The sequence below is a fragment of the Rosa chinensis genome, chromosome 3 (assembly GCF_002994745.2).
Source record: "Rosa chinensis cultivar Old Blush chromosome 3, RchiOBHm-V2, whole genome shotgun sequence".
NCBI lineage: Eukaryota > Viridiplantae > Streptophyta > Magnoliopsida > Rosales > Rosaceae > Rosa > Rosa chinensis.
Genome location: NC_037090.1, coordinates 6,925,390 through 7,061,418, shown reverse-complemented (window position 1 = coordinate 7,061,418; position 136,029 = coordinate 6,925,390). Strand labels below are relative to the sequence as shown.

Below are 136,029 nucleotides of genomic sequence, written 5' to 3'. Positions count from 1 at the left end.
GTGCAACGGTTTTAAGCATTGCGTTGTGTCTATGATATTCACACAACGGTGAAACACCGTTGTGTGAGTGTGCTCATCACACAACATCAAGATAGACGACAGACATGGTCCACATCACACAATAGATTTCCACCGTTGTGTGATGCAATTTTTGTAGTAGTGTATTCATCCTCATTCCAGTTGCTCAAACATGTCTAACCTAGGCCAAGCTGTTTCTGCAGGGATCCAAAGTGTCATTGATCCAGGTGGAGTCCTAGTTCCACTAGGAAAGCTATTCTGCAGTTTCTGTGTGGATGTTGTGCAGCTGGTTTAATTGATATTGTATATGTGTTGTATGATATGATCTTGTGGTTGATGTGTTATGTGATTGCATCTTGTAGATTTAACAAATGGTATCAGAGCTTAGGAATTTCATAAAACATATATCATGCGTTTTGTTTTGATTCAGAAAACCATATTGTGAAAACTATTTTCTGGAAAATAAAATATATTTTCTATTTAGACTAAAGCAGGCCTTAAGTGTTTTTAACCCGGTTTTAGTACTAATCCAATTCATTAAATAGGCCCAAACCCGAGTCCAGAATTTATATATTATTTAAAGAATATTACCGTTAGAACATAACGGTCACTTGTGCTTTAGGGATCAGATTGAGTTAGGGCTCACTGAGATAAACTCTCAGTTATGGGGATTCAAGACCCCTTTTTAGAATTGATTGGATCATGAGGAAGGGTTGAAATTTGCTGCTTGTTTTCTTTTGCTTCCTCTATAAAATAATTGTTGCAGCGCTGTAGCAGATGCCAAGGTATGTTCATTGGAATTCCCAGAACTTGTATTTAAATTTCTGCATATTGAAAGGGTTGTCATATATATGGATTACTGTTTAGCATATGGAAAGGGTTGTCATATGGATTACTGTTTAGCATTTGGAAAGGGTTGTCATAATCATATTTGGAATGCTTGATCATGCATATTGAAGGAATCCTGCATATATGGTTGAATGCCTTACTGTGATCGTGTGATGTAAAGTGTGAAATTGAGAATTATATGATGATATGATATGATGATTTTGATTGAGTATTGTTTGTTTTAAGTATGCTATGGTTTTTAGTTAACAATTAGAAATATGTCTCCCAACATAAAAGCTGTGTAGGATTGTTATTTTCATAGCATGTATGCAAATTAATAAGTTCATATGAGAAACTGAACATAAGGTTATTAGTTTTAGTTTTGTGTGATTCTTCGAAAATTGTATTGATTATTTTGCACAAAGCAAATCTTCAATGTCGTTTTCCAAAATTTGAGTATTAACAAAACTAAAACTTGTGTTACTGCATTTAAAATTGCACTTATATTTTGTCTTCAAAAGAAGTTGTTCACTGTGTAATTTTGAATGCAGAACAGCATCATATGTAATCACAACTATCGATTTAGATACCTTGAAGCTTTTCTTGTCCAAAAATTTTGATTTGTTCAAGGAATGACTGATTTTTGTAAAATGCAGTATGGTTTAGAACTTTAGAATGTTGAGTTTTATACCACAAAGGTGTTACTTGATATTATTTCAGTTATGGGGTTTTATGGAAAATTAATCATGTATCTGCATAAATTTTTAAAACTAAATGACTGCTTGTGAATTTTATGTTTTTTACCTCATCTTGTTTTGTGTTATTCAAGTACATGATTTTGTTTTAATAGTTAACACACAGATACAAGTTTCTGCATAATCTTATTTTTTTCTTTATTTTTCTGTGTTTTTAGGGCTAAATGTGGTCACTATAGGCCAAATTCAGTTGCTTAATTAATGGATGGAATTATAAGAAGTGGAGAAATCAAGTTGAATTTTATCTGTCTATGCATCAAAACATGGATCTTTGCTTGACTGAGGAACAACCATTAGAGCTAGACACTGAAAGCACAGAAGAAGATAGAAAATAGGGCTAAATACTGATTACTACCTTGTAGTTTGGGTCCAAAATCAATTCAGTCCCTGAACTTCTAATTTCATCAAAAACACCCCTGCACTTTCAATTTTTATATAATAAGTCCAATTTGTTAATTTTCTAATAATTGAAGTTATTTAACTTGTTAACGTGCCTCATATATGGCTTATGTTTTATGATGTGGTGTCGAGGTGGCTTACATAGTCAATTTAGGAGTGAGTCCTACTATAAAATAAATAGTTTTTTAACAAATAATCCAACTATAACTTGAACTCATAACAGAATATTAACGAATTGGACCTATTAGATCAAAATTGAAAGTGCAGGGGTGTTTTTGATGAAATTAGAAGTCCAGGGACTGAATTGATTTTGGACCTAAACCACAGGGTAGTAACTAGTATTTAGCCCTAGAAAATATTATAAGGAGTGGTATAGCTGCAACAGGAAGGCTAAGAATGTGATAAGAACCTCTATATCCGACACTATGAGGGGCTCAATTATTGAGCCAGAGCTTGCCATGGATTTCCTAGAAGCCATAGGAGATAAGTATCAGGAGAGTGACAAAGCTGAGGCTGCTAGGCTATCTAAAAGATTTAATGAGCTGGAGTTTTCAGGAAAAGGAAATGTGAGGGAGCACATTATGGAGCTGATCGACCTCAACTCGAGGTTAAGGGATTTAGACATGGGAGTTACAGAATCTCAGGTTGTGCATGTGGCACTTCAGTCATTGCCTAATACCTACAGTAACCTGAGAACCTCATACCATGCCCAAGAGTCTAACTGGGACCTGAACAAGTTAATTTCGTAGTAGAGGAAGAGAGGATCAGAAAAGAAGGCAGACTAGCTATTGCAGTAAACTTAGTTGAGAAGCCTAAATGGAAGAAAAAGAACCAACTTAAGGCCAAGAAGACTACCACCACTAAAGTACCTGGCAAACCTGCAGAACATAAAGCTGAGAAACCTTTTAAGTGTAAGTGCTATTTTTGCAAGAAAATAGGACACATGAAGAGAGATTGCAGTGGTTTCAAGGCTTGGATGATAAAGAAGGGTGAGTCTTTTCCAAATTCTGTCTTTTCTCTAGAAGTTAATTTTGTTAATGTAGCATCTCACTCTTACTGGTTAGACTCAGGCTCACCCATACACATTACAAATTTCTTGCAGGGTTTAACAAACAGGAGGACACCAAAAATAGTGAGGTTCAAGTCTGTGTGGGGAATGGTTCGAGAGCAGCAGTTAAGGCCATTGGGACCCTGAAGATTGATTTAGGCTTACGAAATTTTATTTTTCTAGATAGTATTTATTATATTCCTTCCTTGAAAATGAATTTGATTTCAGTAGGTCTTTTAGCTAAGATTGGTTGCAAACTCATTATTGATTTCAGTGGAATAAAGTTATTCATGGTTCAAATTATCTTGGCTGTGGTGTGTTTATTCATGATTATTTGAAATTAAATTGTTCTGTTGCTCAACAGGAGATTATGTCGATTGAAAATAATCAAAACACTATAAAGAATAACACTATCACAGGTACAAAAATAACATTGTTCAATAATAAGTCTGCAAATATATGGCATAGAAGATTAGGCCATATATCCAAAGAAAGACTGAAGACACTCGAGAAAAATAAAATTTTACCTGTATTGGATTATACTGATTTAAATGACTGCATTGAATGTTTTAAAGGGAAATTGACAAACTACAGAAAGAAAAAGGCCTTAAGAAGTCAAAACCTTTTAGAACTAATACATACAGACATATGTGGTCCATTTAAACACAAAACTATCTGTGGAAATTTTTACTTCATCACATTCATAGACGATTTTTCCAGGTACTGCTACATCTATTTACTGTCAGAAAAAATCACAACCCCTAGATGCATTCAAAATTTATAAAACTGAAGTTGAATTGCAGCTAGAAAAGAAAATTAAGTTAGTGAGATCTGATAGGGGATGGGAGTTCTATGGTAAACACATTGAAGCAGGCCAGCAAAATGGTCCTTTTGCACTTTATTTACAGGAAAATGGCACTAAGGCTCAGTACACAACTCCCTATAATTCTACCCAAAATGGAGTAGCAGAAAAGAAAAATAGGACTTTGTTAAACATGGTGAGAAGTATGATGTGCACTACATGTCTACCTATATTTTTATGGGGTGAAGCTCTTAAGACTGCAAATTATATTTGCAATAGATCACCTAGTAAATTAGTAGACAAGACACCATTTGAGTTGTCGTGTGGAAGGCAACCTAGCTTGCATCAGTGTCATGTGTAGGGATGCAAGGCTGAGGCAAAGTTGCCAAATGCACAGACACAGAAGCTTGAATCCAAAACAGTCAGTTGCCATTTTATTGGCTACTGTGAGAAATCTAAAGGCTATAGGTTCTATGCAACTCAAAATTTTACTAGAACTTTTGAAACTCATCAAGCAAAATTTTTGGATGAAGGTTACAATAATACTAATTTTGAAGACTTGTCTAAGTTAGAAGAAATTACTGAAAACAAAAATTTACGGAATGTCTTGCCTTTAATTCAGTCAAATAATGCAGATCATGCAGATACAGAAACTCAAAGCCAAAATCAAGATTTAGTAGAACCAGTAGCCTTAGAACCTCATGTAGATGAACCTATGATTGATGTCCATTTAGAAAATAACCCTGCAGAAGAACAAATTCCACCTCAGCCTAGGAGATCTCAAAGAGAGAGAAGACCAGTGTATGGAGAAGATAGTGATTTTATAGTATACCTGTAAGAAACTGATATCCTAGGTAAAGATAATGATCCTTCAAGCTTCAAGCAAGCTGTTAAGAGCCATGAAGTTGAAGAATGGCAGAAGGCCATGAAGGCTGAGATCGAGTCAATAAAGCAAAATTCAGTATGGGAACTAGTCAAACCAACCCCAAACCAAAAACCAATAGGCTGCAAGTGGGTGTGTAAGACAAAGAGAGATGCAAATGGCAATATAGAAAGGCATAAAGCCAGTCTAGTAGCTAAGGGTTTCACACAAAAGGAAGACATAGACTATACAGAAACATTCTCTCCAGTTTCAACTAAAGACTCATTCAGAATTATAATGGTTCTAGTAGCTCATTATAACATGGAGCTGCATCAAATGGATGTGAAAACAACTTTTTGGAATGGAGAATTAGATGAGGTCATATATATGAAACAACCTGAAGGTTTTGTGAAAATAGGAAAAGAAGATCATGTATGCAAACTGAAAAGATCAATTTATGGACTTAAGCAAGCTTCTAGACAATGGTATAAGAAGTTTGATTCAGTGATTTCATCTTTTGGCTTTTCAGAAAATATTGTAGATGAATGTGTATACATTAAGATAGTCTGGAATAATTTTATTTTTCTTATACTGTATGTGGATGATATTCTTTTAGCTAGCACTGACATTAAATTGCTTAAAGAAACTAAAGCTTTTCTGTCTAAAAATTTCGACATGAAAGATTTGGGTGAGGCATCCTATGTTTTAGGAATTGAGATTAAGAGAGACAGGGCACAATGCTTATTAGGCTTATCTCAACACAATTACATCACAAAAGTGTTAAAGAGATTTGGAATGGAGTTTTGTGCATCAGGAGATGCCCCTTTGTCCAAAGGTGACAAACTGTCTAAAAACAAAAATTCTAAAAATGGGGGGAAGATGTTTGATATGGAAAGCAAGCCTTATGCTAGGTTAATTGGTAGCCTAATGTATGCACATGTCTGCACTAGACCTGATTTATCATTTGCAGTTGGAATTTTATCTAGGTTTTAGTCTAATCCTAACCATGAACACTGGGTTGCAAGAAAGAAAGTGCTTAGATATCTGCAGAAAACAAAATCTCACATGTTAGTTTACAGATAAGTTAAGAAGCTTGAACTAGTTGGCTATACTGATTCAGATTTTGCAGGTCATTATCCAGATTCTAAAAAGTCTACATCTGGTTATGTCTTCATGCTTGCAGGAAGGGCTGTTGCATGGAAAACCATGAAACAGTCATTGATTTCCACCATGCAAGCTGAGTTCATAGCCATTTATGAAGGAGTCTGTGAAGGCTTGTGGATCAAATTTTTTTTAGTACATACTAAAGTATTAAGTTCAGTTGTTTCAGATGCATTGAAAAAAAAATTTGACAATGAGGCTGCAGTATTTTTTACTAAAAACAGTAAGAGGTCCAACAACTCTAAACACATAGACTTAAAATTCTATAGTGTTAGAGAAAGAGTGAAGCATGGTGAGATAAATGTCTTGAACATAAATACAGATTCACAGCTTGCAGATCCTTTCACTAAAGCATTATCAGTTACAAGTTTTCAGAAGCATACCAAGAACATGGGAATTCTGTCTGATTTGGAGGCTTGAGTTCAGTGGGAGCCAATTTTCATTTTTAGAATTTATTTTGTGTAATAGAATTCTTGTTTTAATCATTGTTGGTTTTGTTCTTTGCTTGTAAATTTTGATACTGCAGTTTCTAAATAAAATGAGGTATTTCATTTTATTTTTAGCATTATTTTAAAATGAGGTGTTCTTTTGTTTTTAGCATTATTTTAAGGACAAAATACTGTTTATTCCCTATACTTATAGGGTCTCGACGTTTCAGTCCCTGACGTTTCAATTTCACCTAAAAAGTCACTGCCGTCAATTTTCAGTTAAAAAGTCTGTTATCTTGCTGACGTGGCACTATTTCAACAGTAAAATGACTATTTTACCCTTATTGACCCAAAAAAAAAATTTACTCTTTTTTCTTTTCTTTTTTGAACTCTTTTTTTTTCTATCTTTTTAGTTTGTTCTTCTTTTTTTTAACTCTTTTTCTCTATTTTTTAATTTGTTCTTTTTATTCCTACTTTTTTTCTCTATTTTTTTAATTTGTTCTTTTTTATTCCTACTTTTTTTCTCTATTTTTTTAATTTCTTCTCTCTTTTTTTTCCTACTCTTTTTTTTTTTTACTCTTTTCTCTTTTTTTATTTATTTATTTGTTCTCCTTTTTTTTAACCCTCTTTTCTCTTTTTTTTCCTACTCTTTTTTTAAAAAAAAACTTTTTTCCTCTTTTTTGTATTTTTTCTCTCTCTTTTGTTTTTTTATTTATTTGTTTCTCTTTTCTGTTTACCTCTTCTTCCTCTCCCTCCTCTCTGCTCTTCGGCCTTCTTTTCCTCCTCCCTGATCTCAGCTCCAGTTTTCGGCGAGCATCACCACCTCTCCTTATTACCGTTGGCGTGCCCGCCGCTCCAAGCAAGTGCTGACCATTCCACTGTCCATCCATCATCCCCGTCATGCTAGCAAGCATCACCACCTCTCCTAATCACCCCTATCCATACAGCGGTTCCAAACCAAATCGGAGCACACCCAAATCAAATCAATTCACGTGCCACCTCCCTTTCTTCGGTGCCAAAACAATTCAAACATTTCTCTATAAAGTTACGATCAGAAACTGCCAAATAGACCAAACAAGGAAACTCGCAGGAAAACTCAAATATCTTAATCCTCTTTGAATCTCTATTGGCTCATCATCTCAGCAAACTAACACCAAAGAAACGTTATTGACATCGAGAGAAAGCTTCTGATATAGCTCCAACACCACAAAGGGGCCGGAATCTGAAGGGAAGAGAACCCGACCATTCCGGCTTCCAAGCGTGGCCGAAAACATGAGCTGCGATCAAGGAGGAGGAAAATAAGGCCGAAGAGCAGAGAGGAGGAAGAGGAAGAAGAGCTAAATAGAAAATAGAAAGAAATATATATATATATATATATATATATATATATATATAAGGAGAGCAAACAAATAAATAAAAAAGAGAAAATGGTGTTAAAAAAAAAAGAGAGAACAAATAAAAAAAAAGAGAAGAGAGTTAAAAAAAGAGTAGGAAAAAAAAGATCAAATTAAAAAAATAGAGAAAAAAAAGTAGGAATAAAAAAGAACAAATTAAAAAAATAGAGAAAAAATAGCAGGAAAAAAAATAGAGAACAAATTAAAAAAATAGAGAAAAAAGAGTTAAAAAAAAAGAACAAACTTAAAAAATAGGAAAAAAAAAAGAGTAAATTTTTTTTTTGGGTCAGTAAGGGTAAAATAGTCATTTTACTGTTGAAATAGTGCCACGTCAGCAAGATAACAGACTTTTTAACGGAAAATTGACGGCAGTGACTTTTTAGGTGAAATTGGAAAGTTCAAGGACTTTTTAGGTGAAATTGAAACGTCAGGGACTGAAACGTCGAGACCCTATAAGTATAGGGAGTAAACAGTATTTTGTCTTTATTTTAATTTCTGCAGTCTTGCAAATTGCAGTTTTAAACTTTAAAATATCAGTGTGTGTTATCAAGTGAACTTTTCAGCATTGAGGAATATTGCAGATTCAATTTCAATTTTCAGTTAAGCAAATACCAGTTCACTAGTGTTTTCAGTTTTGCTGTCAAGATTTTGAATTGTCAAAATCATTATGTTGGACTGTGAGCATTGGACTTTGCAGGTAGATATACTTATCCAAATTTTGCTCTTGTTATCACCTAAAGCTTATGTGATTGCAGAAATTTCTGTTAGTGATTTTTAATCAACTTGGTTATTTAATCAAAGTTGGTTTGAGGTTCTGCATTATTTTCTGTAATTGACCAAGCTGAATGAGTAGTGAGTTTTTGTATACTTCAGTGCACACTTTAGTTGTTGGTTATGTCGAGTTATTGGTTCAATTGGTTTGTATGCAGACAATGTTAGTCCAAGTGGGAGATTGTTAGAAAATATGGACTTAACATTATCTGATTTACATTAAGAATAAAACCAATTGATTTATCTTTACATAAATAACAAGAAGTATATAATCATAACTCTAATTCTGGTTATCTATTGAGGAGTATGTCTTTTAACAGAAGTAGGAAGCTCATTAGAAATTAACCTGAATTACATCGAGTATTTGTGATAAATTCTAAGTCTCCTATCTAGATAAACATGAAGCAGTGTTGGACTCCTTATGGGATGAGTCTAACTCGTGGTTTTGGCCAATATAAATAGGGAGCAAAGTCCCCGTATTCATCACCAGTTTTTGCATATCATTCAGCCCCATTCTGAAGCTTTTGGTGTTGACATACAGAAGGCTTCTTGCTCCAGTTCTGCTGCTATTCATCCTCATTCCAGTCGCTCAAACATGTCTAACCTAGGCCAAGCTGTTTCTGCAGGGATCCAAAGTGTCATTGATCCAGGTGGAGTCCTAGTTCCACTAGGAAAGCTATTCTGCAGTTTCTGTGTGGATGTTGTGCAGCTGGTTTAATTGATATTGTATATGTGTTATATGATATGATCTTGTGGTTTATGTGTTCTGTGATTGCATCTTGTAGATTTAACACAATGGTGCAGAAGATGTCTGCGATAGAGAAGACAATGCAATAGCCAGCCTAAATTTGGGCGACTTTAAAGAAAACGTTGTAGTTGTACTCCATTCAAGACGAAGATAGGTATAGAGAAGCCAAACCCGAATGCGGTGCTCTCCCAACCCTAGCAGAGCTCTGTCTTTTAAACTCTCAATGTTCATTTGAGACCACTCTTCAAAATCATTCTACATGGGGCAATGTACTTTGGTTCCACATTAACATCTATTTTGGTTCTTGAAAAATTAAGACTCTTGCCAAATTCGATGGCCAAAAATTTATTATGGCCCTCCAATTTCTTCAGAAGACATATAATTGCTAATTAAACACCTTCAAATTCATTCCGGGTCAGAAACCTATTCTCAACCCCCAATTTCTTATAAAACATAGTCTGTCCACACTTATTATGTTTAATATGGTTTCAAAATTTTGATAAAAAGTTAAGAAACATAATAGACGATATCAATGAACAATTTCAACCATGTCAATATGTTGATGTTTTCATTGATTTGTTCATTTTGGTTAGTTGATGTCTCTCTATTAATATTTAGTAAGAAATTACTTGCCCAGTATAATTTGGTCTAGTGGTATAAACGAAAGTGGGAGTTTGTGAATTCGACTACGAAAGACTAGTTGTATTTCTCAGTTGTTGATGTAATCCAAAAAAAAAAACACATAATATATAACTCATTCTCTAGGACATGACAGAAATAATTATCATCTAAATAAACTAAGCAGAAATAATCACTCTTTGGTAATTTTCGAGACAGATTCCCTAACTCTTGCAAATGCAACTAAGAAGAGCGTCATTCCTCATACTCCCTTTCTTGATCGTGTGTATGATGACATTACCTTGAGTCTCCACGAGATGACATGTTCTCATTTTACGTACTAATACTTATCATAAAGCATCCTTTGTGACTCACAACTTAACAAGATTTGCTCTTTATTTTAGTACTCAGTTTTCTTCTCGAGCCTTTGCTCCCTCCTTATCTTATCTTTGATATAATCACAAAGGAGAGTTTTTTTTACAATTTTTTATTTTTATTATGTTTATATGAAAAGACTATTAATTGAGATGAAAGCCCATAACTCAACCAAGTTTACATTGTCAAACGACAAGGCTTTTGAGGTCTCTCTCAGAACCAGGTTCGTCTAAGAAGCACTAGTACTAAGATCATGTCCTAGATTGGTTATGACATCAACTACAAAATTTGCCTCCCTAAAAATATGTTTAAAAGTAGGACAATACTTGGCAGCCCTTCCTAACCAACCCCTGCGTGTCACACTCCCAATCCAACACGTGTCTTTTTTTTGGCCTCTCTTTCTGTTCTCCTCATTCCTCTTCTCCAGTCTCTATAGGCGACCAACTTGACCATCCTCAACCTCATTCCTCCTCTTCAACCCCTTCTCCACTCCCCATCATCGGTTTCCAGTCACACCACCACCTTCCCCACCCTCTCAATCAAAGCCTACGCCACGGATCGAGATCCCTCCATACTTGTCTCCGGAAACGGCAAATCCTCCTTCAGAGTACTATTACCTGCTTCACAGCAGGACTACGGTTCCTCCACCTCCATTGAGGTCGATGCCGTCACCTGGGAGAACGGATTTTGAAGCATAGTGCGACAAATGGGTTCGACGTCGTGTCAACATCGCGATTGGGAGTGTGTGAGGAAGGCTTAATTGGCTTAGAAGGACACATGTCATCCAGTTAGTGGATATGGTCAGCGAAGTATAATCCTTAAAAGTAATGGCTGAAAAGGAAGTAGCAAAAGCTTTGATATCCTAAATGATCTTGAGCAATCTCCATGGTGGTTTGAGGGTTCCATTAGCAGCATCGATCACTAATTTTGAGCCGCCTTCAAGCTTATCAAGGGTGGGTGTTAATCCATTAATAGTGAAGGAAAGTAACATTACACAATAATAAATTAAGGAGAGTTCTCCTTAAGTTAATTTAATAAGAATTGTGTGCCCTAAGCAATAAAAAAAACAAAAGTAAACTCCTATTTTACTAGCATGCCCTAAGCAAGGAAACACTTTCAAACCCCAACGAGATGCATAAACGATGACTCAAAGCATACGTGCAAGTTCGTAAGCCCTCCTTCCATATGCAGAAGGAAAATCTCCAAACTAGTGGCATAACACTTCTTCTTCTTCCTTGAGTGTTGACTAGTGGCATAACACTCGGATTTCATTTGGTTCGCTGATTTGAAAAATGGGAAAATAAATTTTTTTATTTTCCTATATGCGGTGAGCATAAGGATATGAACAGACTTTATGCATGCATTTGTGATCGAATACTTAAATATCAACCAAATTGTTTTTATGAATTTTCTTACTATTTTACTATGAAAAATCATTAAAAAAATCTTAGAGAATTTGGTATTCCATCGATTATATATAACACATTTTAAAGATCATGTTTTACCAATGATGAGTTTAAAAAACACGACAATTTGAATAGGAATAGGCCTTTGCATGGTTTGGCATGTTGGGATGTGCTATGGGGGCACATGTTGAATGTCATGTCAACCTTGTTAACACTATTTCTTGTTTAAGCTCCCTTGTACCATAAGGTCACCATTCAATTCATAGAGCATAAATTTTAGGAAAATGATTTGTGGCTTCAATGAGGCCTAAGATTTGTGGCCTCAATCTTAGGTGGCATGCCATGTCATCTACACAAATCATCTATTTGTCAAATCATGCCACGTAATTCTTGGGAAAAAGACAATCTTATCCTTCCAAAATCTAATGACTCTAAAATATTTTGGTTTTCTACCTCAAAAATTATTTTGGCCTTCTTTTTAAAAAAATGGCTTTCTTTCATTTCTTTTTCATTACACTCATGCTTATATTTAAATAACAATTTTTTTTTCTTCAATCAAGAGTAGAAAAAATTTCATGAAATTTAGTCAATAGATTTGCACGTACATTCGATTAACAGATTTGTATAACACATGTATATGAATTCAACATTTGTTGGGTTCCTGCAAATTTTGAAAATATAATGTGAAAAATACATATTCATATAATTGTATTTTTTCTTTTGTTCATTGTTTTTCTCTTTATGTAGCTAGGGTTTAAAAGTTAGATCTGAATTTATTATTTTTTGTTTGTCTTTCCCTTATATTTAGATTGTAGATGTTAATTAATGGTTGCTAACGTGTAATTTTTTCTTACCTCTTAATTTAGACATAAGTATTTCCCAAATTCACTTTACTAATGCTATATTTTTGTGGATGAAAATAATCAATATTTGGAAAGAAAAGTTAAAGTCTATTTCTTGACACATAATTCAATATATTAATGCCATTTGGGAAGAAATATTAAAGGAAAAAATTTAATTAAATGAAGAAAAATATTGATCAAAGAATCTGTAGACATATCCCTTAAATTAATATATAATTAATAGCTGATATTTTTTTTTCACCTAATTAAATTCATTAATGTAATTTATTCACCTCCTAACATCTAAAAGGAAATGTAAAAGGGTAAAGTTGGTGTTGAAATAGTATGATGTGGCAAGATATATTATATGGAATTGAAAATAAATTTTTATTTACTTACATGGCATGACACCTAGGATTTGAGGCCACAAATCTTAGGCCTCATTGAGGCCCTATATCATTGCCCTAAATTTTAAATGTGTTCTAATTGACAAAATACCAAAACCTATAAGATTTTTTTTTTATGGATTGTTTTTCTTACTTTAAAAGATTGTAGAAAAAATTTACACTGCGATTTTCGCGTTCCATCAATTTGAGAAGTGTTTAAAAATCATTATTTAAAGATTGAAAAATTTTGGTGAGAAAATCTGATTTTGGCCAAAAAAATGTGTGCTATAGTCCCCACAATTTGGGTAGAATTCATAATTTTGGGGAAGAGTTTTATATATATATATATATATATATATATATATATAGTTTCCACGGAATTATTATATATAAATTATTAACCGAAGCCTAAGTAAAAAGCAAAAAAACCTTAAATTTGGATATACCATCATTGACTGAGATGGATGTTCTTTAACATAGATCATCAATACATTAATTTAAAATTTTTAGTAAAATATTCTTATTAAATGAAAAAAATAACAAGAAATACGCCGAAGATAGCAAGAACGATTATCCATCGCATGTGGTGGCATCAGCGTCTGAATTTGTTTGGAACAGCATCATCAATATTTTGATAATTAACCAATTAAAAGGGGGAAAATTTAAAGCCTCCCAGAATTATTTTCTGATTAGATGAAGCAACCAATCAACCTGTAACAGTACGCTCAATCACTAGTAACATCAACATTCTTTATCTGAAGAATCCAACTTGTAAAAGCCAAGATCAATAATTTTACTCTTGGTTTTCTGTCCCATCTCTATGTCCATCAAGTTCTAATAATATATAAAATCTCACCTTAATCAAATTGGGATCGCTTAAGTTGACAATTGGACATGACACTACCACCTAACCATATATACCATCGATAATGCTACTTCAGCCATTACTTAATGCCTTTGTTGAAGTCACATAATTATATATAAGTGTCCATATCATATATAGGATGGATGCTGAGGATGCTGAATAGTGTTACTTTATTTGTCTTGAAGAATCCAAGTTCCTCTAACATGTCAACATGTGGTACCAGCAAACACAAAACTTTAATATCGGAAATTAATCCTAATTTGCAAGTTCGGTTATTATAATAATACATTGGCAGTTGATTAATTGAAACTTCAAGGCTTCAACTTCAGGCATGCAGACGTACGATATCTTTCAAATCATTTTTGTTGGGGTTTCTTTATCAAATCTTATGGATTATGCAGACTAACCAACCTATATTTAGTGCTAGCTGTTTGTCAGTTAATGAAAACTTAATTGTGAATTATCTTTCGTGTGTGCGCGTCTCAATGCTTTTATCTTCAAAGGCCTATCTTACTCTTCACTATTTATTTGTCATGTCTGCAGGTACCTTTTAAGTTTTTGAAAAAGAATCGTCGCCGCTTGTTGAAACAAATCAAATGTTGTGTATTCAAAATAATTCGTATAATTATTTATCGGAATCAGATTCGATGTTAACAGAAACACTTTTCCGATTGGATTGAATACTTTTAGCTAACAAATTCTACTCATTAAAAATGATTACTTGCTCCATCGCTTGTTAAACCAACAGATCGATCATATCCTACCAACTAAAATGATAGAGAAAAAACATGCCTTTTAAGTTTTTGAAAAATAATTTGTCTAAACAAATCAAATGTCGTGCACTCAAAATAGTTCGTACAATTATTTATTAGAATCACATTCCATATTAACTGAAACACTTTTCCGGTTGGATTGAATACTTTTAGCTAACAAATTTTACTCATTCAAAAAATTAATTGCCCGATCGCTGTTGAATCAACTGATTAATCATATTCGGCGGACTAAAACAAGAGAAAAAACACGCCTCTTGCGGTCGTTGAAAAGAGGTGAGCACGACTCATAGTCATATACAATGAATGTGAATTCATTTTGTTTAACTGTTAATGTAGCCTATGACATCATATGAGAGGAATCTAGGCATCTAGCAAGCTAGTCGATATGTTCAGAAAATTGGAAGAATTGAAGTTCACAGATGTGTTTTGGTACGTGGGCTCGAAATTATTGTCAGTCCGATCCCCAAATTCTCTGCATGGAGTCTCCTGAATCACCGCATGGATCAGCAATATCATGCCAAACTTCTTTCAGTAGTACGTGGACGTGTAGTTTCTATCACTCGATCGTCATAATGAAATCAGAATATACTATTTTTTTAATTTTCTATTATTACATTTTAAAGAAATTGACTGACCTAGCCTGATTCTAACACAATGTCTCACCTATAGGACAATACATGTAGGTGTGCTAAAGGAGCCGAACTCTTTGATACAACAAGTGTAAACGTATACTAGCTAGCTGGCTAAACATATAGGATGGCTGATCCAATTTCAGAAATCAGAATCATATATTCCGATCATTTACATACATAAAAGTTGAAAATAAATATAGTTTTTCAACATTTAGAGTCGCAGATTTCGTTGTAATGTTGAATAAACATGAATAATTTAACCCATGCATGTACGAAAAAAAAAACTAGCTAGGGTACTCCAATATATCACAACTCACATGCATTCTGCTCAATCAACGGGGGTCACTAACGTTATATATGATGCATGCAATAATCATTTCTAAATCATTTGCAAAAGTTCTAGCCATAGGTCTAGCTATAACAATTTCTATGATACGTATACATAGGTACACACATGTCTCATCTGCAACCTGAGAACCTCTCGTGTCTCGTCGCGAATAAAATCGACAGCTAGAGACTACGAGTGTGACGTGCATGCGCAGTGACAACCAAAATCTCACCGTAACACAAAGTCCTGAGCGTCGGGTAGAACCAAGTCCTAGATGCACAATGCCGATGCAAACCAGGTCTTATTGCGCATTATTAGATCAATTATTAGAACTTTAACCTCTATAGATCGACCACTTCAATATGAAACCATGAAGGATCCCCACAATTGCTGCCACTTTGTCGTTGTTGTACGTACTTCAAGTTTTAACTACTTCCGGATTTTGGTGAATTTCAAAGTGAAAAGATACTTCATCAAAAAACATACAGGATTTAGGCAATTTTAAGTTTACCTAAAGCTTACGTTTCCTGTTTCTTGTCGTTCATCAAGAACACTGTCGGACTGTCCCATATGACCAATCGAGAGGCCGGACCAGTGGACCACACTGAATCAGGTACATACCCATATGATCAATTCAATTTCGACGGTACTTATTGGTAGTAGAACTAAATTATAACCTCAATGGCTCAATGTGTATGGATGCGTTAGGCCAGTGCTGTGTGGTAATCAATAATGATATTCATGATGATTGATCATCTGGATAAGGCTAAGTTTTTTTTAACTTGCCATGCAGGTGATTAATTAGCTTTAATTAGATCCATGCCTGCACGCAAAAAGGAAGCTAAATGGTTCCAAAATATGAACCGACTTCCACCATCCTTACATTAACATTAGCATTGACGCACCTAACATACTAAATCCTTAACATAAGGATTCGGCTCCTCTGCAGAGGGTGTGCAGTTATGTAAATTTACTAAAATCTGGAGCTTCCAAGTGATCTAATGGCTAAAACATAGCCACATCAGTTCAGATCATTTTTTCTTCTTCATTTTCGTAACGTCGCCGTTAACTCCTTGAAGACGAGAAACAAAAAAAACCGAACGAATGAAGAACTGGGATTTGCCTCAGATGCATAGGTTTTTTTTTTTTTTGAATGACAAAAAACCTTACAACGAGAAAGAAAAACCACGAGAGACTTCCTAGCTGATCCAAATGGAACGCTGGGCACATCGATAGGGGTAAGCAGTAAAACCAAACTTTAGGACACTCAAAGTTATAAGCTAAGGATGTTAAATGATCGGCTACAAAATTAGCGTCTCTAAACGTATGTCTAAAAATAATATTGTGAAACTTAAGTGTCAACTCATTAATGTCTCTAATTAAAGTCTTCATACTCCAAGGGATTGTTGCAGAACCCTTAATGCAATTAATAAGGAGCTTGGAATCTCCTTCCACTATGATTTTAGTTAGTCCCTGTAGATAAGCAGTATGCAAACCTTCTCTTAAAGCAATAGCTTCTGCAACCAAAGTACTTGTAGAACCCAAAATCCTACAAGCAGCAACTAATGGATTTCCATAAGAATTTCTGATAATAAAACCAATAGAGGCTTTGTCATTCTTAACAGAACCATCGAAGTTCCTTTTAACAAACTGATTATTTGGAGTAATCCATTTAATATGTCTATGCAACATAAGCTGATGGATGCGAGTAGTACGATTGACCTGTTGATAAATAGTACCTATATTAAAAGCTTCATACCAACTAGGCCTCAGTTGCAGTAGAGAACAAAGTACACAAATGCTAATGATCACCACTGAATCGTTTTATGAAATAGGACCTAATATAAAATATGGCAACCGCCTTAATTCTCATGCCATTTCAAAATAGATGTCGGTCATTACCATCTTCATTTCCCCAAATCCAAAGTCCTAATTCTTCACAATATGGGTAACAGACTAATAGTACGTAGTTGTAAACCAATAAGCTTCAGGTAGATTACAATCTCAAACCCCTCTAATACCTTTGGAGATTTTTTGTCCAACTACCATGGAAATTACATGAGGATTATATGCACAACACTGGCAAATACTCTTTTGATTCCGAAAGAGAGGAACAAAAAGAAAGGAGAAGGATAAAAAGACGATAGAGGAGATGGATGGAATTCAGTTCGGATTCTAGGGTTTTTTTTTTCCTTGTGGAGGAGTCGTGCGTGGTATTTTAACGACGTTAAGATTCAATTGAGAAGAAGAAAAGTCCATAAAAGAATGTTAGCTCATGTGTCACAATTAAACTCATTGGATTAGAAAGAGGATTAAGATTTCAAAAAATTTAGGTAAATTAACTTTAGAGGATCCAAATCGATCCCCCTGTACACCTGTTAAGCTGTAGAATTATGATCGAACTTGCTTATTCAGAGTTGATCAGATCCGGGCTAGCTTCATCTTTTTCCAAGTTAATTAGGAACAACATGCCTGGTACTGTTCTGTGCTGACACTGTAAAGCTGTAGCTATATCAGCATATATGGTTGTTAATGCATGCATATGAGAATCGCTTGCTTTTTTGGTATCTCATGAGCTTATCAGCCAAACTCTCTTTGATATTTAATAATGGAGCTCAATCTCCAACAGTTCCAACACCAGCAAGAAAGCAAGCACTATTCGCTCAATCGCTCTTATTGCTAGGGTTTTACTGTCTTACAAAACGTCTTCTACGGCGGTCTTCGCACCTTTTTTTTTACCTTGCTGTCGTGAGAAACTCTGGTTTTGTGTAGTGTTCGTATGTATGTGTATACACGTATATGATGTCATCATTGACGTACCATACTCAATTAATAATTTCTTAGCCTTTATGTGTGTAGCTAGCTAGGCTCCGATAACACATTTGTAACGACCCAATACCAAAGTCCTATTAGAGCAAGTCTAGTAGTCTACTCGCTGGGTCACCGGGGTCACTTACTATTCACTGTTTTTATGTTTATTTCTACCTTTTGGATCATGAGCACAGTTTTCAAACTTACTTGGGTCACTCTGGGTCAATTTCGTGACCTGCAAACTGATCTGGTAACCCAGGTCAGTTTGCAAACTGTGTCCGTAATCTAGAGGGTGAAAATAAACACTAAAAAGTAGTGAATAGTAAATGACCCGGTGACCGAGCGGGTGAACTTACTCTTAGATTGAAAATCATTGTTCACTAACTAGATTCTTTTTCGCTTAAAAAACTCATCATCAAAACAAACAAGAAATCTAAAAATCACATGCATATCAATTTCACAAATCTATTATTCAATTCAAACACCAAGCAGATCGATGTAACCGGCCGGGTATTTTCCCGGCCAATACTCACCTATACAACTATATGAACATGCACAACCCATCGGATTATCACACAACTTTTCCGAAAACATTGAGCTACCAGTACATTAGACAAACTATATATACGAATGGCATGACAAGTATACAAAGTTGAGTTTCCACTGTATACAAATTTGTTTGATCCATCGACATTGAACATTGAACATTGAACATTGAACATTGAACATTGATGGAAGTTAATGTCGATCTGCATGCACAAGTGCATGGACCCCTTTGCAGATGGATGAGATAAATGGAACCTATTAAATAATCTGTTGTGAAAAATAAAACCTTCCGCGCACGTATTGATTAATATTAACTCATGCATTGAGTGGTCCTTCAATTCTGGTGCATGTGTTATGCTACCCTCTCCAGATCGAGAACCTCAATTTGGACCATCATGAATATCCATGTAGCCATGTAGGAGAGACCTAAAATTATAAAGAAACCAAACCAGTACTCCTATACACTGGTCCTATTTTGTATTAATATACAGTTGAGGCTGTTTACCAGGTACTGCAATGAAAAATTTGCAGCTTGCTGACAGCTTAAATCAGATACCAAATTTTGCCAGCAGTATAAGACCAGAAAAATAAATAAATTTGCCAGCAGTCATTTCCGGTCAAAAAATTAATATTTCTCTCTTAATTATTTTCTGGCCAGAGTATAACCTATTGTATCTTCCATACTTTATTTTTCTCATAGTTTCACTTTTTTTTTTTTTTGAGAAAGTTTATATACATATAGGAAAACTGTGGGTGGACATTATGTTTTCTTAAATACTAGCCCTCCTTAACAATTAGGAGTTTTATATATGAGGCCAGGAGAGGAAGCAATTAATACATTTTCTCTTTGGCTTTCAGGAAGGTATCTTAATAAAAAGTGAAAATCATATGAGAATCATGTAATTTTTTTTCTTTCTTTTGCTTGAAAGGATGCTACTGTTTCATCATTTCAGTACTAGTATGTAGCTTTTGTGCATTACATGCATTTTTGTTTCATATTTTTTGTGAATTGTGTATTCAGTATTTATGGTGAACCAAATTTCCTAGTTGTGACACCACATGCCTTATTGTCTCGTCACCCACCCTTTCTTTGTTAGTTAAGACCTGAGAGATTGTACGTAACTATGTATTGCTATTTTTTTGAGAGGTTACCCAATTTTCTCGTAATGAACATGAATAGAGTGATACAGTAACAAGACGTATAATGAAATAATGGTTATATATATGCTTATCATTTTGTTGGTTAGAAAGTCTTAAGTTAGTTCAATAATTCGTAATTTATAATGAGCAACGGGTACATTTTGTTGGTCGATCTGATAGTCTTATCTCGGTCAATAACTTGTAATTTATAACGAATAGTTACATGTTTGTCATTTATTAGCTAAATAACACTGATCGATAATCTCATTAATATACATTGTTACAGACTTATAATTCTGTTGGTGAGATACCCTGTGATTACTTGGCGAATAATATGTGTCATCTAAATGAAACCCAGAATTCCTGGGAACCTATTTATACTTTTGTAGGAAAGAAGACATTTTAAATTTTATCTATAAAATTTCTTTGTGATATTGATGGAAATGGAACAACATTGGCCTTCTTCATGATTGATGACTCTACCAGAAAAGGAAACAAAAGCTCTAAATGTTATTGTCAAGGTGAGTCAGCTATGAACCAGAGGCCAGGGCCACAGTACTGACTATATTCTTCAATCCACTAGGTGTTTGCTTCAGTAATATGACACCATTGACATGTATATCCAGTAATTCTCAACTGTTTATTTCTCACCAAAAATCGACAGTATATGAATTTATAGGTCTTCTGCATGTAGTACAACAATTATGCTAAAAGTTGGCTTTGATTAGATTGGACGAGCCCTAACTTTCAGGCAATGATGGTTCCTTAATCTCATATATTATGTCGGGTAAATATTTCATCAAGTGGTAGTCATTTACATGTTTAGTGATGTTGATATCTTTAATTGCACTACAACCCATTACCATTCGAACAGTTTTGCAGTTGATAACTGTTATCGTCCATTATTTACGATAGTATATCTATAACTTAAAAAAAAAAAATTATAAGTTGACGCGAATCTCGCAATGATATGTAAATCAATACTTTAGAATAATCCATACGCGTGCCAATAATTTATAAAGGAAACGCGTGTAGTTTTCTTGTCATTTTTTCATTTACTCGAGAGAAACAAGTAAGGTTTAATTGAATTCTGGTAGCAATTCCTGTCAAATTCACCAAGACAACTGGTAACAGATTGCATTCCAATTTCCAAGTCCATATCTCATAAAATGCCTTGGCTTGACCAGTTGACCAAGTAACCTATTGAGAATTACATCTTCCAAAACAAGCAGAGCTGTGCCTACAGTGACATCAACAGTATATGGCGCCCCACATACAGACCACACTAGCCAACAGGTATATCAATCAATTCCAATAGAGTAATACTAATAATAATAATGCTTCAGAAAAAGAAAAGAAAAAAGTGAGAGGGGAAAAATATTAAAGTAAAATGACTGATAATCAGTCATGTTCATAACAGATCAAGGAAATCCCAATAAGGACATCACAGAATTCCATGCTTCTCTTTTACTGTATGTTCTTATGTTGTATCAAGACATCATCATCTATCTCAGTCTGAACTCACCACCAACCTCTGATAACTCCATCCCTTCTTCTTATATCCCCACCACTCACATACACAACTTCTTTTTCCATGTTTGCACAGCTGAACGATCAAACTTGTTGTTTTTGGATTTGGGTTTTTGAGAAGGTTCAAGGCTGGTGCTTGAAAGCTCCATCTCCGCTTAGATTCAGATTTCAGAGGCACATTTGACCCACAAAGAGATTACCCATGTAGGTATTCGAGCTTTGTTGGCTATAGTATATATGTTATTTTTTTTGTCAAGTGGGCTCACTTGGCTTTGTTTATTGAGGCTTACCTGACATAGGTTTCTGGGTTTTTTTTTTTGGTGGTCAGAGATCTGGAATTGTGGGTTTGGTACCTTGGTTTTGGATAAGGAATGTCGAACTGGTTTCAAAGATCTGGCATTTCAAGGTTGCTGTTTTGAGACTCATTACACAGAGGTAAAGAAGATGAATGTTTGTCCTTTGAGTTATTGACATAGAATGATATTGTTCATGTTGCTGAGATGGTTAAGTGGAAGATGTGAAATTTAACCTGGTCTAGTTGACATTTGAGTTGTTATGGACTTATGGGTATATTTTTCATGATATGATCTGTTCATATGCTTGTTGAACTGTTTTGGTGGCTTTTCTACTTTGATTTCTGGGATTTTGGCCTTCATCCTTGTTATTTGGTTTATTTTGTTTTTGCAAGTTCTCTCCTTGTATTGTTATTCGGTGGAATTGGTAAAAAAGATTGTAATTTTATCAGTACTAGAGAGTAATGGATTTGAAAGAACAGATTTTGATATGATGAAGCAGAAGCAATGTTAATGTGAGATTTTGTTATGTGTAGGCATCTTGGCATCTGATAGAATGGCCTCTGATCTCAAAGCAGAGTTATCCAAGGAAGCTTTTTTTGGGCTGAAGGTCTGGGAAGTGATTGGCATAGCTGTTGCGTTGTTTATCATAATAATCCTTACTGTCCTATCACTGTGCCTCACTTCGCGTAAGAAATCAAGAAAAGCTGGGGCCAAGATTCCCCATAGTCAAATCCCAACTGTCTCAAAAGAAATTAAGGAAGTTCGAGTGGAGCAAATAACTGCCAGTGAATTTGTTCCCCGTGATGGAATTCTTCTTACCATTCATGACAAATCCAGTGACAGAGAATCCGATAAGGTTATGGTCCATCTGGGTATGGGAAAATCAAAGAATGGAGACAATAGTAGTCAGTCAGGTTCATTTAATCATTTAGACAAAGATGGTGGAGGGTCTCAATCTGGAGAAGAAGGGAGTTCTGCCACGGGTACAGTGTATAAGCCTTCTTCATCGTATCCCGTAACTGCTCCATCTCCTCTAGTTGGTCTGCCTGAATTCTCGCACTTGGGTTGGGGCCACTGGTTTACATTAAGGGACCTTGAGCTTGCAACAAACAGGTTTTCAAAGGAAAATGTCCTTGGCGAGGGTGGATATGGAGTTGTTTACCGGGGAAATCTCATCAATGGGACTCCTGTCGCAGTTAAAAAGATCCTAAACAACCTGTGAGTTGACTGTTTATATCCTGATTCGATTGTGGTTTGTCCGCTCTTGTTTCCATGTATTTGTGTTAACTCAAACTGTTATTTCTTTAGTGGCCAAGCAGAGAAAGAATTTAGAGTGGAAGTTGAAGCAATTGGCCATGTGCGCCACAAGAATTTGGTTCGTCTCTTGGGATACTGCGTCGAAGGGACTCACAGGTACCACTTTGTTTTGAAGCAAACAAGTTCATATTTTACTGAATCCATAAAATGGGTTATAAGTTCACTAGATTTTTTTTTTTTTGGGTTCGTGGGGGCGATGGCCGATGGGGGAAGTATCTTTTTTGGCTTCGGTATATGATAGGTTGATTGATCATTGATCTCTCAGTGTTGTGCATATAGTGCCATACTCTTCTCAAAAGTTCTATAATAGCAATGAGTATTTTGGTCATGCAAAAAGATTAGTTGGCCTGATTTGCCTTTTGAATCTCAGGATGTTGGTCTATGAGTATGTCAACAATGGAAACTTGGAGCAGTGGCTTCATGGGGCTATGCGTCACCATGGATATCTCACTTGGGAAGCCCGTATAAAGGTTCTCCTTGGAACAGCAAAAGCGTAAGTCAAATTATTTATGTTCTTTTAATGCCCAGGTGCTGTTTTTGTTTAACAAGATATACTTTTTGCAGTCTTGGTTATTTACACGAGGCCATTGAACCAAAAGTGATACATCGAGACATTAAATCAAGCAATATATTGATTGATGACGAGTTCAATTCCAAGGTATCTGATTTTGGCCTGGCCAAGCTGCTGGGTGCGGGGACAAGTCACGTGACAACTCGTGTTATGGGAACCTTTGGGTTAGTATTCTTTGTAGAGCATGGCCACTATTTCCCCCAAGAAATGTGTATTTCAATGTTGGATGTTCACAGTATATAATTATAGACTCATTAGAGAATTAGTCATTCCTCATTTCCAATCCTTATCCCAATTTTTCCACAATTTCCTTTTTTCAGATACGTGGCCCCTGAATATGCTAATTCTGGACTTTTGAATGAAAAGAGTGACGTGTATAGCTTTGGGGTTTTGCTCTTAGAAGCCATCACTGGAAGAGATCCTGTAGACTATGGTCGCCCTGCTCCTGAGGTATTCACAAGCTTTAACATATACTATATAGGAAGTTAATCTAATCATCATCTGATACCGAATTTGTGTCAGCACACAATCATAAAGGCACAAGAGGCAAGTTAGATTTTGATTTAGTAAAACTATTAAATAATGAATGGTGAACACTTACAATTGGACTGTTTAACCGCTTAATTTAGTTTGGAGTGCAGATTTATCTGAGCCAATCTGTCAGGTATAATTGGTCTGGCTATGGAGTTGTAAATATCAAAAGTTAGTTTGTTTGCCTGACTAGCTACCAAAGTGAGGCCACCTGAGGAGTGTTGTGGTAGCATTTACTTTTGATTTCTAAACAATACTTGAGAGGGAGAATGTTCAATAGAATCTAGATATGCATTTAAGAGCCAGTTGTGCATACAAAGTTAAAAACAATGATTCCCACTGAATGGTTATTTTGACAACTCAACTATGACCTTAACAAAACCCCAGATGTCTATACTCTAGACAGTTGACAGTACGCATGACTGTCCAACTGCTTCGGCCTGATCCCCTTGCCTGTTTTTAGTAACTACAAGTTCTACTGTTCTATTTTTGTTGACAAGTGCATTCTACGATCATAGTCCAGTTATCAGTCCAAGCTTCCCCAATAGCAATACTTTAGCATCTGGCACAGAAGCTAATGTTTAATGTCCTAGAATGGGTATGCACCAGTAGTTTTTGACGTAGTTAGACTAGATAGCTCCCAGCAACATGACCGTGTGGCAGAGCTTATCCATAACTGTATGCATAAAGTCATAATTATACCCATGACTTGTTTCTGTGGTCAATCAAACAAGTACTAATTATCTAGCATGTTCTCATTTCATGTAATCTTCTGATCACTTTTTGATTTTGTTTCTTTTTCCTTGGCTATATAACTGTCTGGAAGTTTTATTTAATGTTGACTCTTAACTCTTTCAGGTAAATCTGGTTGATTGGCTTAAAATGATGGTTGGCAGCAGAAGATCAGAAGAAGTGGTGGACCCAAACATTGAAGTCAGACCATCAACAAGAGCCTTAAAACGAGCACTCTTGACTGCTTTGAGGTGTGTTGATCCAGATTCTGAAAAACGGCCCAAGATGAGCCAAGTTGTCCGTATGCTCGAGTCCGAAGAGTATCCTATACCAAGAGAGGTCAGTTTCTTATTCTTTGGAACACATATTCTCATGGATTGCAAGTTTAATTCATATATGGGTAGAGTATGACCGCACAATATTTCTAATTTGGTATGGCTACTTTTGAATACCGGGAAGAAATCTAATTCTAGTTTCTAGTCATATATGTTCTTATTTTGGCCTTGTTATATCTTCTCGAACATTATATCTGCCTTGGGTGTTTCCTTTCAAATGAACGAGGCTGTAGAACTTTCTTGCTTTGACTAAATTAATCAAATGTCAATATAATGACCAAATTTCCCCTGCAAAACATAACTGATTCTCCATTGCTCTTTTTCATTCTTTTCTGCCCAGTTTGACAGTTTCTATAGCCCAATCTTTATCTCTTCATTTTGTTTTCCAATATTCTAAACTGTTTTCTTTTCAAAGCTTATAGGATACTAGGCTTTTTAGCTTCTACTGATCCCCAATCAGGTCTTTTAATTGAGAAAGGCTAGCTAATGACTGGATATTAAGTTTTAGAAATTGAGCTCAGCAATATATTTTCAGCTGTTTTTCTGAGTATAAGTTTTCTTCTTGCTGCTCAGGATCGAAGGAACCGTAGGACTCAAGCAGGTAGCATGGAGATCGACTCCCAAAAGGAAAATTCAGATACTGATCGGAGTGATTATCCTGTTTCAAGATCAGAGAGTAGAGACTACCAACAGCGATAATAAAACCAGTAATTGATTTCAGGATCTAAGAAGTATATTGAGGGTAATTCATAATTTTTTTTTCTACTCTTAAATTCTTGGGTTTGTCGAGCTCGTACTATCTAGGTCATGGGGGGAGGGGCTCATGTGGGAGAGGAGATGGTCCTCATATTCTTTGTTTTTATCCTCCCCCCTCTCTTTTTTATTTCTTGTAGATTAAGAAATATATATTGTTTGTGTACGGAAGTGGTGGTATTTGTGAACAGTGGAGAACCCGAGACATTGATTGTGTGTACAGTATGGTTGATCTTCAAATTTGTTGGATGCAATGCTCCTCTTTAGTCTGATTGCCTAGATTTGACCAACTCTCATGGAGTTCACATTGGATCTTTATGAAAGCTACTGCATGTAATTATTTAATGTAAATGATCAATATGGAAAAGATAAATAAGAAACTACAATGAAGAAGCATCTACCTCCCTACTAAGTCTTTGAAGTCTGAATCTCAAGGCACAGCTCTGTTCATACTTCAGTGACAGAAACAGAAAACCATAGGGTTAAGGAAAGAATGGAAAGTTGAATGAGTATCTGTTGTTGCTTTCAAGAATCAATAACTATGAGCTTGTTAATGACGCCTTGAACTTTCAATCGTCTATGAAACTCTGGTTTCAAATTACATTATACTATGCTTCGCGGTTGTTTCGGAAGAAAAATAACATGTAAGCATTTAAGTTATATTGTAAAAGCCATGGAATGATGGAAGGTAAAAGTTTGAAATGGGTTCTTGGTCACGTAATAGTTTGAAATGGGGTATTGATTATATAATTTTCACTGTCATGGTTGCCTTTTGGTCCTAGTATTAAGCCAGGCACCCAATTTGTTCATATTGTTGCTGGATGAATGCTGAGAACTTGTCTCAGAAAACCCAGCAATGTTCTGTTCTACTGAGGTGAGTTTTTTTTTTTTTTTTTGCTGACACTGCAACAAAATTCTCAGCATTATGAAAGCGGTGAAAGATGTCGATCAATGCCTCTACCTGTTTGATTGCAGGGTAGGCTCTTCTTTGCACAGAATCTGCTGATCATCAGTTCAGCTGTGTTCCGAGTCCGATGACTTTAAGGTAACAAATTTTTACTGCCCTCTAAATAAGAACATGGTGAGCTATAATGTATGAAAAAGAAGGATGGGGCAACAAAGAGTCAAAGAAAGTGACAGATAGGTTCATAATGCATTAGTCATAGAACGATGCATGGTTATCTTGTATCTCTTACCAAGCAAGGCAATGTTTTGTTTTGTTAAATTGACTCACCTTTGTTTAGTCAAATTGATAATGATAATTAAGGACAAATATATCGTCACCTGTCTGTTTAATAATTTCTAACATGTGGTGCCCAAGAAAGGGTAGTGATGCAAAACCTCATGTCATTCTTATTTCCCAAGTATTCTTCTCTGTTAAGACTCCATTGAATTAGTCAGCTCAATATTTTATCACATTGAGTTTGAACTAGTGGATAGCCAACCAAGGATCACTGATTTTGAGATATGGCGAGTTTGATCCTTGGCAGGACGCAGTATATCGTTACAATGGTTACTTGGTCGGCTGTTTTATAATCCATAATCGAATATTCACTTGCTCGAAACTGTCTTGTTTGACTGAAACCCTGCTCTATCACAGTGCAGAAATGTGTTTATGAAGCAGTATGATTGAGCTATACAGGATATATTTGCTTACTGAAAGAGCCAGGGTTTAGAAATGATCCTGATTAATTAGTTGATATATCTAAATCCTCTTTAGATTATTATAGACCAATCCTGAACAAGTCAATGATTCACCCTTACCAGCTCACATGTTTTTTTTTTGTTTGTTTTGAATTTCTCTCCTACAAGAATATATTCTAAGTAGCATCATTTTCAACTTTCTTGGACACCAAGGATAAGAATAATGCCAGCTTAAGTATCCTGCATATTTATATACTCCTCCAGTCAGTTATTCTTCAAACTGTCACAAAGTTAATAACTATGGCTCAGATGGTTGGCAGAGATGACATAGAGTCACTTAGAATTGAGTTGGAAGAGATAGGAAGAAGCTTTAGGTCATCAATTCAGAGTCGTAACTCCAGTTTCCGAGCCAATTCAGCATTGAGTTCTGCCAAAGATGACACTGATGCTCAATATGCTGTGCAGTGGGCAGCCATTGAGAGACTGCCAACGTTTGAACGGCTCAAATCATCTTTGTTTGACAAGGGTGATGATGGAAATGAACTTGATGGTGAAGGAAAGCAGGTGGTTGATGTTACCAAGCTTGGAGCTATGGAAAAGCATGTCTTCATAGATAAGCTCATCAAGCACATTGAGAATGACAACCTTCGTCTCTTACGTAAAATCAGAAAAAGGATAGACAAGTAATCCCTGCCTTCTCTTTTGCCTGCTTATAATATATGTGTCAATTCAAATGGAGTTGATGCTGCACTTACACGTATACTTGAATGGTCTACTTTTAGTGTAGATGCCAGTGGATATTTGAATCCAGTCATTATGCATATAGAAATCTTAATAGTCAAGTCAGATAAGGTGTTGTTGATAGTTCTGAAGTGTTGTCATATCTCAATTTACCTAAACTTCCATTCTGATGTGTTGATAGGACATTCGATGATTGTATTCATTCTTTTAGCCTATTCATTCATGTGGTATTAAATGTTTCCTTGTGGTTCATCCTTAACTGTTTTTGTAGGGTTGGAGTAAAGTTGCCCACTGTGGAGGTGAGGTATAAGAATCTCAGTGTCGAAGCAGTGTGTGAGGTAGTTCATGGAAAGCCCCTCCCAACTCTTTGGAACTCTGTCAGAAGCACGCTTTCTGTAAGTAGAAAAAGTTCACTCCATATATGCAATAAATTGTGTAAACAACATAAGTAGGATGCTCATCTTTTTTTGCCTCCAGAGTACAGTAGCTTACAAGTACTATATATGTTCAACTGGACTTCAGGACTACTAAACATGATTTGATTTTTCTGCACAGCTCTTTGCCAAGTTTCTAGGTTCCAAGACACAAGAGGCCAAGATAAGCATTATCAAAGACTTTTGTGGTTCAATAAAGCCTGGAAGGTAGGCTACCGTCATTCCCTTTACTAAGTTCAACTTTCCTAATCCGACTTCCTTTTAATCTTCGGGTCTTTGTTGTATATGAACCAATTATATTAATGGACCTTTCGGTGCTTATTCATTCTATTGCAGGTTAACTTTACTGCTTGGCCCCCCAGGATGTGGGAAGACCTCCTTTTTAAAGGCTCTATCAGGAAATCTGGAAAAATCGCTCAAGGTTTTGTAGTATCTTTATACTTGAATATCTTTGTTAATGAGTTGCTTGGGAGAAGTTTGTTTTCTTACTTCATAGTTGCTTGGTTTGTTCAATGACTTTTTGTCCAATAGTTCTCTGGTGAAGTTACTTACAATGGACAGAAGCTAGCAGAGTTCATCCCCCAGAAAACATCAGCTTATATAAGCCAATTCGACCTGCATATTCCTCAGATGACTGTCAGGGAAATACTTGATTTTTCAGCTCGCTGTCAGGGTATTGGAAGCCGAGCCGGTAGGTTTGCCGTGTTCTAGATGATTATTATTAGTTGTATACAACTTATTGATACAGGATAGTAATGGTCATTTGTTTTCTGCCTACAAAGATATTATGCTGGAAGTCAGTAAAAGGGAGAAGGAGGCAGGGATTATTCCACATCCAGATATAGATACTTACATGAAGGTACTTCAAGCTTTTCTTATATGATCGTTCCTTGTTTATGAGTTCATTAGTATGTTGCACCTTGTGTTATCGGTCAAGGTTATGCTCCCTTTGTTATGACATTGAAAAAACTTGTAACAGGCAATTTCTCTCGAAGGACTGAAAAGAACCCTCCAGACGGACTACATTTTGAAGGTCACTCTGTTCAATTTTTAGTCTCTTTTCCTATAATTTGTGTCTGCATAAGTATTTCTTAGTTTTGTTACAATTTATGGTCATCATTTTGCAGATCCTTGGACTTGATATATGTGCTGACACTCTAGTTGGAGATGCCATGCTAAGAGGTATATCTGGTGGTCAAAAGAAGAGGTTGACAACAGGTAATGCAAATAGAGATTGGTCATAATTAGCATTTGCTTGTTGTTACTGAAGTTACTGATTTTCAACATCAACTTTGATCTAACTTGGATGTGAATGGTAATTTTTCAGCGGAGATGATCATTGGTCCCACAAAAGCTTTGTTCATGGATGAGATAACAAATGGTCTAGACAGTTCCACTGCATTTCAAATTGTTGCTTGTCTTCAGCAGCTGGTGCATATAACAGATTCTACTTTACTAGTTTCTCTTCTTCAGCCAGCACCGGAGACATTTGAGCTCTTTGATGACCTTATTTTAATGTCAGAAGGGAAGATTGTTTATCATGGTCCACGGGATCATGTCTTGGAGTTTTTTGAGGATTGTGGGTTCAAGTGTCCTGAGAGGAAAGGGGTTGCTGATTTCATCCAAGAGGCAAGTGAATTGCAGCTTATAACTTTCATTTCTTCATATTAACGCATAAATTAACATCTTGGTTCTGCAGGTAATCTCTAAGAAAGATCAAGCACACTATTGGTACCGCATGGAACCTCACAATTATGTCTCAGTTGATATGCTCTCAAAAAAATTAAAGGCATCTTCTTTTGGGAAGAAGCTAGATGAGGATCTTTTAGAGCCATTTGATAAGCTTAAAGACAATAACAATGCTCTTTCCTTTAGTGTGTATTCTCTTTCTAAATGGGAACTTTTTAGAGCTTGTTCGTCAAGAGAACTTCTTCTCATGAAGAGGAATTCTTTTATCTATGTATTCAAGACAGTTCAGGTCAGAGTTTGTGCTATTGCATTTATACCTATACTCATTTGGAGTTGAACACTTATAATTCCTATTTTTATGTCTATATCGAAGGACTTGGGAATTCTGAGACATGCTAACATTTTTTCACTGCAGATTATCATCATTGCATTTATCACCATGACTGTATTTCTGAGGACTCGTATGGATATTGATGTTCTTCATGCAAACTACTACATGGGTTCCCTATTCTTTGCTCTTACCATACTTCTCGTGGATGGAATTCCTGAGTTGTCTATGACACTTCAAAGACTAGAAGTTTTCTATAAGCAGAGAGACCTGTGTTTTTATCCAGCTTGGGCTTATGCAATTCCGGCAACACTACTGAAAGTACCTGTTTCATTTGTGGAAGCCCTGGTTTGGACTTCTCTTACTTACTATGTCATTGGATACAGTCCTGAGTTCCAAAAGTGAGTTCAAGTGAACAATAAGCTTATGTTATTTGTACTTTGAGTTTGCTTTGAATCATCGTTAGTTTATCGACTTGTCATCTTAATGTTTCTGGAAGTTAAGTGCACAAGATATTTCACACTATGCTAATTGTGGCTGAACTTTTGTTATGATATGATTTTCTTTCAGGTTCATCCTCCAGTTCTTTCTACTTTTTGCCGTTCATTTAACATCAATATCCATGTTTCGCTTCCTGGCATCATTCTTTCAGACCATGGTTGCCGCAATGACAGCCGGTAGTTTTGCAATATTGTTTCTGTTACTATTCAGCGGATTCATTATCAAAAAACGTAATTCGAGTTTACCTTCTCTCCCTTTCTTTTATTAAAATCAGCTGAAGAAACATATATAATTAGTTATGTTGGTGCTTGCAGCTTCCATGCCTGGTTGGTTAGGGTGGGGATTTTGGGTTTCCCCACTGACATATGGGGAGATAGGCCTCTCTGTGAACGAGTTTCTTTCTCCAAGATGGCAAACAGTGAGCAACTAATGTCATTTCTGCTAATTAGTCTTATTTGAGGTAATTGAAATTACATTCTTCAGTTTACTAATCATATTATGTTTAGATGCCATCAACAAACATTACTATCGGGCATGAAACCCTTGAAAGCCGTGGACTAAACTTTGATGGATATTTCTACTGGATATCACTTGGTGCCTTATTTGGATTCACAATGATTTTCAACATAGGATACATCTTGTCCTTGAGTTTCTTGAAGTGTAAGTTAACTTTCCTTTCCTTTTCTTTTTTTCTTTCTGTTATTCTATTTTAACTCGAGGACTGGAACTTAAAACACATTGGTTCCTCCCATTATCTACATTCAGCTCCCGGATCATCTCATGGTATCATTTCACATGAAAAGCTTGCCCAAATTCACAGAACTGATGATTCCCTCGATGATGCCCAAGTGAAAGAAAAGTCTAGAATTCATCCTTCTAAAACCACTGGTATTGGTCACAAATTTGACAATAAGATTTTTGTTCCTTTATTTGTCTCCTATGATTCCACAGATCAGATTTTACTGTTGCCTTTTTTTTAATTAACAGGCAAGATGGTCTTACCCTTTACTCCATTGACACTGGTTTTCCAAGATGTGCAATACTATGTTATTCCTATGGTAACCCTATTTAGGATTAATTAGCATAAAGTTTGATGTGTTTGTAGTGTTAAAAGCTTTTGACATCACATGACGTTGTTTGTTTCTTGCTTATATTCGTATTCCAGGAAACCAGGGAGCCAGGATTTAATCAGAAGAAACTTCAACTTCTAAGTGACATTACAGGGGCATTTAGACCTGGTGTTCTTACAGCATTGATGGGCGTCAGTGGCGCTGGGAAAACTACTCTTCTTGATGTTCTGGCAGGCAGAAAGACTACTGGCTGCATTGAAGGAGACATAAAGATTGGTGGATATCCCAAGGTTCAAGAAACATTTGCTAGGGTATTGGGTTACTGTGAGCAAACCGATGTTCATTCTCCACAAATCACTGTAGAAGAGTCTTTGATGTTTTCTGCTTGGCTGCGCCTGGCTTCTCAGATTGACTCAAAGACAAAAACTGTAAGACTGACATTTATAGAATACCGAATCAAATGTTTGGTTTTAAATTCATTTTTGAGATAATATTGTCTAAAGATACTATGTCATCTGTAACAGGAGTTTGTCAATGAAGTCCTTGAGACCATTGAACTTGATGGAATAAAAGATGCCTTGGTTGGAATACCTGGTGTTAGTGGTCTATCAAATGAGCAGCGTAAGCGGCTTACAATTGCTGTCGAGCTTGTTTCAAATCCCTCCATAATCTTCATGGATGAACCTACAACTGGTTTGGATGCAAGAGCTGCTGCAATAGTCATGCGAGCAGTGAAGAATGTAGCTGATACGGGAAGAACAATTGTTTGCACCATCCACCAACCAAATATTGATATATTTGAAGCATTTGATGAGGTAAAACCAAAAGGCTTTGTTTGTAGTTTGCATCATGCTTAGACAAGGTTGTTACAGTGTCTTACAAGTTGCAGCAAGTCTTATCAAATCTTGATGAGTAATTTTTTATTCTTCAAATGAAGCTAATTCTTTTGAAAACTGGAGGGCGTATGATCTACTCAGGACAGGTGGGTCAGCACTCGAGTAGAGTTATCGAATATTTTCAGGTTAGTTTGCTTGTGTCATCAGGACTGGGACATACTAGTTGCCTCAAGCAAAATAAGTTTGAACAAAACTTCGGTCTGCTGAACTTTCTTTCTTTATAAACTTTATGGCAGAGTATTCCTGGCGTTCAAAAGATCAAAAGTAACTACAATCCAGCTACATGGATGTTAGACATCACTTCTACATCAGCTGAAGCTGAACATGGTATTGATTTTGCCCAAATATACAGAGAATCTAGTTTATATGGGTGAGTACAGTTAATTAATTATCTAGTTACGTGGTATGGAGTAATGTTGAAATTTTTTTATGTTAAATGTTTGCCTGATATGACAGCTTTCCTATAATACATTTGCAGGAATAATATAGAGCTTGCAAGACAGTTGAGTACTCCACCTCCTGGTTCCAGAGATCTGCATTTTGCTACACGCTTTTCACAAAATGGCTGGATGCAGTTCAAATCTTGCCTATGGAAGCAGCACTTGTCTTATTGGAGGAGTCCGTCATATAACTTGATGCGCATCATGCATACGGTTGTATCATCTCTAATTTTCGGGACATTGTATTGGAACCAAGGGAGGAAAATGTAAGTACTTATCTGCTCTGTGTGTGCCTGTGTGCATGTTTTTGAAGTTTCATCTAATGGAAAATAATAAACAAAAGTATTCTATCCTACTCATAAGTTACAGTGTTACACATACTCATATCTAACCACCACTTTTTCTGTTTTAATTTGGCTCAATATTCTGTTAGAACCGACCAGCAGAACTTATTCAATATACTTGGTTCTATGTATGCCGGTGTCATCTTCTTGGGCATAAATAACTGCGCAACTGTTCTGCAATATGTTGCCACAGAGAGAACTGTCATGTATCGTGAAAAATTTGTGGGGATGTATTCACCATTGGCCTTTTCGGTTGCACAGGTACACTTTTCTTAGAAATGTCTACTTACAAGTTTTAAGTACTCACAAGAAGCTTAAAATTCTTATTGTGCTAAGTTCTTGCTATCTATAGGTGGTGGTTGAACTTCCCTATATATTTATCCAGGCAGTCTTATTTATGATCATCACATATCCAATGATTGGGTATTATGCTTCAGCATATAAGGTTTTCTGGTACTTCTATGCCTTATTTTGTTCACTGCTATACTACAATTACATGGGAATGATGCTCGTTTCGTTGACGCCAAACTTCATGGTAGCTGCAATTCTATCTTCAGTGTTCTACACAGTGTATAACCTGTTTGCTGGTTTTTTGATTCCTAAGCCGGTACGCCCGAGCCTACTAATTCTCATTAACATGTTTGGATCCATGCAGAGAGCTATAGTAAGAATTAGGAAATATGACTTTGATATGTTGTTGTTCTTGCAGCAAATTCCGAAATGGTGGATTTGGTTGTATTACCTGACTCCCTCATCTTGGTCACTAAATGGTTTGCTCACTTCACAATATGGAGACATAAACAAGGAGATTATCATATTTGGGGAACCCAAAACAGTGTCTGCCTTCTTGAAAGACTACTTTGGGTTTCACCATGATCAGTTGGCTCTGGTGGCACTAGTTCTCATTGCATTTCCCATAGCTTTTGCATCTATTTTCGCCTACTGTATCGGACGGTTGAACTTTCAGAGGAGGTGATCAAAAAGTCCTCTCTTCTCAAAGAATGGATGTGTTGCGCATATATCAGTATATACCATAGCCAGGAAACCATTTCTTTGCTTCGTTGTAGTTACTATCAGTGGTAGCATATGGTTGTAACTTTATATATTCATCTATGTTGTAGGAGAATAGAATTGTGTTTATTATTGATAATAGGAGCCCTTTATATAGGGAGTTTACAGAGTACACAAAAGGTAACAGAATCGGAATACAATTAGTATACCTAGGGTACTTTCTTATTAGAACTCTAAACCCTAGTTTGTAGAGGCACACATTATGTCGATATCCTTCAACACTCCCCCTTGTGCCGCTCAAACTTGGTGATGACACTTTAATTGTTGCCTCGTTAAAAACCTTGCCAGGTAACAAAAACCCTGTGGGACAAAAATAACCCTGGTCGAATGACAAAAAGAGCACAACACGTCCTTCACTCTTCGAGATCGAACATGTAGACATCATGCCTCCCCCTGATGTCAATATCTCCCCCTGATTGCTACAATCATGGGAGTTCAGATAACTTTCTCAATCCGATGCTCTTCACATGTTTCTCGAAGGTGGATTCTGGTAACGACTTAGTAAATAAGTCCGCTACATTATCCTCTTATCGGATTTGGTTCACTTCAGTATTTAGAAGTGCTTGTTGTCATTTTGATGGAGGGGAGGAGGAGCACGGAAGGTGGCATTCTGCCTTGTGGGGTCCGATCCCACACTTCCGTCATCTCTTTTCTCTGTAGGGATAGAACAAGCCCATATCAATCGTACCTCTCAAATATCGAAAGATTGTCTTTATACCAATCTAATGGTGTTGCGTTGGCGCGGAGCTATATCTAGCCAACAAGTTCATAATAATTGAGGTGTCCGGTCTTGTATTGTGCTAGGTACAATAATGTGCCTATTGTACATAAGTAAGCACTTTCGCTATTAACACGTCTTCGTCATCATCCCTGGGACGAAACGGATCCCTTTTAGGGCCAAGACTACGGACGACCATGGTGCATCTTTGACTTTATCAAAAATATCTATTGATACGGTATACAAGTTCTGAATCTACACAAAACCGTGTTCTCCCAAGGTCCTTCCTCTCAAACTCGGATTTCAAGTGTTCAGCGGTTTCCTTTAACTCTCAAGGGTTCCAATTATGTTTATCAACATAAACCGCGACAATTGCAAATCCGGAACTTGTCATGGAAACGCGTGGGCATAGTTCATCATATCCCTTCCCAATCAAGTAGTCATTTTAGTGAGCATTTCAACCTCGTTGCAAATACTTGACTTGGGTAAATAAAGTCCACAAGAACTTTCATTATATTCCGTATCTAGATCCCCATAAAGAGACGTAGTGACCACATTCGTAAGCTGCATGTTCAGTTATTTGGAAACTACCAAACTAACAAGGTAGTGGAGTGCAATGACATCCATTACGAGAGAATATGTCTTCTCGTAGTCGATTCCAGGGCGTTGTGAGAAACCTTGCGCCATAAGGTGAGATTACCATCTCTTTTTCTCATCACGCTATCTAACGAAGACCTGTTAACGTCAATAGGTTTTATGTTAGGAGGTGTTGGCATCTCAGGCCCGAAATCCTTCATCTTCGTTAGTGAATCCAATTCAACCTGGATCGCATCTTTCCATTTAGGCCAATTTTCTCTACGTTGGCATTCTTCAACGGAGTAAGGTTCGATGTCATTGGTATCAATAATTCCACGTCCTCATGTACACTAGTGTAGTTCGTAGAGATCTCTATATTTTCAGGAATTGGTTCTAACATTGAGGCGTCCTCCAACGATGTCTCTTGGACATAACCACAATCCAAAATATTCTCATGAGACGGATTTTGAGTATCAATGATCAATGAATCAAGTTGTGCCAAACTCGCTCTCTTCTTAAGGAGAGAATCCATCGAACCTATGGGTCTCCTACTCTCTCTAGTGGAACCCATGGCCTATGACACCATTATGCCACCTTTGTGGCGTCACCATTCTACCATCCATGGTAGTGGTGCAGTACCTGACTTGGATACACATTTACGCAAGCGTACGTATCATTGTCAAGATAGGGAAATATTATGCCCAAGTTTATCGTACCACGGGGATTAGTGGCTAACCCACAATCCTTGGGTAATCGGAAATAAAGACACTTAGCAAACAAAGAAAGAAAAAGAAAAAAAATAAAAATGTCAATCTAAGGCACCAAGCCTTAGCAATGCTTGGCTTTAATTTTCACCAAAGCCTAATCAAAACTAAGAACCTAGTGGTGAATATGCACAAATGAGTAGAAAATTGTAGGAAGTTTTGAATTGTGAATTAACTAAATTAAACGCAACCGAAAAGTAAACTAAACAACTAATTAACGAACTAGAAAATTAAATTTGGGTTTTCAAATTAATGGGAACATGATAGTGTTGGATCATTCACACTAACTATCTTGCAAATATCGATGCCAATTTCACAAATGCATGCATTTCCTATATGTGTCGAGTCCCGTATTTAGTACCGGTTAAGGCTACTAAACCAATTATCCTTTCGGTGTATCGATTATGCCGGTTAAGGCCACAATCAACTCTCTAATTTGGGCATTACGCCGGTTAAGGCCTCAATATCCAAAATTAGAGGCCTAGAGAGCAAGATAATAGAGACCCAAGCAAGCTTAGCTACAATTAAGCTAGCTAATGGTCACCACACTTAAATCCTAGATGCCATAAGACTAATAAGTTGTCAATTTATTAATCTATTCATCACAATTGCCCACAACATAATTTCAAAGGGTGACAAAGCCTAGAAACATGCTTCTAAGGACCAATAAATTCGAATTTAAAGCATACACAATGGAACTTGCATTTATTAAAATTAAAGCATCAATATTTATACAAGATGAGTTAGGGCTTCACAACCCTAACTCCCAAAATTGAACTACTCACTATCCATAGTCAAATACATCATCAATAACAAATAAAATTATGGAATAGATAATAAGGAAGAGAGGGGAGAGTTAGCTTGTCTCACTTCTAGCTATGGGCTAGTATGAACCAAGTAATTTCTTCACCCAACTACCCAAAATGGAGGTGTGGTGCTCTTGGTGATGATTCCTTTGAAGCTTTGAGTGAGACCTTCTAAATTCCCAAAATATTACTAAGAAAATAATAAAAAAATATGATGGGAAGGTGATTGATGGGAGAGGGCAGCCCTCCCCGTTTGGCTCTGCGGCGCTATGTGTGTCTCAGGTGATTGCAAAGAGAAAAGGGTATATATATATATATATGGCCTAGGTTAATTAACTTATTAACGTGTGTGTGGCTGTTCGTGTACAAGAAGAAAGAAAATGAGATAGGGACACGTGGCAGCGGCTGAGAGGAAGAAAGAAAATGAAAAGGAAAATAAAAGAAAGGAAAGGAAATGGCTGCACGTGGGAGGAAGAAGAAGGTATCAGCCATGCTGACGTCATCATGACGTCAGCAAACTTAAAAAAAAAAAATAATAATAATTATTATTATTTTCACTTTTTCCTTTTTTTTTTCTTTTTTTTTTCTTCATCTTCTCCGTCTTCTTTCTTCTCTCGTCGCCATGTAATTCCACACATACTCTCGGAGGCAATTGAATTCCGCTCCCTTGATGGCATTGATCATGGTTGACCCGTATTGACTATTTCGTCCTTTTGTCGGAAACTCCAATTTGCTCTAATTTTTGCACCAATTTCTCTCGTTTCCACACAATTCCGCTTATTTTCTACAAAATAGTAAAAAAAGATTAATTACATATTAATTGACATGAGGATTGACTTATTTCTAGTGTTTTAGATATAATTACACGCATATAAATGAGTATAATCACACCCCCACACTTGAACTTTGCTTGTCCCCAAGCAAACTAAATGTAAATTAATTGCCAAAAAAATCTATTAACTCAAACACAAATGGTCAAACATAAAGAAAGTGTGGTATTAGCCTTTCCAACCATAATCCTCAGAGAATTGATTATGTACATGACCATGAGTTCGACAAAGCATGATATAGAAATTATAAATTTGTAAGGCAATTAAGATGCACATGTAAGAAATGCTCAAGTATATGCATGTGTTGACCATCACCCCCACACTTGAACTTTGCTTGTCCCCAAGCAAACTAAATGTAAATTAATTGCCAAAAAAATCTATTAACTCAAACATAAAGAAAGTGTGGTATTAGCCTTTCCAACCATAATTCTCAGAGAACTAATTATGTACATGACCATGAGTTCGACAAAGCATGATATAGAAATTATAAATTTGTAAGGCAATTAAGATGCACATGTAAGAAATGCTCAAGTATATGCATGTGTAAACCATGTGTCATATCAATCCACCATAATCAAATAGACACATAGAAGACCCGATATAACCCACTAAACTCACATAGGTTCACTAAATATTACCGCTCAAGTGTTTAGGGGCTATATGTATTTCACTCAAAAGCAATTTCACAACACGCGTCGCCATATGCTTGCTCTTCGATCTCATCTCCGCTAGGTAACCCACAACATTCAAGATTAAGAGGTCTTTTATTTGGTTGTAATGGGGCTAAGGGCAAGTGGCTATAAGAAATAAAGGATGGGGAAAGACAAAGTCCATGAAAATCGGTGAAGCAACTCTCTCTTGTAGAGATTTAAGATTTTGCTTATAAATGCTAACTCACTCACTCTAATCCCAATATACAACTCACGCTAAACTACGTAATACTTTTTTTTTTCTACTTCACACAACCCTTTTTTTTTTATTCTTCTACTTTTCTTTTCCTTGAACTTTTTTTTTATTTTTATTTTTTTATGAAAATTTCTTTTCTATACAAATCACTTACCCCACACTTATTTTTTGTAACCTCACACTTTTGACTTTTCTCTTCTTTTGAAGCACTCAAACATAAAGTCATTCTCTCGAATCGCTTCACCAACTACCATGGAAGGGTAGGATAAAAGTGTTTAGGCTAGGTAGGGATTTGTGGTGGTAATGAACAAAAAGGCTAAAATATATACATAGGCTCAAAGTGGCAATCTAGTGGTAAATATCTTTGGGCACATGCTTTGTAACGCCCCAAGCTGCACCTCACCAGCTTAAGCACGTCACAGTGCCGCGAGCCTCTAAAATATAAACCGAACGCTCGATTTACATCCTAGAGAACCGCTAGGCATTTTGTTTGAAAACTTTTCGTAGAAACACAGCGGAAGCTACAAATGTTTTTGAGGTGAAAACTTGAATTGCTAAAATCTATTTCGTTCGTCCAGAACTTGGAAAAAGGCTCACACGGGGTACGAATTTCGATGAAAGAGAATTCAACTGAATTTAACCCGAGGCTAGATAACAACAAGCTCCGAAGCACGAAGTTTGAGAAATGAGATTTAGCACAACTCCAGACAAGGGTTTACCGAACTTGTTATGCACACCCAGCTCCGTCCGCTATTGTCCCGTCACCAGTGCACAATACCTGCATTCATACTGTTGTAGGGGTGAGCTTTCGTCCTCGCTGCTCAACAGGAACTCTAACTCGACTAGGCATGAAACCAATAAATAGATTTTGGAGCTCCAGTATGAAAATAGGCTTAAACCAAGTATTTAAAAATGAACGACAAACTTTAATATTTTCAACTTGAAAACTGATGCATGATGCTTAAATAATTACGGCGCCAAATCCAAGTGTTACCTGATGGCCGGTCCCATAGACCCACTACACGACCTTACCTCAAATCACTACACCAAAAATGGTCTTTTACGGCCCACCATGTGTGCAGTAAAAGGCTATTTACGGCGCACAAAAACGGGCTGTAAAAGCTCGCGCCGTAAAAGACCCATGTCTTTTACGGCGCGCAAAAATACGTCATAAAAGAACAATTAACGCGCCGTAAAAGTGGTTCCACAAATGTTATTGAGGTCATTTACGGCCCACGTTGCGCGCCGTAAAAGACCTCCTATTTAAGGCATACCCCTGCACGCCGTAAAAAAGTGACTGAATTCCTATTTAAGGCGCACTCTGAGCGCCGTAAATGAGGTCTTTTCAAACAAAAAAAAAATTATATTGCTCAAATGTCATATTCATATTACCCTCATGTCATATATATAAGAAGCTGAATGTAAAAGAAACTCTTCATAAAATTTTCATCCCAAACAGATGCCACTACATATATCTCTTACACTTAACTCGATAAGATGAGTACAAAATCAAATCTGTAAGACTTAGTATCACACCACTGCAGCAAAGGGTTGAAGGTAAAGCTGCCAACAAGCTCATCCTGTAAAGAAAAAATGGTGAACAAGTATTTCAGCTCTATCAGATTCAAAGATCTTATGAGTACAAGTTCACATTCAATAAACTGAAGTTCATGTTCCATTTTTATAAATTTTAACTACCAGTATCCAATGAAGAAAGACACAGACAAATCTGGGACGAATATGACAATAATCTCTTTATGGCTAAAGAATCCATCTTTCCCAATCCTATCGTAGTGTATCTGCACATGCCAAATATAATGAAAACCTAGTCATGAATTAAACCTGCAAAATCAAACTGACTTGCAACTACTTAACCATCGCAATAATTATAAGGGAAAAGCTATACCTTAAGAAAATGATTCCAATTCTTGCAGTTCTGCAGATCAAGTTTCGCAACATCCTTTCCATATCTACAAAGATAACATCATTCAATATAATACCAAAAGTAGTATTGTCTTTGCCACTAAATAATAGATAGCAAGCAACACAAACCTTATTGCAGTTTGAATTAAAGAGTTATCATCAGTAGTATTGTCTTTGCCACTAAATAATGATAGCAAGCAGCACAAACCTTATTGCAGTTTGAATTAAAGAGCTATCATCAACTGATGGATCACCACCATCAGTGGAATTCCATGGACCACTAATTGTCATGAATGAGCGGTGTTTTTAAGAACTTTCAGATGACATCTCCTCTAAAGCATTCTTGCTTATCCCACTCATCAAGATAATCTGGAAGAGGGATAGAAAAGTAGGATAGTCATGATTCTCTGTATTAACAGAAAGAAAACAGACAATGTCAGGATCCTATATATGTATTAACAGAAGTAAAACCGACAATGATCATGCTTAGAATCTTCAATTATGTTGAACGTAAACTCTAATTTGAAGAAGGTTCCAAATATTTCTCTATTCCAGGAATTAACACTGGTTAGTTACCTAACTTTTGGGCAATTTAAAGAATAGGAAACGCAAGGAGGAAGGTCAAAGAAGTAACCTACCTTCACATTCCACACAATATTCCCACCTCCTGATATTGCAGGTTCTTCAGCCAATATTTTAGTTGTTGGCTCTTTCATTACAGCTGCACCCTCTTCTTCCACCTAATCATGCTCAAAACTGTGACAACACACTAGGTTTACACTTCTTTGAGAAAAATAAAAAATAATAATAATATGCAAAGCACTAATATGTGTTTTTCAAAGAAGCTAAAGGATTCCATATCCTGAAGCAAGATATGATCTTTTGAAAATAACTTGGACAAGACAACGTCAGAATCATGATACCTGACAGGAGTCCGGATAGAAAGTTGAAGATTCTTCCTTGGCCACAGCCTAAGACACCAAAATGTCACACTTAAATATTATGCACTTAACCATTTAAGAAGCGAGAAAAGAAAAATAGAGACAAACCTTGCAGAATTCTGAGGGTATAAAGAGCCTGGGATATCGTTTATCCATTGAAAGATAATCCCTTTCTACATCTATCAGGCTGGATGAGTAAGCCTGCAAAAAGAAGATGTTGTTATTTGTCGAGAAACTCAGCAATTTACATTGCCTAATCAGCCCACCACATACATAAATACTATAACAGTATAACTGCAGACACATATTATCTCATTTACTGAGCATTCTCATTCTCTTCTGAGGTGAATTGATCCCATCATGCTATGAACACTAAAGCTTAAAGACAATGTGGCCAGAGGGCAATAAATATTGATCAAGCCAAAAGCAGGAAAAAAGTCACAGAAAAGCAGAAAAAAGACTTATAAGGATTATATTATATGTAATGAGAAGTGACAGATGCATATGGGCTTACAGAACTAGCAGAAGGGATTTCTGAATCAGACATTTACGAAGCCCCACAACTTCAACCAACCAAGTAAATGTTTTTTACATAGTTACAAAGGATCAAGTTTTCAGCTTTTTCCTGATGCATTAAACACTGTACAAGCCAGAAAGAATTACAACTTATTTTTAAAGCTTTTCCAGAACTTCTTCCCATGCTAAAAATGATTGAAAAACTTTCAGTCTGCTCTTTGTACTGTGGTCTTAAACAAGAGGATGTACAACTTTTGATCCATTGAGAAATACATAAAGCCACTTACTGAGTGTGTGACAAAAGACCCAAAATTTGTTCCTACAATGCAGTGCCATGCTGGTCCATATACTCCATCAAATTCCTACACAAGAAAAAGTAGCACAACCCCACAAAACCACACTAATCAATCATAATCTCACATACCCAATTCAAATCCGAACTCAAACAATTAAACTGGCCATAATCAACAACCAATCAATTTTACCTTTACACAACAAGAAAAATGGCCTTTTGCAAGGAATTTTTTCTTTGATGATCTTTGAGTCACATATTCAAGCTTTTGTACCTCATATGGACATAAGGTTCAGAGAGTTTCTGAAATGCTATAATTGAAATACAGAAGATACTTAACTTGCCAGAAGATAACAAAAAGAAAAACAAGCAAAGAGAAAGCTTTACGTGATGTGCCAGGAACTATAAGAAGTGAATGACACTCATGATGGTGCTAACTATGAAGCTTAAAGGAAATAGATAGTGAGCATAACAGAAGCAAAAGTTGCCACATTAATTTAAGAACACAAGAAAAAGTTACCACATCATTCTCAACCTATTATTTACTATAGTTCCCCAGTATGTCTTAGGACATTCTCCTACAGAGCTGCTGCACACTAAGTTCTTTTGTTCATATTTTAGTCTGTTCCAGAAAGACCCTTGATCAGATCCATGACCTCTAGGAAAATAGGATCTGCCCTGCTTCACCCCGTGGAAGCAAACATGTTATTATTGATCCCATTAGTCATTCATAGTTACGACTGACGAATATACAAGCTAGAGTTAGAAATCTAATTGAATATTAAGTTACTAAAGAAGAGTATTTTCACTGTTTTTTAAAACATATGGCCACATTATTATACCTACAGAGCTGCTGCACACTAATGCTTCACATTTGTCAAGTGTGGCTTCTCTTACACGGCTACAACAACAAGTTTCGAAACCAAACCATTCACCCCCTCCACCTTCTAATAAAAATATGAAGTTTCAAACTATTAGGTACATTCTTTTGAAAAGATAATACCCACCAAAGACTAACTTTGGTTGTTAGTGCTACCCAGTACGTGTCAAAAAAATGTAGGGAACGTAAGGGGTTGAAAATATCACTACATGATTGTTGTAGAAATACAAAAACATAAATCTCACCCTGGAGAGCAAAGAGCATATGGAGGATCCCATTGCCTGCCCCTTTAGTGTATGTCTTCCTGAACATGGATGACTAAACAACACATATCAAAATAATTGAAAAGCTTTTTATCATCTTCCAAAGCAACCAGCAAGGAAATTAGAGGAGTACTTATCTAGCTAATAAACCAAACATTGGACCCATGCAGATGGTAACAAAGAAAAACTCCAATTGCAAGATAATACTTGACCTATCATATTCTACTGAGGCACAGAGAAAATTTAAAGTGGAATAGATTGTAATAATGATGGTGATGGGAACCAAATATATTACCTCAATTTTAACTTTATATATGGATTGAGTGTATCAAGCTTAATAACATACCTAGAGAATATGTTCTTAGCTTTTAAACCCCTGTTTTTGCAGCAAACCATAGAAGAGAACAAAGAACAATTAGTAAAGAATATATCTAATAAGTGTACAACTACACACTTTAAGCTAGAATATTTTGAGTTAGAACTCAGAACTAACATGGTAACTGATTAGAACAATAGATAACTTAAATCACCCGACAAAACTAGAGGCTCTAATTCTTTTAATCAAATTTGGTTTTGAGTAACATTAACTTTTAAGAAATCTAAATCTAAGAGTGTTACTATACCTCAAGAAAATACTTATGGTACTTCCAATCGGCACCGCTTGAACAACTCTACCTGCAACGAAGCCAAAAAGAACAATTTCAAACAGATGTCATACGAATGAAACACAAGCTTGGCACCCAAAAGATTGAAGCTTTCATAAAGAAGCTTGCGAGGCTGAGAAAGAGTAGATAGTGTGGTACTACAATAAAGAAAAATCAAAATCTTGAAATTCACTTGAAATTCAAATGCAATCTGACAAACTCTAAGCAAATTGCATTCACAACAAAACAAAATTAAACCAAATGATACCCAAAATTCATTCGAGTCAAACCTAAACCATTAATTAAAAGCCATCGAAATTAAACCCATGAGAGACAGAAGGAAAGAGAGATACCAATTTCACCAGCGCGAGACAATAGAGAGGGGTGGAGATGACGACGCTTGTTGGGGTTTCTCGCTAAAGTTTGAGGGAATGATGGCTGGGCATCGCATCGATTTGAGTCTAGAGCTACTGCCAATCATAAATACAAATTTGCACTGAGAACTTGAGAAGACAGAAGGCATAGCTAGCTAGATTTGGGTGTCTGGGATTTTAGCTAGATGGTATAGCTACCTTGTCATAGTTCTTCAGAAACTCATCCAAATCGTGCATAAGACTTTGATATGCTTGAACCGAGTCATCTACCAAGTTCAGAAACTCCGTCGCATCTATCAAACCAATTCAATACATTCAATCAAACCAAAAGTTTCAGATACTACATATCAAGCAGACACCCCTCTTAGATAACCAAATACCCAGCTATAAATCCTAAATTTTAGACAGACCCGGTTCACTTTTGAGATAAAAACCCAATCAAATTTACCAAAATCCATATGAACCACAATATCATATGGCCATACCTGAATTTATGATTAGAAATCACAATCTGAGATGTTCTCTTCGTCCTCGATTGAACACACAACCCCTGTCGCGAAATCCGATAGCCCAAGAGAAGAACTTGGGTCGGGAAGAGTTGAGATTTTTGCAAGAAAACTGGGTGATTAGACGAGAAGAAGAACTTGCGGAGGAGAACTCACGGGAAGGTCTGGGATTTTGGCTATTAGGTTTGGGGCATTGCGAAGTTGCGAACTGGTGAGGAGTTTGACTTTCTTAGAATAGAAAACTAACAAAAGTTAGTAAATTTCGGGAAAGTTGAGAAAATAGGAAAGAGAAACTTGAGAGGGAAACCAAATCTTTCAGTGAAAATTTCGCGCCTTAAAAATCATTATTTACGGCATGCTTCTTTGCGAGCCTTAATTAAGCTTTTTTAGAGATGTTTTTACGGCATGCTTTTTTGCAAGCCGTAAATAAGCTTTTTTGTATGTTTTTACGGCGTGCTTAAAATGTGCGCCGTAAAATATATGACACAATTATGGCATGCTATTTCTGCGCGCCATAAAAGACTAGCTGACAAGGTTATTAACGGCATGCTATATATGCACGCCGTAAAAGGGTAAATGAGAAAGGTTATTTACGGCGTGCGTAAAATGCACGCCGTAAAAGAGTAACATTTACGGCACGAAAAATTGCACGCCGTAAATTTTGCGCAGTAAAAGCCTTGAATTCTTGTAGTGAATTTATTCATCACCAGGTAAGCGTAGCGAGAACGTCCACTACCTAGCTATACACACGTACCGAGTCCGTGATTGCAGATACTCGGACGACCGGCATAGCTAACCCTCCGGAGGTTTAGGGGATCGAACCCAAGGAAGTCAGTGCCCCTTTCGCTCTCAAGCCATCACATCTCTCACAATTTGGTTAGTATGCATTGCATTTTAACATAACCAAACCGTACCACCCATCATGCATATTTTAACACAAGATATAAAGAAACAACTAACCGAGGAGAGTCCTGAATCCCTACCTGGATTCCGATGCTTTCTCTCACGTACTCCGAGAGTCGCGAACCTTCTGTTCCTCGGGTGACTGGAGTCCTGAGTTCCGACATTTCGATAGTTACTATCTTTTGAACAATTTATGTGAAATATCGACGATTACTAAATCGTCCAACCAGCCTTTCCTGGGTTGACCAGGAGTTAACCAATTTGACCATGTTTGACCAACATTGACTAGTTTGACCACATTTGACCAATCGAGATAGGTTCGATAATTAACTTAGATTATCGAACATTCACTTGAAATTACGATATTCACCAAACGTATATTGAGTGCACCCGAATACTAAGGCCACCCAATATATATGCTTATATATCAATTTCTTTCACTTTATTTCTTTCACTTTCTATCCATTTATCTCAAATTTACTTAACAATTTCGTTGCATAGTAATTCGATGGAATTTACTATGGACACCCAATACTTTCCGATTTTCATACAAGGTGTACCCAAAATTAGTAAGGACACCCAAGCTTCTTAACTTGACCATTTTTCGATTATTCCACAACCAATTCACAATTTCTTATCACAACAGCCACAATTCAAACACGCACTGAATGAAATTTCAAAACCATACAAAGCCTTCGACATTTAATTAAGGTATCAACAAGACTTTACTTCTACCATTATCCAAGTAAGGTCTAGCTTACCCAGATATTCAAGTATACCTTCAGACAACGTTTCTGCAAGTTTATACCCATAATTGAACCAATCATCATAGCACCACAATTGTCAACAAGCAACTAAACCAACTAAACTTGTTCCAAGATTCTCACAAAGACGTCACCACCTCAACATGCATGAACCATAAACCATGAACATGATTACATCTTGACAGCTTACCTCCTCGATCAAACTAGTGAGCGGGATCACTGCTGCCCAAAGCTCTTTTTAATTCCAATTCCGACTCCGAGCACTCGAAGCCACTTCCAAATCCTATTTCTTCTTCGGTCCGACCTCAACTATGAATCAAGACCCATAATCAACAAACTTATACAACTTAATTTCAAACTCTCCAAGAACGAGAATCTGGGTCATGGAAGCTTACCTGGGTTAATTCAACTCCAAAGTCTTAATCAACTAATCTCATATGCCAGATAACTCTTCCATGATCTCCTTTAAGGTTGTAGCCACGAGTATCATCTGCGGTGCTCAACGAGAATTATCAAAGGAGAAGTTTGAGATTGATGGAGTTGGTTGATCAGGTGATAGTAGCTCTGATCTGAATTGTGCTGTGTTGTTGGTGGATGTCTAGGTGTCGTTAAGAGAATCTAAAAAGGAAGGAAAAGGTCGGTCGACGTGTTGGTGTAAGATTTAGTCTCTAGGCACGTGGTTAAGTCTCAGACAAACACCTCAAGCAGCTCATGCAGTCTTAATTGAGCTACTGTTCTAACCCAACCACTCACCAAGTTTAATAACGTGGGCTAACTCAAAACCTTGATAAACTCAACTTGTACCAGATACTAAAGCCCAACAAGAATCTTTATTTCACTTAACCTAAAATTTTCACGAACTCATCGAGCCGTAAACTTTACCATCCACCTCCTAAATTGAGGATTTCACTTTGTGCAAAATTCTGAAAATATTCTTGAGCACTTTGACAATTACCGAAATCGTAAATATGTAACTTGTCAAACGATCTCAATTTAATCTCGATGAATTTTTCTAGGGCTCACATGCTTCTTTGGCCATGGTGGTATATAGTCCTAATGCCTCCATCTTTTCTATCATGTCGCAAGCTAAAAGTAGCCTCGAGAGGTCTCAAACAAGTTCTGGATACGCATTGTCATGAAATTGTACACACATGAAAGAATAAGTGAATGAACGATGCATACACTATGTATATAGGCACAAAAACTCACAAATAAGGGCATGCAAGTTAATCGAATAATCTATATGCTTCTTTAATTATGATGAACGAACCTAACATAGGCTATGTGCACACATATAGTCAAGCATAGATCACATATGCACTCAATTACAAAACAAATTCAAAGTCCTAGATCATGCTCAATCTATTCACAATCACCATTGACTTGACTCATAAACTTTCGCAAGCGTACGAATCGTTGTCAAGTAAGGGAAATATTGAGCCCAAAGATTATCGTACCACGGGGATTAGTGGCTAACCCACAATCCTTGGGTGGTCGGAACTAAAGTCACTAAGCAAACAAAATAAAAATAAAGTGAATAAAAAGGCTAATCTAAGGCACCAAGCCTTAGTAATGCTCGGTTTTGGTTTTCACCAAAGCCTAATCAAAACTAAGAGCCTAGCGGTGGATATGCACAAATGAGTCAAAATTTGTAGGGGGTTTTGAATTGTGAATTAACTAAATTAACCGCAACCGAAAAGTAAACTAAACAACTAATTAACGAACTAGAAAATTAAATTTGGGTTTTCAAATTAATGGGAACATGAGAGTGTCGGGTGATTCACACTAACTATCTTGCAAATATCGGTGCCAATTTCACAAATGCATGCATTTCCTATATGTGTTAAGTCCCGTATCTAGTACCGGTCAAGGCTACTAAACCAATTATCCTTTCGGTGTATCGATTATGCCGGTTAGGGCCACAATCAACTCTCTAATTTGGGCATTACGCCGGTTAAGGCCGCAATATCCAAAATTAGAGGCCTAGAGACCCAAGCAAGCTTAGCTACAATTAAGCTAGCTAATGGTTACCACACTTAAATCCTAGATGCAACAAGACCAATAAGTTGTCAATTTATCAATCTATTCATCACAATTGCCCACAACATAATTTCAAAGGGTGACAAAGCCTAGAAACATGCTTCTAAGGACCAATACATTCGGATTTAAAGCATACACAATGAAAATTGCATTTATTAAAATTAAAGCATCAATATTTATACAAGATGAGTTAGGGCTTCACAACCCTAACTCCCAAAATTGAACTACTCACTATCCATAGTTAAATACATCATCAATAGCAAATAAAATTATGAAATAGATAATAAGGAAGAGATGGTAGAATTAGCTTGGTCACTTCTAGCTATGAGTTAGTATGAACCAAACAATTTCTTCACCTAACTACCTAAAATAGAGGTGTGGTACTCTTGATGATGATTCCCTTAAAGCCTTGAGTGAGTCTTTCAAAATTCCCAAAATAAAACTAAAGAAACTAAAGAAAATGAAAAGGGAGGAGGAGAGGATAGGAGAAGAGAATGAGAAAAGAGAGCAGCCCAAAGGGGCTGCCTCTGTTTTGTATATGCGGCAGCTATAGGTCTAGGGTTCTAAATATATATCGCTGCACATGTGTGAAGGTTGAAGGATAACTAAGGTGATGAGGGATGGACGGTTGGGATTGAGGAAGTAAAGGAATGGCTTGTGTGAGTGATTGGAATTGAAGAGGACAAATGCCACGTGTCACATGGTGAATGGAGGTGTCTTGCCTTCTCTTCTTCTTGATTGCTTCATAGCCCACGTGCTGCAGCCATAAACCAAACCACATACCATTTGCTTAATTAATTAAGGGGAAATTACTGGTCACTCCCTGTACTTTTAGGGCATCGACAGTTCAGTCCCTGCTATCCTAATTTCGACAAGTTACTCCTCAAACTTTCAAATCTCACACAATTTGGTCCAAAATGACTATTTTGCCCCTGACTTCCTCTTTTTATTTTTTATTTTTCTCTCCTCTCCCCTCCTTTCTTCTAAAATTCATAATTAATTCATACAAACTCCGATTTTTGTGTTCCATATGTGTACGAGATCGTATCGATGAGCTCTACAACTTTTATGAAGGAAGTTTTTCCAAATTTTGTATGTATTAACAGTCAATTTTCACGAACGTTATTTAGGGGGGGTCGTGAAAATTGACTTTTTATACATACAAAATTTGGAAAAACTTTCTTCATAAAAATTGTAGAGATCATCGATACGATCTCGTACATATATGGAACACAAATATCGGAGTTCATATGAATTAATTATGAATTTTAGAAGAAAGGAGATTTTCGAAACGAACGTTATTTAGGGGTGGTAGTGAAAATGACTTTTTATACATACAAAATTTGGAACAAATTTCTTCATAAAAGTTGTAGAGCTTGTTGATACAATCTTGTGCATATATGGAACGCAAAAATCAGAGTTTGTATGAATTAATTATGAATTTTAGAAGAAAGTGGATTTTCGAAACGAATGTTATTTGGAGCGGTCGTGAAAATTGACTTTTTATACATACAAAATTTGGAAAAACTTTCTTCATAAAAGTTGTGGAGCTCATCGATACGATCTCGTATATATATGGAACGTAAATATCGGAGTTCGTATGAATTAATTATGAATTTTAGAAGAAATGAGGGGAGAGGAGAGAAAAAAAAAAAACAAAAAGTGGAAGGGAGGGGCAAAATAGTCATTTTGGACCAAATTGTGTGAGATTTGAAAGTCTGAGGAGTAACTTGTCGAAATTAGGATAGTAGGGACTGAACTGTCGACACCCTAAAAGTACAGGGAGTAACCAGTAATTTCCCCATTAATTAATCATGAATGATTAATTAATTAAACAACCACTTTTTTTTTCTTTTTCTTTTCTCAATGCACTTTCGCATATATTTTTCGGAGACAATGAGATTCTAATTTTTTTAGCATCGATTACGGTTGACTTGGCGTTGACTATTTCGTCATTTTGTCGGAAACTCCAATTTACTCCAATTTTTGCACCAATTTCCGCACAATTCCGCTTATTCTACAAAATAAAATAAAAAATAGATTAATTACATATTAATTACACGCATATAAATGCATATAATCAGTACCTATCTTCTCTGGGTGGCACCATGTCCTCTTGTGGGGACATCAATCCTTGCAGTCATGTTTGCAGCAGGTATATGTGATCTCGTCACTTTTAGGGGATCAAGATGAGACATAGTGGGGACAGACCACGACAATTCCTGTCGTTCCTGTTGAACATTGACGTTCTAATCTCCCCCTAACGACCGGAAGACTGTCTCATCAAAGTGACAATTCGCAAATCCAGCGAAATAGAGATCACCTGTCAAGGGTTCTACATAGCGGACTTATAGTTGGAGACTCATGTCCAACAAATATATATATGCATTCGTTGCAATGACTCATGTTGATGCGCTGTGGCGACGCAATTGGCACACGAACAACACACTCAAATATGCATAAATACGAGATATTAAACTCGAACCCAGTCACTAGCTGTAAAGCAAATAAAAGTTGAGTGGCTGCTATGAGTCGTAGACGAATTAGCATAGCTGCATGCGTTATTGCATAACCCAAGCGGAAATATTAGTGCGCATTACCAATGTCCGGGCTACCATCGTAGTCGTTTAATGGTGGCTTTTCCGCGAGACCAATTGGGTGTGTACATGGGGATATGATACTTGATATCAATACCCAATGATATGCAATAGTCATCGAAAACTGTCGATGTAAACTCTCTAGCATTATCAAGTCAAATTGACTGAATGGGATGATCTGGGTAGTAAGCCCGTAGCCATATGTTATGTGCTAGGAGTGTAGTATAAGCAGCATTACGAGTGGATAATGGCACAACACGTGACCAGTGTGTTTGCGTATCAACCAACACCATAAAACATCTATATGGTCTGCAAGTTGGTTGATCAAATCCATAGAATTCCCTTAGAGTCTTTGTAAGAATGGAATTATTTCCTCAATCTCCTTTGCATAGGATGGTCTCAATCCTAAATAACAGGCTTTACAGAACGAAACATGGGCTTTATAATCAACCAATAAAGGTTTTGGTGAAGCCATAGTGTCACAATAGACTTGAGAAGTAGATAGAGGAGTTTATGGCGTCAATGCCATGTATTTGCCGCAGGGGGTAGGCGGTACTGGCCATGTATGGCCTATCTTTGCACAATCATGGCGCCATGAGGCGCATGTGCAGCTCCTCGAACCAATTCTTGGTTCTTACTTTTCTTCGTTCTGAAAATGGATGTTCGTGTAAAGTCTTTAATACACATATCATCATGTCAAAGCCTATATGTGTCAAAATCCCATAAGTCGTCTCTCATGACATAGTTGAATTCAATAACTCAAATAGTGGTTGCATACAACCTACTATAGCGACACATAAGTTTCTCTAATACTCATTTATGTTCGTAGTCATTAGAGGTGATGCAAAGGAACTCTGTCCATTCTCATAATTTGTTTCCACATGAAAACCATTGGCTCTTATAATAAAGTTCGAATTAAGGCATGTCCAAGACATTAAGTGAAAGAATTGACACTTTATTAATAGCCAATGATTACATCAAAGTTTCCAAAGTCTAATCCAAAATAAAATCAAAGTAAGACACATTGTAGTCACTCTATCTGTTTGGTAACTCCAATCAAATATGACTAGGAAAGTAGAGAGAGATGTTGGTGGAGCGAGGCTCTCTTAAGTACCAATAATCTCAATGACTTTCCTAGACATCACATTTTATTGGGTTCGCCACATAAGAAAGAGTTAATACAATTGTCATTTATTGACTAAGGCAAGTTGCCATTACAAAAGTTCTTGGAAAAATAAAAGGACTAATCTAATCAAAGTCTGTTGCATCCTTGTGCAATTCATCTTCAGCTTTGAAGTCCTCTATGGTGAGATTGACATCTCCACCATCTTCTTCTTCTTCTGCAAGGTACACTTCTTGCTCTCTCAGGTCCCTATATGCCCTGTAGCTTGCAGCTAGTTCCTCGCTTGCCTTGCATTGCTTGAACCAATGCTCAATTGATCCACATCGATGACACTCATCATTGCGGTTGCCTCCCTTTAATTGAGGTGCACGTTGTGCACATTGCGAGCTTTCCCTAGGAGGGTTGGTGCCACCACCACGACCCATTGAGCCACCATTACGGCTAGGGATACCACGACCCCCTCTCCCACGTGTGGCATTACCACCACGTGTATCCACACCAAACTTGCGGTTTCCTTCCTGGTTAGGGCGGTTATATGGGCCCATACGTCCCTCTTGTCCCCCATTCTTAGGGTACCGCTCCTTGAGCCATCTTTTGAGTGCATTATAATTCGCCTCATGAACGCTCTTAGTTCCAATGGGCCTTGAATTATAATTCCTCACGAGTATGTTATCATGTTTCTCAGCTACAGATATAATATTAATAAGCTGATGGAACCTCGTGATCCGTCCAGCATTGACTTCAGTACGGTATTGCTTTGATACCACAATGGCTGAAACAGGGAAGGTGGAGAGAGTTTTCTCAATTAGCTCTTGCTCTGTGACAGGTTGTCCACAGAATCTCAACATGGATTGCAAGCGAAGAGCCTCTGAATTATATTCAGCAACAGACTTGAAGTCAGCAAAGCGCAGATTGTTCCATTGAACCTTCAAGTCAGGGAGGAGGGAATCTTGGACATTGTCAAAGCGCTCTTCTAGCGCTACCCATAGCTCTCTTGCATCCTTGATCGACATATACTCCAATCTGAGTGGCTTGTCCATATGGCGTTGCATCAAGATAACTGCTTGAGCATGCTTTGTAGATGTTCGGTTGAACTCAATATCTGGGTTAGGTGCCTGGATTATGGGTAATATTCCCTTTGAAGTGAGATGGTTCTCAACATCGGTTACCCAACTGTGGTAATCCGAGCCTGTTGAGTTAAGCATGGGAAAGTCGAGTCTAGGTTCATTCGACATCCTGGAAATAAGAAGAAAAGATATATTAGTTTCGGAGCTAAACTTCCACGAAAACTAAAATAATAAGATTTCCGAGCTATGCTACTAAGAAATCAATTTCCAAGAATCTCTTTTGGATTAGACCAAACAATGATGTTTTAATATGGTCACAATTTGATGCTTACGGACGCTCTTAGTCCAAGCATTGTGAACGCTCTTAGTTCACACGAACACTCTTAGTTCACACGAACACTCTTAGTTCGTTTAATTATGAACACTCTTAGTTCATACGAACACTCTTAGTTCGTTAAGCGTGAATCCCCACAATTCCGCTTTGTTAAGTACTCAAAAATCATTTGGCAACATATATTCCAATATTATGCAGAAAATGAAAGGAATTTAAATACAAGAAAGCAGGAACTTTAATCATAAAAACTTACTTGATAATTTGAAGTTTTGCTTCACGATTCTTTATACACGCGCATGTTGATGCAGGCGTGTAGCTAAATTAGAATTGCTGTAATTTGGTTGGAAATTGGCAGTTGGTGGGCTGCCCTTCTCCCTTCCCTCTTTTTTTTTTTTTTTTTTTTTTCTGGCCGGCCGGGTCCCTCTCTTTTTCTTTCGGTTTCTTCTTCTTGCTTATTTCTTTCCTCTGTTCTTCTTCTGCGTTGATGCGCTAAAAGCAAGCGCATAATTTAACCCTGAAAATATCGTTAGTAGTATAAGCAAATAGGGATCGTTCTATTCCGGGGATTGAGGGTACACCTGTCATTGTCAAACAATTAAAAAATTAAAATTAAAACAAAGTATAATATTCACAAATATATTCACAACTATAAACATTATTTACGAAAAAAAGGGGGGATTCTGTTTTTGGATTATAGAATTGAAAATTAAAATAAATAAAATAAAGAAAATATAAAAACACATGTACAAGAATGAAACATAAGAAACAAAGATCAAAACCAATTCCATATGAATGAAATCCAATTACAATTCCTATAGTTGATTATCTAATGTCATGAGAAATAAGTTGACCATGTGAAACGTTAATAAGTAAACGATTTCCCATATTTTACTTTCCTTGAATAATTGATCTAAGTGAAAGCACCTAAATCAATCCTATTGAACATGCAATCATAGTCTAGAAAGCTAGCTAATCAAGAACACATTCAATGCATGAAGAACAAAGAAAGGATGTCAACCAAAGTGCACAACCTAGTATGAAAAAGTTCATCTATTTGCAATCCTCCTTAATTGATTTCGACTTTTGTCCAAAGCCTTTACTACTTATGAAATAGGTTCACAAAACTATTAGGTGAATTGTTTACCTAATTCTAGCACCAATTACATGCATATATCCCAAGTTGGCCACCAAAAAACACATACATATAAAAGTTTTCTATAAACCAAAATCAATTAAGCAATCTCACATAAGCAACATAGAAATCAACACAAAGAAATTACAACTTTATTTCAAAACATATAAACGGGCTTTAAACTTTGTCCTTAACATTATTTGTTAACTAGAATTCATAGTCTTACAAAATCAAACAAAGAAAACAAGAGAAAGGATATAATACACCTTGAAAGATGAATGATAAAGCCTTGAGACGAAGAACTTGAAGATCCTTGAAAGCAAGCAATCTTCTAGGGACGACACAAGGGTGGATGGCGGTTAGGAAATTGATGTATTGCATGGCTTCTCTTTCTCTTGGCTTGAAAATGAAGAACAAGAAAACTAGAGAATGAAAAAGAAATATGGAGAGGAAATGGAGAGATAAAGAAGATGAAATGGATGAAGGAATGTGTGTTATGGATTCAGAAATTGGTGATTGAGAGTGAGAGGAGAATGTGTTTAAATAGGGAAGAAAAAGAAGAGTGAAATGATGAGATGAAGAAAAATAATGAAAGTGGAGTATGAGAGTGGTTTGTAAAATATGTAAAAGATGAGGTAATGATGAAAGCAAAGCATGAAGGTGAAGAAATGTGGAAGTGATGATGATCTTTTAGAGTAGAAAAATGTATCCAAGGAAAAAGAAATGCTTTCTTCATGTGGGTAGGAAACATGAACATGTGGTGTTGAGCTGTTTTCAGGTCAGTTTCTGTCCCTTTATTCCTTCAATTATTTCTCCATCAAAACTTCATATTGGGCCTCCGATTTCTTCATATCAAATGTTCCTCTATGAGTGTAGATCATCCTGATAAATTTTCAGAGCTTCAATCCATGTGGTTGGGCCAGAAATTCTGCTGGACTCCTCACAGGTCTAGTTTTCCAGTTTTGCTTCTGCAGAAAATTGGACTAATTGTTTGAAGGCCTTCCACTTCTATCTGGATCTTGCACTCTTCATATGAAATGTTCCTTTGGGTGTCTAGAATGGATCTGAAAGGTTTCAGCTCATTTGAAGTTCATTTGGTCAGGCGGCCGCTCCTTCTTCTTTGCTTGGCTTCTCCTAGCCGGAGTAGGAATATGTGCAAAATTGATCTTTTAGTACATTTCCATTTTTCTCCATCATTTCCTAGGTAATTATGGACCTAACGCTCATTTCACCTTCATCTACTCCAATGTACCTAAAAATAGAAATTGAATTAAAAATCGATTCAGTTAAGGAATTAACTAAGTAAAATGTGAGGAATTAACTAAGTAAAATGTGAGGAATTAACTATTAAAATATCACATTAAAATGCTCCTATCATGCGTCTTCTTCTTCTGGTCTGCAGCAATGGGAGGTCTGCAGATGCGGTCCCGGGGCGCTGGAGACGGGGGGGGGGGGGGGGGGGGGGGGCGGAGGTGTAGGCTGTTGGAGTGGGCTGCTGCAGGCAGGTCGAGCTCGGGTCGGATGTGCAGGGGCGTGGCTGGAGCTGTGTGCAGCGCGGGTTATGCTGAGGGAGGCTAATCGGAGGCCTGGGCTTCTGCTGCTGCAGATCACAGCCTGGTGCGGTGCGGTGGCTGTAGGCTTGCTGGTAAGTGTGAGGGGCGCTGGGGAGGAGGCCGGCCGGTGAGGCTGAGGTTGAGGTTCAGCCTCTCCCTTTTTTTTTTGTTTTGGGTTGGCGGCAGAGAGAAATTTTTTTTCTTTTTCTGAAGCTAGGGTTAGAACTCGTGCTGAGAACGTGTTGTAGGAGAATAGAATTGTGTTTATTATTGATAATAGGAGCCCTTTATATAGGGAGTTTACAGAGTACACAAAAGGTAACAGAATCGGAATACAATTAGTATACCTAGGGTACTTTCCTATTACAACTCTAAACTCTAGTTTGTAGAGGCACACATTATGTCGATATCCTTCAACAATCTATAAATGAAGGCAGCACCAACTAGCTTGTGAAATTTCAAAAGTCTTTTTCAAACTTTTCCCTTGTACAGCTAGACTTTACATAAGCATACTATTAGCAAACACATTAGAGTGCACAAACGAGTGAAACGACCCAGCAAAGTCTTAACATGCTCCTTCCAATTTTCATTTTTTTCGCTTGTAGAGGAAACTGAAACTCCTCTTTATTACCAAATCCGTCGCAAAGCATAGATCTACTACCCTTTCAGAACTTCACAAGAAGTAAGGATTTCAAATGGATCCTCTTGTCCATTAGTTTCTTCTGCAATTCTAATTTTCCCTCTTAAAATTGCATCTAGTTAACTACAAATTCCTCTCACTATATGGATAAAAATAGCCCTACTTAGTAGCTTCAATGCCCCTTCTTGTACATAGAGATGAAGTCATGAAACAGGCTTTAACTTGATGCCGAAAAGGATAATTTTTGTATCAGTTCTACTCCAACAATGGGGTTGGTGTTTGTTTTAAAACAGCTTTTGTTATCATACTTTCAGAGTTTCAGAGTTCCCCAAACAACTGTATTAGTACATTGATGTTGATTTTGATGTTGCCTTGCAGCTGATCCTTTCCAGCTTTTGCACAGAAATTTAATACAGAGATCAAGAGAGATATTTTCTACATGTTTGATTCACCAAACTCAAAACTCCACAATCTTCTTCAATATGATTCAACATGCCAAATAAAGCTATTTGATAAAATAAAGCAAAAGAAACACAAATGCACACAATCACAAAACAAGCAATAGCAAGCCTCTTCTTGATTTGGATGAAGCAAATCAATGATCAGCTGCTGTAAAGCAGAGAGAGAAGCGCATCCATTACCCTTTACGCCTTTTCCCACTTCAAGGACTTCACCACTTCCCACGAAAAGTCAGGGTCATCTCTACCAAAGTGTCCATAAGCAGCCGTTTTCAAATACCTTCCTCTCTTGAGATCCAAGTTAATGGCAATCATTCCAGGCCTAAAATCAAAGGCCTCCTTAACTAACTTCAGAATCTCCTTGTCCGGAATCTTTCCAGTCCCATAAGTGTCAACAAACACCGATAGTGGCTCAGGGACACCAATTGCATATGAGACCTGCACTATGCACCTTCTAGCAAGTCCATTGGCTACAATGCTCTTAGCAGCCTGCCTAACAATGTAGGCACCACTCCTGTCTACCTTGGTAGGGTCCTTGCCGGAGAAGGCACCACCGCCATGTGCTCCCCAACCACCATAGGTATCAATGATGATCTTTCGGCCAGTTAGACCTGCATCACCATGCGGTCCACCAATCACAAATCGACCTGAAGGGTTGAGATGGAAGATAGTCTTCTCATCTAGGTACTTCTCAGGAACAACTGGCTTAATGACATGTTTCTTGAGGTCAGCTGCAATTTCATCATTGGTTACAGTCTCATCATGCTGGGTAGAAATGAGAACAGTGTGGACACGGATTGGAACCATAGCACCATGGTCATTGTAGTACTCAACAGTGACTTGAGTCTTGCCATCAGGTCTCAGCCAAGGGCAGGTGCCATTCTTTCGAACATCAGTGAGACGAGCACCAAGCTTGGTAGCAAGAACATGGCTTAGAGGCATAAGCTCAGGGGTCTCATCAGTAGCATAACCAAACATGTGACCCTGGTCTCCTGCACCAATCTCCTCAGGCCTCTTGGTGAGGTGGCCATGCACACCCTGAGCTATATCAGGGCTTTGTTGCTCAATGTTCACGAGGACCTTGCAGTTATCAGCATCAAGGCCTACATCACCCGAAACAAATCCAATGCTGCGGCAGGTGTTGCGCACTATCTTCTCATAGTCCACTTCGGCTTTAGTTGTGATCTCTCCGAAGACCATGACCATGTTGGTCTTGGTGCAGGTCTCACAGGCAACTTTGCTGTCAGGATCTTGTTCAAGGCAGGCATCAAGCACTGCATCAGAAATCTGATCACAGAGTTTATCGGGGTGTCCCTCATTCACAGACTCGGAGGTGAAGAGGAAGGTGTCCATTTTCTTAGAAGCTGCAAAAGGACCAAAATAAGAATGAATAAAAACCTCAGATTTTTAAGTAACTAGTAGCTAAGCAACATATTGGAATCTAACTCTAAATGACCAAGCAATATTAGAAGTGTTGGAATAAGACATCAAGTCCATGCGTAAGATTGCTTTGCTTGGAGCATCAAAACATGGTATTTTTCACAATTTCCAAAAGTAATTATACTAAAGGAAAGGGAATCAGGCAACCTAGCTTCTACCACACACCCAATATTAAAGGAAAAATCGGATCAAATCTACCAGAAGGAGAATCAACCTTGTTAACCTTAATTTCGAAATGGCCTAAATTCTTGACTCAGATTTTGAGAACATATATGAAAGTAACACTCTTCACTGTAACATCACTGTAAGCAAGTAAAACATGCATTTTGGTGCGAAACTAAGAAATCCAATGAACACTATATAGACCACAAGACTTTGAGGCAAAGAAACAATAGCCAGAAGTCAGACAATTAAGCCCAGAGTTGGGTGCCAAAGACATGAACTTAGATCTATTCAATGTCCTCCTTACTAACAAAAACAAAACAAAAATCAAAATCTGACTGAAAATTATACATAAAGAATTACCAATTAGGCCTAATTGTTCATTTCCACTTAAACATCGGGGAACAAAACAGTCGATTCAAAACTAATTGTGAGGCAATTAAAACCAACAAACAACTCAAGAAACAAAGAACACGTTTACAATCAAAAGACTAATTGAACTTCATATGAAAGACCCCCTAAGGACAGTTCAGTTATACAAAAACCCAAAGAATCCGAAACGAGCCCAGAAGCAAAGAAAAATCTCAAAGCTGTGTACAACACCAAGTAAATTGTAGCAGTTAGCTAAAAAGAGAAACAAGAAAGCAAAAGGCCTTAGCATGAAATATGATGTGTAAATGGTACTCACTGCTTACTTGCTAAGTAAGAATCCTGTGCTGCCTATATAATCTGGGTGCCCAAAGCTGGAATATTTGGCTCTCTCACACTGAGACTCTGGCTCAGGGCTTTGTATTTATAGAGGGAACTTCAAAAAGGTTATGCTGTACGTGTTTCATGAAGTTTATGGCCATTGGATGAGATGGACTGACGACTTGGACTGGAGGGAGTCGGTGGGGGGTAAAAGCGACTGACGACCCTCCGATTTAGTTTTGAGGTTTTGTCCATGGAGGTTTGTATTAATTTGCAGCCACTTTTTTGTCTACGTACCCACTTGAGATTCCATTATATTCGTTGATAAAAAAACTTGAGATTCTATATCCAAAAAAAAAAAACTTGAGATTCCATTTCCCCTATTTTTACTTTTTCAAGCCACTAGGCACTAGCTATGTTTTAGTATCGAACCCAGTACTTATTTTAGGGATACATCTCGAAATCTCGAATATTTGCTTCCAAAATTAGGGAAACAAAAAGCACCATGAACTATTGTAGAGGTTTTTTCGACTTGGTTCAAATCTCGGTTTCATCTCAATCTACCAGTTACTACATTTTATCGACTCATTTACGGGTTGGGGCTGGGGCAAAGCAAGATCATGAGCGGATTTTAAAGACATTATATTCAACATTATACTCACCAATGATCTAAGTACCATTTTTTGTTATTCATCTTCTTCTCTTATTTTCTTCTCAACAGTGATTGGAATATGACCCGCAAAACAAGATGTTTATTAAAATGACTTGAAAGAATCTAAAATTTATTCGCCGTGAAGATTGTCAATTTCCCCACATATCAATCCACACCAACTTGGGGTTTGGAGTTGGTGGTTGGTGAAGTATTCTATGGCTACCAACTCCATTATGTGGGTTTGATGAGCTCAATAGTCACACATGATCATGATGATTCATAAAATTCGCATTAACTCTCTATTTGCCTTGGCACTCCATGCATTATGCAAATCTGTAAATTGATAGTCTAAACTCTAAAGTCGTACTCGCACCAGCCAAAAACTTGCCTTAAATTTGATCATTAGATGAAAGATAACTGTCACCATGATAATATAATCCTACTTAAAAGCTACGTACTTTGCTTCCAATCTCTTTTAGGTGGTAATGGGGGTTTTATATAAGAAGTTTAACTCATGCAAACACATTGTAATTGTGGTCTGATCGACGTACCTTAGATGCGTAAGAATCACTAAAACAAATCTACTAACAAAGGGTGCATCTCAATCATATATAATTAAGTCCTGGTAATGGTTAGGCCTAGTTAGGGCTCATAATTCATCAGAGTATTGCAGTCCACGTTGTTTGCACATCATGCTAATTGCAACTGGTCTCCACCTAACCTCTTTTGAATTTACTCTATGGAAAAAGAAAGGTATAAATGTATAATGTTAAGTTGTTGGATTATGGTTGGTCTAATTTGAGTTGATTAAGAGAAAATATATTATATATGTATAACTTGTTGTTGAATCCTGCCATGATGTCACAGAACAGTCCTATATATGTCACAAAGCATTATAATTTATAAGAAAAGTTAAGCATTCTTTTTAACTTGTTATTATAGGAAAAGTTGAGCATTCTTTTTAACTTGTTCATGAATTTATTTGGCCATGTTTCATAATGTTTAGACTCTGAACTCTAAAGTAAAGCTTATATAAAATACTCACTTTTGCCAAGGAAAAGAGGAAAAAAAAACAAAAGACAAAAAAAAAAAAAAAAAAGCAAAAAATGAACAAAAAACTCCAAAATAAATAAAAAAAATTATACCTATGCGGTGAAGGTGGATCGAACACCTGACCTTCAGATCTTCAGTCTGACGCTCTCCCAACTGAGCTATCCCCGCACGTTTGTTTAGTAAGCACACATATATTTATTTATCTCATATAAATCCCAAACCATCCATGCAAAACAACAGAATTTGACTGTTGCGCAAAAGACCAAGGACCAGCCTCACCGGGGCTAGCTCACTCCCAGAGATCAGATTATTTCTCTCTCCGTGTCTGCATCCATCCGGGAATGTCGCTGTCCATTTCTTCTACTATAGATTTCTTCCATTTAGGATGACTGAGGCATTCTGCCAAAGAATAACCAACATAATAATCCACTTTTCCTAACAAGCAGCCCCAATGCCCCAAAAATACTAGACAATGAATCACTAGTACAATCCACAAACATACCATTTAGATATTCGAACCTTGGAAGTACTATGAAAGCTGTTTATGGAATCACATTTCTGGAAAACGTTTTTCGTTGACTTTCCTAAGTCCTGTAGTTCCTGGTAGATTACAAGCTTTACATAAGAAAACATCAGAAACCAAATCTTGCTCTTCCAATTTGGGAGAGAGATTGTCTAAACTCTAAAGATACTCGTTCAATTGTCTAGCTACTGCAAGTTGTTTTGGTACTACTGCAGAAAACATACAGACCATGTATCACACAGACATAAAAACATTCACACAAAAGAAATGGTCCATCTGGTGCCAACCCTCTTAATACTACTGGCCGTTCTGCACTCAGATCAGACAACTCCTCGTTTTGGAGGGTTTCTCATGGTCAATTTCACAAGTCTATGGCCACCTCCATTTTGCCAAACACCACGAACTGGCAACCCTTCGGGGGGATCCTTGTCTGTATCTGTTTTTTCTTCAATCAGGTCAGGACCGGTTTCAGCATCACCAAGTTCTGCAAGTGCTACAGCATCATCACCAAGACGGTTTCTAAGAAACTTGGGAACCTTCTTTTGTTGCTTATTAGCTCCTTTCCCCAAATTTTTCTTTGAGCTGCCACCAGCTGACTGAGAACCATTCTGACCCATCGGCATATGATTCCCAGAATCCAGGTTGATCTGTTCATCCTCAACTGATATCTTTGACTTTCCTTTGCTGCAGCAATGATCATTCTTCAATACGACCGCTGCATCTTCGGCAGAAGGTTTACAATTCAACTTCAAAGCATCTTTTGAACTACTGATCCCATTATCTACACATTTTTCCTTGCCTTTCTTGGAACTGCTCTTTGACTTGCCACCACCAATACTCAAATTGATTCCATGAGAACGACTGCTCTTCATATTGAAATTGTAAGTCTCAACAAGCTCTCTTCGCTTCTCAGCATCAGGACACAGTTGAGCTAGCTCAAGAACCAAGTGTGACAGGCCAAACTGGTCCACACAGGCCAGATATTCCCCGGTGTTGATTAGATCCTTGCGGTACTTTCCAGATATTTCTTTAAATGCGGTGAATTTGCTCTCATCAAATTCTAAAGCATCACGGATTTTTTCTACAAGGGACTTGTTGGCAGTCTGAACATCTCCGACCTTGGGCATTATTGTCTGACTATTTGCAGGTTCTCTATTAGTTTGAGTAGCAGATACAGTAGGAAAATCAGAGTCTATAGATCCTCTCTCAACAAGGCTTGGAGCTGAAGTAGAGTGGCCAACCTTACTAGTGCTAGGTGACTTCCCTGTGCTAAGAAAATTGGATGATACAAAACCATTAGCTGCAGCTTGTCTCACTGGACCAGAGCTTGCATATCCAGAAGGCATAGTCCTATTAATAGTTGCAGTATTACTCTGGGAAAATACAGAAGAACTAGATGATGATAACTGGTGAGAACTACTGGCAGATGATTTAGGTTGGCGCCTGGCTGTTGGCCAAGCTGAAGAAGAATTAAGGACATTTACGGTATTAAGGCGACGAACTCGAGATGCCATTGTGCTACCATCCATCCGTTCGGAACCATTTCTAAACTTCTGTCGCCTGCTACTTTGAGCCAGAGGAAGTGGAGGGAAGGCTGATTCTTCTGCTAGTACATTACGAGAGTTTTCTCTTGATGCATTAGAGCATCTTACAGATGACTCAGTTTCTGTAGTAGCTAATGACTCAAAACGGCCAGCAATAATCACAGAGTCACTTGCTCTTCGACGATCAAAAACTGCTTGGACACTAGAGGATGTATTACGAAACCTTTCTGCATTGGCTGTATCAACACTAGCTTGAACAGTCAGGAAAAGTCGATTATCTTCAGCATCAACATCAGAAACATGTCCTCCACTATGGGGTCCATGATGATCTTCCTCATTACTTCTCCTACACCGGAAGCTTATTGGTATCTGTTTTAGACCAAAAAAAAAAAAACACATGATTACATTGGCATCTTAAACATGAATGGAACTTTGAGGATGCAAGTTGATGCAGAACATGGCTACAAAATACCTAAAATGTAGTAGACAAGAAAAAGCAGGAAAAAGTGAAAAAGAACCTCTCAGCTAAAATTGAAATAAGTTATATCTTACAAACCTGAAGAGCAGCATTACGCCGGGAGCGAGACATGTTCCCTCCATGTTCTTTGGCATTATGCCTCTGCAGATATAAACCGAAGTCAGAGCAACCTTAATACAACAAGTAAAAACACAATTCTGTTTACATCATGTATTAAAAGTCCCAAATTAACAGCGGAAAAGAAGGCAAGCAAAGACCAAGTTCTAAAATGTCACCTTCATTTCAGATTCAGTTGCAAAAACAACAAATTTTTTTGTTAGGCAGGCATCATCCTTGCATAAGAAGTGCGCTTGTTGAAAATGAATCTGTAAATTAGACTTTATGTCAGCTACTGAGCAAATCTAGAGTATAAAAGTGTACTTGCAACAAGTTATTATAGTATTCATAAGGAGTTATAAATGTAAAACTGGCCTCCAAGTTGTCATAGTTACTGTAGTATTCATACTGTCCTGGACGCTGCCTACATCACAGAACAAAAAAAGTGTCAGTTTGATAAAGGTTTAAAATAAACACTTACCTTCTCATAAACAAAGCAGCTTACCTTTGGCATATATGACAAGTAAAATGCTCGGTAGACATATGCATGTACAGCTCATTATCTCCATAAAATGGATTCTTGCAAAACTCACACATAGGGTGTCCATTAAACCCACCTCTTTCACTCTCACTGCCATCTACCTCTGAATCACCTGTCTCTGTATGCCGATCCAATTGTGCTTTAGTATATAACTTTTGCTCACAGATAAATATCTGTATTACAACTTAATGTCAGAGACAACAGGGTGAACAGGGTGCAAATAAATAAAAGAAGAATTTTGGCACGTTATCAAACTAAGTATAAACCATCTAAAACAAGATAGACATATGACAACATTATGATGATATCTCATGTCTAAAGCAATATGACATGTTAAATGATAATGATCAGCAGCAGAAATGCATAACCTCAAAGCCACAGTATTTCTCCAAAGATCTATTTGGAGTACCACATTATGCGATGAAAAAACATGTATCATGCAAAGTTTGATCCAATATATCTCACCTTCCTTCCCTCCAAGCATAGACTGCACATAAACAGCCTATGCCGATGAAACAAATGACTTTTCAGCTGCTCAACATTTTTAAATTCCCCTTTTTTCTTCAACCCCTCACTCCTTTGTTCATTAATCTTATTACAAAGACTACAGGATAGCCTGCACATGGTCTTTATCATCTTGTAGTGATCAACATCATCAAAAAAGGCTTGTGTTCCTTCATGGTACCAGTATGGTCCAAGTTGACCCTCCATTAGAGGAGTTGGCAAAACAGAAAAATCATTTATCATCCTTGTATAGTCGCCTAACGCCTGGAGACATAAAACAGGAAGAGAGAAATTTTGTAAGAGCAAAAAACACATCCCAATTATGTAGATTAGATGTAAAATAGAAGAACAGTACTCAACTGTCGATCTAGCAGTAACTTCACATCATTAATAATCATCTATTCTTTATTCCTTAGATGCACACTATAAGAACACTAGAATAGTACTTATCTTCTTCGGTATCTCCACTACCAAATAATGGAGACAGATGTTAATCATGGAATATAGTTATACTTGTACTATAGGAAACTGGTTATGAATTGATTGGATCCAACAAGATAGTACATTATAACCCTGGAAAGTACATTACTACATTAAACTTGTTTGGCATTGTAATTCTACATTTCTACCAGACCAATAACCATAATGTGCACTTTACTACGTAAGCAGTGATGATGTCTGACCTTGGTGACAAAGATGATCTTAGATTCACTCTTGCAGAGGCAGCAATGGGAATCTCCACAGATGAAACGGAGGCGAATGGTGCAGGTGGAGCAGACCTCTCGATGGCCACAGGGACCATATGCGACCCATTGAAGTGTCTCCGCACAGACAGCACAGCTATCGTCCATTGTTTTTCTTCTCTTTTCTGCCAAATAGTATGCATCATCGGTTTCAATAGTGTTACAACAATAACCCACACAGTAAAAAGCAACAACCTTTAACATCTAACTATGCTCTCTAAAGCTTAACCGAAACACATTTTAGAACCGAAAATCCTTCACAATTATCCATTTCCTCCTAAGCTTATGCATTTGATTGTAAATGAGCTAAAACCCAAACTAATTAAAAACACATTGTTGAAACCTCTTTCACAAAACAGCAATGCATTTGTCAACAAACAGAGCAAGCCAAAACAAAGCCCACTAATCCCAAATCCCTAATCAAGAATTCAAGATCATTTCACAAAACAACCAAAAGCCACATTTCCATTTCAAGCAAAACCCAGAAAAATTCCAACTCTTTCAAACATACCCAGATCACAAACATCACAAAAATCCAAACTTTCCAAGTAATTCATATAGATTGATACAGAAAACCAACCTCTGTTGACTCTTTGTGAACAGACCAAAGGATTTGTGAGAGGTAAATTGGAATCACTATTCACTTTACCCACCAAAAATCAAAGAAGAATTCGTATTTAAGGCGCGTGGAGCTTCCGTTTTTCTCAGTAAACAAAGAGATCCATGTGATTAAACCCAGGGCTTTCTCTGGACTCTCTCTCCGATACAAATTCTGGGGTGGAATCAAAGGCCAGACTACTTTAAATGACGTCGTATAGGGTTTTCTTCGAGACGAAACGGCGTCGTTGGGGCGTGGGACGTTTGGTATTTAAATTCCTTTTATGCGCCTTATTAAAACGGAAATTTGGTTTTCCCTCTGAAACGGATTTTTTTCCTTGCTTAGTCTTTTTCTTTTTTTGGACCAAATTTTTTTCATTGTCTATGATTATTTCATTTCATAAAATTTGGAAAGGGCTGAATAAGTTACTCTTTTCTCAAGATCAAAAGAGAATATATATCTCCACAACTTTCTATTTTGCCCTTATTTATTATGCTTAATTGATACCTGCCATAGTGCCACCATTCAGCAATAGCCCTATAAGTTATTGTAAAAAAAATTGTGACATCGATGATGACGAATACGAATGATGATCTTATTACGTGTCGTCTTGAGATTTCACAACCATATTTCAACTAGAAAAAGGTTAGTCACCACTATTATGTCGTCGATGTTAATATGAGTCATCGTTCCATATTAGGAATAGGCTATAAGGGAATATATTGTTGTAACTACTTACTTTGTATATGTTGTGTAGTACAGTAGTACACAATAGTTGTAGTACGATTGTAGTCTGTTTATATACACCACAAAATGGGTGTAATAATATATCAGAAAATTCATTCTCTCAATAGTGTCTTATTTGACTTGGTATCAGAGCAAAGATCCGAAAAGGACTTTGTCTCTTTGTTTTTCTTCTTTAGTCTTCTCTCAATACGAGGAAGACAGTTGGCTTAGAACCCTTTTGGGTTAGACAACATCGTTCTCCACTGTTGGCAGATGTCATTATCTTTTTCCTCGGTCAACTTCATCATCTCACAGTCAGTTCGATCGGCTTCGTCTCCAACCCAAGACTGTCGTGGCTCCTCTTGCCCAGTCAGCCTCGTCTTCAGCCCAAGATAGCCGTCGCCTCTCTAGTTCAGACCGGCCTCGTTGTCCAGCTGCCTTCATCTGCCTCCGACACCAGAGAAGAGATCAATCTCTTCAGTTCGTCGCCCAATCTGCTATTTGCCCAGACTCGACCCAGTTCCCGTCTGGCCACCTGATCCATCCCCGGCTATGCTCCAGTCCACTATCTTGCCCAGACTCGCTCACCAAACTCCCTCAGACTCGCCCTCCTAGTTTCGCTTTCTGTTGCATCTTCAACTCGATCCGCCCAGTCAACTCGCCTCACTCGGTCAACTCGGTCAGCCTCACCCAGTCAACTCAGTTACCCATTCAGCTTAGTCAAACAGGTTCCCAAAAGAAAGAAAAAACGGTTACTATTTGTTTTGAGAGACATCTGTTATTCTTATTTCCGCTGGGTACTTTGGGATTTGTGTGTTTTTCTATTGTATTATTGCAATGGGTGGTGATGACAGTGAAGGTCAGAGTTCTAAGACCAATGAGGTCCAGAGGGTTGAAGTCTCTGTCAAGAGCTTAGAATGTGGTTCTTTTGGGGAAACCAAACTCACTGGTACCAATTTCCGAACATGGAAGAAGATTATATCTGTTTATCTCCGTGGGATACACAAAATGGGGCATGTGACTGGAACAATCAAGGCTCCTAGTGAAGATGATAAGGAGGCCTATGCTAAGTGGGACGATGATGATGGGTTTGTAATGTCGATTCTATTTCGAGCCAGGACTGATGATGTGCTACAGATGGTGGAGGAATATGAAACTGCTGAGGCGATATGGAAGACATTGGGAGATCTCTATACAAATGAGTTTGATTTTATACAGGTTCATGAATTGCTGTGCAAAGCTGCAGGAATGCAATAGAATGAGCAACCAGTGTCAGTGTTTTTTACCAAGCTGAAGAATGTATGGGCTGAAATTGATTAGAAGCGTCCTTGCAAGATCAAGAACCAGGAGGATATTGCATGGTACCAGAAAGAAAAGGAACTTGAGCTGGTTCATGCATTCTTGCGAGGACTTGATGCCAAACATAACAGTGCCAAAGGAGAATTGCTTAGCACTACAACAAAATTGCTTATTTATAGCACTTGATAATAGCGTTTTTTAAGCAAGTGCTATAGATTGTATGTAGCTTATTTTTTGATAGCATTTGTAAATTTTTAAACGCTATTAAAAATTTGAGCGGGAGTAGTAAGCGCGCGGGTAATGAAAAACATAAGCGGGCTTAATTTTAGGTAAGTGACACTTTATATGAAAAGCAATAATTAAAACCCCAAAAACCTGGTCGCCGCTCTCTCTTGGTCGCTCTTAGTCGCCGCGAGGTTCTCTCTTGGTCGCTCTTCGTCGCCGCTCTCTCTCGCTGTTCTCTCAGGTTCTCTCAGACCAACTCTCTCTGTTCTCTGAGGTTCTCTCTTGGTCGCCGCTCTCTCTCTCTCTGTTCTCTCTCGGTGGTGCGTTTTCTCTTCTGGGTCGTCTTTCATCTTTTCTGGGTTTGGTTTATTTTTCTCTAATTTTGAGTTTTCTGATTTGGGTTTTGAAGTTGTTGGGTGTAATAAGTTGAAAGATACATAATGGATTTCGCTGCAAGATCCCTACGTTTGTGTTGAATATGCTAACTCCAAGCACAGAACAAGAAACCGCTCTTTCTCTCTTCTCTCTCGGTGGCCGCTGTCTCTCTTCATCCCAACCGCTCTCTCTCTCTCTCTTCTTCTCTCTTCGTTTCTTCATAAGGTATGAAACAATGAAAGGAACTCATCAATCTTCTCTCTTCTCTCTCTTCTTCTCTCTTCGTTTCTTCGATTTCGATCTCTTCAATTTGAAAGTTTCTTTTGAGTTTAATTTTGGAATGATATCTGGGTATTGGTTTAATTTTTTGTTTTTCTATTTTCTCAAACCAGGAAAGCTTTGCAAAGGATTAAATTTCACTTTGAAGGTAACGGTTTAAACATATACTTGATTCTATTTTCTGCAAATTTAGCAAACCAGGGAAGACATTGTTTTTAAGTTCTATTCTTACTTGTTGCTTACATTGCCGACAAACCAATATATTTCAATCTCTTGTTGCTTGTCACCTTTCTCTGACAGACCATTGATTTTTTTTTTTTTGGGTAATTGCAAGTTTGTATTTTTTATTTGGTTCTTCAATCTATTTTCTTTACTCTTGATTGTGTCTGAAAGATTCAATTTGGCTTGTTTCAGCTTAAGATTCAATTAGCCTTGGGCATGTACTGTTGTTTGTTGGGCTACTATTTTCCGTCACTAATCTGCATTTGTTCAGGTTAAGAATGATAAATTGATGGTTACAGTAATATAATTTATGGTAGTTTGTGTTAATTTATATGATAAGAGCCTAAGTATTTGGTTGTTGAGAATTATGATGAAAGGAAGAGTGAAAAAGAAAGTGAAATTTTTGGGGTGGTGTTGCTTTGGGTGTTGAAATTCTCTGACATCTAGTAGTTTTATAATTTAAGACTGGAAGGTGGTAAACTATTTGTAATTGTGAATTCACTTTTCCTAATATTGCGTCATTGATTCTGCCATGTTTTTGGTCTTATGTGGTTTGTTTTCATTTGAAGGATTAATGTCTTATATAACAAATAGACCAGCATTTTAAATCATGGTGAACAATGTTCTGTTATGAGAAATGATCACTCTTTGATCAGGATCTTCATTTTACTCACTATGATTTTGATGCAGTTTTTTTCTGTAAGTTTTGCTTTTGATTGTTTTCTTAGCTTTAGGCACTGTGTCCGGTCGTATTTTCTTGAACTGCTGCAATTGCTTTTGGATTTCTTATTGTCCTTGTGTTCTTTATATTGTGTTTTGTAAGATCCTATATTGGCTTGCTTGAGGTTTGCACTTCACATATTTCATATCAGAAGTAATTGTAATCTATTGTAAGCATAAGCACATTAACGTTGTATGTGCTAAATTGCGACCGAAGTACTGAAGAGTAGTTTATTTAGAATGCACACTGGTTAAAGCTAACTTGTTAGGTCTTTATTCTGTTTTAGTTTCCAGTAAAATTAGAATCATCTTGGCATTGACTCTGATGTTAGGCAACACTTTTGCAAGCGATTAGAGGAAGAATAGCCTTCTGGGATATGAGGTTTAGTGGATAATATGTCCCGTGTAGTCATTATGTTAAGTAGACAATGATTGGGATGTTAACAATGTCGGTTACCGGAGTATAACTAAGAGGATGGCTGGGAATATCGTAGGTAATTGGGACTAGGCAGAAGGGTTAAGTGGATAATGCATTTGTGCCAAGTTCCAGAAAGTACAGCTCAGGAAAACATAGAGAAAAAGTTCTTTGGAAGGGCCTTTATTTACTTTAATTTTTTTAATTTTAACTTGTGAGTAGTTAGATTAATGATTAACCATTTACTAGCTAGATTATTGCTCACTAAAAGTAGAAGGAATATACTTAACTAGATACTGCAAATGGATGAAATATGTGAAAGTAAAGCACTGAATTAGACTTCCATTAATGGAAGTCTACCCTAGAGTACTAAAAGCTGTTCAGAAACTAAAATGTCTATGAAGTCTTCTTGTCAAGCTAATTTTCTACTTCATAAAATTTATGTATGTCCTAACTATTGTAGACTCAATAGAACTAATATACATTAGCCGCTACATAAAATATACATTAACAGTTAAACAGCTTAGTTAAAATTTTCTAGAATAATTTATCTTGAAATTTAATACATACATGTAGTTTCAAAATGGTGTGCTCAATAAACCTAGTTATTACCTTTTCTTTTCTTTTTTTTCGGTGCAAAAATCTAGTCATTACTTTGGTGTACTGAATCCGATCAAAGTTTGTTTATAGCTCTAAATGTTTTTGATTTTACATATTATATAGCAGTAGTCACTGTAAGTAGTTAAAAGGTTAGTTGATTATATTTGTTACTCTAGTTTCTAATATCTTATTCTTTTTGTTCCTTTGTAATGGTACCTATATATATCCAAAGAAAGAAAACCATGATAGTTGGATTAGTTGTTGACAACAACTTTTGGATATACATTTATCCAAATAGTGCCTCTATTATACTATTCTAGAACCAACGTTTTTATGGAAACACATGTTCTTCAAAGAGTGCAGTATAATTTTCCAGATTTGTTCGATGGTTGTAGGGTGTCATTGTTAGAGTTACTATTCCATTTAGTACTTTCTCTGTTACTGTATGTGGTAATTACTTATTGTTAAAGCTGGTTTAATTGTTAGCTAATTGTTAGTTTGTCAGTTGTTTGCCACGTGCAAGTCATCTGCAGCTTCTTAGCTAACTATAAGTTCATGTACGTACTTCCAGTCAAGCCAAGAGATAGACAAGGGATGACAGCTGGAGTGTAACAGTTTACGTGAGAGCAAGAAATCATGAGAATTTATTATAGCTGCATTGATTCAAGAAATCATCTGTGCCGATTTATATTTTGCTATTCACGCTGAATCCATTGTCAATAAATATTGCAGAAATCCAATGTGAGTATGAGTTTGAAATCTCTCCCCCACCCCCAACAAATGTGATCATCATTCTTTTTTTCATGAAAATTCATTAGTTAAGGGCTTAGGGGATCAAGACTTTTTTTTTTGGCGGTGGGTGCATATATATCCTGGATGTGCCATGAGCTTCATTACCCAAAAGTCCACTACAACAAAATTGGAAGAAATGGCATGATTTAACATAGAGAGAGTTTATATCTAAATTACATTGGTCTCATTGAAATCAGAGAGCATTTTTGTTTCTTTAACTTAAGTGGTTTTTGTCATTGCCACTGTGATTGTTATTGTGTTTTTCTGCATTCAAATTCCTAATGCATGTATTGTGGAAGCTTATTTTTGTTTCTTTTGTGCTGGCATATATGAAGTTTATTATGTATTTTATTCATTAATATCTGTTATGAAGTAAATTATGTACTCTATTGATCGATTAGAATTAGTTTGTTTGGTTTAATTTTAGACATTGCTTGAATCTAAAGATGATGGATAAAGAGTGGGTGTGGCTTCCCAGGTAAGAATCATAACTTAATTTTTTTGGTCACCAATACTTGCAATGTAACATAGAAATTTAATTAGACTTAGAATGTTTTTTTTTCCTGTTCTCTTTCTTTTTAATCATAGATCTAGTTCAGAGTATGAGCAAAGAGCATTACATTTTGTGAAGACGGCTGAAAAGAATTTGGGATATCCTGCAATGATTCTTTGCCCTTGCAAAGATTGCCGTAATGTAAGCCATCAAGATAGTACTACTGTTTTTGAACATTTGGTTATAAAGGGGATGGATTCCAAGTACAAGAAAAGATCACATTGGACAAAACATGGAGATCAAATAGTAAATGCTGAAAGTGTTGATCATGAAACCACCATGGATGAGGCATATAACTTATATAGAGCTGCCTACTTTATGGATGAAGATTCTGTCCGGCCTACAAACTCTATGGATGAAGCTACTGTACAGAGGCAAGATGATCAATTCATGAAGAACCTCGAAGATGCAGAAACTCCTTTATACCCAGGTTGTCCTAATTACACAAAGTTGTCAGCCATTGTAGCTTTATATCGACTCAAAAGCAAGAGTGGATTGTCTGATACCCATTTCAATGAGCTTTCAGAGACTATTCATGGCCTGTTACCGAAGGAAAATATTCTGTTGAAGTCGTTGTACTCGATTAAAAAGTTCCTCAAGATATTTGACATGGGATTTGAAAAGATTCATGCTTGCGAGAATGATTGTTGTCTTTTCAGAAAAGAGTATAAGGCCTTGGACAATTGTCCAAAATGTGGTGCTTCAAGATGGAAGAAAAATAAGCGTACTAAGGAGATCAGAAAAGGTGTTCCAGTTAAGGTTCTGAGATATTTTCCTATCATTCCGAGATTTAGAAGGATGTTCAGGTCTGCACAAATGGCAGAAGATTTAAGGTGGCATTTCAGCAACAAAAGCACTGATGGAAAAATGCGTCACCCTGTAGATTCTTTAGCTTGGGACATGGTTAATGATAAATGGCCTTCATTTGCAGCTGATCCACGCAATCTCAGACTTGGACTTGCTACTGATGGTTTTAACCCTTTCTCCATCTTAAGCTCCAAGTATAGTTGTTGGCCAGTAATGCTCGTCACGTATAATTTGCCCCATATGTTATGCATGAAGAAAGAGAACATTATGTTAACATTGTTGATTCCTGGTCCAAAGCAACCCGGAAACGACATAGATATTTATCTACAACCACTTGTAGATGCTTTGCAATTGTTATGGCAGAATGGGGTGGAGGCTTATGATGCCTTCAGTAAATCAACTTTCAATTTGAAGGCAATGTTGATGTGGACCATAAATGACTTTCCAGCCTATGGAAATCTTGCTGGATGTTGTACAAAAGGCAAAAAAGCATGTCCTATATGTGGCAAAAATACACATCACAGATGGTTACGCTTCAGCAAGAAATTTGCATACATGGGTCACAGGAAGTTTCTTACACCCTCACATCCATATCGAAGAAAGAAATCTTGGTTTGATAATAGTGTGGAACATGGTAGTAAGACTAGAATTTTAACAGGACGAAACATTTCTCTTGCTCTTAAAGATTTTCCAAATGACTTTGGAAAAGGTGGGAACAAAAAAAGGAAAAGGAATAATAATGAAGATGACACCAGTGATGTTGATGATCAGAATGAGCTTTCTAGGTGGAAGAAAAGATCAATCTTTTTTTGTTTACCATATTGGGAGGTTAGTGTTCTGTTTTTTTATTTTATTTTTTTTATTTTTTTTATTTTTTTACGTTATAATTGCTTACTATTTTATGGATTTTTGTTATAGGAACTTCTATTACGTCATAATTTGGACGTAATGCACATAGAGAAAAACATTTGTGAAAGCATAATAGGCACGATGTTGCATAGTGGGAAATCAAAAGATGGGATTAGTGCTCGTAAAGATTTAGAAGACATGGGAATTAGGAAAGACTTGCATCCACAACAGCATGGAAGCAGATTGTACCTTCCACCAGCACCACATACATTTTCAAGGTCTGAAAAAAAAAGATTTTGCAAGAGGTTATATGATTTTAAAGGGCCTGATGGTTATTGCTCAAATATTGGGAACTGCATATCATTGGAGGATTCTAAGGTTATGGGCCTCAAATCTCATGATTATCATGTTCTAATGCAACAATTGTTGCCTGTTGCTATAAGAGGATTGCTTCCGAAAGGGCCTAGAAATGCAATACTTCGGTTATGTACTTTTTTCAATAGATTATGTCAGCGTGCTATTGATAGAGAAAAGTTGCTGATTCTTGAGAATAAGGTTATTGAAACTTTGTGTCAGCTTGAACGGTTTTTTCCGCCATCTTTTTTTGATATCATGGTACATTTACCGGTTCATCTAGCAAGAGAGGCACGCTTGTGTGGACCGGTTCATTTTCGTTGGATGTATCCTTTTGAGAGGTTAGAATTATGTCTAGTTTTATTTTCATGTTAAAGTTCATGATTCAATTAGAATTAGTTTATGTACTAATTTAAATTCTTTTACTCAGGTACATGAAAACACTAAAAGATTATGTACGAAATCCTGCAAGACCTGAGGGGTGTATTGCACAGTCCTACCTAGCAGAAGAGTGCATCACTTTTTGTAGTCAGTTTCTGAAAAAATCCATACAAGTGGAGGAAAAAGAAGTTCGGAATGAAGATTTTGTGAATGATGTCATTCTTGAAGGTCGTCCAATTTCTAAGGCTACATCGATTATATTGACTGACAAAGAGATAGAGATAGCACATCGTTCTGTGCTACTGAACACAGCCATAATGGATCCATTTTTAGAGTAAGTACATTATTGTTTATATACTTATTTAGTTTATTTTTATATATATTAGTGCTATTTATTTATTTCATATTAATATAGTTATGTGTTCTATTAGTATGCATTTGGAAGAGTTGCAAGCAAAAGACAAACGACTTGCAAATAATGAAACCTTACTTTGGAACCGGCATACCGAGAGATTTGCAGAATGGACAAAAAACAAGGTTACTTGCAATCCACCATCTCAAATTTCTTGCTATTCTAATTATTACTTAGCTAAGGTACACCAATTAACTCTTAAATGTGTGACAGATTCCTATTGACTCGAAGAATCACTCAAACACATTAAGATGGTTGGCATATGGTCCTAGAAAGAGTGCACTATCAGTTAAAGGATACATTATCAATGGACAGCGGTTTCACACGAAGGATGTTGATAGAGAAACTCAAAATAGTGGAGTGACTTATGATGCAATAACCATGTGTAGAGCAAGTGCAAAAGATACTGCACAAGTGGCTGATGTGGTTACTTACTACGGGATATTGACGGATATCATATTACTAGACTATCATCTATTTTATGTTCCAGTCTTTAAGTGTCATTGGGCGAATAAAGGAAATGGTGTCAAGGAAGAAGATGGATTTACACTTGTAAACCTACAGCAAAGTCAAATATCATTTGCAAGAGATCCATATATCCTAGCATCTCAAGCAAAACAAGTTTTCTATTCAAGAGAAGATGATTCCTCTAATTGGTATGTTGTAATGAAGGCACCACCAAGAGGTTTCCATGAGTTGGAGACAAATGATGAGAATGTAGACGTATCTTCATTGCCACAGGATATTGAAATGGACAATGATGATTCTACTGAGACAGTTAGTTATGTCAGGGAGGATTGTGAGGGCCTACTTGTGTAGTATATGAACTTGTTAGTGAGGAGTTTGGTTTTTGGTCATGCTTTAAAGGTGTTTCTGTTATTTTGTGTTTTGGCTGCAAATATTGTTGTGTTTTGTATGAGAATTATTCATATGTAACTGTGATATAGGCATATTTAGTTTTATATATGAAACTAGGTTAATAATGAATTATATAGATGCTTACTATTCTTTTTTCTGAAACAGATAAACGATAATGGTGAGAGATATTACAAAGGCAGGTCACAGTAAGAGGAAGCATACTAAGGAAACTGGTGGCATATCACAAGACTTTGATGCAAGGGATGTGAATCACATGGCAGGTCTCCAAGAAGTACATACACAAGTTAGTAAAGAAGCTACCCAAGATGGACCAATTCCAAGTAATGATAGTTCTGAACAAGATGCGGTCCAAGAAAATGCATCTGTACAAGATACAGTTGAAGATCCAAGAGGATTGAAAAAGAAAAGAGGTCCAACCAAAATGAAGAAAGTTGCTATGGACCCTGAGAGTCGGATTCAAGTTCAATTTAACAGCTTGGGTGAACCATATGGAGAGGGGTCAATAAGCTTGTCATCTTTTTTGGGCCCTCTTGTACGAGAGCATGTACCTGTAACACTAGAAGATTGGAGGAACCTTGGTGATGACCTTAAAGTACCATTATGGGAAGAAGTTCAGGTATGAATCTATTGTAGTTTTAAGCTTTCCAGCACATGTTAGTCTTCATAAATTAGGTTTCCAATACTTTAATACTTTGATATAAATTGTAGGCAAGATACATCTTGGATGAAGAATGGCAAAAAGATGTCATATTTAAGTCGATGGGATGCCTTTGGAGGGCCTCAAAATCTAGATTAGTTCATCAAATACAAGCAGCAAAGAACAAACAAGAAAGACTTCGGCTGAAACCAAACAACATACCAACTTTAGCAATTTGGAAGAAGTTTGTCAAGACAAAAACAAGTCCAACATTTAAGGTATGCTATTTTCTGAGCTAATTAAGTACAAGATTATATTAAGGGGTAGTATTATGATAAAGAAAAAATGACTTCAGGCTATAAGTGACAAGTACAAGGCATTGAGGCGTAAACAAGTACCACACACATGCAGTCGCAAGGGAATGGTTCGATTAGCAGCTGATATGGTAATACATATCATATATTAATGCTTTTTAAGGCAAATTTATTGAAAATATGATTATTTCATCAGTTTTTCTTTTTCTATATATGATTGTAGAAAAGAGATAGTGCCAACCCATCTTCAGTGTCAAGGGTTAAAGTTTGGATCAAATCTCGCACAAAAAAAGATGGTACACCTGTGAATACAACAGTTGGTGAAACTATTGTAAGGGCATTCCTTTGGTATATGGGTGAATATATATTGCTGACCCTTTGTAAAATAGAACATACTAGCAAAAGCGCCCGCGCTATGCCGCGGGATTTGTTGTTAACAATTTTTTTTACTCCTCATCTATTGAACTATTTTCTTCTCATTTGCCTCATCTAAAGTCAGTCTCAACACTGTTGTCTAGACGTCACTTGAGGCCTTGAATCTCTTCTCTGTACACACAATTTGTCTGCTCCTCATCTATTTTCTTCTCATTTGCCTCATCTAAAGCCAATCCCAACACTGAAGGTTTCTTCCAATTTTCAGTACTTATCATAATCAAGTCGAAGTTTATAGTTTGCAGCTCCGAGATGTTGTCTCATCGACACTTGATCTTTCAATTTCAGCCACAGCAACCACTTTTAGTTGGTTGGCAGTCCCAGCAGGGTTACCTAGAACACAACCTTGATATTAATCAAACAAATTACACATATATTCTATTACAGTTTCAAATACCCAAGTGCTGCATAGTGTTTTCAAAATCCATTTCATCTATGAAAATTGATAAAGGTTGATCTCGATTAGAATAGAGAATTCTTTACAGTACTTGTCAGCAGAGTTGTTTTATAAAGAATTGGCCATAGTGTTCTGAGACTTGGTCTCCATAGGGAGCATCTTCAGAGAAATTCTTTGTAGATAATCCAACTACAAAAAGAGACAGAAGCCTACACATGAAGAAACAGTATATATCTAATGGAGTATAGATACCACGTTACGATACACACACACAAACACGTCTATTACATGTACTATAGATGATCAGGACTTCAAATGTACTTGGCTAGTAGTAGCAGTATAAATATTCTCCACAAACCCCACAGCAATTTTCTTGAGTTCATGCAATCCCTCTTGACTGGAGAAAGGAAGATGCCTCTTCAATGTACGCACTCTTCACATGCACCAAATTCAAAAGCCATTATTAACATACAACAAAAGCTAATTCAAGATGAATAGACCAATGCACTCGAAATTTAGCATACTAACATCTTATTGGCAATTTCATGATTAGTTTGTGGCTTGCCGAATTTATGTGGTCAGCTAAATTATCACAGATATTCAAGCTCTTAATCTGTGTGTGCTTGACTGCTTGCTCAACTCCTAAAATAGATCCTCATAGAAATCCTGCACCATGAAAACCCCATAAAAAAATTGAACAATTTCGGTTAAAATCAAGCTATCCAAATAGATGCAACAGCTAATATGTATATCAAACCTAAAACCATCTTCTCTCCAAGCTTCACTTTTCATATCTAGTCCATGAGCCAAATTCAATTGAAACCAACTCTTTATATTCACAACCTTTACAAAGCAAACACTGTGTTTATAACCAATGGCCATTGCATATATAACCAGCTGAAACCACAAAAACCACCAAAAAAATAGAAAAGCAACATACTTTAGTACAATAACGATTAAATCAATAACACCCAAATCAATAGCACCGAAATTCCAATCCAATCAACCAAATAAGAAGCTTACCAAGAGCTCAATCACTCAAAGATCTCTGATAGCTCAATCGGATATTCCGATTTGATCAAATGAGCTCAGTTTCTCGAAGATCATTTTGGAGATGAAGAAAAAGATGACCAGTCCCTTCGATCTCTCCCTCTGTCTATCATTTTCCGTCCAAGCCGAGCAAAGAAGGAGAACATGACTCTCTCGCTTTCTCCATCACTTTGTCCAATTCCATGAAAAACCAAGCGGTGTAGCTGAGTGTGTGGAGACCAGGAGAGGAAAAAATTCAAAGCAGACTCCCGAATGGCAGGGCGGTAAGTTAAAGAAAAAATCGAGGGCAAAACCGCCATTTCACTGCTGGTATGAACAGTGAAATGAACAGGGCTTATGAACAGTATAGGACATTTAGTATATAGTAAATATAATTATATATTTGTTGCTTCATTCAGGAGAAGTTAAGAGAAGTTGAAAGTAATTCACCCTCATCCTCAACAACTAATGTGAGAGAAGATGCTCTTTCCCAAGTATTAGGACAAGATAAACCTGGACGATTAAGAGGAATGGGAAGAGGAGTTACTATAAGCAAATTAGCCTTCTTACAGTCTAGGGACAAGCATGTGCTCCAGCTAGAAGAGCAACACACTGATATGCGAAGTAGAATCAAGCATTTGGAGAGCTTAGTCCATAAATTAATTGGACATCATGAGGTAAGACACATATAGATGTATCTTTAAAAGTAAAACTGTGGTACACTAATAAATAACTTTACTACAATTAATTAAATTTTTTTTTTGGTATTATTAGACAATGCAAAATGAGGAAGATAAAAATGAGCAAAATGGGTCTCAAGTTGACAAGACTTCTCCAGTGGTAACTATTACATTCTATTGCTTTTTTTTTTTGGGTTAAGTATTACATCTTTAAATTAAATATGTTATTTTCAAGTTAAAATTGTATCAATATGATTATGTATTTTGATACATTGTAGAGTATGAGCCCCAAATCTCTAGACAAGTGCAAGCTTTTAGATTGGTGTGGAATGGATGAGATTGTAGCCGAAGGATGTTGGTGTTCCAGTGATCCGAATGAGCTTGTCAATCATACTCCTCTTGGACCTAATGCAATGAAAGTGAGGGTAGATATTCCAAACAAACCAGAAGCTTTTCTTTGGAGGCCTACACCTAATATGAGTTGTATGGAACAAGCTCAAGGTAAGACAATAGCGTGGCCAGCTGATAAAGTGGTCTTGCAAATCAGTCAGCAATCTGAGAATGAAGATAATATATCTATGCCTTCGGTAAAATACTTTTCCTCTTACAGCTTGTTCATTTATTTTCATTGTTCCTATTTCTTATATTCCATATCTACGTAGTCATTTGCTCTTGTTTTCATTGATTGTTAGAGTAAAAACATGAATTCTATCAAGTGCAAGTTGTTCAATTGGAGTGGAAAAGAGGAAATAGTTGCTGAAGGTCGTTGGTTCTCTAATGATCCAAAGATGCTTGTTAATGATATTCCTCTCGGACCTAATGCCATGATAGTTTGGGTTGATATCCCAACATGTCCTGAATCATTTTTATGGAGACCTACGCCTAACATGACATATATTGAAGATGTTATTGGCACTAAAGTAGCATGGCCTGCTAACAAAGTTGTTTTGGAAAATAGTCCAAACATTGAGGAAGTTGGAAACCTATCATCTCCTTCGGTAAATTTTAACTCTTTTGCTGATTGTACTACCATTATTTTGATATGTGAGTGTATTAGTTCCTTTTATAATCTGATTATCATTATGTTTGTCTTGTTGCTAGAGTGTGAACAAAAACTCCAAGAAAAAGTGCAACTTGTTAGATTTTAGTGGTTCGGGAAAAATAGTTGCAGAAGGATATTGGTCTTCAAGTGATCCAGGCGAGCTTGTTCATTTTGTTCCTTTAGGTCCTAATGCTATGAGAGTTTGGGTTGATATCCCAAGGGTCCCTACTGCATCTCTTTGGCGGCCAACATCTGAGCTACATTGTATTGAAGATGCTATTGGTACTACAATAGCTTGGCCATCTGACAAAGTTGTTATGCTTTGAAAATCTGGTCAGTTTTGGTCATGCCATATCTAATTAATCATGCTGCTACTTGTGATCGATTAGCACACTTTTCAACTTCCCTAATCATGATTTTTGTCTTCTGTTTTGTAGCAGTTCAATATTGGTGAAGATGATGACCTCCCTCAATTCAATAGCAATGTAGTAAATTAGTTATTATGTTTTTGCAGTTTGTTAAATTTTAGTAAGTAGTCCATAATGGACCTAGACACAACTTGTTGGTTGGACTAGTTTTTGAATTTCTTGTATGCTACAAATTAATTATGTATCATTTTGAACTATTAAATGAATTATTTTGTTTATGGCTGTCAAATTTCAGTTCAACACAAACGTTTAGATGATATCATTGAAATGCTATAATAAGTGTACAGAGACAATTGACAAAACGCTATAAATGTTATGGAAAACTAATAGCATTTTAAAAACGCTATGGAAAATACTTTTATAGCAATTTGGAAATGCTATGAATAATAAACTAATAGCATTTTAAAAACGCTATGGAAAATACTTTTATAGCAATTCGGAAATGCTATGAAAAAGTAATCAATAGCATTTTGTAAACGCTATGGTTACAGACTTATAGATAGCGTTTCCCAGAAACGCTATCTAAAGCAACAGACCTACCATAGCGGGGGCTGTCATAGCGTTTTCTATAACGCTATGACATGATACTATAGCGTTTTTTTGGCCGCTATAGATGATTGTTTGTGGTGTAGTGTAGAATGCCAGATCCCTCCTAGCTTGACTACAACATTTCCAGCTTTTCAAACCTTTTGCACTCTTGTTCAAACACAATACCATAGCACCATTAAAGTCCTTCGTTCTGACAATGGGGGAGAATATGTAATCATGTTTTCCAGGAGTTTTTCAAAACCCATGGGATTGTTCACCAAACTACATGTTCACAAACACCATAACAAAATGGAGTGTCTGAAAGGAAAAACCGTCATTTACTTGATATGGCTCGTGCCCTTCTCTTTAGTGCTCATATGCGTAAGTATCTTTAGGGCGATGTTATACATGCTTCCTCCCATCTTATCAATAGTCTCCCATCCAATGTCCTTCAGGGAAAAATTCCATTTGAGGTTCTTGCATCTCATGTCTCCTTACCTTCATTTCATAATCTTCCAGCTCGTGTCTTTGGTTGTGTTGCTTTTGTCCATGTCTCTTAAAATCGAAGGTCGAAGTTGGATGCCCGGGCACTTAAGTGTGTGTTTATTGGTTACAAGGACTATCAGAAGGGGTACAAATGTTATCATCCACCTACCAGAAAGTACTATATCACCATGAATGTTACTTTCTTTGAGAACATGAGTTATTTCTCCTCTTCGGATATAGCTCTTAAGGGGGAGAATTCATATTTTGAAGAGCTGTATCATGGAGAGGGGGAGGAATCAGAAGAAGAAGGAGAAGTCATATAGCCAGGAGGTATTTTGACGAATCCGGTTGAGACTATAAGCACACCACCTCTAGCAGCAGAAGCTCCAGACATCCAAGCACCAGTCTCCATCACTCAGAATGATGTTGAAGACACATTTGCCCCTCCTGCCATCGCTTCTACCCCTGACCCACAACTTCCTGGTACTGAAGACCACTCATTTGAGGTATGTCCATCCACTGATACTAGTAGTAGTGAGTCTAATGTTAAGCAATATGTGTTACCACATAGGACCACTCGAGGTCAATCAGCCAAAAGATATGAACCTACTCTTACTGCCAAATCAAAATACCCAGTAGCCAACTATATGTCCACTAGGAGGTTGTCTAAGTCATATGAATCATTTGTGAATCAAATATCTGCTGTATCAGTACCTAACAAAGTGCAGGATGCATTGGGAGATCCAAAGTGGAGGAAGGCAATGGATAAAGAGATGGAGGCGTTGCAGAAGAACAATACTTGGCAACTTGTGCCTTCACCACAAGGCAAGAAGGCTGTAGGTTGTCGTTGGATATTTACCGTGAAGCATAATGCAGATGGATCAGTGAATAGGTACAAAGCACGCCTTGTTGCAAAGGGGTTTACTCAGAAGTATGGTATAGACTATGATGAATACTATTAAGGTTCTTCTCTAGTTCGCTGCTAGTTTAAACTGGCCACTCCGATAGTTTGATGTCAAGAATGCATTTCTTTATGGAAAGTTAGCTGAGGAAGTGTACATGAGCAGTTGCTTCTCCTAGTGAGTTTGTATGCAAATTGAGAAAATATCTGTATGGTCTCAAACAGTCACCTTGTGCATGGTTTGGAAGATTTTCACAGTTCATGCGGAAGGTTGGTTATAGGCAGAGCAACTCAGACCATACCTTGTTCCTCAAGCATTAACAAGGGAAGGTAACAACTCTAATTATTTATGTGGATGATATGGTAATCACTGGTAATGATACTGTTGAGATGGATGGACTGCAAAGACAGCTAGCTTCTGAGTTTGAGATGAAGGACTTGGGTGAGCTTAAGTACGTACTTCTTAGGAATTGAGGTAGCCAGGGGGAGAGAAGGAATCTATCTGTGCCAAATGAAAGGTAGTATGTCCTTGACTTGCTAACAGAGACAGGTTTGTTGGATTGCAGACCTATTGATACTCCTATTGAGCAGAACCATTGTTTAGCTGAGTATCCAGATCAGGTACCTACTGATCGAGCTCGCTATCAGAGGTTAGTTGGGCGCTTGATTTATTTGGCTCATACTAGACCAGATGTTGCATATGCAATGAGTGTGGTGAGTCAGTTCATGCATAATCCGAGTGAGAGTCACATGGATGCTGTTATGCGAATTCTGAAGTACTTGAAGTCAGCTCCAGGAAGGGGAGTACTGTTTTCTAAACACAACAACATTCTTGAGGTTTGTGGCTTCATAGATGCAGATTGGGCTGGAAATATCACAAACAGGAGGTCGACATCAGGTTACTTTACTTTTGTGGGAGGTAATTTGGTTACATGGAAGAGTAAGAAACAGAAAGTTGTGGCACGTTCTAGTGCTGAGGCTGAGTATAGAGGTATGGCTCATGGAGTGTGTGAATTGTTATGGCTGAGAAATCTGTTACGTGATCTGGGTTTCAAACTCAAAAATACCATGCAGTTGTATTGTAACAACAAGGCAGCTATTGACATATCACATAATCCAGTACAACATGATCGTACTAAGCATGTGGAGGTTGATCGTCACTTTATAAAGGAGAAGGTAGATGCCAAAATTATTAGCTTTCCTTTTGTTCCAACTGAAGAGCAACTTGCAGATGTACTTACCAAAGGAGTTTATAGGAAGGCGTTTTATGACACACTAAGCAAGTTGGGCATGGTTGATGTATATGCTCCAACTTGAGGGGGAGTTTAGTGTGGGTCATCGTTCCCTATTAGGAATAGACTATAAGGGAATATATTGTTGTAACTACTTACCTTGTATATGTTGTGTAGTACAGTAATACACAATAGTTGTAGTACGATTGTAGTCTGTTTATATACACCACAGAATGAGTGTAATAATATATCAGAAAATTCATTCTCTTAATAGTGTCTTATTTGACTGTCGAGGCAAGCGGAGTATGGTAATTAGAAGTGATTTTTTTGTTCTTAGGAGTTGGAGGGGATAAATTTAAGCTTGGAAAAGTTTAAAAATTAGTAAAAGGGTTCGGTGGAAAGGAAATGTGGTAAGTAAAATTTCTCTAGATATATTTCTCAATAAATTATGACCTTTTTTCTGGATAAGTCTTTGAGATAATTCCTATGTCATTGTTTTCATTATTAGCTGAGTTGTATAAAAGAAGTGGCAATAAGTGGTAACTAGTAAAGAGTAGTACATTGCCACAAACATAAGTATCCTAAGCTTTAAATGAGTAGAATAAGAGCATTTTCTCATACTATATATGCCCTCAAGGCTTGAGACTTGCGCATCATACCCTTCAATCGATTGAGACTTGAGAACACTGTCCATATGAAAGCTTGAAGAAGCACCATTAATGAACCAAAGTACAAAAGCTCCAAACTCCTTAAAAGCCACTTGATTGCTTCATTTACAGTCTCTGAAGCTGGTTAGTGACCAAACTCACAATTGCTTTGAAGGTAGACATAAATTGGTGTTTAGGGCCTAATTAATGGGGCTCATATAATCATACTTTACATCTTGAGAGATTCTTAATTGACGACCAACCAAACCATCTAGACTCATTATAGTCATACCATGCTTGTTAATATGGATGCCTGATCTACTCGCTGCTCTAGTCTTGCTGGGAGGGCTGTTTCTTTCCTGGGATCTTGGAAAGGTGCCCTTTCCATGTGGCCGGTAAACTGCCTAGGGGCATATTGGTAAAGTTAATATTGGACTAGTCTTCAACCTCTGGTTAACAAGATGTATGCTGTACTGGGTTTAGCTTATTTTGAGTTCTTTGTGCACCAGATTAAAGATCTCTCATTAACATAATGGTCATTTAACATATTAAGACAGGATAAGCAGCTTATGCAAACTTTTCTCTGCAATTGCTAGTCTTTTAGAAATTTCAACAAGATCGTGATGCTTAATTTTCAAAACAAAATCAGAGAGAGATCGAGAGAGAGAGAGAGGTATCACAGCAAATATCATGCACTTTTTATTAACAACTGAACCATAACAATATTGCTCAAGTACTAGTAGATGCACTTGTAGAAGAAGAGCATCGATCAGTACTTCTCTAGAGTCTAGAGTCTAGATCCAACAATACTTGAAAACCCTAAACATTAAAACAGACACCAACTGAGATCAGGAACCAACTAGAACTTTCACAACTAAAGCAAACACATACCATAACTAAAGACTCCAACGACTAGACCAGTACCAAACCCAAAGACCCTCCTCCGATCCCATCCATATCCAGCACGCCAAATCAGTCATGTGGTATCATTGGAACTGAACCACCGCCACCAGTACCAATAGAGCCACCAGGAATAGTGGGAAAACCACCGGTAGTAGGGACACATCCACCAGGGAGTGTGCAGAAGCCTGATGGGCTAAACCCAATTCCAGTAGCAAACCCTGGGCCTGAGCCTGGGAAGAAAGCACCTCCAGCTCCTCCATAGAAGTTTTGGGGGTGCTCAACTTGCTCTTTAGTTTTCATCACTCTTGCTTCAACACCCAAAGCCAGAATCACTGCAACAACGGTCAGGATCATCAGCAGGACCTTACTCACTCTCTCCATCTTAAAACACTCAGATCTCTCTTCACAATGACAAAGCTAGCTCTCACACTCTTTGTTATACAAGGAAGAGATGCCTAGCCATGTGCCCTAGGGCCCCTTCTTATAGTGCAAAGGGTTTCCATTTCAGGAAAAACTTACTAACACTTGGCTTAGCATAGAGAGAGGGTTTCAATTCCTTGCTATATATGGAACTTACTAATTAATTCAAGGGCATTTTTGGACCGGCAGAAACACAAAACCAAGCTTATTAAGTGACATTAAAATTACACACATGACCTTGTCCATGCCCTTCTAGCTATAGCTCTATTGATGATAACACTAGCATTCCAGCATGTAAATTTGTAACATCTACTTGCCTATTCCTGAGTTTTCACCACCTAAAGTTGAAAATGCATGGGGAACTATGATTTAGTTATATGTTAAAATCATGCTAATCAGGCTGTAGTAAAAGGGGTAAGAGTGTTGGGTAAACTACCTAACAGCATGAACAATATTTAAAGGCAGTCATCAATTTGCCAGTTCAGCATATTAAACTTTTGTTACTAGGGTAGATTTGGGAATAGTAATGTCTTAATTTTTACTTGGATAGTTGGAATTGCGGTTGCCAAAGTCACCGTCCCAGTAGTAAAAATGGAGTTGTGGAACTGGTGTAGAATTTATGATGGTAATACCTAACAAAAATTGAAAGGACTAAGAAGTAAAGAAGCAATGGCCCTTAAATCCCAGACACTGACCTTTACCCTCCTTCACTTTATTACTTTTCCAGTTTCTTCTAGTGACATGTGCTAATTCATATATCTGCCCCCTACATGGCTACTGATACATTTCTATATATATACAAGGAGTTTTAGCTGGTCTGTTGCAGAAATTAATTTCATCACCATCATACTGGTACCTACACAGATATTAATATAGAATAAAAGGAAGGGAAAAAAAAAAAAAAAAAACTAGTTGTGACTTGGCCACCTGCAAGTTTTAATAGGATTTCTATATAGATGATGGGGTAAGCTAGAAAAAAAGTTTTGGGCCCGGGCTTCACACATTTGCCACCTTCTACAATTACAATTTGATTTGAAATGAGCGCAGTGTAAAAACTAAAAAATGTTGCCTGTATTTTTGAAGCTGGGACACACAAATGTGCGTAGTAGCAAATTAAAAGCATATGAATGTCCTATTTTTGCTGAAATCCCTTGTTATATTAACCACTTATATGCATATATATGTACTCCCATAAATCATCCATCCATTCATACCGAAATTCATTAAACTCTTTCTTCTTAGAGGTCCTCTAGATCAGCTTCTCTCTTTTTACAGTTGAACCAGTGTGACATTTGACGATTTATAAGTCCAAATTCATCCGTCGAAGAAGAAATCGTTATACATAGTCATTCCTATCTTCAATGCAAATGAAAAAAGTTTGCATCATTCCATCGATCTAGTCATTCGTTTTGGTGTAGCACGGCCATCCAAAGCTCTCTCTCTTTCCCTTCCCCTTTCCTTTTTCCTTCACCTTATCACTCTTACCTGTAGAACAAATATTCAAAGTTGGTCGTGTGTCTAACTCTCACATTAGAACTCTCGCATTAGTACTTTAGTTCTCACACAGGAATCAAATTTCAAATTCATATTTTTGTATAAGTTTTTATGAGAATATGAGTACCTAGCATTCTAAAAAATATTGCAAATAGATGGAATCGTTAATATCTCTCCATTAGTTTCACTTGGAACCTAGGACATTTTATGTAATTAAATATGGTAACATATGCATCACCATAAACCAAAGCGACTTAAATGTCAGTAAGATATTCTCACTACTAGATCTAGAACACATGTTAGCATTTTGACTTCTATCCATGGTTTTAAGGTTTCGAATCTTATGTTTGCGGATGATTGTCTTATTTTTGCAAAAGCTTCTCATTCAGCAGCAAAAAATATTTTGCATACTTTAAATCTTTTTTTTGAAGCTTTAGGTCAACAAATTAAAATGGGGGGGGGGGGGGGTGTGCAAATTGGGGTGTGAAATTTGCACACCCCCTTTTACATTCTGCACACTCTTTCTAATATTTTAATATTTTATGATGTTCTCTTATGTTTGTTTCCCATATTACCCTTCTTCTCCAAGCACTCAGTGCCCGACTTTGCTTCTCTCCTCTTTGAATCAGCTCTACTGCAAGGTCACCATTTATCTCAACTCATTGACCTCCATTGAGGACTCCAATTTCACAGGAAAAAAGCCCAACGAAATCGTCCTCTAGCTCGACCCCAATCAGACCATCGAAGACTACTTTCTCGGGGCCAAGGTCAGGTGGCAAAGAGAAGTAAGTAAGGGTTCTAATAACTACTGGAATTTGGTGTTGAAGGTTCGGAAAGCCGATAAGCGGCGGATTCTGCGGCCGTATTTGCAGCACATCCACGTCGTCGCAGACGAGCTGGACCAGCGGAAGCGAGAGTTGCTGTTGTACATGAACATCGACGACTCCGCCACGGCCGACGACGACTTCCGCAACGCGCGGTGGAGGACCGTGCCGTTCACGCACCCATCTACGCCGGAGATGATTGCCATGGAAGCCGATCTCAAATCGAAGATCAAGTCCGATTTGGAGTCGTTTCTCAAAGCCAAGCAGTACTACAACCGACTCGGCCGCGTCTGGAAGCGAAGCTTCTTGCTGTACGGCCCCTCCGGCATTGGGAAATCCAGCTTTATCGCCACCACCCCCAATTTTCTCGGCTACGATGTCTACTATCTCGACCTCTCTAGGGTTAAAGACAACTCGGAGTTGAAGATGCTTCTTTACAGACCACGAGCAAGTCGGTGATCCTCATCGAGGGCCTGAATCGGTTCTTCGCCGAGAAATCGACGGCGGTCAGCTTCTCCGGCATATCGAACTTCATGGACGGCTTGCTCAACTCGTGCTACGCCGAAGAGAGAGTCATGGTGTTCATGATGAACTTGAAGGACCAGGTTGACCCGAATTTCCTCAGACCGGGTCAAATCGACGTCCACATCCATTTTCCGTTGTATGATTTCACGGCGTTTCGGAACCTAGGGATGAGCTATTTAGGGGTGAAGGAGCACAACCTATCATTTTACCTCCAATCGATCTAACAAGTTGTCGGCAACAAAATCAACAAAGGAATCTTTAGAACGCATCAGCCATGATGCTCGATCAAGCTGTAGCCAAGATAAAATTGCTCGGGATCAAATCAATTTTAACTGACACAGTAATTGCATGATCCAGTTTCTGAATTGGGAGACTCGGTAGGAAAAGTGAATGAGAAGGAGGAGGTAGAACCTGTTTGCATCGGAAATCGCGATCGAAGACCTTGAACCGAGAGCTTTGAACTGCGTCCGAGTGGCTGTCCGTACAGAAAGTGGTGGAGAAGGAGATCGAGTGTGGGGATGATTCTATGGTTGTGGTGCGTTTCAAATGTTTTAATGGTTTTAATGGTTGAGTCTTTGGGTGTTGGGTGTGATGTAAAGATTGAGTCTTTGGTAATGGTGGGTTGGTTTTAAAGGTTGAGTCTGTTAATGGTGGGTTTTTTTTCAGAGGAGGAAGAAAGAAGAGGAAGAAGAAGAGAGAAGAAGAGAGGAGAGAATTGCAGTCAGGCACTGAGTGCTTGGAGAAGAAGGGTATTATGGGAAACAAACATAAGCGAACATCAGAAAATATTAAAATATTGGAAAGGGTGTGCAGAATGTAAAAGGAGGTGTGCAAATTTCACCCCCCCATCAATTATCATAAGTCTACTATTTATTTTCCAAATAATATTCCGTCATCCAGTGGCGGAGCCAGAATTTTGAACTTACTAGGGCACAAAATAAAATAATAATAATAATATCAAATATAAAATTCTCTAATTGAAATTAGGGCTGTTAATGAGTCGTGTCAGATTGGGTTCGTGTCGGGTCAAGGTATTTGTCGTGTCGCAAGATACAAACTCAAAACCAATCCATTTAATAAGGGGGGTGAAATTTGCACACCCCACTTTACATTATGCACACCCTTTCTAATTTTTTAATATTTTCTGATGTTATCTTTTGCTTGTTTCCCATATTACCCTTATTCTCTAACAACTCACTGCCCGACTTTACTTCTCTCTTCTCTCTTCTTCTCTCTTCTTCTTCTTTCTCTTCAGCCAGTCGACCCCAAAGTCCCCAACTTTGTTTCTCCTCCAAAAACTAAAGACCCTATCCCCATTGTCTATTCTCCTCTCTCTCTCTCTCTATATATATATATATATATATATATATATATATAACCAACCCTGTATAGCTTCCTACAAACTCATCTCCATCCCAAAACAATAACATCAACACCAACACAATCAAATGGCTTAATCAGTTACCGGAATCCAAGTCGAAGCGACCACGTTTCCTCCAGCTGACAAGCTTTCGGCCTCCGCCAACACTCTGTTCCTTGCCGTCAAGCCTCCGGGCTCCCAACCGTGGTCGATGAGGCCACAGCCGGCGGCTAAGTACTAGCCGGTGCCGGAGAATACGCCCGAGCAGGTGCGGGCGGGGGAGTGTAGCCTGAGCCTCTGGCCTGACCGCCGGGGTTTCCTCTTCCTCGGCCTCGGCTACGGCCTCCGCCACCGTGGCCACCGGTTGAACCGCCACGATTAGACATTGCGGTGTTGGTTCAGATTGAAGGAGAGAAGAAGAGGAGGGACTGGATTGGAAAGGGGTTTTAGAGAGAGAAAAATAGAGGTTTGCGGTTATGGTATTTTAGAGAGAGTAAGGGGGGTTGGAGTCGCCTTAGGGGGCGGTGCGTTTGAGGGTGATTTTTTGGAAGCAGACGAGGAGGGAGAAGGCCTTAATGGTGGCGGCGCCGGCGAGTTGGACGATGAGGTGGGTGCGGTGGGGCTGCGGTGGCTGAGGGGATAAGGGTGATTGGGCGCATCGTGAGGTTGGTTTTAATAGTTGAGTCTTTGGATGTTGAGTGTGATGTAAAAGCCTTGGTAATGGTGGGTTGGTTTTAAAGGTTGAGTCTGTTACTGGTGGGTTTTTTTTCAGAGGAGGAAAAAAGAAGAAGAAGAAGAGAGAAGAAGAGAGGAGAGAAGCAAAGTCGGGCAGTAAGTGGTTGGATAAGAAGGGTAATATGGGAAACATACATAAGAGAACATCAGAAAATATTTAAAAATTAGAAAGGGTGTGCAGAATGTAGAGTGGGGTGTGCAAATTTCACCCCCCTTTAATAATCGTGTCAAAAATTTAAACTCAAACTCAACCTATTTATTAAACGGATTACCCGTTTCCAACTCGCTTAACTCATTTGACAAATATGTTGTGTCGTGTTAGACAAAATGACTCATTTAAGGGTTAACAATGCGACCCATTTAACTAAAAAAATGCATAAATTGATTAAATTCACTAAAAACTCCACAAGACGAAGAATATCAATAATTATATATATTCATAAATAATTAAATCCAATAATTATAAAGCAAAATATTTGAAATTGTCTAATCATATGTTTTACTAGTATGTTTTTCTGTCCTATGATCAATATGTGCCTCATTAAAACCTTACTAGAAATGAAGTATCTAGTATTTGTGAACCATCTCATCAATTTAGTTTCTTTGAAACTTGGAAGTGATCAGGACTATTGAGTGGTTTAATTTTCTTCAAAATGGGTATACATCTAGCAAGGAGGATTTAAGTTTGGTTTTTAGTGGCTCTGCTTACTAAGTTACGACTTAGCTATCCGTTGACATATTCATGTGTGTGTGACTGTGTGATGTCAGTAATATGCCATTTCAATAGAGTTGCATGAAACTGTATGATTAGATTGGAGAGCAAAACATACTAGCAAGGTTTTCATGAGGCACATATTCAGCATGGTCATTCAATTCATACGTACTACATCCTAAATATGTATTAATTCGACATATATGCATTTGCTTATCTGTTAGTTTTAACCTTGTGTCTCCTTGGGATTAACGGGTATGTAAAATTTTGGTGTAGGAACTCTAATACATTTCTACCCCTTAAGACATACTATTTGCTTATAGTCCGGATAAGACGAGTTCAACTACTTCCAAGGTTCTGATGCAACTATAAGAGCAAGTTTACCCGTTGGGTCACCGAGTCACTCACTATCTAGTGCTTTTTAATGTTATTTTCACCCTCTGAGTCACAGGTACAGTTTCCAAACTGACCTAGGTCACCAAAATCACTTTCTAGGTCACTTTTGTGACATGTCAGTTTGTAAATTTTGCCGTTGACCTAGATGGTGGAAATAAACACTAAACAGTAGTGAATAGTGGATGACCCGGTGACCCAACGGGTGAACTTGCTCTAATTGTATTTTTTTTTTGTTTCCCTTTGTTTGTTATTATTTGCTTTTAATGAAAGCTTCTTCTTGTCAACATAAAAAAGAATATATATATATATATATATATATAGATATATATATATATATATATATATTGTTAACTGTCATATCCTATAGCTAGAGATAACTATTTTTACTCATCTTCACTCTATTAGAGCAAGTCCACCCGTTGGGTCTCTTGGTCATAATCTCTAGGTCAGAACATTGTTCATTACTTTTTAATGTTTGTTGGATCATAATTCATATATATATATATTTGTGCCCTAAAACATGAAAATTACTTGTTCTAAAAGTCCAATTTAATATTAACTAATCTAATTCATGTTTTGTAGAAAATCTTGACAAGAGGAGAAAAAGTAAAATTCTGGCGAATTTTCCACGCACCACCACTTTTGGCGGCACAAGTACATCATGAAGCAATCCCAAAAAAATAGGAGTTTAAATGGAGCAATGCAGCCATGGACCTTGAAGTACTAATGCAAAGGACTAAGTTTGATCACTCTTTTGACCGAAAATTACAAGGGAAGTCCACAAAAATCGTTATGCAAAAAAGTTGTTGCAAATTAGGAAACTGCAGTTTCAAAATCATCTTTTTGGGAACAATTTTGGAGAGCGTTTCTTGCATTCTTCAAACTGTACCTTTACAGAAAGGCAAGCATTCTTTAAAGATATGATGTTGTAGTTCAAAATGAGCTAAATAACCGATCAAAATCATCAACGAGACAGCAGGAAATCAAGTACAAAATATGCTTCCCAACAAGGCAGAAACTGTCAGCTTTTTGATAGGAGCATTTTAATGTGATATTTTAATAGTTAATTCCTCACATTTTGCTTAGTTAATTCCTTAACTGAATCGATTTTTATTTCAATTTCTATTTTTAGGTACATTGGAGTAGATGAAGGTGAAATGAGTGTTAGGTCCATAATTACTTGGAAATGATGGAGAAAAATGGAAATGTACTAAAAGATCAATTTTACACATATTCCTACTCCGACTAGGAGAAACCAAGCCAAGCAAAGAAGAAGGAGCGGCCGCCTGACCAAATGAACTTCAAATGAGCTGAAACCTTCCAGATCCATTCTAGACACCCAAAGGATCATTTCTTATGAAGAGTGCAAGAGAAAAATATGAGTGGAAGGCCTTCAAACAATCAGCCCAATTTTCTACAGAAGCAAAACCGGAAAACTGGACCTGTAAGAGGTCCAGCAGCATTTTCGGCCCAACCACATGGAATAAAGCTCTGAAAATTTGTCAGGATGATCTACACTCATAGTGGAACATTTTTTATGAAGAAGTCCAAGGCTCATTCTGAAGTCTTGTTGGAGAAATAATTGAAGGAATAAAGGGGCAAAAACTGACCTAAAAACAGCTCAATATCCACATGTTCATGTTTCCTACCCACATGAAGAAAGCTAGATGCTTTTCTCTTTTTCCTTGGATATATTTTTCTTCTACAATCTCTTTAATAGATCATCATCACTTCCATGTTGCTGCACCTTCATGCTTTGCTTTCATTTCATCATTTCTCTATCTTTTCCATATTTTACAAGTGAACTTAGATCCACTTTTATTATTTTTCTTCCTCTCATCATTTCACTCTTCTTTTTTTTTCTTCCCTATATAAACACCTTCTCCTCTCATTCTAATACACATTCCTTCATCCATTTTATCTCCTTGTCTCACCATTTCCTCTCTATTTTCCTTAGTCACCATTTCCTATACCGATTCCTTCATCCATTTCATCTCCTTGTCTCACCATTTCCTCTCCATTTTCCTTAGTCACCATTTCCTAAACATATTCCTTCATCCATTTCATCTCCTTGTCTCACCATTTCCTCTCCATTTTCCTTAGTCACATATTCCTTCATCCATCTCATCTTCTTTGTCTCTCCATTTCCTTTCCATTTTCCTTCTCCATTCTCTAGTTGCAAAGTTCTGCGTTTTCAAGCAAGGAGAGGAAGAAGAAGAAGGAGCCGTGAAGATCATATCCTCCATCATCCACCTTGAAGGCTTGCTTCCAAGATTCAAGATCCAACCATCTAGCTCTCCATCTCCATCTCCCCCCACGGTGTAATTCATTCTTTTTCCTTGTAATGATCTTTTGTTTTCCTTGTTTGAATTCATATGAACTTGTTTCTAGTTAACAATAATGTTTAGGGCAAAGTTTAAGCCCAATTTCTATGTTTAAATAAAGTTTTCGAATTCTATAATTGTGATTCTAAGTTGCTTATGTGAGTTTGTTCGATTAAATTTGCTTTACAGAAAACTTTTATATGTTTATCTTATTTGGGTCGACACTTATAGGATTTGCATGTAATTGGTGCTAGGTTTAAGAACATGAAATCGACTTTTTGTTTTGTGTAACTTGAATCAAAAGTAGTAAAGGTTCTGGACAAGAATCGAATTTAATTGAAGAGGATTGCAATTAGGTGGATTTTTCCATAACTAAGTTGTACACTTGAGTTGATAGCCTTTCTCTATGTCTAATGCGTTGAACATGTCATGATTGACTAGCTTTCTAGGGCTTGATTGCATGTTTGATAGGATTAATCTAGGTGCTTTCGCTTAGGTTAATTAGCATTGAAAAGTAAAATATGGGAAATCATTTGCTTTCGAATGTTTCACATGATCAACTCCTCTCTCATGACTTGGAAGAACAATTATAGGGTTTGAATTGAATTTGATTACATGGAATTGATTTTGATCTTTGTTCCTTGCGTTCCACTCTTGTATATATGTTTTTACGTTTTCTTTATTTTATTTATTTTAATTTTAATTTTAAGAATCCTAATCCCCCCTTATTTGTGTTTACTTGTATATATTTATTCTTTATTTTATTTTTGTAAATAATACTTTATTATTTTAATTCTTTATTTGTTTATACAATTGTATATATTTATATTCTTTATTTTATTTCTGTAAATAATACTTTTCTTTATTTGTTACACAATTACAGGTGTACCCTCAATCCCCGGAATAGAACGATCCCTATTTACTTATATTACTAACGACATTTCAGGGTTAAATTATGCGCTTGCTTTTAGCGACATCACTTTTCACAAAGCTTTTTTAGAGATCTTTTTCCGTGAATTACTTGGAGTTTTTCTAGAAGGTTATCGATGATTCTTGAAGATATGATATCATAGATCATGGATAAGTTGAGAACCCTCCAGAAACATGACAATAGCAAATCAAACCTAATAATAAAAAAAAAAACTTCAGAGGCATAAAACGAATCCTAGTCAAATAAGGGTACCTTGGCCGAGAACCTTTTTGGACAGTTTTGCTGTGCATTTTTAGAAGCTTTATGATGCTGAGATTATCAAGAAAAGTCCTAGAAGAATCCTACAAGATTATGACAAGATTAATCTATCATATTATCTTTTGGATAATAGGCATCTCTTGCACATTTTCTCTCTCATGCTTGTTACCTTGACTTTGGTGATCCAAAACCACTCCAACACTCTTCATTTTCATGCTTCACATGCACAATAAAAAGAGCTAGTTGCTCCTCTCTTCTCCCTTTGCCATATTTTTCTACTCTACTATCTTTAATAACTCATTATTACTTCCCTCTTTTTACTCCATCTCCTCCATACCCTTTTTTCTTATTTTTAGGATCTATTACCACTCTCATACTCCACCTCCATGCTTTTTACAATGCTTGAGCTGCTATCTTGGCTTCTTATCATCATTTTCACACCTCTATCTTCATCTATTTAAACATCTCTTCTCACAAGGAAGAGATCGACATCACCCATACCACCCTATTACATCTTCTTTCTCTCTATCTCCACCCCAAAATCTCCATCTCCACCTCTTAAAATCCAAACCCATACTATCCATACTACTCTATCTCCTCCATCACCACCACCATTTCTTATCTTCTACCTCCATTAACACCACCACTATTACATCATTTCTCCACTCTCTTTCCCATCATTATTTTCTCCATCTACTCCACTTATTCACACAATACATAATGCAAGCTTCACTATCTTTTATCATCAAATCTTCAAGAGAAAGAAGGAGCGGGAATCACCACCAAGACGTGAGCTTGAGGACCATCCAACACACCACTAAACCAACTCTATCCCTTTACTCTAGATTATATTTTGGTGTTTATTTTGATTATGAAGTTAGCATTTGTAATTATGAGTGAATAGTACTTTGTTGGGGCTAGGGTTCAATCTTGTATGAATTGATGTTATAAATATGATGTGATGAAATTTTTCTTTAATATGCCTACATGCTAGTTCAAGAGTTGAATGCATATGCTTAGACTTTACCATTTTTAGTGTGTGTGTTTGCTATGTCATGATATAATGTTTAGAGATTGGTAACCTTTGAATGTTAAAGCATGAAAGAATTACAACCACTTAGAGATAATATTAGTTTGTTTGCATGATTTCTTCATCTCCAAACTTTATGCACATGCATAGGGTAATGCACTAGATACCTAACCGGATTGAAATGCATGACTTAAGCAGTTAAGTACTACACCTGCGAGAGGTTGTTTGATATCACAAAAGGAGTATGTCCCTTGTTATACCCTAGAGGGATGCAAGGAGATCATTCATATTGAAATGCATCAACACTTGCAAGGGAGGTTAGTGGTAGACAATCTAAATCCTAACTTTCATTCATTTGATCACTAGTTTAGTTTAGAGTAATTTAGTTTACATTTGAGCATCTAGTTATTTTCAATTCAAAACTACATTCAAAAATCAAAATCAAATTACTACTCTATCTTGTACATACTCAACATGAGCCTAGATTTCCTTGTGATTATAGATTCGTGATTAATGTACATTTGTATATTCTAGCTCTCCTTAGGTTCACACCTAGCTAATGAAAGGAATCCAACCCTCGTGGGTTCGACAACCTTTCTTAAATCCCTATACTATCACTTGTACTCCTTATACTTGAGGGTGGCTATTTGGCTAACACCCATCATGTTCTGTCTCTTCAAACTAATTAGAAAGCGGTGTAAGAGAAGCAATATCATTCGTGGCTGTAGGAGAGCTGCCTTCCTCCATCTCTAATGAATTTTCACCATTACACATATCTTGAGCAAATTCATTTTCTTGAGTAGCACTAGCATCACACATACTCAACTAGAATGTGGCCTTCTATCTCAGCCAAAACAAGCACATTTGTAGTATTTTAAGCACAGGATTGGAGCAGCTCTGCAATCCTGTTTAGACCTTGCTCCGAGGATTGAAGCTAACTATCAATCCAAATATGAACCTCCATAGACTGAGATTCACTACCAACCCTATTCTGAACTAGCTTAGGGGATTGAAACAGACATTCAGTCCCATTTTGAGCTTGCTCTGAGGGTTGTACCCGTCCTTCTATCCCATTTTGGTTTCTCACTGATGATTGAATCGGGCCATCAATTGCATTCTCTCCCGAGGATTGAAGCTGTCTATCTCTCCCAACTTGACCAGTCATCTGATCAATCTCACGTACTGGAGATTTTTGCACAAATGAAGGTCCTTCACCATCATCAACCCTAAGGCTTGGAGAAGAATCCACAACAATTTCTTTACACATTTGCTGCTTAGGGACATAAACTTGAGATTCCACCCTCTTCCTCAACTTTGGGTGACGCCGACGTGAGCGACCCCGACCATTCTTTGGCTGTATCTCATCTCTAGGTACAGTAGGCTAGGCTTGACATATTTTCAATCTGAAACCCGATGCCCTACATTGCCACAATGAGAACACACACCTGATAGCTTTCATAATCTACTCCTTGCACAAACGTTTCACCATTCTTACGCTTGATCACTATCTTCAATAGAAGTTTAGCAGAGAGGTCAACGTCCACCAAAACCCTAGCAATAAGGCCATATTTGCAATCCAAGGTATTGGGGTTAATTTTCACTGGGACTCCAATTCCACTGGCAATCTCATAAAGAGTTCGAGCCTCCCAAAATTCCAATCCCAAATCCCAAAAACTCACCCACACCTGAGCGTTCGTGTTTTTCTGATTGGACGGTGAGAAGTTAGGCACCCACCTCATAAACCTCATCGTGCCAGGCTTGAGCGCAATATCACATTTCACCCAAACCCTAGCAAGCGAATCATCGGAGGCAAAGCTGAATGTGTAATATCCCTTTCATCCCATGGGAATAAGCTTCCATATTCCAAGATCACCTCAAAGGAGAATAAGTTTACGCTGCAGATCAGTAGGGGAATAGGGTTTATCCCCTGCAGCCAATTGAAGACTACCAAGTAGCATGTGTTTACATTTATTAAGTCCCGATTGATAACCCTCCGGGATGAAATCACCTGTCCCCATCCCTAACCCTCCTCAGAAATCATAACCAAGGTTTTTCCATCCTGAACTACCGGCGTAGGAAGATCGACCATAAGAATAAAAGGGGAACGGACCACCGAGACATAAGATTTTTTGCTTTGATGCCTCTTCATCCAAGAATGGCCATAAGCAGATCGCCGATGTAGCAGACATGGCTAGAGAAACAAATCCCTAGCAGAGCGTCATATGACTATCAAAAAGTGATTGTCACCACCAGATACATATTTGTTCATGCTAATTTCAGTCTACTATTTTATTGTTTTGTCTTTATTTGGTAGAGTTAATATTGTTTTCTCGAGCTCACCCTGATTGTAAATTGCCTCAAGTTAGAGCTAAACTTGGCTTGGTTTTGCTCATTTCGTTTGAACTATATTGAGCTCAAACGAACATTGAACAATATGAGAAATTCAAATTAAAACAATTAAAAAAATAACTAAAATGTTGATATTTCACAAAAAAAAAATTATATATGTGGTGTTAGCTCAGTGGTTAGAGCACCCACTATCTAAGATCTAGGTCCTGGGTTCGAGTCACCATGGAGGTACCAGTGAAATCCTTTGATCCTCTTTAAAGAAAAAAAAAAGACAAAAAAAAATAGTACCTTCTTACCTTTGCATTGGTATGGTTAACCTTTAGAGTGAAAAACTAGTTGCACATTTAGTTCGAGTAATCCTTTTTTCTTTTTTCCTCAATACTTTCCTCAAACATCATGTAAAAAAAGAAGGATTACTTTTTTTTTTTTTTCAAATTAAAATGAACTATAGTAGCTTATTTTGCAAAGCTTAAATTCCAATAATCACATGTAAATGTCAAAGAAAACGCTCTGCTAGGGTTTCTCCCTAGCAGTGTTTTAGCAGCGCCGTCAAAGGCTAACAACGGTGTCGGGATACCAAGATCTTTGGAGTTGGCATACGACGCTAATCTCTAGGGTCGGTTTACGGCGTCGAGCACAAGAGAGTGAGCGGCGAGAGTGTTTGGTGGATCACAAACCAAGGCTGATCGATACGGATCTGGCCGGCGAAGGGGTAGCGAATCTGGTGGTTGGTCGTGCGGGAGCGGTTGCAAGTGATGCTCATGCTGGCGGTGTGGCTTCTAATGGAGGTGAAGCGTCTAACAATAGCGACGTTACTGCTGGTGGCTGTCTTGTCGATGTCGGAGGTGATGATGGAGGTCAATCACGTTTGGGTGCCCAATGTTTGGGTGTCCAGATCAGAACATTGGAACTTTCGGCTGGGGTTTCTTTCAGCCCATGGTAGAGCCCATATGGGCTTGCTTTCCCCAAGGATTTGGGACCCAAGAGGTGGTATGCTAGATATGCTGTTCAATTTTACAGTGTTCATCTTGGGCGTGTTATTCTTGAATGAGTAGATTGATCATTTTTACATTCTATGAAGAATCATAGCGTAATCACACTATGAGTACCACAATTGGGTGCTTCAGCGAGCGGTGTGTTGCAAGTTGTGATGAGTTTAGAGGTGGTTGGTCTACCATTTTCTTGCATGCCCAAATTGCAGATTCTAGAGCTGGGCTCGGGTCGGCCCGGCTCGGTTTTAGGCCCAACCCGAGTTCGACCCGTTTCAGTCGGTTGGGCAAAAAACTGGGCCGACAACTGTTTCTAAATGGAGCGGGCCAAAATATTCGGTGGGCCAAAAATTCAGTTCGGCCCAATTCGGGTTCGGTCTGAGTTGGGCTTTTCTTTAAATTTATTTACGGCCCAATTTTTCCACATCAATAACTCAATCACAAAGTCAAAAATAATACCCTGCAGTCTAGAATTGCAGAAACCTAGTTCAAACTTCAAAGTTCATTACAAAGCTTCACAAATCATAAAGGATCGAAAGTCCAATACATCACAAAGTCCAGAATCAGTTAATCACTTAGTTCATTACAGACCGAAATTGAACAATAAAAGAGTTTCAAACTTTAAATAAAGTTCTTGATCTCCAAAACAGCATGTCCCTCGTGAGTTCGACCCATCAATCACTCTTCAACATCAACTGTTGTTACGACAAATCCTACAAATCAAAATAACAACATATTCAAAACAGTTTACTTAAAAGATGGACATATTCACAAATCACAACACAGAAAATAGTCAAAATGAAGGAAAGTTACCTAATTCAAGCTTTTCAAGCTCACCGTACAGCTCCAACTCCGACTTAGTAGGCTCTTTGTACTCATTAAAAGTTCCACCCCTTAACCAATCATTAAGACACACTAACCCCTCAACCATCGTAGGAGTTAATGATGCTCGAAATGGGTCAATAACTCTTTTCCCAAGGCTGAAAGCAGACTTCGAAGCCACTGTTGAAGCTGGAACAGCAAAGATATCCTTTGCAAGCTTCGACAAAATTGGGTACCTAACAGCATTCTCCTTCCACCAACCTAAAAGTTGGAAATCATTGTTGGCAGGGTCTTCTGCAGCTTCAAGCAAATATTTGTCAACTTCATTCCTGATCTCCACCACCTCTTTCTCCTTCCTAAGCTTCATAAACTTCGACAACGATGCAGCATGTGAGTCTTCTCCTTGTTCAGAAGCTTGATGATCAGCACGAGGCTGTGTTAAATCAATTGAGACTTGTGCAGCCACGGGATCAGATTGCGCATACTCCAAGTACAGCTACACGAGGCTCCTCCTCAATTCATCTACCATAAACTGCACCATGCAACTGTCCGGATGCAGCTTTGGAAAAAAGTATTCAAGATACAATAATTTATATCTTGGATCCAAGACAACAGCAATCAGCAATGCCATGTTAATATCCTCTAACTTCAACCAATACTTATCAATTTTTTTCTTCATGGAAGCCCCTATGCTAACCATCAAGGGATCATCACTAGCTGCACACACTTCTAATTCATCGATTATGGTACAAATCCACTGAACAGGTTGGTTTGAAGTGACTACCTTATTCCTACTAAAATGCAAGGTTGCATCGTAAAATATTTTAAGGAACTTTACTAACCTCACAGCTTTCTCCCAATCCTCGTTCTTAGGCGGCCCAACCCTCTTGCTTCCCCCAACTCTCTCCATAAAATAATTCTCATACTGTTGATCCTCATCTTCAAGCCTAGAGAAGGCCTGCTTATACTTAACAGCAATGTCAAGCATGAAATAGGTGGAGTTCCACCTTGTGCAGACATCTAAAGGCATTATACCCCCTTTATGTTCAACCTTCTCTCTAGAAGCACACTTCCTAAATTTTTCAAGTCTAGCCAGGGAACTTCTAATGAACTTGACAGCATTCCTAATTGCATCGATGGAGGAATCAAGCTCCTCCATCCCATCCCTCACAATCAGATTCAAGACATGGCAGCAGCACCTAACATGCAGAAAACTCCCACCTAGCACTAAACACTTCCAATTTCCAATTTTCTCCTTCATGTAATCAAGTGCAACTTGATTACTCGAAGCATTATCAACTACAATGCTAAAAACCCTCTCGATACCCCAATTAATCAAGCAAGACTCTAACAATTTCCCAATAGTTTTTCCCTTGTGGTTTGGAATAACACATAAATTTATAATTCTTTTATGCAAAGTCCAAGTGTCATCTATGAAATGGGCAGTGAGAACTAGGTAATTGATATTCTGGACCGAAGTCCAGGTATCCGTGGTTAGGGAAACCCTCATATTATTCCTAGCTAGAAACTCTCTTATCTTTTCCTTCTCAAACTGGTACAGATCCCAAATATCTCTACAGATTGTCCTACGACTAGGGACAGTAAATTTTGGCTGAGCAATTTTCATAAAGTCTTGAAACCCCTGCCCATCTACATGACTAAAAGGTAACTCATCCCTCACAATCATCCTAGCACATGCTCTTTTACAATTCATGGGATCATAAGCTAAAGATACTAGATTACCACCTTTTTCAGCAGATTCGAAAGCAAGGAACCGCTGCCTTTTTGCTGGGATATAAGCTGGACACTTCTTGCACTGGTACAACATGTGAGTCCTCATTGATGTCGTCCCATTGGCTTTAGAATCGCAGGCATAGGTCTGGGGGCAGTACTTGCACTTTGCTCTCGGTTTCGCCATCTTTGAACCATCCGGATTCTTCATCTTCACGAAGTGATCCCAAGCTGCTGACTGATTTTTCCTCTTCACAATTTCTTCAGCTTCACTTGTTGCAGCATCACTAGTAGGAGTACTAGGCGTAGAAGACTGAGGAGGAGGCATGAGAAGACGCATGGCTTCATTGGTATGAGATGACTCGGTCGGACTAGGTGTAGGATCAGGTGTCTGTGACATTCCTTCCCCAAACTGAAAAAATAACAGAAATATGGTCACACATCCATGGTTACAGCAACATAAATTTCAATATATTTCAAGTCATAACTACAAGTCATCAGTCATCACTGTAACAGCAACATAAAATTGAACCAAAAAAAACAGAAAATCCCTAATCTTTTAATCAACAAGTCCTAAACCTAAAATTGAAACCCAGAACATGAACAACAAAACAACAAGTCATCATCATTAAATCGAACATCCACACTTCCACAGCAACCGACTGATGCATATATCAAACCTTTAAATCAACTAACCCAGCAGAACACAACATGAATCGAAAAATGACCTATAAATGTCTAGAAATATATTTGAAACCCATATCATGAACAACAAACAAACAATATCCCTCACAAAACTCAAATGATTATCTCAAACTCAGAACCCTAATTTCATATATGAATCGAACAAAAACAGAAATCAGCCAAATATTATCCCAGATCACACTCTTAGCACCCTAATTTCATATATCGAAACATAAAACAAAAAAAATTGAATCAAAACGCCTAATTTCACTACCGAGTCCATTCAACATGAGAAGAGATGTAGGAAGAGTCGGAGAGATGAGGAAATGGGGCGAGAGATGAGAAGATTTTTGCTAGTTAGTGACTTTGTGTGGGGAAACTGGGAAAGAGAGACTGAGAGACTGAGAGTGGATGGAGCGAGAGGGGCGAGAGTGAGAGTAGAGAGAAAACTCGAAAGCGGCGTGAATGACTGAATGAGAGGGTGGGTCGCATTAGGTTAGGGATTCTGGAGATCAGGTAAGGTCAATCTCACATGAAACCTCATTTCAACCAATGATAATTCAACACGTATTAAAATTAAATATAAATTAATAAACTAACCTAAGTAAGGCCGGTTTGGTTTATACCGGTCGGTGGGAAGTCAAAAGCCGGTTCCGACTCGATTACAGTCGGTCCGGTCCGGTTTACTGAATTTCACTTCACTATTTCTTCCGGTTCGGCCACCGAAACCTATTTTCCGGCCCGGTTCGGCCGGTTTTCCACCCCCGGTTCGGTTTCTGCCCGCCCCTAGCAGATTCTGATAGTTTGGTCTCCAAATTTCAAGGTCATGGCAATGGTCTCATTGTTGGTAATTATCTTGAGGAGGCTAAGAATTTACCTTCAGTTTTTGTTAGTTTCTCTATAAGTGATTTAGAGCAGTATTTTATTGTACATGAACAAATTGCTGGTGTAGTACACCTTCGGGTTTGTTCTAGCTTAGCTCTAGCTTCAAGCTGTTTGTTGCTTGTGTTTGCTCCCAATGTTTTTCAGGATGCCATTCTAAACTATTGTAATCGTTAAAAGTTTCAATGAATTCACTTTTCAAAAAAAAAAAAAATAGTAGATTATTTTGCATTTTACATTCTTTTTCAAGTTTTAATTTACACACATGTTCTAATGATCTTTGGTTGTAAACAAAGTGATCAAATAATTAGACGAAAGAATTTTACCTAACTGATGAAAAAACGGTGACAACAAACAAACAAATTCAATATGATCGAACCAACAAACCCTTAGAGTTCTTCTAGCTAGCTAGTTCACAACCCTGCACTTTTTTCTGATCTCACCCTGTCTTCCTGTGAGGATATCAATGGAACCCATTTTCACCATAGCGGATGCAAAATTCTTAGCCCAAGCTGGACCAAGTCTAGCATTATTCCTCACCATCCCCGCCGTTGAATGGCTGCTAAGAAGAGTTTGATCCGACTCAAATAGGCCACGATGGTTCATCAAGTTGGTGTAGTACTTATTGTCAAGCCTGTTTGGTGTAAGACCATCAAGTTGGACTACATTGTTTGATGAGGATGGAGGACACTTGGCTTTCAAGTCCCTAGCAAACTTGGGATCCAAGGAAGGGTCTTGTGGGTGAGTTTTATTGAAGGAATACAAGCGGTTCGTGAAGGAAGAACAATGTGACACACCAATGGAATGCGCCCCAGATAATGTAACCATTTCATCCAAGCTAAAGCCTTTGCTGGGTGCAAAACTATCCCCGAGCTCCTTGGCATTCGAAGAAGGAGAAGGAAGATCTTGGGAAGGGTCGTCAAATAATGAAACTCTCCCATCACGCCTCCCTGAAGGCACTTGGTAGTTTATGCCACCAACTGCCAAGGCACCGTCACGAGCTGCGAATGCAAGAATGTCAGCACATGACACAGTTCTCGGGCATAGAGATTCAAGTTCCGCCTTTGCCTGATCGATCACTTCAAAGCCTCTTAAGCTTGGGTTGTTTGCCGGATGTTCTTTTTCAGATAGCTTTCCAGGAGTTGAATCAAGTAGGACAGATGCATCACAACCCTGAAATATATAATACATAGATTTGATTAGTTATAATTAACTTAATAATTCAAAACGAAAACCGTTAGTTTCGTGAATGAAAATGAAGCATGTATGCATACCCTGACAAAGCAATCATGGAAATGCATTCTGATAAGGCCAGCAGCAATGCCAGGATTCTTCGCCACGGCTTTGTGTACAGCTTTTCTCACAATTGCTTCTGCAGAAGGACAACTTGTTCTATAGAAACCAACTCTGGGGGTTATGGCTGATGACATGAAGACCATCATAGACATGGTTAGGAAGATCAAGCACAACCTTAACATTGAGTTACTCATTTCAAAGTATAGTGGAGCCAGTGGTGATATGAAAAACTGAATGATTGAGAACTGAAGTGCTGAAGATTGAGAAAATTGTTGAAGTTAAATTAATATTTATAGCTTAAGAAGAAAAGGTGTAGTATGGTTTTGGTGAAACGCGTACGTATAGCTGCAAAGCACAAACTGCAAAGCTGTCTAAGTTTGAACAGTTCAAATATTGCAAAACTTCACTTATATTTTGAAAGATGTCAACTGGCAATGAAGAGGATGATAAGGAGTGCTCATTGTCCATTTTGGTAGCGGTGTCCACTTCATGACAAAAGTTTCAACCTATATATAGCTAGCATTGTTTCTAACGTTTTATATTATATCATTTGCAGATAGTTTAACTAAGATTTTGTAATGTATTAGTTGGTTAGCTTGTAATGGCTTCTAGTTTACACTACTCGAACAAAATAAGTTAAGCGAAAATGAACAAATTAACTTGATGCGGGTGCGGGTTGAAAACAAAATAACATAATCGATTTGGTGTTTGACCATGCACCATTTCAAGTTTCAGCAAAATGAAACAAAACAGTTTGATAGTCCTCATGCAAGAACACCAAAATAGGAAGCTTGACTTAGCCATGGCACTGCAGGCCTTCCTCTTTGGTAATAATATATAGGCTTAAGGTATAAGACAATTCTATTTGGTGCATGGTTGACGTGGTAATGAAGTTGGTAAACAACCAAGCCTCTATATGACAAAGCCATGGCATTAGTGGCAGCCCTTCTTTTGTTTTGAGGAAAGTTTATAGTGTTAGACTTAATCCTCTAGAATTTTTAGCCACTGCTATCTATCCATTTGGCATGTCCTGGATTCCTGGAAGCCTGGTTCCTGTCCATTTCTTAATCTCTACACGCTGAATTCTGAGACTGAGGCAGAGAGAACAAGAACAAAAACGTACTTAAGCTGGAACAAGTCTTTAGAAGATTACTAATCAAGGCCAGACACATCATCAGCCATAGCCAACAGTCCCAAAATTCAATCCAGCTGCTCCAAGGGATCATGAAAACCTAGCTAGAATGCTGGTATGATCATATGACGGGAAATCTTGAGTGGGGCTGTCCGATCACTAGGATGGTCTAATCCCCCAATCAAACTTTGATACGTTAGCCAACACACAAATTAATCTCATTAGTACAAACCCCAATGCTTCGTACGCGAAAGTATCGAAGTATCCCTAATTTTTTTTATTGTCTATACAAATCTAATAGTAATACGGTCTAACTCAAGACCTTCTTCATAGGAAGAGCAATCTTCAAATTTAAAAAACTCGGGAGAAATGTCCTAAATTTAACAATAGCATTGGCAGTTACTCCCTAGAAAACATGAGGTAAAAAACTGAAGTGATCAAATTTTGATCACATGGACTGGTGAAAGTTACCAACTCAGCTAGTGCTACTTACGTTGGTCACAATGTCTCCTTTCGAGGTGTCAAACCTGTTGATGTCAATAGCATACTTGCATCAGTTGCATGGGGGGGTGTGAATCACTTCCCTACTTTAAGCAGAAAAACAGGAAAAAGAAGCCCAATGCAAGGCCCAAAAGATATAAGAGAACCAGTTTTCCTAAAGCAGCGCAAAATCCAAAACCATCCCAAAGCAGTATAAGGAATCTCTTCCATTCCCAAATCTCAACTTAGAAGCCATTTGTGGCTTTTGTGAGGGAAATGGAGCCATTCTAGGAGCATTTGGCGAGGTCAGGTTTCATCTTTGCTGCTTAATTTCAACTACATTAACATTTACAAATGCAAGTAATGCATTTCAAAGTCTGATTTGGAGGGCTTTTGCGTTAGGAATTTGCTGAAAATGTGGCTGCAAATCATGCTTTAGTCTCTCTACTGGGTTTACAAAGCTGTTAGTTCTTGAGTAAGCCCATCAATCAATTTACTTAATGTTCTTGATTTACATATTGGATGAACCCATTTAGCTGTTCATTAGTTAGTTTGGTTTCACTTATCATTTCCTAGTTTATTGAAAATTTTGCTTCGATTGAGTACCATTGAGATGATTCTTTATAGATTAGAAGATAATGGTTTCTAGTTTAGGGATCATTTGTTGTCATATATTGTAATAATGTTGTTTTATGTTCTTGATCATTGACTCCTTATAGGTGTAAGGTGTTTTACAAAAGCAAAAGTATCATGGAACTCTTTGCAAGTTCTCGAGCTTCTCGAGAGAGAGTGAGAGATAGATTTACTAATCTTCCAGAGGATGTTGCTTGTAAAATTCTTTCCTTCGTCAGTTTTAGAGACAGTGCTTGTGTGGGATGTGTGTCCAAAAGATGTAGAGAGTTTTCTCTATGCGTTCAGAACTTGGATTTTGATTCCGCCTATGCAATTTACATGCGGGATAGGTTGAGGTTGTTGAATTGTTTGGATAGGTTCTTGTTTCAACGCGGGGAGAAGGAGATAAAGAGCTTTCGTATTCATTGGATCTTTGAAGGAGAAAGTGCAAGAAACGATGAGCATTTTCGAGTAATGTCATGGATCAATTATGCAGTCCAGTGCAATGTTGGAAGTCTTAATCTTGAGCTCAGTATGTTTGGGGGGATGATGACATTAGAATTGCCGTCTTGCATCTTTCATTGCAAGTCTTTGAGGCATCTAATTGTGGATGTATTGAACACAGGAGGGAAGATTCTTAAGACGCCCTCCTTTGCTTGTTCCAGTAATCTCCAATCCTTAAAACTGAAAAATGTTACTATTGAGGAGGGGTTTGGTAAATGGATCTCATGGTGTTGCAAATGCATAAAGGAATTATCACTTGAACAGGTATTCAAGACAGAAAGAATCAGCATTGCAAGCTCATCTCTGGAATCATTTAGTCTTAAGAGTGATTATCGTTTGTGTTCTGATGATCTCCTTAAGCTCTCCATCCTTAACGTCTCAGGTGAAAAACTGGGAAAAATACATGTACAATGGAAAACACGTAGACGTGGCATAGATTATTTGCAGATTTTTGCCCCTAATGTTAAAGATTTGACATTGATTGGGATTTTCATGAATTACCTGTCTTTGGGAAAATTAATGTGTTTAGAAAAGTCGATAATTTATCCATTAGGCATACATCATTTTGACAAGGCGTTTGAGATTCTTTGCAGTGTAAGCAGAGCTAAAGTTGTCGCTTTGATTGGAGACATCATAAAGGTAATAAGACGCCATTCTTTAGACGTATTTTTCTATAAAGGATATTAAAGGGAACAGATCTTGGTTATGTGGCCACGGCGTGGCGACAATAATTAATCTATGTTTCTTATATTAAGCAATTTTCTTTTGCAGTAATGGTGAGACTTGCTATCATGTAAATTTTTATTAATGCTGCAATCTTTGTATATATCATACTGAAAGACATTAAGTTGAAAACTTTATAAATTGTCAGTTACAACTTACAACACTGAGTCACAGATTTTGCAAATGATATTCATTGACAAACATGATAGTGATTACGATTTGGAACAGTTGATTGCTATCCATGTGTATTTTGGAAACATATTAGATCAAATTTTGTAACTGTTTTCTCGACTCCCAAGCGTTTTTGGTTTCTCATTCTTTTTCTATTTAACATTTTTCCTTTTAAAATACTGCAGGTTGTGTTCAGGGAAGGCTTCATGAGACCACCCTTAGATAATGTTTATTGCTTTTCTATACTTGGGACGTTGACTGACGACCTTGTCCCACCTATGGCCAATCTTCTTAAAACAGTGCCTAATTTGATTAGTTTGCGCATAAGTAATGCAGTCATCCCTCTCAACTCTAGTACTAATGTAAGTAAAGTAGTTCTTCTTCTATGGCTTTGGTAAATTGTTTTCTTGGTTATTTCAGAAAAGATAAATTGGTCTGTTTGTTTTGTTGTGTCTCCAGTCATCTGGGTTCAATATCAGTTATTGGAAATCCCTGAACCTGGCTTTTGTTGATCATCTTGAGTACGTATCAATACCAATTTTCAACGGAGGTAATGAGGTGGAGTTTGCAGCTTATTTGCTTGAAAATGCTAGGAATTTGAAGAGAATGGTCATTTATCACTCAGGCCAACATGGTGCTATAAAGTGGCTTCAAAATAAAAGCTTCTGCTATTCCACTGCCAATGTTATCTTTATGGAACCAGTCAAGCAGTTAATCAAGAAAACAAGGGAAACAGAAAGGAGGTATAATATTTGTTTACTTTCAGAAATTTTTATATCACATTTCATCATATCAAAACCTTAATTAATTTGATGTTGATGGATGCAGTACGTGTGGCCATTCTATTGAAATGGAAAACTCGGATGTTGATATGTTTTGGTCAGACTCTTGATATATCTTAGTTTTAGACAACATTAGTTGTGCAGGGCATATTGTTGTGTTTATGATTATACCCTTTCAGATTTTTGAATTGCAGTAACATATTTAAACACTATTTATCATGGCATGCACATAAATACTCATCCATAATCTGGTGTATGGTTGATTACATGTAGGTTGATGTTCTAGTTGACCGCAAGTCCGGAATGCTGAAAAGAAGAAGCTATCCTTAGAACTTGCAGGAATTCTGAAGGTTTTGAAGAGGATGAGGAAGATGTATCAAAGCTTGTTTCCCATCGTAGTAGATTTACATGCAAGGGTTCTTCTACAGAAGGAGTACTTTGTGCCGTAATTTTTGCCTCTAGTTGGTTTAGATCACCTGTCAGCGTTCTTTACCTATAAGGTGGTAATTGTTTTCTTGTTTTGGGTCTAAATCAGTCTTAACCGAGCTAACATCTTATTGGATGTTTATTTTGCGTAGAGATGAACTCCACAAAACTCAGATATTTTATGTTATTGATTCCAAATTTTTGATATTCATTCTTCGCCACAAAAGTCTTTAATTTCAATGGCTCATGAAGATTGAAGACATGAAGTAGCTATCTCTCTTAATTTTGCTGAACATCCACTTCAGATTGCTTGATTTCTCTGATGTAATTTTCTGAAGCACCATAGTATACAACCATTCAACTAGAAAACTAGTAAATTTTATTGTTTTTGAATGGCCGGTAATACTATTGCCGTTAGGCCGGAATACAAAGTTATTCACTGCAATCACGAACAACCTTGCATTTCAAGGTAAATCTTTAATCGGAATCACTAATTAAAATGGTTAGTGAACCCTAACAAGTGCTTACATCCCTCCAAAACCATAACTTTTCCCGCCATATTTTCAACAAAGAAGAATCATTTTCCCGCCACCGCCCAACTCCTAAAGCCCAAGCCCAATCTCCCAATTCTATTTCCCTCTCAACCCAACGACGCCGTTTGGTACATATTCCCTTGCACTGACAAACCCAATCCGAACAACCCAAAATACCCCTCTCAAAACTCCCAATGACCAGCAGAATACACCCACAGTACAAGTCATAAACCCAAAACATCAGGTCCATTTTCGTCACTCCAGAAAATCAGGTTTCCCTTCTCTTCTAGAGCCCTCGAAATCAAAAGGACCCCTCACTCTCTCTCTCTCTCTCTGTGTCCCTGAATCGAGTCTCTTCTCTCTGTAATTTTTCTCATTTCGAAAATCCGAAGCGAAACCCTAATAAATACCCATCTCCACTCTCTCTAATCCTTTTCAAAGAACCCAGCTTTTCTCTCTTTCTCTGAGCCTCTCTCTCTCTCTCTCTCTCTCTCTCTATTGGTTTTGTTTTTGCTTAGAATCGGGGGATTTGGGGACGCCGCCAGGGCCGAAAGCAAAACCCTAACCCTAATTCGCATTGCGGGCGCCGCGAAATTTCACCGCAAGGCAACCGCCGGAGCCACGGAAAGGTGCGTTTTCGATTCGTGTGTTGATATTTATGGATTAATCGAGTAGTTTTGTGCTGTTTTTTGGGGTTGCATGCGGCGGACGAAAATCTAATTAGGGTTTCGAGTTGGGGGTTTTGAAAAAATTGAAAAGGGGGTTATGATATTGTGGCAGGGGTTTGGTGGGATTCGACTGTAGCTTTTGAATCTGGCGAGCTTTAGCAAAACCCTAATTGTTACTGTATATCAATTCGTTTGTAATTTTTTAGTAGATGAAACTATATGATTCCTCAGAAAAGGGAAAAGATTGATTTTTTTTTTTTTCTGTATGAGAGGATTATTAGCTACTTTATTTTGGGATGAAGAGATTTATGTTTTGGTGGTAACACAATTGGATTTGTTTATGAATGTTGCGAATTCTCTCATTTGAAGCCCATTAATGGACTATCTTTGTTATGCAGAGTCAGTTCGTAATGGCTGATAATCGAAATGGAAATAGTAAGCCTACAAAGGCAGCTGGAGCAGGAAACAATCCCTATTCCATTGATTTGAATGTCTTCAGTCAGAGATTGAAGTCCCTCTATTCGCACTGGAATGAGCAGCCTGAGTTGTGGGATTCTAGTGACGTTATTGCGATTGCAACACCGCCGCAATCAGATGAAATCCGGTACCTTAAGTCTTCAGCATTGCAGATGTGGTTGGTTGGGTATGATGTTCCAGATACGATAATGGTGTTCATGAAGAAGGAGATTCATTTCTTGGGTAGCCAGAAGAAGGTGTCTTTTTTCCAAGGTGTGAAGAAGTCTGCCAAAGACGCTGTGGGTGTTGATGTTGTGACGCATGTGAAGGCAAAGAGTGATGATGGCAGTGCTCTGATGGATACTATTTTGGGTGTAATTCGTGCCCAACCAAAGGCTGATGGCCGTGATACTGTTATTGTAGGAAGGATAGCAAGGGAGGATCCTGAGGGGAATCTTTTAAAATTGTGGTTTGAGAAGCTGAAGAGTGCAACTGTTCAGCTTGGTGATGTAACAAATGGGTTGTCTGACTTGTTTGCTGTCAAGGAGAAAGAGGAACTTGGTAATGTCAAGAAAGCCGCTTACTTAAATACTCTTGTTATGCAGAAAATGGTGGCGAAGCTTGAGAGTGTTATTGATGATGAGAAGAAGGTCACTCACTCTTCTTTGATGGATGAGACAGAGAAACTTATACTGGAACCCTCTAAAGTTGGGCTGAAGCTCAATCCTCAGAATGTTGATATCTGTTACCCTCCAATCTTTCAGAGTGGAGGAAAGTATGATCTCAGACCTGGTGCTGCCAGCAATGATGAGCTTCTTTATTATGATTCTGCAAGTGTGATCATATGTGCTGTTGGATCTCGTTATCACAATTACTGCTCGAATGCTGCCAGGACTTTTTTGATTGATGCTAATCCCCTTCAGAGCAAGGCATATGAGGTTCTTCTCAAGGCCCATGCTGCAGCCATTAGTGAGTTGAAGCCTGACAATAAAGCCAGTGCTGCATATCTAGCAGCACTGGCTGTTGTAGAGAAGGATGCTCCTGAACTATTACCTAATCTGACAAAATCTACGGGGACAGGCATTGGTATTGAGTTCCGTGAATCTGGGTTGAATCTTAATGCAAAAAATGACCGGGTGGTGAAAGCTGGCATGGTCTTTAATGTGTCACTCGGTTTTCATAACTTGCAGAGTGGTATCAGTGATCCAAAGCACCAGAACTTCTCTTTGTTGCTAGCTGACACTGTTGTTGTCAACAATGACAAACCAGAGGTGCTGACAGTAAAAGTTTCTAAAGCTGTTAAAGATGTGGCATACTCCTTTAATGAAGTTGAAGAAGAAAAGCCTGAGAAAGGAAAAGGTCCAGCTAATGGAACAGAGGCCTTGATATCTAAAACCAATCTGAGGTCAGACAATAATGAGAAATCAAAGGAGGAGCTACGAAGGCATCACCAGGCAGAACTTGCCCGCCAGAAAAATGAAGAAACAGCCCGTAGACTTGCTGGTGATGGACATGGATCAGGTAATAATCGTTCCGCTGCAAAGTCTTCATCCGATTTAGTGGCCTACAAGAATGTAAATGATCTCAATCCTAAAAGAGATCTGATGATTCAAGTTGACCAGAATAATGAAGCTGTTCTTTTGCCTATATATGGGAGCATGGTCCCCTTTCATGTTGCCACCATAAGGACAGTTAGTGTCCACGCGGAGTCAGCCAACACTAATCAGGCTTGTTATATCAGAATCATCTTCAATGTTCCTGGGACTCCTTTTAGTCCTCATGATACAAACTCACTGAAAAACTTGGGTTCTATATATTTAAAGGAAGTTTCATTTCGCTCCAAGGACACAAGGCACATAAATGAAGTTACACAGGTGATCAAAAACCTTCGGAAGCGAGTTCAGTCCAGGGAGAGTGAGAGAGCTGAGAGGGCTACACTTGTTACTCAGGAGAAACTCCAACTAGCTGGTAACAAATTTAAGCCACTGAGATTGAATGACCTCTGGATTCGACCTGTGTTTGGTGGACGTGGCAGAAAGATTCCAGGTACTCTTGAAGCTCATGCAAATGGGTTTCGTTACTCTACCACCAGACAAGATGAGCGCGTGGATGTAATGTATGGAAATATTAAGCATGCTTTTTTCCAGCCAGCAGAGAATGAGATGATTACTCTCCTTCATTTTCATCTTCACAATCACATAATGGTGGGCAACAAGAAAACCAAAGACGTGCAATTCTATGTGGAGGTTATGGATGTAGTTCAGACCTTGGGAAGTAGTAAGAGATCTGCCTACGACCCAGATGAGATTGAAGAAGAGCAACGAGAGAGGGCTAGGAAGAACAAAGTCAACACTGAATTTCGGACCTTTGTGACTCGGGTACAGGATCTTTGGCAGCAGCCCCAGTTTGAAGGCCTTGAACTTATGTTTGATCAGCCTATGAGGGAGCTTGGTTTCCACGGTGTGCCTTATAAATCCTCAGCATATATCGTCCCTACTACAAATTGCCTGGTTGAACTGATTGAAACTCCTTTTCTTGTTGTCACTCTTGGCGAGATTGAAATTGTGAATCTGGAAAGGGTTGGGCTTGGACAGAAGAATTTTGACCTGGCAATTGTGTTCAAGGATTTTAAAAAAGATGTTCTTCGGATTGATTCGATCCCATCCACAGCACTTGAAGGTCTCAAGGAATGGCTGGACGACACAGAGATCAAGTACTATGAGAGCAGGATGAATCTGTCGTGGAAACCTATACTGAAGACAATTACTGAGGATCCGCAGAGCTTCCTTGATAATGGAGGTTGGGAGTTTTTGAATTTGGAGGGAACGGATTCAGACTCTGAACAGTCTCAGGAGTCAGACCAGGGTTATGAACCATCTGATATGGAATCCGAATCAGAATCGGAGGATGAATCTTCTGATAGTGCGTCACTTGTGGAGTCTGAGGATGATGAGGAGGAAGATTCAGAAGAAGTCTCGGAGGATGAGGAGGGGAAGACATGGGAAGAGTTGGAGAGGGAAGCAAGCAATGCAGACAGGGAGAAAGGCAACGAGTCGGACAGCGAGGAGGACAGGAAGAGAAGGAAGATGAAAGCTTTTGGCAAGGCTCGAGCCCCGCCTGCTGGTAGCATCCCAAAGCGGTCCAAGCTGAGGAGATAGATATTGTGGTTGTTTCACGTCTAAGTTAGTTATTATCTCATGCTTTAATGGTCGGCTGACGACGTAGCTTGGAACCTTTATATTATTTTCTAGTAGATCGTTTTAAGGGAATTTGGTTTCATTCCAATAGGTTATGTTATTTTGCTTGTAAATTGGTAGCATCCTCGCTGGAAGTAAAAGATCTATCGTCCTCTTTCTTATGGTTTTTGCTTGTACTTGTTGAGTTTTGTTCTTTTGCTTTTGAAACAAAACAATTTATCAAAACAAAACTACGATTAATGATCCAAGATAATGAGTAAAGGTTCAGGTCTAGTGGCTTCATTTTTACTAGATCGCTCTAGTTTCGTCGGACTACTATCTTTCTTCTTTCTATCTTCTCTTTATAGATCAATTCTCATTAAACCTCTCAATTTCGTTTCAAATCCATATATGAAATTCCCACGGATTAGCTTTTACTTTTGGAATGAGTTTCAGATACTCAATTGCCAAACACATGCATGCGCCACTGGATTCTTGGCCAAACCTAGTAAAACTTATTATTTATCCAACTGGGTTTTTTCTGTTTCTTCATAGTTTAAAGATTTTCTCAAGTCTGGCTCTAGTATCATATAAGTTTAGGGGGATGAAAGGGGAGTTTCTCTAAACAGAAATCAATATAGAAAAAATATCTATTAAATTCTCAACCTTTGTATAACTCATGATGAGATCATGAGATCACTGAAGTGTAATTTACTCGATACTAATGAGTTCCAACTTAAATAAAGCCGATCAAATTACAGTTTCCGACCTTATTCAAGACACTAGCGTCATAATTTGCAACGAGGTAGGCAAGGATTCATCTTTGGCTTCAATGATAAAATCATAAATGGTGCCTACTGTTACCGAGCTCTTTGCCACACACCACACTGACAAAGACTAGCTTGTTGGGGCTTCCTAAGTACTGTCTCACAGTAAACTCTGCAAGCTGCTTCATCTTTGGGTCTAGGGTCTTCCAAAAAGTGATCGAAGAGTGTCGCTCTGTTGTGAGAAAAGTGAGACGAAGAAAGAGAACAAGAAGGGTGATGAAGCAATGGAAAGACATAGTGACTAATGATCTTTGCTTAAGTTACTCGATTTTATACTAGGATCACGAGTGAAAGAATTGTTGGTGAATGATTTATAGGGCAGCAGTTTGGAGCTTTGGATGGAGCAAACAATTGAAGAACGAAAGTTCCATATACAATAAATGAAATCAAAGATGCAAAGTAGAAGGGAATCACTGTCATTGATTTTATAGTCATACAAGAAGAGGCATGTATGGCACTAGCACCTGTAGCCCGCTAATGTATGTTACATGTAGTTTTTAGTTCTCACAGATAAAGCTCGTGAACACTAACAAAACTTCACTTCACATTATGCTGACAATTACAGGCAATACAACGCAAAATTGTGTCAGTCTGATAGAAATTCACCATATCATGTAGAATATGTTGCAGTTAAAGAGAGGTAACTTTCAGTATCTCAAGACAATTTGTAAGCATGGTGTGGCTAGTTGTACTACCTCTATGTCCTCTCACTAATCCCAGAAAATATAACCCAAAAAAAGAAAAAACAGAGAAGGTAATCATAGTCTCATAGAGTACATCTCCCTTAATTATCGCATCCAGTGATGAACCAACAAATTGTCTCAAACTCTGCCTGGCGATGAGCTATTCTTCAACTCTACCTACCGCACTCAAGGGGATAATGCCATGGCTGAATTACCGTTATTAATTCATCACATTGAACAAATTGGTCCCTCACTTTTGCCTTCTTTGGCAAATATCTGCTCCACCACCTCACAACTGTGAGGTGCAATAACTTTGAGAAACGTCCTGCTCTATTTGAAGTAATACAGAAGTTAAAAAGGGACTCATCTTCACAGGAACAGAAGTAATTTATATGAACATGGGTAGAATAGCAGTTTGCGGAAGTATCTTTAAACAGAATCATTGAAATACCAGTTTGGATACGTACTTTGAATTTGATCAACATATTCTGAAATTATCTTAGCCAAAATTTAAATTAAGAAATCATTACCTCTATTACAGATTTTTCTGGACTTGCCCGGTGTACCTTACTCAACATAACCATTGGTTCCCCCCATCTCTAAATTGGCAAGTATCCTCATTAGCTTCTTTGACAATCATTATCACGGTCACAAAGGGTCACCTGATTAGCCAAGACAAAGTAAGAATGCAGTAGAAGGGAATAAGAACGGATACCAGTTGAATACGTAGCAAGTAATGGTAAGTATGCAGATAAACAGAGGAAATAAATAGATCTTGAGACAGCCATATTAGAAACTTCAAGAAAGTTCAGGTTATAAAGAGCTCTCTAACAGAACCTAAACCAAAGGCTAATCATTCTAGGAGAATTCAATGCCCAAGAATAATGAAGCCGTATGTTTAAATTTCATGAGAAGCAATTGACCTTAAAGTTCCAAGTGCATCCAGCAGGAATCAAACCACTTATTACGATAGTCATACAGCTAGAACTGACTCCTCCAAATGATATAAGGAATAGACAGTTCATTTCATGTGTATAATGTAAGGAAAAGGGGAGAATCATAAAGTGAACCTCTAAAAAATTGGTCAGCTGTGCATAAGCCATTTAGACAAGTATCTGTTTCTTATCCTTTTCCATCATGCAGACATATTATAGTCTAGCATAAATGCTGGCCTCAAACTATTGATAATCAAAATTGCATATGGAGCAGTCAGAAGCTTATCCAATTTTGTACCATACACTAAAGCCCCAAGGAAATCTGTAAACGCGTGGACAAATTGAAAACCAAATAAAACTAAATCAAAATTTTAACATACAAATTTAGAACAGAAAAGAAAAAAAAGAAGAAGAAGAAGAAGGCAAAAGCAGAAAGTATAACTGAATACTCGCATACCTAGCATATAGTTTCAGTTACCCACCTAACCTGGAAAGCAAGGTGACAACGGCACCAGTGTCAGCATGGCGATACATCTGTCTCAGATCTGTACAACAGGTACTGCTGATTCATGTACTCTAATACGCCTTTCTTCACAGCATTCAGTGTGTCTTTAATACGTTAAGGACACTTGAGTCATTAATAACCTTCACAATACCAGTGTGGCATTGCTCCTAACCAACCTAAACTAGAGAGTCACATATCCAAAACCAGGATAAAGAGTGATAGCTTTTTTTTATGCAGATAAAAAAAGAACTTGGTAAATGGTTATCAGCATAGTGGAAATTTAAAGATATACAGAGAATACAATAGCAGTGTTAATAATTGATATGGACAGCAACATATATGAATAACCAAAAGAAAAACAAGCACCATACAGGCTGTCTGTGTTGAGCTTAAATAAAACATCAAAGCTGAAGGATACAGCAAAGAAAATATAGCGCTGGCCTTTCCCTTTCACCAATAATCTCCACAGGAACAAAATCCATCCTTGAAATGGTGGAAACGCTTTGCATCCCTGACAACTATCTCCCTGTTGACAAGCTTAGATATTAGCTTAGTTGCTGCATGACAATTCACACATGCGCGTAGGTTTTTAGTTATTCTTAGTGTAGTTCCAGGAGCAGTACAGATGAGGCCATAAGCAATTGCCAGCCTCTCACTATGATTGCAAAGTGTCTCCTCTGTCTCTTCATAATTCAAATCATGCAGGACGGATTCTGTATGTGGAACAAAGCCAGCCTCCTTCAACCTCCTCTCTAGACTCTCAAGCTCTTCATATATTTCCTTAGACCTTGGATGTGACTTGTCTCCTACATGAAATGCCTGAAGTTTTCCATTGATCTCAATCAAACTACGTCCAAGGCCCTTGATCAGTCCTTTCTCCCTCATCAGTACTCGCACCTGTGCAACACGATCCCATAATTGGGCCGAAGCATAGAGATTTGACAGTTGAACATAATGCCCTATCTCATATGGATCTAATGAGAGAAGCTTTTCTGCAGCATATTCTCCCAAAGTCACATTTCGATGGATCTTGCATGAACTAAGAAGTGCTCCCCATACACTTGTACCAGGTTCAATTGGCATCTTTTTTATAAAATCATAAGCCTGTTCCAACTGGCCTGCACGTCCCAGAAGATCAACCACACATGAATAATGATGGTTTCCAGGCTCAATCCCATAGTCTCTCATGCGGTGGAAAAGCTCCCATCCCTCATGTACAAGGCCTGAATGGTTGCATGCAGTAAGGAGTCCAAGAAAGGTAACATCATTTGGTACCACCCCAGCCTGCTGCATAGAATAGTAAACATCAATGGCTTCTTGTCCTCGACCATGCAATCCATAGCCCACAATCATTGCACTCCAGACGACAACATCTTTATTAGGTGTTCTATCAAAGACCATGCGAGCAAAGTATACACTACCACATTTTGCATACATATCAATTAGGGCTGTGTTAACAAAAACATGATTTCTATACTGACTTTTGCTGATATAATCATCCATCCATTTCGCTAGTTCAAGAGAACCCACCTGGGCGCATGCTGAGATAGCAGACCTCAGAGTAATTGAATCAATTCTAATGCTTCTAGAGATCATCTCACGGAATAGCTCTACAGCTTTCTCAGCATGACCGTTCTTTGCATAGCCGGAAATCATAGCATTCCACATCATTACATTTGGTCTTTCCATCTTATCAAAAAATGATCTGGCAACCATCACCTGCCCACTTTTAGCATACATGGCTGTGAGTGAAATGACCAAGTCAGGTTCAAAGTCAAGTCCCATTTTAACTAAACATCCATGAACAGACCTCCCCTGTCCCAAGTCCTCTACATCAGTATACGCTTTGAGAACACTAACCAAAACAATCCAATCCGGTCTAACATTCAACTTTCTCATCACACTAAAAACTCTCAGAGCTTCCAAACACTGGCCATTCTGCGCATACCCTGAAATGATCGAAGTCCACGAAACAACCGACCTCTCACCCAACCCATCAAACACAATCCTAGCGCGTTCTACTCTACCACATTTGGCATAAAACGCCACGAGACTGTTCTGCACAAACACATCCGACTCAAACCCATGTCGAAACACCTGGCAATGAACCCGGCGGCCCATTTCAAGCGCGGCCAAGCCACCGCAAGCTTTGAGCACATGAGGGAAAGTAAAGCCATCTGGACTCACACCGGTCTCTTGCATCCTACAATACATTTCTACCGCATCAGCAAACGCATTGTGCTTCGAATAGCCCCGAACGATTGCATTCCACAGGAACACATTCGGGTCAGTAAATTCATCGAACACCTGGCGGGCGTATGAAATGCACCCGAGGTTTGAGCTGCAGTTAACCAATTTGGTGATTAAAAAGCCGCTGGCTTGGAAACCCAGTACAAGCAACTGCGCTTGGATTTGATTCAAGTGGCTCTTGTGGGTGGAATTATCGATGAGAGAGGCAAAGAATGACTCGGAATCGTAGGTGAAATGGAAGAGGGTATGGTCGTCGGAGAAGTATGAGTCTAGGTTGAGAGGAGAGGAGCAATAGTGATTGGAGAAGGTGAATGAAAACTGAGACAGAGTTCGGAATTTGGCGGGAAGAGGAAGCAGAGAGACTCTCTTGATCAGAGTCAAACTCACACCCATCACCACGGAGTAGCTAAATTTCACATATGATATCAGCAACGTTCTGCCCCTATAAATGCAAACATACTGCAGTAGAAGCACATCTTTCACTCCTCCAAATGCGATTATTATTATTATTATTTTTGGATAAATTATTAATAAAGGGATCTGGAACCTAGTTTGAGACTCATCTTCACGCCTATATTATTATTATTTATTTGAGGTAACCGCATCAAGAGGGACGTAATACCTATACCCTAGAAATGCAATTATTTTTATGGATAGAGATCAGTAGGACTTATGTCAATGAGCAAATCGTGGTGTGGCTGATATACGGCGAGTTGTATGTTGGTGTTCGGGGCGTCACAGCGTCGTGTGACGGGGGATTTCCCTACTTGCGGTGCCTCTGTGGAAGTACTAGAAGAAATTTCTATCGATACGTATATATATATTCTTTCACTGTGTTGTATGAAAGGGCAAAATGAAATTTGTAAGTAGAAAAAGTTTTGGGAGGTATATATATATATATATATATATATATATATATATATATATGGGTAGAAAGTACAAAGAGTTTGGACATCAAAATGAGAGGCCGTAATAGAAAAATATGGAAAAGACCTGTCAACCGTAAACACCTTAAAAAAAATTAAAAAGAATCGAAGAAGGATATCACATACAAAAATTTTCTCCACATTAAAGATGAAGGCACAAGAATATAGGACTACAGTACATTTATAATTATCGCATCCTGTGATGAACAAACAAATGATCCCCAACCGTGCGAGGCGATGATCTAATCTTCAACTCCACCAACCACACTCCGAGGGAATGATGCCATGGCTGAATTATCCATTGTTCTTCATCACACTGAACAAATATTTGCTTCACCACTTCACAGATGAGGCATGCAATAAGTTCAAAAAACATCCTGCTGCATTGAAAGTAAGACACAAGTTAAAAAGGGCTCATCTTCACAGGCACAAAGGTAACTTGTATGCACATGGTTAGTTTTGAATACTAGTATGGGTAAGTTTCTTTAAACAATATCATGAAATACCAGTTTGGACAAGTACTACGAATTTGATCAATACATTCTGAGAGAACCTCAAAGCCAAATAAGAGCCAAAATTTAAAGAAATCATTACCTCTAAATTACGGATTTTGCTGGACTTGCCGGTGTACCTGAAGTATCCAATCAACATAACTGTTGGTCCCCCCCATCTGTTCCTCAACAAGATTGGCAAGGAGGAGATGACCTTCTCGTGGCTGCTCTCCTTGTCTTACAAGATAACATAATTGATGATATGAAGGATCACTTTCTCTAAATTTCTTAAGTATCCTCATTAGCTTCTTTGACATTTCATTATCACGCTCACAAAGGGTGACCTGATTGGCCAAGAAAAAGTAAGAATGCAGCAGAAGGGAATAAGGGTCGATAAGTAGCAAGTAAAGGTACGTGCTCTGATACACAGAGAAAATAAAGAGTTCTTGAGACAGCCATCTTAGAAAATTCAAGAAAGATTACAGAACCTAAACCAAGGGCTAATCATTCTAGAAGAATTCAATGTCCCATAAATAAGGGGAAGCTAAATGTTTCAATTTCATCAGTAGCCGTTGAACTGAACGTTCCCAAGTGCATCAAGCAAGAATCAGACCACTTCTTTTCTTTAATCTATTTTATTTTTTGCCTTTGAGGGGATTTTTTCATACCTTTGATAACTCGGCTGCAAAGTCAGCCCCAAGAAGATTCTTTGCTATATCAGGTGGAAGAACTCTACCAAACCATAGAACAAAGCGAAACCCATCATCATATATGTAAAGGCCTCTGGAATCTAAGCTCTCAGCTACTAGTGGTAATCTATTCTCTATGCTGTTGAAGTCATCAGCATCAGCAGAAGGCTACAAATATAAGAAACAGAAATCAATTTAATGTGAAAGAAAATTACCATGAAAAAATTTCAAGTCAATGCAAATTCATACCTTCAAAAGATACTCATCGAGCCGTATTAAACTAGGGTATAGAAGCTTCAACAATTTTTTAACTGGTAGAGTCATCATTGTGTGGCCTGCCGCACACCGTTCATCAAGTGATACATCTGCATACCCCCCACGGAGAGGTGCTGACTTACAAAGTGCTAATCCATACATAGGTAAGAACTTCAGAGACTCTGGATATATCATCTTCCCTCCCAAACGGTGTTGTACAGCATAAAGATTTCTAAATTCTTTAAGGGCTTTGACAATTCTAAGCTGCAAAGAGTTCCGAGCATCTTCCAACTTACTCGACAAAGTCTTTTCTATTGCTGCAATTATTTCAGGAACTGTCATAAGAAAACAGAAATACTGACATATTTACAACATCACTAGCATATAGTTTCAGTTAACCCACCTAGCCTGGAAAGCAAGGTGACAATAGCACCAGTGTCAGCCTGGCGATACATCTCTCCCAGATCTGTAACAACAGGTACTGCTGCTGTATGTACTCTAATACGCCTTTCTCCGCAGGATGCAGTATATCTTTAATATATATGTTAAGGACACTTCAGTCATAATGACCTTCACAATACCATTTTGTGGCATTGCTCCCAAGCAAGTTAAACCAAACATAAACATATCCAGAACAAGTATCAAAAGATAGGCATTTTTTTGGTGTTTGGGGGGGGTGGTTTTCTGTGATAGCCACTCAAAAAGGCAATTGGTATAGTGGAAATTTAAAGGGATACAGATAGTAGAAAAGTAGTGTTAACAATTGACATGGACAGCATGATATGTGAATAACCAAAAGAAAAACAAGCAAGATACAGGCATGTCTATGTGCATCTTAAATTAAAAAATTCAAAGCTGAAGGATACAGTAAAGCTACTTGGAAGTATACTGTTTGAATAGTTAGTAATGTCTCTTCAAGTGAGAGCTGCATCGCAAATGCTTTATCACAATCTACAGCTGGAAGTGCTAATAAATCGGTGGACCTCAGCATAAAGTTCCCGTGATAAGATGTAAAGCGGACTCCTACAAGTATAAACGAGTAGCAAAACATGAGCATATTTCCAATACAGGAAATAACAAATGTATGTGCGTACAATGGGAATTATTTTGGAAATCATATATAGCATACCTTTTCCACATCTTATGCGCATGACTGCCTCCCAGGCAGTTTCCCTAGTAAGATCTCTGGCTAACTCATGTCTCAACTTCTCTCCATGAATGGTAGATTGGAAATTTGGGTAATAGTACACCTGACCCCCGGTATATTTTGCCAGAGTACCTACATTTGAAAGACCAATTAGAATTATAGCATTCAAACTTCTGCTGCATAATAAACAAAGTTCAGTAGAATGGGACGGTATATTGAAAAGTCATAACCATTATCTGCAGATTACACTAAAAACTCAATCCGACAAATATGCAAACTCAGTCCTTCAAAAAGACTAACTACTGGGAAAGAGACATGACAATTTGTAGGAAAAACAGTTAAAGGCAAGTATGCAACACATCAGAAAACAAATATTTCTTCACAACTGCAAAACTGGTGGATAACTTAGAAGTCCTCAACATATTGAATTTACCAAACTGCAAAGAGATTCATCAATATTTATCTATGATTCTATGAAAACGAATGTGAAGAAAATGATATGAAACACATCCTACCTAATGAGGCTATATCAGTGTACTTGTCACTGAAGGCATATACGTTTACTCCTATCTGGAACTTGGTAAATTCTGCAGCCATCTGCTTGTAGAAAGGATCTTCTGGTAGTCTTAGAGGATGTTCTTTATCTGTTCCATAGACACGAAGATCATCTCCACGCAATTTCAAGCGGCCAACACCAAGAGATGGAAGTGTATTTTGAAAAATCAACAATTTTCCACCAAGTTGACTCTGCACAAGCACACACATCTCCAGAAGTTAATGCAAAGTAGCTGAATAATCAAACTCTCAAAAAATGCATCAAATAATTCAGTAACCACATTACTCGAGAAATACAAAACTACTCTATGATTAATTGAATACTCTGTCCAAAGTTCAAAATACTGGAAGTGGAAAAGCTAGCACACCATAAGCATAAGTGCGGCTTTAAGAGCTGGACCAAAAGCAGACTCCACATTTGAGTTGTCCTGGAACATAGACGGCAAGCTATCTAGGAAGGTCTCCACAACACTTCTTGATTCAGATAAGTTGACCAGAAGATCATCTGGCAATGGGACAAATACGTCATCCAAATCTGAGACCACCATCATTTGAGGCTGAGTTAAAGAAGACTGCACAGATAAATCCAACAGAAAAGGGCACATATGTTACGGGTAGGATGAAACATGAAAAAGTAACTTATGTCAACAGGCCCGAGAAAACACATACCTTCATATTATAAAAATGTATTGTGCTGTCAAAAGTTGCAAACCCTATTTGTGTTCTGGGGTGGCCAGGCAGGTCATCCAAGCATGACCGAATAGTTTGGGCCACAACCTGCAGAAGGCCAGACTTGAATTTCATTCATTCCAACACTTGAAAGCAATCCTTGAAAGTAATTTATCAAAAGAATAACAAAATTACCCCAAATGACAAGTCGGACATAAGGGCTATTGGTTACATTCACTTTATGCAATTAAATTTTAAATTTTAATATTTCCAACATGGAGAATGTGGGCCCTGACTAGCAACTTATCCAATATAAAAAAAAAATTGAAAATTAAAACAAATAAAAGATTGAGACCCAGTAAATAGTTACATTGACTGTATTAAAGCCCTTACACACACACACACAAAAAATTATATATAACATGAGAAACTCAATAACCATGCTACTCTGGCCACTGCAAAACCCAATTCCATCAGAACAATTCAAGAAAACATGCCCTACGCTAAGCACCTGATCCACGTACTTATATCACTTCAACAAAATAAAACCATAAAACATACTAGACACAATTTTCTAAACTAAATCAAAGAACCTCTGTCATTATACCAGTATTGGCAACCGAGAAAGAGATGATCTATGAATCAGGTATAATAGTCTGCAAGGTTCTGCAGCTGTATTTACTGTATTAAATGAAATACCAGATTTCCATGATGCAAGACTCAGTTTTGCAAAAACATTGAAAAGGAAAACCTGTTTACCTCAATCATACCACTTCTCACTGCGGATGAAGAAACGTCGATGAGGAAAAAATACAGTGGCGGCATAGGAGCCCGCACCATATATTCAGTTGGAGCAACAAATTCCACACTACCATGTGTAAGCTCAGGTCGCTGGTCCGTATCAATTCTTCTGCCAGTGGCATCCAAATTGGCAAAGTAATCGCCTGGAACTGAACAAAAGAAAAACAGTGTCATTTTACGCGCCCAGTAAGAATATTAATGTAAGATATACTTTCCAAACCTATCAATGAAACAAACACCCACTGTAGTGGATTCAATTAGTAACCGAAAGAATGTGGTCTCTAGCAGGAAACTTGATCATTTATCATGATATTGAATTGATAACTAAACACTGCATTATTGCAAACAGTACTTAGTTAAAAAATATGTATACAAAATAATGAAAACGGCTACTGTAGCATAACAGGCAAATTATCTGCTTTATATACTAAAATGAGGGGCATTATATACTAAAATGAGGGGCATAATGCAAAAGCTTTCAACATTGCTATTCTGTGTGAAATATCCCATACAATATATTGCACAAGCCCTACTCAGGGTATTACAATTGACCAAATATGAACAAAATCGCAGTCCTCAGCTGCTTACGTAAAGATGCATGATGTTGATCTTAGACAAATATTGTGCCTACATTAGACCTTAATTTTTTTTCCCCAAAAAAATAAAAAATAAAAGGAAGTTATGCTTTTGGGGGAAAGGAGATGTGAGTTTTACCATCATTAAGTAGAGCACAGATATTGCAACGCCACTTTCTTCCAGCATCTGTAAATGTCACATATGGGTTTACATATGTCCGACATCTTCTACAGCGAATAATCCCAGCAGCACCAAAATTAACCACTGGCACTTCCTCCTAGATGAAACAAGAAAAATATAATTACAGCAAATCCACCATCAATCAACTTTGATTATTCTGATGATAAAAACACTTACCCCATCAGGTGATTCGGCAAGTGGACAAACAACAGCACCCAGAGGTAGATGCCACCTTGACGACAAAGACTGGGAACTTGGTATTGCACCCGTTGTAAGCCTTAAAAATCTAGGATTGCAGTTCAAGGGGAACATCTCAGCAAGTGGTTTTGGCTCCACATCACCACACAAAGGCCTCGGCAGAGCTTTAGGGTCAATTCCAGGTTCAATTGATCCGGGAACAGATCCAACAGATAATGAGCTGAAGTCCTCTGTCAAGGCTTGGACACCACCAAGTGGGGGTCCGGAGCCAGGATGTTGCGACTGCAGACCCAGTGGAGCTGCCACCGGTGGAGGTATTCCATAACCCACTTGCTGAGCAGCGAAAGGGGAAGATGCTGCAGGTGGAGCGGGAAAGCCTCCTTGATGAGTAAGAAATGGAGACTGAGCTGGTGGGACTTGTGGATTTCCACGTGCATATCCCGGGAAAGATGTCTGAGCCTTTGGCTGGGGAGCTGGGAAGGACGAATCTGATGGAGACTGATGAAGACTCATACCTGGTGGAGCAGAATTTATAGTTTGAGGTGGAGATCCCATTTGTACAGAAGGCATCGGCTGCTGTGGTCGTTGAAATGGAGCTTGACCTCCTGGAGGTTGAAAAGGTAGTTGGCCCATAGGTGGAGGACGGGAAGGGGGTGGTGGCGCTGTCGAAGGAAACTGTGGTGTTGAAGAAAATGGTGGAGTCGGGAAACGGGAGAAAGATCCAGCAGTCGGTGGGGCATTTGCTGTTGGTGGAGGAGGCACGGATGGATCATTAAACCTAGCTGGTGTGCTAGGCCTAAAGGGAGAGGTCTGTGGTCCACCTGCAGGCCCAAAAGATGAGAAAGGCATGGTAGCCTGTGGAGGAGCTGGTGGAGGAGGTCTGAAGGTAGAAACATCTGATCCAACCACAGGCCCAGACGAAGAGAAAGGTGTCTGTGGAGGTGGTCTAAAACCAGATGCCTCTTGTCCAACCACAGGACCTGAAGATGTAAAAGGCGTCATGGTCCGAGGAGGAGCAGCAAAAGGTGTAGTGGTAGGTCTTGGAGTAAAATTTGGTCGACCAGGATTTTCAGTCCCCATAGGTGTCTCTATAATCACTTGCTATTTCAGTAGTAGCAATGCTCTCATGAGATAAACCTGCTACTGCATGCAAGAAAAGAGGTTTGATAAACCATCCCAGAAGAATTACTACATCACAGCCTAGAATGACACTCAAAACTACTGGAGTGTAGGAAACTTACACCAAAAAAGAACAGAAAAGTCCAATTTTTTTACTTTTTCTGGATAGTGTAAGAAACTAAGAACAGATCAAGATGCTCTATCTCACTTCTAAACCTCATCTAGTCTAACGAAACTCGTAAAGCAGCCCCATTCAGTATATCGTGTCAAAGTCATACTCTTTAATTTCTCATATCTGACTAGACCCTAGCACCATTGATCAGTCGATTAAGTTTCCATTAACAAGAATCAGCAATCAAACACAATAAAAAAAGAGTTGGGCAAGACTAAAAACCCACAAAGCACCGCAATTCGAACTCTTAAGTCTCTAACTCTTCTTAAAGTTTAAATCCCACATGTTCAAAACACAAACTGTGCACAATGGATCAACAGATGCTGATACTTACCTTAACCAATTATGAATCAAATACGTATCAACAATGTGTAAACTGTTAAACTGACAACCTAATACTCCAATACAGTGATACACTGCATTCGAAATCCTAAAAAGTACAACTACTACAAAGAAGAACGTAAATTGAATAACAACAAAGTAGCAGATCTTAACAATACGATCAAAACTAGAATACCAAGCTATCAAAATTCCATCTTTAAAGCAAAAACCTACAACGATCAGATACGAAAATAAAACTTAGATGAAAAATTGAGCCAAATTTGTGCACTGGGTTGCAATCGTATGTTGAAATTTGGAAACTGAAAAAGACCCAAGTGCGATTGGGAGTTCAATTTTGAAACTTTTCCCTTAAAGAAAATGAGTTTTAGGGTTTGATTGAGTCAGCGAGGCGAATCGAGATTCAGAGAGAGAAGGAGAGAAAGCTTACCTTGCTAGAGAGAGAGAGAGAGAGTTTCAGAGAGAAATCGACGAAGAGAGAGAGAGAGTCACCGGGTTAATATGTTTCATCGATGAAAAAACGACGCGTTGTTTTTCAATTTTGGCTTTTTATTTTTCTTTCTTTCTAACCCTTCAGAAGTTCAGAGTTAGTTTTTTTGCTGGATGAGGATTACTACCTGGACTTGGGCTAATCCGAATAGCCAGCAAATGTTGTAGGTTTGGTCGGATTTTTGCTACGCCAGTCGGATCTTCTCTCTATGCTTGTATATAAAGTTTGTATTAGTGTAAAATACAAGAAAGTCTTGAGTTAGACGGTTGTGTCATGTGACATGTCTGATCTACCAATCAAATTTTACAAATATAAAGATTCTAAATTATCTCATGTTTGTCACGCAAAAGACCGAAAATATGATCTCTAACTTTAAAATTGCACATTAGAGCTAGTCAGACAAAGCTAATGGTATGACCGCCTTATTGAAAACCTACTTGGTCACTCGTCAAATTTATTGACAATTACCTCGTTTACCCTTCTCAAAATTATGCAAAGTTACAAGCCATGCACGGTCCATTCTTCATTACTTTTTTTTCCAAAACTCGATCATTCAAGACTTCAACGAGATCAAAATGGCGTGATGAGCTACTTGCTCTTGCAGCCTAGCTTGCTACATATTGACGCTCTTTAATCTGTTTTTAGAAGTCCATACACAATACTAGTGAAGCAAATGTATTGGCGATCTCTGAAGTACACCAAATCAGCCACGAAGAAGTTGGTCTTAAGAGTGTGGTCTTGATCAAGACTGCGATCCCTACAGCCAAGTATGAGTCGTTGGCTAGCTGCACTCATTGCGAGTTAGGAAGATGGTTGTTAGACTAGATTTGGATCATACTGCGTGTTTACTGTTCCATACTTCCATTTAAATCGATTTGTGTATTACATATATGTATATCATCACTATGTATATAGAAGCATCAAGCATGGATCTGACTTAATCTGTAGCTCAAGTACTTCCACTTCTCTGGATCTTGGTTCAAGCTTAGATTAAACAAGATAAGAAACGAAACTTATGATCGAACAGAGATGGAGGTTGCACTTCAAATACATATGTATATGTGATGCCACGTACTGACTATTTAATTAGCTCTGATTCTCTGGATCTTGGTTCAAGCTAGATTAAACAAGATAAGAAACGAAACTTATGATCGAACAGAGATGGAGGTTGCACTTCAAATACATATGTATATGTGATGCCACGTACTGACTATTTAATTAGCTCAGATTCTTAATTAATGCACATGCAAAATCCAAAAATTAATACATATATCAAGGGCACGTTTACTTACTTGGAATGAAAGAGAATGATTATGGGGTAAAAACATTCCTGCGTTTACTAACACATAAAGGAATCGGAATGATTCTGGGTAAAAAAATTCATGCGTTTACTAACACATGAAGGAATCGGAATGGATGTAGGTCCCACCTCCTTATCAGAAATCGATTCCTGAATACTCAGGAATTCGATTACGAAGGGGGGAGATAAGTTTAGGAATCATTCCTCCGAAATCAATACCGATTCCTTTCTTCTCTCATTCCACTTGTCTTTGATTCATGATTATTTTCCATTCCAAGTAAGTAAACGTGCCACAAATCTATCTTTTCTATTTTGGAAGTACACAGAATTTGTCCTTAAAATTGCCTATAATGCAACAAGCTGCTCTATAAATGGTAGACCAGCAACTTGGATTCGAACTGCCAAAATCCAGTTGAGAAACTCGATTCAGAAAAACTAACATATATCACAAATTCACAATGCATTTTCGTTGCTTCCTACCACTCTCTGCTATGCTCCTTCCTCTCGTCGTCTCTATCCCAGAGAGATGCTCTTTGATCGGTTTCTGTCACCCAATACAGAACACTAGCGACCCAAAGGTGATACACCTTACAAAGTTTGCAATCTCTTAAGTACAACAAGGAAACCACAAAGAAGTTAGTTTTTGTGTTGGAGAGAAAAGATCTCACAATGGAAAAGAGATAAATAAAATATAACTTATAAATGGGCGGATCACACCCAATTGAACCGAGACATTTTGTAATTAAAACCCAACACCTAACAAGAAGTTGGGACAATATCGGTACAATGGTGGACTACGGGCCACGCTTGTCGCTGTTTAACGTGGTATCAGAGCGGGTCTCCAATTGCCATGGGCCCAAATTTGGGTTCCATATATTGTCATCGGAATATTCTGATTGGATTGTTATCAAGTGTCCAATGCGTTATATTGACCAAGTATCCAATATGAGACTTGTGTCCCAATTTCCAATGTGGGAATTTGATTGTTAATTAATTTCACGTGCAGACCTAGAGTTAGATATTGTGTCCCAATTTCCAATGTGGGAATTAGATTGTTAATTAATTTCACATGCAGACCTAGAGCTAGGTTGCACGTGAGAAGGCATGTTGGAGAGGAAGTATCCCACATTGGAAAAGTGACAAATAAAATATAAGTGGGTCGATCACACCCAATTGAACCGAGGCATTTTGTAATTAAAATACAACACCTAACAAGTGGTTAAGTTGGGACAGTATCGATACAATGGTGGACTATGGGCCACGCTTGTCGCTGTTTAACACTTTGAAAGTGTGTTTTCAGGCAAGTACATGTACGCGTCAGGCATCTTATATGAACTAGTCATTGCAGCAAAAATGAGTCATTGCCCACCTCGGCTGACAATTATGTAGCCAATGTTTGGGCTAAAGGATTTTATCTAAAGTTGGAATTTCACGGCTTGTTTAAACTTAAAAATTATTATCGAGCTTTCAGCATTTTTATTTGTCTGAAATATGTGAACTTATGTTGCTTAATCCTATTTCATAATAAAATAAAGGGCTAATTACAGTTTAGTACCCTGTGGTTTTAATCCAACATCGATTTAGTCCCTCGACTTTCAATTTCATCAAAAACACCCATGCATTATCAAATTTCAGCTAATAGGTCATTCCGTCAATTGGAACCATTAACTCGCTGACGAGTCATGTCATATCATGTGAGCCCCACCTTTCAGGCAAAATTCTAAAATTGTCCCTGCCTCTCTCCCAGCTCCAGAAGAACTTGGCTTTGGCTTGAAACTCTACGTCTTCTCTCTGTTTCTGCATAATTTGGGTTGAAACTCTTCGAAAATGCAATGCTCTCTTTGTTTCAATTATTTCTTCATAGATCATCTGTTCTAAGTTAACACACACACACACTCTCTCTCTCTAACCCTTCTTTTACATTTTACTTTTCAATTTCATTTTTCAATTTTGCTTTACATATTTGGTGTTGATGCAATTTTGTTCATGGTGTTGATGATTTGACAGCGAAGAGATTCTGAATCCAAGAGCTCTCTTTTCTCAGCACGACCTCGTGAACCAACGTTGTATTGATGTCGTTGACGTCATGGGTGCGGATGAGTCTGCACTCTGCAGCAATTGAACAAATCGAGAAGATTGATGGTCCAGCAGACCTAGTTCGCGAAGTCAAAAGTGGCTACATTGAAAGGTGCGGTGGGGGACACCGGGGAGGATCAACGGCGGAGAAGCATTGTCTGAGATTTCAATTGAATTAGCGACGTCCTTTCCGGCATGGGTCCCAGACGCAGAGGGTAACACCGCAGTCGACGTTCGAGGCACTGACGCCATCATTCTCGGATCCCAATGGAAATGAGGGGAAGATAGCCTAGTCCAGCTGGAACTGGATTGCCTCTCGGATTCTTAAGACCTGTAGCGCCTAATCCAGCAGCGTTACATCTATGATTTTGCTCTCCGATCTCTCCCGGGTATGGGTTTTTAGCAAATCTGGGTTCTTGCTTTCAGTTTGTGTTTGGCTGCTAAGAAAATTAGGGATGATAAAAATTGATCGGAATTGTGTTGATTTGATTAGGCGTGGCATGAGCAAAATAGGGACAGGTCTGTGAAGAAAATGCAGGAATGTGTGAAGCAATTGCGAAAGAAGTATAAGCGAAGGAAGCTTTCGAACACTGTGACTATTGATTCCATTTACAAGAAGAATTTCTTGTCCTTGAACAGTGTTTTGGAAGTAGTGATTGTCGACGTTTTTGTCCTCCCTGGTCATTTGTTACTTTTGAAAGTTTTGTTGTAATCTGTATTCTGTAATGTGATGTTATTGTCTGTTGTTTTTGACATTGCTACTCTTTTTGTTTTAGGCACCAACATTTATCTGCTTTCCCTGTGGATTTTTGGAGCCCCAGTACCATTGATCTTTATCTCCACCGCAAGTAAAAGATTGCGCTGTTATGATGTATTGGACATAGTCGGTATTCCTTTTGTTTATCTGATTTTCGGGAACCCCCTGCAACTATGGAGGTGGCGCTGGATCTGGAGGTAAAATAGAGGCAGGGACAATTTTGGAATTTTACCTTAAAGGTGGGGCCCACATGATCTGACATGGCATGCCTCGTCAACGAGTTAACGGTTCTAATTGACGGATTATTGACGGAATGACCTATTAGATGAGATTTGATAATGTATGAGTATTTTTGATGAAATTGAAAGTCGAGAGACTGAATCGATGTTGGACTAAAACCACATGGTACTAAACAGTAATTAGCCCTAAAATAAAAGTAGGTATGTACTCATATTGATTTATTGTGTTCGAGTTCTTCTATATATAGTTATGTCTACATATCTAAAGATAACCAATTAAGCCAAAACTAGAGAGAACATGACACACTAGAGCTGGGAAGCGTACGTTAAAGTAAAAAGTGTATTATTTATTAATTAGGTTTGATAACCATGAACATTATGAGAATCAACAACTAGTACGTCAACATATTTGCGATGATCAACAACATTATGTCATGACATAATTCTGAGAATCAACATCTCAACAATTCTCAGGTGCAGAGAATAATTTAGAAGCACCTACATCGAAAAAGAACTTATGATCTTGTAAACACGAAAATCCTGCAACAAATAAAAGAAGGACACGTGTATAAAATAATATATATTTTATTAATGAATTTGAGGGTTACAATATATGTAGATGCTCTTTCTTAAAAAGGGACTTTATTGGAAGCTATTCAGTAAAGCATATATTTTTTCTCTCTCTAATGGCAACACGTTGGGACTGGAACCATTCAACTTAGTGGTTGAAAATGAAGTCCATCGTGCAGTTCGTGGTGGAGCTGGAAGTGTTAATACCATAGGGAATTATGCTTTGGTAAACTCACATTTACATAGCATTTGATTTCTTACTTAAATTTTACCACATTGGTATGCCTACTGCTGCACTATGGTCAATTGCATTCTGACCATTTTTTAATTTATTGCCTTAAACTGTGTTCACAGCATTATATAGAGTTAGTTTGAGTGTTACATTTTTCTAGATAGAGAGAATCTCTGCGTTTGCATTGACATTGCGATTGATCCAGTGTAGTATACAACTCGACATCGCTGGTCGTTCAAAATACGGTCACAGATGTACTCAGGATTAAGGATTTATAGTATCTAGATGTACACTTTCATAAAATCTATGATTTTTCATGAAGGTTTTGAAGACACAGGTGGAGGCA

At 37.8% G+C, this 136,029-nt stretch overlaps 13 protein-coding genes, 2 long non-coding RNA genes, 1 other non-coding gene and 1 pseudogene across 27 annotated transcripts; 8 read left to right on the top strand and 9 right to left on the bottom strand.

Annotated features, from left to right (window-relative positions):
• The first annotated feature begins 21,272 nt into the window (after nucleotides 1-21,272).
• LOC112192957 (probable receptor-like protein kinase At5g18500) lies at nucleotides 21,273-26,273 on the top strand. 2 transcript variants are annotated; one of them, XM_040516615.1, is made up of 9 exons: nucleotides 21,273-21,670; nucleotides 21,795-21,901; nucleotides 22,296-22,980; nucleotides 23,071-23,175; nucleotides 23,450-23,572; nucleotides 23,644-23,814; nucleotides 23,971-24,100; nucleotides 25,040-25,252; nucleotides 25,822-26,273. In XM_040516615.1, exons 3-9 carry the CDS (start codon nucleotides 22,316-22,318, stop codon nucleotides 25,945-25,947), a joined length of 1,533 nt encoding a protein of 510 aa, XP_040372549.1. In that variant the 5' UTR covers nucleotides 21,273-21,670; nucleotides 21,795-21,901; nucleotides 22,296-22,315; the 3' UTR covers nucleotides 25,948-26,273. The 2 variants fall into 2 exon arrangements, with proteins under 2 accessions (XP_040372549.1, XP_024188673.1); XM_024332905.2 differs by having other exon boundaries at nucleotides 21,273-21,674.
• A 1,651-nt stretch (nucleotides 26,274-27,924) lies between these two features.
• LOC112192956 (pleiotropic drug resistance protein 3) lies at nucleotides 27,925-35,201 on the top strand. Its single transcript, XM_024332904.2, has 24 exons — nucleotides 27,925-28,328; nucleotides 28,658-28,781; nucleotides 28,942-29,027; nucleotides 29,157-29,241; nucleotides 29,352-29,511; nucleotides 29,603-29,679; nucleotides 29,800-29,853; nucleotides 29,948-30,038; nucleotides 30,148-30,449; nucleotides 30,520-30,798; nucleotides 30,925-31,238; nucleotides 31,408-31,568; nucleotides 31,653-31,756; nucleotides 31,845-31,998; nucleotides 32,104-32,226; nucleotides 32,326-32,396; nucleotides 32,504-32,836; nucleotides 32,933-33,223; nucleotides 33,346-33,429; nucleotides 33,541-33,674; nucleotides 33,783-34,010; nucleotides 34,178-34,349; nucleotides 34,441-34,695; nucleotides 34,798-35,201. The coding sequence occupies exons 1-24, from the start codon at nucleotides 27,946-27,948 to the stop codon at nucleotides 35,062-35,064; spliced, it is 4,332 nt and encodes a 1,443-aa protein (XP_024188672.1). The 5' UTR covers nucleotides 27,925-27,945; the 3' UTR covers nucleotides 35,065-35,201.
• A 5,840-nt stretch (nucleotides 35,202-41,041) lies between these two features.
• Nucleotides 41,042-43,615, bottom strand: LOC112192960 (protein SHORT ROOT IN SALT MEDIUM 1-like). The gene is made up of 8 exons (XM_040516061.1): nucleotides 43,427-43,615; nucleotides 42,732-42,824; nucleotides 42,606-42,653; nucleotides 42,321-42,438; nucleotides 41,891-42,089; nucleotides 41,666-41,729; nucleotides 41,458-41,558; nucleotides 41,042-41,339 (listed from the first exon to the last, which is right to left on the bottom strand). Exons 5-8 carry the CDS (start codon nucleotides 41,971-41,973, stop codon nucleotides 41,225-41,227), a joined length of 363 nt encoding a protein of 120 aa, XP_040371995.1. The 5' UTR covers nucleotides 41,974-42,089; nucleotides 42,321-42,438; nucleotides 42,606-42,653; nucleotides 42,732-42,824; nucleotides 43,427-43,615; the 3' UTR covers nucleotides 41,042-41,224.
• Nucleotides 43,616-44,921: 1,306 nt separating this feature from the next.
• LOC121052099 lies at nucleotides 44,922-46,250 on the bottom strand. Its single transcript, XR_005807979.1, has 5 exons — nucleotides 46,078-46,250; nucleotides 45,791-45,885; nucleotides 45,572-45,688; nucleotides 45,198-45,249; nucleotides 44,922-44,950 (listed from the first exon to the last, which is right to left on the bottom strand). It is a non-coding gene; the product is annotated as an uncharacterized LOC121052099 (long non-coding RNA).
• Nucleotides 46,251-58,662: 12,412 nt separating this feature from the next.
• LOC112192959 (S-adenosylmethionine synthase 1) lies at nucleotides 58,663-61,161 on the bottom strand. 2 transcript variants are annotated; one of them, XM_024332909.2, is made up of 2 exons: nucleotides 61,007-61,161; nucleotides 58,663-60,073 (listed from the first exon to the last, which is right to left on the bottom strand). In XM_024332909.2, the coding sequence occupies exon 2, from the start codon at nucleotides 60,060-60,062 to the stop codon at nucleotides 58,896-58,898; it is 1,167 nt and encodes a 388-aa protein (XP_024188677.1). In that variant the 5' UTR covers nucleotides 60,063-60,073; nucleotides 61,007-61,161; the 3' UTR covers nucleotides 58,663-58,895. The 2 variants fall into 2 exon arrangements, with proteins under 2 accessions (XP_024188677.1, XP_024188676.1); XM_024332908.2 differs by having other exon boundaries at nucleotides 61,000-61,153.
• Nucleotides 61,162-62,801: 1,640 nt separating this feature from the next.
• On the bottom strand, nucleotides 62,802-62,874 carry TRNAF-GAA. The gene has a single exon. It is a non-coding gene; the product is annotated as a tRNA-Phe (tRNA).
• A 336-nt stretch (nucleotides 62,875-63,210) lies between these two features.
• LOC112193663 (E3 ubiquitin-protein ligase ZNF598) lies at nucleotides 63,211-67,931 on the bottom strand. The gene is made up of 8 exons (XM_024333886.2): nucleotides 67,716-67,931; nucleotides 67,076-67,260; nucleotides 66,354-66,656; nucleotides 65,853-66,061; nucleotides 65,723-65,771; nucleotides 65,527-65,616; nucleotides 65,330-65,392; nucleotides 63,211-65,142 (listed from the first exon to the last, which is right to left on the bottom strand). The coding sequence occupies exons 2-8, from the start codon at nucleotides 67,241-67,243 to the stop codon at nucleotides 63,550-63,552; spliced, it is 2,475 nt and encodes an 824-aa protein (XP_024189654.1). The 5' UTR covers nucleotides 67,244-67,260; nucleotides 67,716-67,931; the 3' UTR covers nucleotides 63,211-63,549.
• Nucleotides 67,932-72,837: 4,906 nt separating this feature from the next.
• LOC112191839 lies at nucleotides 72,838-77,561 on the top strand. The gene is made up of 5 exons (XM_024331266.2): nucleotides 72,838-75,574; nucleotides 75,665-76,290; nucleotides 76,380-76,664; nucleotides 76,762-76,867; nucleotides 76,956-77,561. Exons 1-5 carry the CDS (start codon nucleotides 73,937-73,939, stop codon nucleotides 77,559-77,561), a joined length of 3,261 nt encoding a protein of 1,086 aa, XP_024187034.1. The 5' UTR covers nucleotides 72,838-73,936.
• A 214-nt stretch (nucleotides 77,562-77,775) lies between these two features.
• LOC121052258 lies at nucleotides 77,776-79,101 on the top strand. The gene is made up of 5 exons (XM_040516923.1): nucleotides 77,776-78,237; nucleotides 78,330-78,536; nucleotides 78,614-78,703; nucleotides 78,796-78,920; nucleotides 79,068-79,101. Exons 1-5 carry the CDS (start codon nucleotides 77,776-77,778, stop codon nucleotides 79,099-79,101), a joined length of 918 nt encoding a protein of 305 aa, XP_040372857.1.
• A 97-nt stretch (nucleotides 79,102-79,198) lies between these two features.
• Nucleotides 79,199-79,971, bottom strand: LOC112191840. Of its 2 annotated transcripts, none has more exons than XR_002933163.2 (4): nucleotides 79,930-79,971; nucleotides 79,690-79,834; nucleotides 79,493-79,590; nucleotides 79,199-79,337 (listed from the first exon to the last, which is right to left on the bottom strand). It is a non-coding gene; the product is annotated as an uncharacterized LOC112191840 (long non-coding RNA). The 2 variants fall into 2 exon arrangements; XR_005807987.1 differs by having other exon boundaries at nucleotides 79,723-79,834.
• Nucleotides 79,972-81,523: 1,552 nt separating this feature from the next.
• On the top strand, nucleotides 81,524-82,258 carry LOC121052257. Its single transcript, XM_040516922.1, has 2 exons — nucleotides 81,524-81,697; nucleotides 81,803-82,258. Exons 1-2 carry the CDS (start codon nucleotides 81,524-81,526, stop codon nucleotides 82,256-82,258), a joined length of 630 nt encoding a protein of 209 aa, XP_040372856.1.
• A 7,478-nt stretch (nucleotides 82,259-89,736) lies between these two features.
• Nucleotides 89,737-90,916, top strand: LOC112194027 (annotated as a pseudogene).
• Nucleotides 90,917-106,042: 15,126 nt separating this feature from the next.
• LOC112194885 (peroxidase 5) lies at nucleotides 106,043-107,281 on the bottom strand. The gene is made up of 2 exons (XM_024335137.2): nucleotides 107,018-107,281; nucleotides 106,043-106,916 (listed from the first exon to the last, which is right to left on the bottom strand). The coding sequence occupies exons 1-2, from the start codon at nucleotides 107,231-107,233 to the stop codon at nucleotides 106,152-106,154; spliced, it is 981 nt and encodes a 326-aa protein (XP_024190905.1). The 5' UTR covers nucleotides 107,234-107,281; the 3' UTR covers nucleotides 106,043-106,151.
• A 1,574-nt stretch (nucleotides 107,282-108,855) lies between these two features.
• Nucleotides 108,856-112,070, top strand: LOC112194026 (putative F-box/FBD/LRR-repeat protein At1g78760). The gene is made up of 6 exons (XM_040517222.1): nucleotides 108,856-108,956; nucleotides 109,054-109,126; nucleotides 109,371-110,406; nucleotides 110,847-111,023; nucleotides 111,121-111,404; nucleotides 111,717-112,070. The coding sequence occupies exons 3-6, from the start codon at nucleotides 109,402-109,404 to the stop codon at nucleotides 111,727-111,729; spliced, it is 1,479 nt and encodes a 492-aa protein (XP_040373156.1). The 5' UTR covers nucleotides 108,856-108,956; nucleotides 109,054-109,126; nucleotides 109,371-109,401; the 3' UTR covers nucleotides 111,730-112,070.
• A 649-nt stretch (nucleotides 112,071-112,719) lies between these two features.
• On the top strand, nucleotides 112,720-116,899 carry LOC112192109 (FACT complex subunit SPT16). Its single transcript, XM_024331675.2, has 2 exons — nucleotides 112,720-113,031; nucleotides 113,469-116,899. The coding sequence occupies exon 2, from the start codon at nucleotides 113,481-113,483 to the stop codon at nucleotides 116,682-116,684; it is 3,204 nt and encodes a 1,067-aa protein (XP_024187443.1). The 5' UTR covers nucleotides 112,720-113,031; nucleotides 113,469-113,480; the 3' UTR covers nucleotides 116,685-116,899.
• Nucleotides 116,900-117,929: 1,030 nt separating this feature from the next.
• Nucleotides 117,930-122,605, bottom strand: LOC112191694 (pentatricopeptide repeat-containing protein At3g12770). 6 transcript variants are annotated; one of them, XM_040515880.1, is made up of 5 exons: nucleotides 120,071-122,605; nucleotides 119,630-119,756; nucleotides 119,283-119,469; nucleotides 118,743-118,874; nucleotides 117,930-118,537 (listed from the first exon to the last, which is right to left on the bottom strand). In XM_040515880.1, the coding sequence occupies exon 1, from the start codon at nucleotides 122,293-122,295 to the stop codon at nucleotides 120,103-120,105; it is 2,193 nt and encodes a 730-aa protein (XP_040371814.1). In that variant the 5' UTR covers nucleotides 122,296-122,605; the 3' UTR covers nucleotides 117,930-118,537; nucleotides 118,743-118,874; nucleotides 119,283-119,469; nucleotides 119,630-119,756; nucleotides 120,071-120,102. The 6 variants fall into 6 exon arrangements, with proteins under 6 accessions (XP_040371814.1, XP_040371813.1, XP_024186864.1 ...); XM_040515879.1 differs by having other exon boundaries at nucleotides 119,283-119,756; XM_024331096.2 differs by lacking the exon at nucleotides 119,283-119,469 and having other exon boundaries at nucleotides 119,605-119,756.
• A 257-nt stretch (nucleotides 122,606-122,862) lies between these two features.
• LOC112192119 (protein transport protein Sec24-like At3g07100) lies at nucleotides 122,863-130,604 on the bottom strand. 4 transcript variants are annotated; one of them, XM_024331687.2, is made up of 14 exons: nucleotides 130,450-130,604; nucleotides 128,369-129,532; nucleotides 128,150-128,288; nucleotides 127,394-127,584; nucleotides 126,635-126,742; nucleotides 126,334-126,537; nucleotides 125,926-126,157; nucleotides 125,393-125,542; nucleotides 125,130-125,286; nucleotides 124,667-124,794; nucleotides 124,258-124,580; nucleotides 123,988-124,176; nucleotides 123,423-123,663; nucleotides 122,863-123,208 (listed from the first exon to the last, which is right to left on the bottom strand). In XM_024331687.2, the coding sequence occupies exons 2-13, from the start codon at nucleotides 129,467-129,469 to the stop codon at nucleotides 123,430-123,432; spliced, it is 3,156 nt and encodes a 1,051-aa protein (XP_024187455.1). In that variant the 5' UTR covers nucleotides 129,470-129,532; nucleotides 130,450-130,604; the 3' UTR covers nucleotides 122,863-123,208; nucleotides 123,423-123,429. The 4 variants fall into 4 exon arrangements, with proteins under 4 accessions (XP_024187455.1, XP_024187454.1, XP_024187458.1 ...); XM_024331686.2 differs by having other exon boundaries at nucleotides 122,863-123,205; XM_024331690.2 differs by having other exon boundaries at nucleotides 122,863-123,205; nucleotides 128,369-129,526; nucleotides 130,450-130,599.
• Nucleotides 130,605-136,029: the final 5,425 nt, after the last annotated feature.

Excerpts from the sequence above, each read along its gene's own strand:
- LOC112192957 (XM_040516615.1), top strand. The coding sequence starts at position 22,316 with ATGGCCTCTGATCTCAAAGCAGAGTTATCCAAGGAAGCTTTTTTTGGG. Across the intron at positions 22,981-23,070 it reads AAAAAGATCCTAAACAACCT|TGGCCAAGCAGAGAAAGAAT; the intron begins GTGAGTTGACTG and ends TTATTTCTTTAG. Across the intron at positions 24,101-25,039 it reads ATGGTCGCCCTGCTCCTGAG|GTAAATCTGGTTGATTGGCT; the intron begins GTATTCACAAGC and ends TAACTCTTTCAG.
- LOC112192956 (XM_024332904.2), top strand. The coding sequence starts at position 27,946 with ATGGCTCAGATGGTTGGCAGAGATGACATAGAGTCACTTAGAATTGAG. Across the intron at positions 31,239-31,407 it reads TACAGTCCTGAGTTCCAAAA|GTTCATCCTCCAGTTCTTTC; the intron begins GTGAGTTCAAGT and ends ATTTTCTTTCAG. Across the intron at positions 31,999-32,103 it reads GTCCTTGAGTTTCTTGAAGT|CTCCCGGATCATCTCATGGT; the intron begins GTAAGTTAACTT and ends ATCTACATTCAG.
- LOC112192960 (XM_040516061.1), bottom strand. The coding sequence starts at position 41,973 with ATGACAATTAGTGGTCCATGGAATTCCACTGATGGTGGTGATCCATCA. Across the intron at positions 41,730-41,890 it reads TTAATTCAAACTGCAATAAG|ATATGGAAAGGATGTTGCGA; the intron begins GTTTGTGCTGCT and ends TTATCTTTGTAG. Across the intron at positions 41,559-41,665 it reads ATTGGAATCATTTTCTTAAG|ATACACTACGATAGGATTGG; the intron begins GTATAGCTTTTC and ends TGGCATGTGCAG.
- LOC112192959 (XM_024332909.2), bottom strand. The coding sequence starts at position 60,062 with ATGGACACCTTCCTCTTCACCTCCGAGTCTGTGAATGAGGGACACCCC.
- LOC112193663 (XM_024333886.2), bottom strand. The coding sequence starts at position 67,243 with ATGGACGATAGCTGTGCTGTCTGTGCGGAGACACTTCAATGGGTCGCA. Across the intron at positions 65,617-65,722 it reads GTAACTATGACAACTTGGAG|ATTCATTTTCAACAAGCGCA; the intron begins GCCAGTTTTACA and ends TCTAATTTACAG. Across the intron at positions 65,143-65,329 it reads GGCGTAATGCTGCTCTTCAG|ATACCAATAAGCTTCCGGTG; the intron begins GTTTGTAAGATA and ends GGTCTAAAACAG.
- LOC112191839 (XM_024331266.2), top strand. The coding sequence starts at position 73,937 with ATGTTTTTTTTTCCTGTTCTCTTTCTTTTTAATCATAGATCTAGTTCA. Across the intron at positions 75,575-75,664 it reads TTTGTTTACCATATTGGGAG|GAACTTCTATTACGTCATAA; the intron begins GTTAGTGTTCTG and ends TTTTTGTTATAG. Across the intron at positions 76,665-76,761 it reads ATAATGGATCCATTTTTAGA|TATGCATTTGGAAGAGTTGC; the intron begins GTAAGTACATTA and ends GTGTTCTATTAG.
- LOC121052258 (XM_040516923.1), top strand. The coding sequence starts at position 77,776 with ATGGTGAGAGATATTACAAAGGCAGGTCACAGTAAGAGGAAGCATACT. Across the intron at positions 78,537-78,613 it reads AAACAAGTCCAACATTTAAG|GCTATAAGTGACAAGTACAA; the intron begins GTATGCTATTTT and ends AAATGACTTCAG. Across the intron at positions 78,921-79,067 it reads ATTGTAAGGGCATTCCTTTG|TCAGTCTCAACACTGTTGTC; the intron begins GTATATGGGTGA and ends CCTCATCTAAAG.
- LOC121052257 (XM_040516922.1), top strand. The coding sequence starts at position 81,524 with ATGAAAGTGAGGGTAGATATTCCAAACAAACCAGAAGCTTTTCTTTGG. Across the intron at positions 81,698-81,802 it reads ATAATATATCTATGCCTTCG|AGTAAAAACATGAATTCTAT; the intron begins GTAAAATACTTT and ends ATTGATTGTTAG.
- LOC112194885 (XM_024335137.2), bottom strand. The coding sequence starts at position 107,233 with ATGAGTAACTCAATGTTAAGGTTGTGCTTGATCTTCCTAACCATGTCT. Across the intron at positions 106,917-107,017 it reads TCCATGATTGCTTTGTCAGG|GGTTGTGATGCATCTGTCCT; the intron begins GTATGCATACAT and ends TATATATTTCAG.
- LOC112194026 (XM_040517222.1), top strand. The coding sequence starts at position 109,402 with ATGGAACTCTTTGCAAGTTCTCGAGCTTCTCGAGAGAGAGTGAGAGAT. Across the intron at positions 110,407-110,846 it reads TGATTGGAGACATCATAAAG|GTTGTGTTCAGGGAAGGCTT; the intron begins GTAATAAGACGC and ends AAAATACTGCAG. Across the intron at positions 111,024-111,120 it reads CTCTCAACTCTAGTACTAAT|TCATCTGGGTTCAATATCAG; the intron begins GTAAGTAAAGTA and ends TTGTGTCTCCAG.
- LOC112192109 (XM_024331675.2), top strand. The coding sequence starts at position 113,481 with ATGGCTGATAATCGAAATGGAAATAGTAAGCCTACAAAGGCAGCTGGA.
- LOC112191694 (XM_040515879.1), bottom strand. The coding sequence starts at position 122,295 with ATGGGTGTGAGTTTGACTCTGATCAAGAGAGTCTCTCTGCTTCCTCTT.
- LOC112192119 (XM_024331687.2), bottom strand. The coding sequence starts at position 129,469 with ATGGGGACTGAAAATCCTGGTCGACCAAATTTTACTCCAAGACCTACC. Across the intron at positions 124,581-124,666 it reads CACCTTGCTTTCCAGGCTAG|CAATAGAAAAGACTTTGTCG; the intron begins GTGGGTTAACTG and ends AAATAATTGCAG. Across the intron at positions 124,177-124,257 it reads TCGATGAGTATCTTTTGAAG|CCTTCTGCTGATGCTGATGA; the intron begins GTATGAATTTGC and ends TTATATTTGTAG.